Here is a 144179-nt window from a genome sequence, read left to right as displayed (position 1 = left end):
GCTGCGGCCTTCCTCCACTACTGGCCTGAGAACAGTTTGGATCTGAGCTCGCTCCTGCCCGCCCTGACCTGGCTGCCCCTGCGTTTTTCCTGGGGGTCTCCTGAGGGCAGGGGATCGGGACTGCTGAGCCCCCGTCACCTGCCGGCTTTGGCCCTGCTTCCTTTCAACGTTCCCCACAGATGCGGGGCGGCTGTCTGGCTGCGGCTACTGGGTAGAGATGGCCGGAGAAGGCCGGTGAATGAATACACCGAGTCCCACCTATCCTGCCTGCCTCCTTCCCTAACCCTGCCCCGCTCTGTCCTGCCATCTTTGCTAGTGGCGCCGAAAACGATGCTTCGAACACCTGGCAAAGTGTCCGTTTGGCTGGCTACGCTGGCTCGATGACTGACGATGTCTGAGCGATTCGCCAAATAGCAGGATGGTTGTCCACGAAGCCTCTTGTGTTTCATGGAATGCCTCGGGACACATCCTACTCCCTTCCACCTAGGCTGCCTCTCTCCACCTCCGCTTGCTCACACACCCATGTTCTCCCTCCTCCTTGCCTCCCCGGCTCCCCTCGAGGCTGGGCTCCGTATGAAGTGGGGGACCGCCGAAAGTCAGGGAAACCTGCCTGCTGCTCACTTTGACCCTTCGGTGGTTTTGCCTGGAACAAATGCTTTCGATTTGTCAGGATGTAGGAGAGACTCTCACTGCAGAGAGGTTTGGAAGTGAAAGGTTTCAGTTTTTCATACCTTTAGGTTCTAGCCAGCTATACTCTGCTGGGCATGAGGAAATCGGAAGGCCCAATGGGATGAGTCTCCTTGGCACCTCTGTTGTGATCGGTCCTTTCAAACTGGGCGGGGGAACTCTTTTATACCCATCGAATTGCACAATCCTCTGATTTTCTGCCAACCCTATCTTCTCGTTTAATCTCCGCTTGTCAGTTCTAGCTATTCTGAGAGGTAGATATTTCCTCTGTGAGAAAGTAACAGATGCACCCCAGGCTTTCTCCAGATTTACAGAGACTCGATTGTCACCCTAGCTGTTGGCAGCCACTCCTCACTGACTTTTCACATTTCCCAAACTCGGTTTCTTTCGCATTAAGCGTGATCGAGACCACAAGATGACTTCATCCGTTTTCTCCTTGGGTTTCAAAGTAGTCACTCGGAGTTGGAGGCCCCTTCAGGCATGGCAGTTGAGCCTTGATCCTGAGACTTCAGGGCCAGAATCTGCCCAGAGCAATTGATTAAAGCATCAGTGGTTCACGCAAGGCCACTCATTTGCTCTCATCCCCACCTGAGGTGATCCACTGAGGCATGGAGCTCAACAGATGAACAGGCGGGCAGGGATGCAGGACATCACAAAGTCCGTGTGGGATCTTTGCCCCCATTTGCCGATTTGTATATTCCAAGCGCTTAGTACAGTGCTCTGCACATAGTAAGTGCTCAATAAATACTATTGAATTTGCCAGCTACTGGACCAGAACCCAGGTCTACTGATTCCCAGATACCAACAGCAGGTCTGGACTCAGGAAAATTGAATTCTTGTTGAATACTAAGTCAGCTTTGCAAATAGACTCTCTCCCACTAGCCCAGATGTTGAATTCACTTCTGCACTCCCTAGAGTCCCCCACGAGGGCTCGTTAGACTGCTAATAATAATTCTAATAATGGTATTTGTAAAGTGTTTAACATGTGCCAGGTACTGTACTAACTGCCGGGGTGGATACAAGCAGATCAGGTTGGATACAGTCCCTGTCCCACGTGGGGCTCACAGTCTCAATCCCCAGTTTACAGATGAGGTAATTGAGGCAGAGAAGTGAAGCGAATTGCTCAAGGGCACACAGCAGACCAGTGGCAGAGCTGGGATTAGAACCCATGATCTTTTGACTCCCAGGCCCATGCTCTATCCACTACGCCATGCTGCTCCATAATCATGATGATGCGATTTGTTTAATGCTTACTATGTGCCGAGCACTGTTCTAAGCGCTGGGGTAGATGGAAGGTAATCAGATTGTCCCACGTGAGGCTCATAGTCTTAACCCCCATTTTACCGATGCGGTAACTGAAGCACAGAGAAGTTACGTGACTTGTCCCAAGCCACACAGCTGAAATTGGCAGAGCTGGGATTGGAACCCATGACCTCTGACTCCCGCAAGCAGTGTTATATCCCCTGTTAGATTGCAAGCCCGTATCAGGGCCAGGATCATGCCTACTATTTCAATTGTACTTTACCAAGTTCCTACTATAATACTAATTGATAATAATTGGGTTTTGGGGATGGTGTCTTTTCATGCTTGTCTGTAAAATTTATAAGTAAAGCTGAAGCCTTAAGGAATGGAGCAAGTTATGGGGGGAGCATAGAGGAAAACAGATTGCTAGAGAATATCGGGCTTTATTAATTTTATCAGCCTCTTCAAAAGACTTCCCTGGGTCCAGCCTCTCCCCTCTCCAGGCTACACTTCACCCTCTTACCTGGCTCATTTTTTTAAAAAAAACATTATTTCGTACCCTCATCCCCCTCCTCAAAACCGTCTAATGGCTACCCATTCTTTTCTGCAACAACAGAAGCTCCAGTCCGTTGGCTTTAAGGCATTCAATCAGCTCTCTTACTTGTCCTCGCTCCTCTTTCAACCAACCTACTCACAATGCCTTGTCCCATCGCTCGCCGTCGACCATTTGCTCTTGTCTTTCCCCCTGTCTGACTCCCTCTCCATCACATCTAGCAGCCCTCCTAAAATTGGATTTTCTCCAGATTTTCCCTGATTGATCACTCTATCTCCCTGTACCTCTTTATTCCCCTATTACCGTTTCAGCCCTTTCACATCACCTAAGCACTCGGGGACTCCTCCTCCCACTTCACTCACCGTGGCACTTAAGCACTTTAAACTCTTTTGCTTCCCGCTACCTGGCAGATATTTTACTCTCCGTATCCCGTTAGATTGCAAGCCCCTCGCAGGGCCGGGATCATGCCTACTACTTTGATTGCATTTTGCCGAGTTACTATTATAATAATAATTAATAACAGTTGTGGTAAGTGCTTCCTCTGGGCCAAGCACTGTTCTAAGCACCGGCGTAGATAAAAGATTAAAAGGTTGAACCGTCCCTGTTCTACATTTAACTCACAGTCTTAATCCCCATTTTACAGATGAGGTGACTGAGGCACAGAGAGGTTAAGTGACTTGCCCAAGTTCTCACGGCCGTCAAGTGGCAGAGCTGGGAATAGAAGCCGGGCCCTTCTGATTTCCAGACCTATGTTCTATTCACTAGGCCCCACTGTTTCTCTAGTATAGTATTCACCATAGAGTAAGCACTCACTGAGTATATTTGATTAAAAGAGTGATTGACAATGGGAACCAAATCTGAGCTTTCTCCCCTCCCCTGAAGCAACAAATAATTGTGGCATTTCTTAAGCGCTTACTATATGTCAGGCACTGTTCTGAGCGCTGGGATGGATGCAAGCAAACTGGGTTGGACAGTCCCTGTTCCATGTGGGCCTCACAGTCTCAATCCCCATTTTACAGATGAGGTAACTGAAGACCAGAGAAGTGAAGTGACTTGCCCAAGGTCACACAGCAGACAAGCGGCAGAGCTGGAATTAGAACCCATGACCTTCTGACTGTCAGGCCCATGCACCCCTCTTTTCACTCTGCTCCCTTTCCCCTCCACTCCCCCACACTCTGCTTTTCCCCTTCCCCTCCACTCAACACTGTGCTCATTTGTATATGTGATTTATTACCCTATTTATTTTGTTAAGGAGGTGTATATCTCCTTGTTTCTATGTATCTTGATGATGATTTTTTTTTGTTCTGTTTTATTCTGTTTTGCTTTGCTGTCTGTCTCCCCCATTTAGCCTGCCAATCAATGGGCAGGGATTGTTTCTACCTGTTGCCGAATTGTACATTCCAAGCGCTTAGTACAGTGCTCTGCACATAGTAAGCTCTCAATAAATACTATTGAATGAATGAATGAATAAATACTAAATGAACCCCACTGCACCATTAATAATAATAATGATGCCATTTGTTAAGCGCTTACTATGTGCCAAACACTGTTCTAAGCACTGGTGGGTGGTGGGGGAGGTACAAGGTAGTCAGGTTGTCCCACATGGGGCTCACAGTCTTAATCCCCATTTTACAGATGAGGCCCAGAAAAGTGAAGTGACTTGCCCAAAGTCACACAGCTGGCATTTGGCGGAGTCGGGATTAGAACCCATGAGCTCTGACTCCCAAGCCCGGGCTCTTCCCACTGGGCAACACTGCTTCTCGTGTAGTGGGCAAGTTTAGTAGTAGAGGAATAAACTAGAAGTAGCATGGTGTTCATCCCGGTTTAGGCTTCAGTCCGGCCCCAGATGGTCTGCCCCTAGTCTGGTATGGATAAGACTCCTGACGTCTTTCTTTCTGGTATTTTAATTTTAACCACCCAGCTTCCCTTGGCTTTGGCTCCTGTCGTCGAGTTTCACGGCTTGGAAGGGGTGCCCACATTTGCATGGGTGGGTGCAAAAGAGAACCAGGGGTTCCTCTGGTGTACTGTTCCAGCTTCGGGCAGACTTCTGAAATGTGTTCAATCAATCATCAATAAATCAACCACGTTTATTGAGCGCTTGCCGTATGCAGACACTGTACAAAATGCTTGGGAGAGAACGATATTGAGAACTGGTAGACATGTTCCCTGCCCCCAAGGATCTTACTGTTTAGAGAGGAAGACTTTAATATAAATAAATTATGGATTGTCTGTAAGTGTTGAGGGGGCTGAGGCTGAGGTGAATAATGAGTAATGAGTACAGAAGATAGAGGGAGAAGGGGAAATGAGGGCTTAGTTGGGGAAGGTCTCTTGGAGGAAATAAAGCCTTGCTTTAAGAAGCAGCGTGGTTTAGTAGAAAGAGCCCAGGCTTGGGAGTCAGAGATCGTGGGTTCTAATCCCGACTCTGCCAATTGTCAGCTGTATGACTTTGGGAAAGTCACTTCTCTTCTCTGGGCCTCAGTGACCTCATCTGTAGAAAGACTGTGAGCCCCACGTGGGACAACCTGATTACCTGGTATCTCTCCCGGCGCATAGAACAGTGCTCAGCACATGGTAAGAGCTTAACAAATGCCATCATCATCATCAATGTGGGGAGAGTGGCCATCTGTCAGATGTGAAAGGAGAGAGAGTTTGAGGCCAGGGGCAGGTTGTGGGAGAGGAGTGGGCAGTGAGATAGACAAAATGGAGGTACAGTGAGTAGGTTGGCCTTAGAGGAGTAAAGCGGGCAGTCTGGATTGTCGTAGGAAATCAGAGAGGCAAGACAGGAGGGGGCAAGGCTATTGTGTGCTTTTAAGCCAGTGGTAAGCAGTTTCTGTCTGATATTGAGGTGGATGGGAAACCCCTGGAGGTTTTTGAGGAGTGGGGAAACTTGGATTGAATGATTCTGTGGGAAAATGATCTGGGCAGAAGTATGGACAGAAGTGGGAAGAGAGAGGAGGCAGGGAGATCAGTGCGGAGGCTGATGCGGTAATCAAGAGATATAGCTGTGTCTGCTGGGCGAACGTGGGCAAGTCACCTAACTTCTCTGTGCCTCCGTCACCTCAGCTGTCAAATGAAGATTAAGACCGTGAACCCCACGGGCGACACGGACTGAGTCCCACCTGATTATCTTGTCTCTACCAGGGCTTAGTAGAGTGCCTGCCTCATAATAAGCGCTTAACAAATAGCATGAAAAAAAAATCAGACGCAGTCCCTGTCCCAAGTGGGGCTGACAATTTAGAGGTGGCCACGTGATAAATCCTATAGTACCGGGAGTTCCCACTGGCTGCTTTGCAAACGTATGATCTTACACTGGGCATGCTCTGGCCACAGAACAGGGTGATATCATTCAGTTGGTTGTCTGCATGCTTGCACAGAGTATTTCAATGATATTGTATGGAAGAGAAGGAAAGATAGAATTTTTCCCTGCCTCAGAAGACAAACCGTTGGAAGCCAACTGTGGTAGCCATACGGCTGGGCCGGGAGTCGGGGTGGGGATGGGAAAGGAACGATTTTCCCAGGAATCTTGCTGCTTTCACAGACGAGTGGCAGAGCTGGGATAGGTAGACGCTTACAGCACCAAGCTCGCTGCAGGCTGAGAATAGGGGAGGAGGCTTAATTCCAATGGCTGAACTGTAATGTGAGGAAAGACCGTCCGCTAAGGGAACGTGGAGCTTCCCACCCTGAATTCACCACCTGGTACAACCAGTGGTCAACCTTGAATGGGAGTAAACAAATTCTAAACAGCAGCACGGCATAGTGGATAGAGCACGGGAGTCAGAAGGTCATGGATTCTCATCCTGGCTCTGCTACTTGTCCACTGTGTGACCTTGGACAAGTCACTTCACTTCTCTGGGCCTTAGTGACCTCATCTGGAAAATGAGGATTGAGACTGTGAGCCCATGTAGGACAGGGACTGTGTCCAACCTGATTTGCTTATGTCCAACCCAGCGCTTAGTACAACACATAGTCAACGCTTAACAAATACCACAATTTGTGAGTTGATTAGGTGAGATGAAGATTTTCCTGCCTCCATTTACTGGAGCTGGAGAACGGAGTGGGAACATGAACATCTGAGACAGTTGGGTTTCTGCTGGCAGCTCCCCTGCCTTTCCAACTCCACATCAAACATACAATCCTTACCACTGACTTTAGAGCTCTCCCCATCTACCTTACCTCTGTGATTTCCTACTACATCCTAGCCCACACACTTCCCTCCTCTAATGCCAACCTACTCACGGTACCTCTATCTTGTCAATCTCACTGCCGACCCCTCACCCACATCTTGCTCCCTTTTTCATATCCAACAGGTGAACACTTTCCCCACCTCAAAGCCTTATTAAAAGCCCATCTACTCAAGGGGCCTTCCCTGACCAGCCCTAATTTCCTCTTCTCCCACTCCCTTCTGATTACCCTTGCACTTGAATATGTACCCTGTATTCTCCCCACCCTCAGCCCCACAGAACTTATATACATATCCATAATTATTTTCATTATTTTAAATATCTGCCTCCCTCTCTAGACTAGACAGTGCTCTGCACACAGTAGTGCTCAATAAATATGATTGAATGCATGAATGAATGCAATAGTTGGGTTTAAAGTCCTGGATAAAGCGTTAATATGTTTTTTGAAAGTACAGACACAAAGAAGACCGATGAGTTGGAAAAAATGAATTTATTACACCCCAAACAATTGAAGAAAAATTGTAGGAACTAAGATCAGAGATGCATGTAAACAAATAGGCTCGTTTGTTCACAAGTATTTGTGCTTCTCATTTGCATATTGCATTTACACTTAACTATCCCATTAGTTAATTAGCTTTGGCATCCCTCAAGGGAAACTGCAAATTGTGAAATCATTCATTCATTCACTCGAATTTATTAAGTGCTTACTGTGTGCAAAGCATTATACCAAGTTTGGGAGAGTATAATATAACAAACAGAAATATTCCTTGTCAACGTGCCTTTATTTAGCCTTTCTCCTTTTTTTTTCCGTTTGAGTTTTACGCACTGCTTAGAAGGACTCTGGGGGTAGAGCACCACTCAGCTGGTGGTGGCTACAGCTCATTCACGCCCTCTGAAAAAGTGGAAGAGGAAAAGGAGTCTAAAAGAAACAACCCTCCACCCTTTCCATGGAGCTCACCGGAAAACACGGATGGGACTAGGTAGATAGCGATTTGCTTGAAATGCAAAAATATTGTTTGCTACCTGATTTCAGGGAAACGTAAAATTGGGAATTCGCCTTTCATCTGACTTTAATCCCTTGAATCAGTAAAAAGCTGGGATAGGGATATGTTCTCTCACACGCAGTGAATTTCTTTACCGAACTGAATTCTTTCCTAAGAAAGAGCTGTTAAAACATGGTAATTTCTTTTTAGGTTCCTGGAATGCTAACAGGGATCTTGGGGAGGAATGAGCTGATGTGCAGATGGGATCTTAGTACGTAGGGCGTTGAGACTTTGGGACTCCGGTCCATTTCATACTGTTCCCTTCAGAAGAATCAGTCAGAGGCGTTCCCTGAGCTGAAAATAATTGCTCCCCCTAGTAAAGGGCTAACGACAATAATATGCTCCAAGCATAATGGCAGGTGATTGTGTGAATCAGGAATGTCATTGGACAGAATTTACTTAATAATTTGTTAACTAGAACTGCATCACAGTGGCACTTTCTTGGAGAATCTCTTCAAAATGAGGCAAAAGATCAATTTCTGTGCCTGAGTTTCACACATTCTGAATTAAATAGGTGAGGTTAAGGGTAGGTTAAATGTAGAATTTCTGGACTGTGGATAAATTAGTGGATTAACTAGTGAAGGATTTGGAATTTTAAGACTATAACAAGGACATTAGTTTTGCAATTATCTCAAGGAAAGAATCTTCACCGCTTTCTTTATTCTCTGCGCTTAGGACAATGCTTGATACATAGTAAGCAATTACCAAATACCATCATTCTAATCCATTTCCTTAAATGAAACCAATATACAGAATTCATTTTCAGAGGTGAAAAACCTTCCGCTTTTGATTTAAAGCTGATATATATGAGTAGAGGAGAGAAACCAATAGGATGGAGGGTCACTCTCGATCCGTACCCTTAAGGACGCCTTTCTGAATCTTTACCGGCCCCACAATTTTGAAATCCTTCTCTTTCTTAGAGCTTGTCTCTTCTTTTCTGTGACCTACACAGCCCTTGTAGCAGCGTGAAAAGTAATCTCCAGCCCGACACACCACAATCTTGCACTGCAGATAAACCACATCATAGTTGTTGAGGAAGTTGAAGGTGTTGAATTTGAACAGTGCAATGTTCTTGAGACGGGAGTTGAAATTAGTATAGGTATGGTCCTTGATGCACCTAGGGAGAAAAGACCCACATGTTAATAATGTTGGTATTTGTTAAGCGCTTACTATGTGCAGAGCACTGTTCTAAGCGCTGGGGTAGACACAGGGGAATCAGGTTGTCCCACGTGGGGCTCACAATCTTAATCCCCATTTTACAGATGAGGTAACTGAGGCACAGAGAAGTGAAGTGACTTTCCCACAGTCATGCAGCTGACAAGTGGCAGAGCCGGGATTCGAACCCATGACCTCTGACTCCAAAGCCCATGCTCTTTCCACTGAGCCACGCTGCTTCTCCTAAGTGTTATCAACCAACACTCTGAATCTCTACCGGCCCCACAATTTTGAAAAACTTCTCCTCTTTCTTGGAGCTTGTCAGCTTCGCCAGGTGACATCTGAACTGGAAGAGGGTTTCCAGGCCAAAAGTCAAACCCCTTTGGCTTCAACCTTGCCCAAGTGGCACTGCATTCATTCATTCATTCAATAGTATTTATTGAGCGCTTACTATGTGCAGAGCACTGTACTGAGCGCTTGGAATGTACACTTCAGCAACAGAGAGAGACAATCCCTGCCCATTGACGGGTGCAGGGGACTCAACTGAGCTGAGCCTTATTGAAGGGACACCGCCTCCAAGAGGCCTTCCCCGACTAAGCCCTCCTTTCCTCTTCTCCCACTCCCTTCTGCGTCGCCTTGACTCGCTCCCTTTAACCATCTCCCCTCCCAGCCCCACAACGCTATGTACATACCTCAAATTTTATTTATTCATAACAATGTCTTGTCTTCTCCTCTAGTCTGTAAGATCGCTGTGGGCAAGGAAAGTGTCTGCTATCTTCTTATATTGTACTCTACCAAGGGTTTAGTACAGTGCTCTGCACACAGTAAGCACTTATTGACTGATGGAATGACTGAGACAGAGCAAGCAGGGGTCATATCTGGCCTGGGTAAGTTCAGTGGGAATTGGGTACCGTGCATCATGGGGGAAGTAAACCTGCTTGGGGCACCGAAGCTCACCCACTGTTTCTCCTGGGAAACAAAAGTGTTAACATTGAGGTGCCCTTGGTTAGGGAGTTTCACCTTCCCCAGTGGACCATCATCTCCCCCAGATATAAACAGCAAACCGGATGGCATGCAAACAGCTGAGGTGTCTCAGACAATGCAGGAATGATGATCTGGTACCATTTGGAAACTGTGTAGATGCCCCACTGTGTAGGTGCCTGGCTGAGATTTAGATTAAACTGCCAAGCTAAGTGCCGACCTGTGGTCTCACCATGATTGAACATATGCAGTGGCAAAGATGGTGATTTTTAAGTTGAAAGAGAGTCATCTGAATGGTCATGCCAAGTGCATAAAACATACAAGCACACATTAAGCCCGTGCAGGAGACAGTGTGGGCGGGAAGGGGAGTGAGCCTCATTGCTAGGCTCTCTGGGTCGTGCTCAACGTGTACCAGGACTGTGATCCTGGGTGTGGGGCGGTGGTCTGCCTGGGGAGGCAGGCAATAAGCTCAACTCAATTCGCCCGCGCATGTCTCTGGCTGTCGGATAACCGGGGGAGGATTCGTCGGCGTCGGGAAATAATAATTTGATCTGCTCCCTGCCTATACTGAAACCTCAGGTGTGTGGAGCGGCTGGGGGTGTTCTGGCTGACAGTGTAATCTTGTGTCTGTTCTGGGACAGACACCTTGCCCCAGATACAGAAACAGTTGTGGATTTCTGGCTGTGGTTAGTTCTGTATGTTGGAGAAAATACTCCGATTGAATTTCCTTTGGACTGTGCAGAATCTATCAGTCATTTATTGAGCACTTACTGTGTGCAGAGCAGTGTACTAAACACTTAGGAGAATACAACAGACACATTCCCTGCCCACAACGAGCTTACAGTCTAGAGGGAGAGACGGACATTCATATAAGTAAATTATGGATATATACGTAAGTGCTTTGGGGCTGAGGTGGGTGGAGAGGAGGTGAATAAAGAGAGCAAATCAAGGCAGTGCAGCAGGAAGTGAGAGAAAAGGAAATGAGGGTTTAGTCAGGGAAGGCCTCTTGGAGGAGATGTGCCTTCAATAAGATTTTGAAGAGGGGGAGAGTAATTGTGTGTCGTATACGAAGAGGGAGGGCGTTCCAGGCTAGAGGCAGGAAGAAGGTGAGAGGTTGGCAGTTAGATAGACAAGATCAAGGTACAGTGAGTAAGTTGGCATTAGAGGAGTGAAACATATGGGCTGGGTGTAGTAGGAGAGCAGCAAGGTGAGGTAGGTGGGGGCAAGGTAACTGAATGCTTTAAAGGAGTTTCTGTTGGGAGTGGAGGTGGATGGGCAACCAATGGAGGTTCTTGAGGAGTGGGAAACATAGACTGAATGTTTCTGTAGAAAAATGATCCAGGCATCAGAGTGAAGTATGGACTGGAGTGGGGAGAGACAGGAGGCAGGGAGGTCAGCAAGGTGGCTGATGCCGTAAATAAAGGCGGGATGGATAAGTGCTTGTATTAACACAGATCGTCCCCAAATTCTGTCAGGTTTGTCTCCACAACCTTTGGAGGATCTGTCCCTTCCTCTCCACCTCTGGTCGAGGCTCATGCCCTATCCTGGCTTGACTCTTGCACCGGCCTCCTCACTAGTTTCCCTGCCTCAATTGCTTCTCTTTCTAAACCATATTTCAACTCACTGGTGGCTTCATTTTTCTAAAACACGAACCACTCTTCAAAACCCCCAGTGCCCTTCCCTTCCTCTCTGCATCCCACAAAACCTTTTGAACATTGGTTGTAAGGCCCTTAATCAGCTCTCCCCTTTCTACCTATCCACTTTCTTCTCCCATTATACTGCTCCCGTTATACTGCTCTGCACACAGTAGACTCTCATTGCAGGGTTGGGTTGATGCGGATGTTGAAGGTGATGATGAAGAAGTGGATAGAACACAGGGCTGGGAGCCAGAGGACCTGGGTTCTAATTCTGTCACTTGCCTGCTTGTCTAAGTCACTTAACTTCACGGTGCCTCCATTTCCTCAACTGCAAAATGGGGATTTACTCCCTGTTTTTCTTCATACTTGACTGTTAGCCCCCTGTGGGCCAGAGACTCTGTCCCTCCTGATTATCTCGTAAACAGGATACAATGAATTGTATCCCCAGGGCCCCAACTCTCATTGTCTGTATCCCCCCTACACTGTAGGTTTGTTGTGGGCAGGGAATGTGTCTACCAGATCTGCTACACTGTACTCTCCCAGCACTTAGTACAGTGCTCTGCACACAGTAAGTGCTCAATAAATACAACTGATTGATTGAAAAACCCAGGCCAGATCCTGTTGGAGAAGCCAGCACCATCCTGAATGGAGAATCTTGAACCACCAAGCTACAGGAAGGATAGCATTTGGTCTCCTAATATTCTGACAGCCATTTGGCACCCTACTGGCTTGAAAGAAGGGGAACGCTTTATGCATTCCTGAGCCCTCCTTTTAAAAAGCATGTACGCTTCAGGAGATTCTTTCCCTTTTTTCATTCTTAATAGTCACACATTTTTCTTACCCTTCCTGGATTAAGTAATATTTCACAGTTGTAAAATCCGTGGCATCTGGAGAGACGAGACACGTGTCCACAGATATGACCAGGTTTGGATCAGGAGTGTGGAGGGTGGCTTGGAGGAAAACATCTTTCCTTCGGCCAGCATAGTAGTGGGTCTGGCTCCCGGGACCCCAGAAAGCTGGCGATTCAAAGAAGGAGATGGACACGTCATAGTCTGTGGGCCCAATCTGCTGGTTTCTCCCCCGACCGTCGACCTGTAATGCTGCTTCCATCACAGATGTCTGGTCCACGTGGCAAGTGAGGTGCAGTTGTGGAACCTTTTGCCTTAAGATCATCTGACTGGGTTGGATCCTGTTTTTGATGGAGTTGGAATAGCTGGTCAAGCCTTTTCTTTCCTGGTAAAAGAAGAGACACAAGTGAAATTAAAGTGAAATTAGTTTTGATGAAGGATGCTATACTTCTCTCAGGTAGATTTGAAGGAGAAAGACTTAAAAAGGCAGGGAAAGTTGCTAGTTTAACAGGAGACTCAGCTTTGGAGTGTAAGCTCCCTGTGGGCAGGGGTTATGTGTAATGATAATAATAATAATATTTGTCAAGCACGTACTGTATACCAAGCACTGCGCTAAAGGCTGGGGTAGAGACCAGAAAAACCGGTCCAATGTGGGACTCACAGTCTTAGTAGGAAGAACAGGTACTGAATTCCCATTTTGCAGATGAGGGAACTAGTCACACAGCAGACTGGTGGTAGAACCGGGATTAGAACCCGGTTCCTCTGACTCCTAGGCCCATGCTCTTTCCATTAGGCCGCGCTGCTTTCACGCTCGATAACTGCATCCGAAGGAGAAATATAAGAGCAAGGGCCAGTGCTGCCCGAGTTGCTTTCTGGAGAGGTCACATGCCTTCACACGCCTGCCAAGGTTTCCCACCAGGCATGGTTTGGTGGATGGGTGGCTGGTCGATGCCTAAAGTCTAGACTACATGAGGGCAGAGGGAGAGAGGTAAAGTTGGTAATGTTGGGAGTGGTCGATTCTCCTATGAATCAGAGATTTAATGAGCCAGCCAGCCAGAGGGAAGGAAGAGGGCAGATGAACACAACATGGCAGCTGCTCTTCATGGAGTGGAAACTGAGCCTTCATATTGCCAGCTGACCAGTCTTCTTCATTAGTAGTCAGCATGGATTGTTGACGATCAAGATATTGATTCTCTGGCAGTTGCCCCCTTTTTTTTCCACTTAGGGTTCTTCATTCTAAATTTAGAACATCATTCAGTTTTGTTTACTGATGCTGGAATAGCTACACTTTAGGTTTGTGGCTAGCCTTCCATGACAAATGAAAGCCTTCCAGGCAACCTTTGTTCTTTGGGTTCTTCCAGCTTTGATTCCATCCCTCCTGCCCCTTCCTCTAATTGGTTCCCCCCCCCCCCCCCCCCCCCCCGGCAGGATCTGATTAGTGGAAAAATCGGCCAGTTGAGTGCTCACTTCATCCCTTCCTCTGATTAGTCCCTGTGTTCTTAATGGCCTCTGCTGATGGGTCACACCAGATGGAATCTGACTGGTGGGAAAATCTGCCTAAGAGCACACCAGGGCAAGGTTTTCTTCACCTAGAAAATAGGGGGTCAGTGGGTGGTCCTACCCACTGCGGCCTACCCACATCTTGCCCCGTCTTCTCTAACCGTGACAAAATTGAGCTTTAGGGCACTGGCCAAAGGAAATAGTCACTCAGTAAAGCCACCTTGAAAGCAGTTAATCTCAGGCAACTGGCCATACAAAAAGATGTCTGTCCTTAAAGTCAGATTAGCTTCACGGTACCTAATATTGGGTGATTAGACTGTAAACTCATCGATTAGATTGTAAACCCGTCAGTGGGCAGGGATTGTCTCTATCTGTTGCCAAATTGTACATTTCAAGCGCTTAGTTCAGTGCTGTGCACATAGTAAGCGCTCAAATACTACCGAATGAATGAATGAACGCAAGCCTGGGACCCGAGGTTATAGGAAGTGCCTGAGTGCTCTGCACATAGTAAGCACTCAATAAATACTCTTGAATGAATAAATACTATTGAATGAATAGCCAGAATTATACCTTTCAGTCTCACTATCAATGAATCAATTGAACAGAGGTATTTATTGAGCATTTACTAAGCACTCGGGAGAGTACAGTACAATAGCGTTGGTAGAAATGGAAAGATCATGAGCCTGGGAGTCAGAAGAACTGGGTTCTAATCCCAGCTCTGCCACTCGTCTGAGTGTGACTTCGGACAAGTCGCTTAACTTCTCTGTGCCTCAGTTCCCTCATCTGCAAATTGGCGATTAAGTCTGTGAGCCGTATGTGGGACTGGGACTGCGTCCAACCCGATTATCTTGTATCTACCCCAGCACTCAGCACAATGCCTGGCATATAGTAAACACTTAACAAATACCATTTAAAAAGAGACACATGGCACTGGATGGCTTGGGAGTCAGAGGTCATGGGTTCTAATCCCAGCTCTGCCACTTATCAGCTGTGTGACTTTGGATAAGTCACTTCACTTCTTTGTGCCTCAGTTACCTCATCTGTAAAATGGGGCTCAAGATCATGAGCCCCACGTGGGACAACCTCATTACCTTGCATCCCCCCCAACGCTTAGAACAGTGCATGGGCTTTGGAGTCAGGGCTCGTGAGTTCGAATCCCAGCTCTACCACTTGTCAGCTGTGTGACTGTGGGCAAGTCACTTAACTTCTCTGTGCCTCAGTTCCCTCATCTGTAAAATGGGGATTAAGACTGTGAGCCCCACGTGGGACAACCTGATTCCCCTATGTCTACCCCAGCGCTTAGAACAGTGCTCTGCACATAGTAAGCGCTCAACAAATGCCAACATTATTATTATTATTGCTTGGCACATAGTAAGTGCTTAACAAATGCCATTATTATTACTAGTCATTCTGGTATTTATTAAGCTATGTGTTAAACACTGTGCTAAAGGTGAGGGTAGATACAATCCAATTAGAATCACAGTCCCTGACCCACCTGGGGCTCTCAGCCTAACGGGGAGGAAGAAGAGGTATTTATTTTCCATTTTACAGGTGAAGAAACTGAGGCACAGAGACATTGAGGGACTTGTCCAAAGTCCCACAGCAGGCAAGTTGAAGAGCCTTGACTAGAAGCCCTGTCTTCTGACTCCCAGTACTGGGCTGTTTACACGAGGCCAAGATGCTTCTCTACTAGGGCATACTGCTTCCCTGCTGATCTTTAGATCTCAAAGTACTCTATAACCTGCATCTCTACTCTTCAGTGATGACCGATTGGTGGAAAGAACACATTCCTATTATCCAAAAGGAAGCAAAATCCTTATGAAGATAAAATATTCTCCCAAGTGGCTTGGGAGTCAGAGGTTGTGGGTTCTAATCCTGGCTCCGCCGCTTGTCAGCTGTGTGACCTTGGGCAAGTCACTTAACTTCTCTGTGCCTCAGTTCCCTCATCTGTAAAATGGGGATGAAGACTGTGAGCCCTACGTGGGACAACCTGATTACCTATGTCTACCCCAGCACTTAGAACAGTGCTTGGCACACAGTAAGCACTTAAAAAATACCAACATTATTATTATTTTTACTATAGTGCTCTGTATATAGTAGACCCCACAGAAGATGCTTGAATAAAAATAGCGAATGACTTGTCCAATGCAGGCCATAACCTAGTTTTTTTTTAATCCTTTCCTCCTCCATCACATCTTTTTTTTTTTTTTTAAATATGGAGAAATTCTTTATTTTGCCAAACTTCAGCAAATGTCCTGTTTGGGTCAGATACCCTAATCTGACTGCTCTGGTTTTATAATTCCTCACCTGTTTTACAGTGCCACAGTGACCATAGGGTATGTTGAAAACCACGTAGTTCTTTGTAACCTTGGGCCTACACGATGCGTCATTCAAATGGACATTCCACGAGGAGTATCCCAGCTTTCGGAGGTAGCCTCTGTCGATGATGGCGCGGATGCCGGTAGGCAGGCAAGAGAGCTGGGCTGGAGGAAGCGAAAGAGGTGGGAAGGGAGATGAGATGTGAAGAAATTCACGTCGGATGGAGTTCAGAAGTCTTAAACTTAGTCTACTGATCGTGAGTCTTTCGAGGGACGGGGCCTGTGTCCAACTCCCACTTAAATCCTCTTTCCTAGTGCTTAGTAGAATGCTCTGCACTCTGAAAGGACTTAAGAAATACGATTACTGCTATTGCTCTTGGAAGATTGCAGAAGTGCAAGATGAGAGCAAAGCTCAAAACAAATCCTGGTAAATCCCTGGGAAGGCTAATTTATATTCTTCTCCAGTGGGAGGGATGGAAGAGGCTATTGATTATAATAATTATGGCATTTGTTAAGAACTTACTATAAACCAGGCACTGTACTGGCATTTGACTACTTCTCTACCTTCACTCCACTTTCTCTCAAAAGACATGGGACCTATAGATAATAATAGTAATAATAATAATAATAGCTATAATAGTGGTATTTAAGTACTCTCTCTGTGTCAAGCACAGTTCAAAGTGTTGGGGTAGATATAAGATAATCAGGTCAGACACAGTCCCTGTCCCACATGGGGCTCATAGTCTGAGTCAGAAGGGGAACATATATTGGATTCCCAATTTGCAGATGAGGAAACTGAGTCACAGAGGAGTTAAGTGACCTTACCAACATCACATAGCTGGCAGTGTAAATGTTCAGAGTTGCAAATCCACTAGGAGTCACAGTTACTTCAAACAGTCCATCTCCTGTATCCTGAGAGGGATTTCAGATTTAAAAAACCCACAAGGCCTTTTTCCTGAAATAGTTTCTAGCTTGTGTGGCCCCCTCCCTCTTCCCATCCCTCTTCTAGGCTTTGGGGTTACAGTGTAAAGATTATCTCTGTTTCTCTGCCATTTATCCTCTTTAGGACTATCTATCACCCCTTTGGTTGCTCCCCCCCACTGATGGCCACAAAAGCTTGGACGGAAACAACATTTACCATTTCCTTTGGGTAAGTCTGAGTCAGCTGCAACTGTTGATGAGAAAAAGATAAAAGAGAAATATTTCCTTCACCATTAGAACAGGGAGCAAATCTGGGCACCAAATTGTCAGGTGATGGTTAAAATAGGAAAATCGGAAATTGGGCCTCTATATCGTGTATTTTGGCTTGCATGATATTGGAAATCCTGAAGTAGGGACTTAGAATTCATTCTCAACACACAATTGGAGTCTAGAATGTTCTATAGTGAAAAAACCACTCCGTCCTGGTTTTCATTTGAAACTGCATCCTATATTCGGCATTTTGAAGAGCAAGAACTACCTACTGTAAAAAGGATTAAGCCAAATTGATTGCAAGCAGGACTCCCTTATGGGGTACATAGGCCTTCCATTGGGATGATAACCCACAGAGCTTGTGTCACTTGGATTTACAAATAGAAAAATCCCCTAACCCATAAGCCAAAAACGAAACATGAATTACCGTTGAGAGTGAATGATCCAGATGTCTTTGAATGGGCTGAAAAGGCAGCAGATCATTATTAACATTATCATAATGATGAGTATGGCATTTACTGATGAAAGATAAACCACACTTTAGAGAAACCATAATTGACTCAGACACCGATTTATGATACATTCAGTTTCCCTATAACACCAGGGTTACATTCTCGATGAATCCTTCATTAAAGAAAACTCTCCAATGCAGCTGCTTGCATGCACACAACTCTTCTTATGTACATATCTGTACATATGTAATATACATTTATACATATAATTTATGTATATTTATGTCAGTCTCCCCCTCTAGACTGTAAGCTTGTTGTGGGCTGGGAATGTCTTATATTGTTGTACTCTCCCAAGCGCTTAGTACAGTGCTCTGCACACAGTAAGCCCTCAATAAATATGATTGATTGATCTTTGTCAGAAATTATACGGCCTTCTGTACAGACGGATGTGCTTCTTATCTTCCCAAACCCTCTACTCTCCCAGACTTGGCCATCTCCGTAGACAACACCATCACTTTCCCTGTCTCACAAGCCTTGGCATTATCCTCGACTCCTCTCTCATTCAACCCTCATATTCAATTTGTCACCAAATTGCCTCCTTGCTGACCTCCCAGCCCCTTTTCGCTCCCCACCCCAGTTTATACTTCACTCTGCTTAGAGAAGCAGCGTGGCTTAGTGGCCAGAGCCCGGGCTTGGGAGTCAGAAGTCGTGGGTTATAATCCCCTCTCTGCCACTTGTCTGCTGTTGACCTTTTGGCAAGCACCTTAACTTCGCCATGCCTCAGTTACCTCAAATGGGGATGAAGACTGTGAGCCCCATGTGGGACAACCTGCTTACCTTGTATCTACCCCAGTGCTTAGAACAGTGCTTGAAGTATAGTAAGCACTTAACAAATACCATTATTATTATTATTCCTGGATCATCTTTCTACCAAAACATTCAGGACATGTTTCCCCACTCTTCAAGAAACTCTAGTGTTTGCCCATCCACCTCTGCATCAAACAATAACTCCTCATCATTGACTTCAAAGCTCTCAATCACTTTGCCCCCTCCTACCTCACTCTCCTACTACAACCCAGCCTGCACACATCGCTCCTTTAATGCTAACCTTCTCACTATTCCTCGATCCTGTCTACCTTACCCCCGACCCCTTGCCCACATCCTCCCTCTGGCCTGGAACGCCCTCCATCCTCAAATCCAACAGACGATTACTCGCCACCCCTTCAAAGCCTTATTGAAGGCACATCTCCTTCAAGAGGCCTTCCCTGACTATGCCCTACTTTCTTCTCCTATTCCTATGCCCTTCTGCATCGCTCTGACTTGCTCCTTTTAATGACTCCATTCCCAGCCCCACAGCACTTAGATACATATCTGTAATTTAGTTATTTTATATTAATATCTCTCTCTCTCTCTCTAGACTGTAAATTCATTGTGGACAGGGATGTGTCTGCTTTTTGTTGTGTTCTCCCAAGCGTTTAGTACAGTTTTTTGTGTAAGCGCTTAATAAATATGTTTGAATGAATGAGTGAAGTGCTTGAGAGAATTCAATACAGTGGTGCTGGTAGATACGTTCCCTGCGGCCGTGCATTGTCTCCTGATGCCAGCTTTCCAAATCCAAGGGGAGAATCCAAACAGAAAAGAGAGATAATGATTCTGACAAAAATCTTCTTTAGATTTGACCTTATTACTAGGAAGTTTCTAAGTTGTTTTCTGCAGTCACAGAAAGCACATCCACACATATCTAAAGGCAGTACCTCAGCTAAACCATTTCAAATAAATAGCAGGCCCTGAATCCACAATGGAGAACATAGAACTGGTGGGGCTGGCTGATGTAATGATGATAACGACCTGGATTTTTACATATCAACAACTTCCAGTCTTTATATTAACCAAGGCCTCTGTTTACTCCTAAACATATTCCTCTTCGCTCTCAAAGATCCAAGAACCTGCAAACAAGTAATTTAATCATGGCACCACTGGATTCAGCAGCTATTGCTGTTGTGAGGTTATCGACCTCACCCTCACCCACAACCCTTAAACTTCTCTGACCTACCATGTCACCTCAATCCCCTCCCTCCTTCAGCCCTTCTCTGTCCTCACTTCCCAGCACTCCCACCCACTACATCCGACTGCTCCCCATCCCTTTCACCACCCCAACCTTCCGACCCCATTCCTGTTATCCTGTTCCGGCACCACCCCTCATCCTCCCTCTCCGCTCCCCCTACGGGTGTCCTGCTGTTCACTCCCGTCCAACCCCTCCCCACACAGCCTCAGCTGAGCACGGCCCGTGGAGCCCCCGGCTCCATTATGGGGACGCTATGTTCCTGACCCAGTCACTGCTACTCCTTGCCATTACTGCAACCTGGCTCTCCCCAGATGACACTGTCTCCCCAGCTGCTCTCTCTCTCTAGAGGGGGCCTTATGTTCACCCACTCCCCCAGACTCACTGGGAAATAGAGAGAAGTCAGTTTCTTTCTTGCTCCCCAGTGCTGCTTTCACACCATCCCACTTTCTCCATCCCTCTCTTTCCCTTCCTTTGAAGACCCTATCATCTGTCTCCATCAACCACTAGTTGTGGTCATTTAGCGTCCTCCCAACCCCAAGGTCCCACCTCCAACTTCTTGTACCATTTTGATCCCCTTCTCACATTTCTTCTCTCTTTTCCCATTCCTACAGTGATCCTTGGGGACTTCAGTATCCACGTAGATATTCCCACTGACCCTTCTGCTGCCTGTTTTATATCACTCCTCGACTCCACTGACCTTCTGCTTCAACCCATCTCACCCACCTGGACACACAGTCTATGTCATTACCTCTGGTCGCTATATAATCTCTACCCTCACCAACTACATAATTCCTCTATCCGACCACAACCTCATCTGCCTTCTCTTCCTCGCAGCCCATCCCTGCAAATCTGCCTTGTTCCCCCACAGAGACCTCCATTCTTATGACACCATCCAATTTTCTCAAGACATCATGCCCCATTTAGTCTCCTTACTCAAACTACTTTTCCCTGATGATCAAACTGTCGTCTTCAACACTAATCATTACTGAATTCAATTCAATCGCTCCGCTACCCCTTTGACAATCTCGTACCACTAATTCAGAATCCTGGATCACCTCCACAGACCACTTCCTTCTCTCCTGTGCACTAGCCAAAGAGGGTTACTGGCAGAAATCCAGATATCAGCCCAACCTCATCCACCTCTCCTCTACCTGGAAAAATTATTTCCCATTCTTATTGACTCCCATGCCCATTGGCCTCACCAGTTGTTCTCGACATTTAACTCCTTCCTCAAACCCCCGTCTCCCTGCTTTCTGATCTCTTGTCCCTAATGGCCTGATGGCCTGAACATATACAAACATGCTCATGTCTCCACTATCTGTAAAAAACCTACTCTTGACGCCATGGCTCCCAGCAGTTATCACCCTATCTCCCTCCTACCATTCCTTTCCAAACTCCTTGAGTGACTTCTCTATACCATTTCCTCTCCTTCAATTCCCTCCTTGATTCCCTCCAATCTGTTTTCCACTGCCTTCACTCCACAAAAACTTCCCTCTCAAAGGTCACCAGTGATCTCCTTTTTTCCAAATTCAATGGCCTCTACTGCATCCTAATTCTCCCCGACCGCTCAGCTGCCTTCTGCACTGTCGACCACCCCCTTCTCCTGGAAACCTTATCCAACCTTGGCTTCAGTGACACTATCTTCTACTAATTCCCCTCCTATCTGGCTGCTCATTCTCCATCTCTTTCATGGACTCCTGCTCTTCCTCTGACCCCAGAAACTCTGGGAGTCTGTTAAGGTTCATTTCTGGGTTTTCTTCTATTCTCCATGTCCACTCACTCCCTTGGACTGCTCCCATGTCTTTAACTACCATCTGTATGCAGATGATTCCCAAATCTTCATCTCCAGCCCTGCTCTCTCTCCTTCTGTGGAGTCCCGCATTTACTCCTATCTTCAGGACATCTCTCCTTTCATGGCCCACCAACACCTTACACTTAACACATCCACTCCAGTCCATACTTCACTCTGCTGCCCAGATTATTTTTCTACAAAAATGTTCAGTCCCTCTTTCCCCATCCACTTCTGCATCAAACAGAAATCCCTCACCATTGGCTTTAAAGCACTTATTAATCTTGCTCTCGCCTCACTTTACCTCCCTGATTTCCTACTACAATCCAGCCCACACACTTTGCTCTTCCAAAATGCCAACCTAGTCACTTTGTTCTCAACTGTCTCGTGGCTGACCTCTCCTCCACATTCGGCTTCTGGACTGGAAGCCTTCCCTCTTCATACCTCATAGATAATCATTCTTCCTGCTTTGCCTTAAAAGCCTTATTGAAGACATATCTCCTCCAAGAGGCACTCCCTGATTAAGCCCTCATTCCCTCTTCTCCCACTCCCTTCTGCCTCCCACTGATTTGCTCCCTTTATTCACCCCTCCATCAATCCCTTGGCACTTATGTACATATTCATAATTTATATTAATATCTGTCTCCTCCTCTAGACTTGTAAGCTCGTTGCGGGCAGGGAATGTCACTGCTGTATTGTTGTGTTGTACTCTCCCAAGTTCTTAGTACAGTGCATTGCACACAGTATGTGCTCAATAAATACAATTGATTGACATTGAAATAGAAAAGAATAGAAGCCCTAGAACAACCAGATAATTCTTCAGAGGTTAAAAAAACTTACTTGTTACAGGAGACACTTCTGTATGAGTGGAAATACCTGAGAAACAAAATGATACTAATAAGTTTCCTTTTTTTTGTGCTCTCCACATCTATTTAGAAAGAAACACAGAAAAAGACAAAAAGGCAACATCCCTGGATTTTACTATGAGCTATTATGCTCCTAACCTTTGAAGGATAATTTAAGGATCAAATCATCTAGTTGAAGAGAAAGTGCTTAAGGAAATAAATGTGCTGCAAAAATTCAAGGAACTAGTACTATTAAATGGAATAATGTATTTCATATAACATTAATCTGAGCAATTAATATTCTATTATATTTGTGTTATAAAACATCAAAAGGTGGAATATTACCAGGTGAAGAAGTTTCAACCTCTTCTGACATTGAATCTGTACCTAGAGAAATGTAAAAATGTGTTATAAAACATCAAAAGGTGGAATATTACCAGGTGAAGAAGTTTCAACCTCTTCTGACATTGAATCTGTACCTAGAGAAATGTAAAAATCAGATTTGGATGTTATCTATAGTGAAATAGATGATTAAGGTCCAGTGAGGTTCGTATTTTAATTGAACCATTCATTAAATATATTGACTTTCAAATAAACTAGGAAAGTCATTCACTACTATCTCCAGTTATACCACTAAATCTAGGTCACGCGAAGGGTCAAAAGATAAACAGAGAGGGAAAATTGGGCTTTTTTATATGTTGGGAAAATAAATAATAATGTTGATATTTGTTAAGCGCTTACTATGTGCCGAGCACTGTTCTAAGCGCTGGGGTAGACACAGGGGAATCAGGTTGTCCCACGTGGGGCTCACAGTCTTAATCTCCATTTTACAGATGAGGTAACTGAGGCACAGAGAAGTTAAGTGAATGGATTATGCAGGACAGTAAAATGAGCTCTGGGTCAGGGGAAATAAAAGTCATTTGCTCATGGATTTGGGCATTTGTTTCTTTTCTCAGGACAGTGGAAGATGGCTTCAAGCAGGTACTCTTCTGTAGCCAAAGGAGTTTTGAAAGCATCCTGATCAATTACAGCAGGCAATACTGGGAGAGGCTCTCCTCCCTTATTTTTAACATCAGCACTACCTGATGGTTAACATCTTTAACATCTGATGTTAACATTTTAACATCTAGAGATTGACAGGTAAAAAGCAGTTCTAGGATTGATCTTCAGAACCAGCCTTAAATCTCACCCCAAAGTCTTTAATTAGACAGGAATTTCTAAGCTCCTCCCATAGACTATGTCCCATACGGACAGGGGCTGTGTTTAACCTAATTATCTTATGTCTACCTAAGTGCTCAACAAATAACATCATTATCCCCTCTAGAATGTTTACTCTTCTCTAGACAGTAAGCTCCTTGTGGGCATGGAACGCGTCCATCAACTTTGTTGAATTGTACTTTCCCAACCACGTAGTAAAATCCTCTAACTGTAAACTCACTGAGGGCAGAAGATGTCTGCCCACTCTGTTATTTTATACTCTCCTAACCGCTCATAGCCCTCTCAGTGTCGCACCTGGAGAGTTTCCAGTCCTCTACCAGTCTCGGCTATGGTAGGGAGAGTCGAGGAGAGGCCTACCCATTCCCTTCCAAGCTTGGGCAGTGGCTAGCGAGTGGCAGGCAATCTGCTACAGGTCATAACTCACTCATGCTGGGCAGCAGCGGCACGGAAGAGAGTCGAGGGCAGAGACTCGAGTTTACTGCACGGAAGGCGGCATTGGTAAAGCACTTCTGTATTTTTACCAAGAAAACTCTGGATCCACTACCAGAATGATTGCTGATAGAGAGTGAGTTGTTCTGGGAGAAGGGACACGGGTGTGTCCGTGGTGTCGCTATAGGTCGGAAACGACTTGACGGCTAAGACAAGAACCGCTTAGAACACTGTGTGCTCTGCACACAGGAAACACTCAATAAATATGATTGCTTGATTGCTCTTCATTAATTCACTTTATTCAATCGTATTAATTGAGCACTTATTGTGCGCAGAGTGCTGTACTAAGCACTTGGGAGAGTACAATGTAACAATAAACAGACCCATTCCCTGCCCTCAGTGAGTTTACCCATAGTAAGCACCCAAAAATAACAATAATGTTGGTATTTGTTAAGCGCTTACTATGTGCAGAGCACTGTTCTAAGCGCTGGGGTAGACAGAAGGGAATCAGGTTGTCCCACGTGGGGCTCACAGTCTTCATCCCCATTTTACAGATGAGGTAACTGAGGCACAGAGAAGGGAAGTGACTTGCCCACAGTCACACAGCTGACAAGTGGCAGAGCCGGGATTCGAACCCATGACCTCTGACTCCAAAGCCCATGCTCTTTCCACTGAGCCACGCTGGCAGGGAACATATATACCAATTCTGCTATATTGTACTTTTCCAAATGCTTCGAACAGGGCTCTGAACACACAGTAAGGGCTCAATAGATGTTATTGACCACTGATTGATATTACACTTTTCCAAGCATTTAATACAGTGCTTGATTTATTGTAAACAATTCCTTTGTCAATCAATAGCATCCAAATCCCAACCACAGTGAAAGAGAAGCAGTGTGGGTCAGTGGAAAGAGCACGGTCTTAGGAGTCAGAGGTCATGGGTTCTAATCCCGGCTCTGCCACTTGTCAGCTGTGTGACTTTGGCCAAGTCACTTAACCTCTCTGTGCCTCAGTTACCTCATCTGTAAAATGGGTGTTAAGGCTGTGAGCCCCATGTGGGACAAGCTGATTACCTTGTACCGCCGCCCCCCAGCATTTACAACAGTGCTCAGCACATAGTAAACACTTAACAAATGCCATCATTATTATTATTAAGTACCCATGAGAGCGGACACATCAGTATATATAGAAGGGTGAGGAAATGGGTAAAGGGAACACCATAAGTCGAATACTGTACATTAAATAAGTTGAGATCGAGAGATCAATCAATCAATCATTTATTGAGCACTTACTGGGTGCAGAGCATTGAACTAAACACTTGGGAGAGTACAATATAACAATATAACTGATGAGCTTACTGTCTAGAGGAGGAGAGTCGATCCCAGCTGTCACCATGCCAGACGCTCAAGGGGAGCACAGACACGGGGAAGGAAATTTAAGCATCTAAAACTTTTATTACCTCCTAAACTAAACATCTATCTCCAAAACTCTTCTGTTCCTAGCAGCTCGCTGAGGGGGCAGGGATCTTTGACTAAAGTGTGTGTCCCCTCAGCTTCCGGAACAGTGCTCTGCACTTAGTAGGAACTCAATCCATTCTACTGGCACTGAAAAGTCATCTTCACCAGTTTCAGTGTCCATAGCATTGACTGAACCCTCCACTTGTGAAGAACACTGTATTGGGGGCTGGAAATGCAATTTCAGGAACAGAGAAAGGAGCAGCAGGAGGAATCTAATGTTATTTAAGAAAAATATGTAAAGTCTTGTTTTAGGAAATGAGAACCATGATTTCTGAGTATTTTTGATACATTCCCAGCAGTAGAGTTATGATGCCAGAGACAATATCATGTTTCTCTATATTTGGGGAGGACAAAAAAATAAAATTGCTGGATAGCCCTACTATTATGGAAGAATAAGTTAATAATAATAAAAATGATAACAAAGATGATGGTATTTATTAAGTACTTACTATGTGCCAAACACTGTATTAAGCCCTGATATATGCAGTACCCATCCCACTTGGGACTCAGAATCCTAAAAGGGAATGAGAGCGGATATTTTAACCTCATTTTACAAATGAGGAAACGGAGGTATAGAGAAGGTCAAGGTCAAACAGCAGACAAATGATGGAGTCAGGATTTAAATTGGAATCCTCATCCCGTTGTGAACTTTGACTGAGTGAAATGGAATAAGAAATACCTGATGTTGGATAATCCACCAAATACGTATAATCCGCTGAGGGTGCTGATGTTGTAACATCTACCGAGTCTGCTGATATCGAATCATCCTCTGAGGCTGCTGCTGATGTATAATCCATGGAACCTGAAGATTACATCCATGGACATAAGATAAAAAGGTAAATAATTGCCAGTAATTGTAGGTAGTGGCCTAGAAATATATTACATGGAAAAAGTATGGGCCTTTTTGAATTAGAATTCTGTACCTTGCCTTGAGAAAGCAAAGTGCACATTTTTTTCAGTTGGTCCCTAAGGCATCTCACAGAAAATCGTTCTGGAATTGCTCTGAGAAAAGTACCGAGTGGCCACTATTATCAATTTAAATGATCAGCCCAGAGCGGAGATGGTACCATTTTAATGGATCAAATGCAGTAGCTTCTATATTCAGATAATAATAATTAACAGTAATTATGGTACTTGTCGAGGGCTTACTATGTGCCAAGCACTATTCTAAGTGCTGGGGTAGATACAAGTTATAATCATAATAATATTATGATAATAATATTAATAATGATAATAATCAGACATAATCCCTTTCCCACATGGGGCTCATGGTCTAAATTGGAGGGAGTACGGTGTATAACCCATTTTACAGATGAGGTAACTGAGGCACAGAGAAGTTGAGAGACTTGACCACGGTCATACAAGAGACACATGGCAGAGCCAGAATTAGAACCCAGGTCCTCTGACTCTTGGCCAGATAATTGTGAGCACCACAATTATACACCCTGAGGTATATGTTCATCTTGGCTTGAACCATCCACTTGGTACTTCAGTGGGACTGGCAAGGTCCCAGAAGCGACGTGTCCCAGCCTCTGAGACCCACTCGGAGGAGTTGCTGAATTAACTGGCAGTTGCCACTAACAGTAGCATTTGCTTTTAATTAGAAAAATTACAATGACTGGGGCATTTGTTAAGCACTTACCTTATATCAAGCACTGTAGTAGATACAAGACAATGAGGTTGGACATGCTGCTTAGAGAAGCAGCATGGCCTAGTGGATAGATTACAGGCCTGGGAATCAGAAGGGCCTGGATTCTAATCCCGGCTCCCCCACTTGTCTGCTGATTGACCTCGGACGAGTCATTCAATTTCTCCGTGCCTCAGTTGTTTCATCTGTAAAATGGGGGTTAAGACTGTGAGCCCTATGTGAAACATGTGCCGTGTCTGACCTGATTAGCTCGTATCCAACCAGTGCTTACTACAGTCCCTGGTAAATAATAAGCACTTCCCAAATGCCATTAAAAAACAGGTCCCTGACCTACATGTGGCTCATAGCCTAAAGAGGATGAGGACAGATATTTTATCTCCACTTTACAGATGAGGTAATGGAGGCACAGAGAAATTAATTGCCTTGTTCAGGGTCACACAGCAGGTAAGAGGCAGTGCCAGTATTAGAACCCAGGTCCCTTGACTCCCAGAACCATGATCTCTCTCCTAGGCCACTCTGTGGACCCTTGCATGGAGGTCCAATATGCCCTCTGATTGAATTAAAAATCTTGGGAGTTCTTTTTTTCCTGTCTCAGGGAGCAGGAGAGACCTCTCCTCCTTGTGAGGCATGAGGCTAGTATATGGATGGTTCCCAAACCTGCCCGAAACCTGTCAAACCTCGGGAAATGACACTGGAATGTCCACCTGGGATCATGGTGAGCTGGCTTTGTGTTTCAATCTGATTGGATCTAGTTGTGTAAAGATAGCTAGAAATTAGAGTTCATTCGATAGTCAGAGGAGCGTGGCTCCCTCCTTCCCCCTCTCCCGGGGCAGGTGGCCTTGGTGCCCTCTTCCAGACTATGAACTGTTTGTGGGCAGGGAGAGTCTTTATTTTACATACTTTCTTTTAAAATTTCCAAGTGCCTAGCTCAGTGCCTGCAAAATGTAGTTGCTTGACACATGTGAGAAATAACGAATAGAATAAATAAGAAATCTTGTTCACGAATAAACTTGGATGGAATTACGAAATTAAGGGGTTGGACTATGTTATCCATCTCCTTGCCTTCACAAAGGGAACTCCTCACCATCCCAGATGGTGAGCCTTCCTCTCAGGGGTGGAAGCCCACCTGAGCAAATCATACTGGCATTTTTGTGATGGCCACAGTTATGAGAGAACCAACCCCTATTCAGGCCCTGCCACAGGTGGACTTTGTGACCTGCCCACTCCATGTCTTTCATAGTGATAGGTCGTGAGCCTTGGTCAAAATGGGCCCCAGCTGGGCCAGAGGTGGGTTGTCCATAATTCAGTTAGCAACCTGAGCATCTTTGAGGTCCCAGCTGTCATTCATTCAATCAAATTTATTGAGCGCTTACTGTGGGCAAAGCACTGTACTAAGCACTTGGGAGAATATGTAAAGTGCCCCAGATGCTACTGTACAACACTTTCATGCAACCTTCACCCCTGTGGCTCTCGTTCACCAGTCTCAGGGACACATCTTGGAAATTTGGATACAAGGTGGAAGACACAGGGTGTTTACAAATGAGATGAGATGGGGAAATAGATATGAAAGCCCTTTGGAAAAGCCAAAGTGCGGAAGGAATTCAAAGTATTATTATTAGTAGTAGTATTAATAATAAAGAAGATAATAATGTGATAATACTTTCAAATGGAGTGCAGGCATTTCTTCCCTTGGAATGTCAATCGCTTTCTCTTTTAATACAGAACTTTCTGGGATAAAACCTTTTTCTAAGAAACAAACCTTTTTCCTTGAGAAAGTCTCCCAGTACATCTATGTGTTAAATCTTTTGTCAAAATAATTCTTCCCCCTGTAGTCCCGTTCTACTGCTTTTATAAACATTCATTAAGACAGGTGGCTGCTAATTAGGCACATTGAGAATTAACAAAACTTTTAGGGTAGCATAAAACAACAGATTATTCCTTTTCATTCTGTTTGTTATCATAGCAAATGTTATAATTAGTGTTTTATTTAGTAGTATAACATATTTGCTAATTTTAATAGTAATGATGGTGAGATTTAAGTGCTTTGCTATATACAAAGCACTGTGTTAAACACTGGGATAGATAAAAAACCAATTAGAGTCTCTGCCCCATGTGGGTCTCACAGTCTATGGGGGGAGGAGAACAACTATTAGGTCTCTAATTAACATATAAAGGAACTAAGGCATAGGCCGACGTCACTAGGTAGGCAAATGGTGGAGCAGGGATTAGAACCCAGGTCTCCTGATTCTAATAACAATGTTGGTATTTGTTAAGCGCTTACTAGGTGCCAAGCACTGTTCTAAGCTCTGGGGTAGATACAGGGTAATCAGATTGTCCCACATGAGGCTCACAGTTAATCCCCATTTTACAGATGAGGTAACTGAGGCACAGAGAAGATAAGCGACTTGCCCACAGTCACACAGCTGACAAGTGGCAGAGCCGGAATTCAAACTCATGACCTATGACTCCCAAGCCCGGGCTTTTTCCACTGAACCACACTGCTTCTCATAATTCTAATTCTAATTCATAATTCTAATTCTGTGCTCTTTCCATGAGGACACACTTTTTCTCCAATTTCCTAAACATTAAGTTCCGACTCATAAAATCAAAGCAATCCACTGAAGCCTCAAGTCTTATTTACCTCACGAAGGGAAAAGATTGCATTTTAAACTCAGATCCAACTTAAAAAAATATATTGCTTTTTACTCACAATTAGCAAGGAACAACCTTATACAAAAGAACCTACCAACATTATTTTCATCCCAAGGGATAGACTCGTAGACCGCATGAAAGCCCGTGTTGGTGATAATGGAGTCACTGTGGAACACCACAGTCATTCTGCTTGAAGAGGAAGTGAATCCTGAAGGAGACCCAGAACAGAACTTCCCCAGGGAGAGGGAAGTCCTTGGTAATCCATCAAAGATTTCAACAAAGTCATACGGGCAGCTGGCAAAGTGTTCCATCCTGTGAAATGAAATTGTGTTAATTTATACACGTGCTATAACTTTCACCCTAGCTATCAAGTGAGTTCTTTATCACCAGCAGGAAGTACAGCAGATTTAGAAAGCTTTTTCTGAGAAATACCCAAGGTCACTCTAAGCAGTCCACAATGAGCAAAATCTCTCAGGTGCAAGATCTTCTCTTGGGATTAGTCTAATGACTTTGCGGCATTCCACAGTCCACTCTGATTACCCTTGACTTTTTTTTAATAGAGGTTTATAGAGGTGATCCTTAGTGCTGAGCCATCTCTCTCTTTCTCTCTCTCTCCCTCCTTCTCTGTCTGCAAACATCAAACATGGCAATAGAACAAAGAACATTCTTTTTGGGTGCACAGTTTGTCTGAGAAGCAGCGTGGCTCAGTGGAAAGAGCCCACGCTTGGGAGTCACAGGTCGTGGGTTCTAATCCCAGCTCTGCCACTTGTCAGCTGTGTGACTTTGGGCAAGTCGCTTATCTTCTCTGTGCTTCAGTTACCCCATCTGTAAAATGGGGATTAAGTCTGTGAACCCCACGTGGGACAACCTGATTTCCTAGTATCCCCTCTAGCGCTTAGCACATAGTAAGCGTTTAACAAATACCATCATCATTATTATACATATAAAGTTGATTGATGTAAGCTCATTGTGGGCAGGGAATGTTTCTGTTGTATAGTATCATTATACTCTCCCAAGAGCTCATTACAGTGTTCTGCACATAGTAAGCGCTCAGTAAATGCAAATGGACTGATTGACTGACGAATACTGTTGTTTAGGTTACTGCATACAGGAAGAGGGTCTGGACTTTCTCCAGGGCTCAGTGGAAAGAGCACGGGCTTGGGAGTCAGAGGTCATAGGTTCAGATCCTGGCTCTGCCACTTGTCAGCTGTGTGACTGTGGGCAAGTCACTTCACTTCTCTGTGCCTCAGTTACCTCATCTGTAAAATGGGGATGAAGACTGTGAGCCTCACGTGGGACAATCTGATCACTCTCTATCTACCCCAGCGCTTAGAACAGTGCTCTGCACATAGTAAGCGCTTAACAAATACCAGCATTATTATATAAGAAGCTGAAGGAACCAACATACATATCATGTGACACATTTGGAGGTGTTCTCCAACGTAGTATTCAAAGCCTGACACCAGTGGAAAAATCCCCAAGACAAATTCCACTGATTTTTGAGGTGCCCAAGGTAGGGAGACAACCAGTTTCGGGCATTATGTTCTTTCCCCCTTCTCCCTCCACCTCCCCCCGTCCCCCCGCCCACCCAACAGAAATATCAATAAATTATTTACCTCAGTGTTCCAAATGTGAGCTTGATATGAGCCTCGAGATTGACTTGGATTTCCCAGGTACAGTCCACATTGGGAGGATAGTTTTTAGGGTGCCAGGGAGTGGAGAACGAGCCTGAGGCATTGGTAAGGAAACCACCACAGTGGGGATTTTCATCTGTAAAGAAAGTAGAACAAGTAAACAGCCCAGAGCCGTTTGCTTTTCTGTATGCCTCTGTGATCACATCTACCCATGCACACAGAGTAGAAAACAGAATGAAAAACAAACCCGGACCTGAACACCACTGGAATCTCGTTAGATAAAACAGGACTTGTGCTACGGCCCTCTAGACTATAAGCTCCTGTATGCCATCTCTGTTGTAGGGTACTCTCTCAAGAGCTTAGTACAGGGGTCTGCACACAGCAAGTGCTCGATAAATACCACTGATTGATTGACCTGGCTAATTTCAGCTATAATGTCAATGTCCCCCCTTACTCTAATGAGGTTCCCATAATAGATCACTTTTATTATGCTAAGATTTCACCTATCCTTTACTGTTGAAGAACATCACAATAGAATGTCCCCAGAGGGACATTTAACCCCCTTCTTAGACCCCCTGTCCCTCCACCTTCTCCATATCTCCATATGCCCACGTCTCCCCCATCCTAAAAAAACCCGCTCTTGACCCCACTTCCCCCTCCAGTTATCGTCCTATCTCCCTACTACCCTTCCTTTCCAAAATCCTAGAACGAGTCGTCTACAATCGATGCCTAGAATTCCTTAACTCCCATTCTCTCCTAGACCCCCTCCAATCTGGCTTCCGTCCCCTCCACTCTACCGAGACTGCTCTCTCTAAGGTCACCCGTGACCTCCTTCTTGCCAAATCCAATGGCTCCTACTCCATTCTGATCCTCCTTGACCTCTCTGCTGCCTTTGACACTGTCGACCATCCCCTCCTCCTCCATACCTTATCTCACCTTGGCTTCACGGACTCTGTCCTCTCCTGGTTCTCCTCTTACCTCTCTGGCCGATCATTCTCGGTCTCCTACGCTGGAGCCTCCTCCCCCTCCCATCCTTTAACTGTTGGAGTTCCTCAAGGGTCAGTTCTTGGCCCTCTTCTGTTCTCCATTTACACTCACTCCCTCGGTGAACTCATCCGCTCTCACGGCTTTGACTACCATCTCTACGCAGATGACACGCAGATCTACATCTCCGCCCCTGTCCTCTCCCCCTCCCTTCAGGCTCGCATCTCCTCCTGCCTCCGGGACGTCTCCACCTGGATGTCGGCCCGCCACCTAAAACTCAACATGAGCAAGACTGAGCTCCTCATCTTCCCTCCCAAGCCCGGTCCGCTCCCAGACTTCTCCGTCACCGTGGATGGCACGACCATCCTTCCCGTCCCGCAGGCCCGCAATCTCGGTGTCATCCTTGACTCGTCCCTCTCGTTCACCCCACACATCCTATCCGTTACCAAGACCTGCCGGTTTCACCTCTACAATATCGCCAAGATCCGCCCTTTCCTCTCCACCCAAACGGCTACCTTACTATTACGGGCTCTCGTTATATCCCGGCTAGACTACTGTGTCAGCCTTCTCTCTGACCTCCCTTCCTCCTCTCTCGCCCCGCTCCGGTCTATTCTTCACTCCGCTGCCCGGCTCATCTTCCCGCAGAAACGATCTGGGCATGTCACTCCCCTTCTTAAACAACTCCAGTGGTTGCCTATCGACCTCCGCTCCAAACAAAAACTCCTCACTCTAGGCTTCAAGGCTCTCCATCACCTTGCCCCTTCCTACCTCTCCTCCCTTCTCTCTTTCTACCGCCCACCCCGCACGCTCCGCTCCTCTGCCGCCCACCTCCTCGCCGTCCCTCGGTCTCGCCTATCCCGCCGTCGACCCCTGGGTCACGTCCTCCCGCGGTCCTGGAACGCCCTCCCTCCTCACCTCCGCCAAACTGATTCTCTTTCCCTCTTCAAAACCTTACTTAAAATCACCTCCTCCAAGAGGCCTTCCCAGACTGAGCTCCTCTTCCCCCTCTACTCCCTCTGCCATCCCCCCTTTACCTCTCCACAGCTAAAGCCTCATTTTCCCCTTTTCCCTCTGCTCCTCCACCTCTCCCTTCCCATCCCCACAGCACTGTACCCGTCCGCTCAACTGTATATATTTTCGTTACCCTATTTATTTTGTTAATGAATTGTACATCGCCTTGATTCTATTTAGTTGCCATCGGTTTTTACGAGATGTTCTTCCCCTTGACGCTGTTTAGTGCCATTGTTCTTGTCTGTCCGTCTCCCCCCGATTAGACTGTAAGCCCGTCAAACGGCAGGGACTGTCTCTATCTGTTGCCGACTTGTTCATCCCAAGCGCTTAGTACAGTGCTCTGCACATAGTAAGCGCTCAATAAATACTATTGAATGAATGAATGAATGAATATCTTGCCTCCAGTGACCTGGCCACCTACTTTATTAAGAAAATTGACACCATCAGGTGTGAGCTCTCTAAAATCACCCCATCCCTCCTCAGTCCCTTCTCCTTCCGGCCTCCTCTTCAACTCTCCCATCCTTCCAAGCAGTATCTCTAGAGGAGATCTCCTGCCTCCTCTCAAAATCCAGCCCCTCCACCTGTGCATCTGACCCCATTCCTTCACATCTTTTTAAAACTCTTGCCCCTTCTCTTCTTCCCTCCCTAAAAGCTCTCTTCACCTGCTTGCTCTCCAATGGCTTCCCCACTGCTTTCAAACATGCCTATGTATCCTCTATCCTAGAACCCCCCCCTTGACCCCACTGCTCCTTCCAGTTATTGCCCCATCTCCCTACTACCATTCTTCTCTCAACTCCCAGAGTTGTCTCTACCCACACTCACAAATTCCTCTTCTCTAATTCTTTCCTTGACCCCTTCCAACCTGGCTTCCTCCCCCTTCACTCCAGAGCAACCACCCTCTCAGGGGTCACCAATGATTTCCTTTCTTGCCAAATCCAATGACCTCTACTCCATGCTAATCCTCCTCGATCTCTTAGCTGCCTTTGACACTGTCGACCACTCCCTTCTCCTGGAAACTTTATCTAACTTTGGCTTCACTGACTCTGTCCTCTCCTGGTTCTTCTCGTATCTTTCTGGTCTTTCATTCTCAGTCTCCTTTATGGGCTCCTCCTCTGCCTCCAATCCCCAACTGTGGGGTACTTCAAGGTTCAGTTCTGGGTCCCCTTCTCCATCTACACCCACTCCCTTGGAGACTCATTCATTCCAATGATTTCAACCACCACCTCTATGCGGATGATACCCAAACCTACAACTCCAACTCTGATCTCTCTCCTTCTCTCCATTCTCACATCTCCTCCTGCCTTCAAGAATCTCTACTTGGATGTCCTCCCATCACCTCCAATTTAACATGTCCAAAACAGAGCTCCTTATCTTCTTATCCAAACCCTGTCCTCCCCCTTGACTTTCCCATCACCGTAGATGGCACTGCTATCCTTCCAGTCTCACAAGCCTATAACTTGGGAGTTATCCTTGGCTCCTCTCGCCCATTCAACCCACATATTCAATTCATCAGTGAATCCTGTCTGCTCCAAATTCACAACATTGCTAAAATCTGCTCTTTCCTCTCCATCCAAACTGCTACCATGTGAATCCAAGCACTTACCCTATCCCACCTGGATCACTGCATCAACTTCCCATCTGACCTCCCAGCCTTCTGCCTCTCCCCATTCCAGGCCATACTTCACTCTGCTGCCGGGCTCATTTTACTACAAAAACATTTAGGACATGTCACCCCACTCCTCATAAACCTCCGGTGGTTGCTCATCCACCGCTGCACCTCACCTCACTTCTCTTCTACTACAACTCAGCCACCATACTTTGCTCCTCTAGTGCTAACCTTCTCACCGTGCCGCCATCTCATCTGTCTCACTGCAGACCCCTGGCCCACATCTTGCCTCTGGTCTGAAACACCCTCCCTCCTCAAATCTGACAATTTCTCTCCCCCACTTCTAAGTCTTATTGAAAACACATCTCCTCCTAGAGACCTTCCCAGATTAAGCCCCAACTTTCCTCATTTCCCACTCCCTTCTTGTCGTCCTCACTTGTTCCCTTTGCTCTTCCCCTCTCCCAACCCCACAGCATTTATGTACATATCTGTAATTTTCTTTATTTATATTGATGTCTGCCTCCCCCCCCCAGACTGTAAACTAGTTGTGGGGAGTGAATTTGCCTGTTTATTGCTGTACTGTACTCTCCTAAGTGCTTAATTCAGTGCTCTGCACACAGTAAGTGCTCCATAAATATGATTGAATGAATGAACAAATGAGTGAATAAAGACAATTTTGAAAGAATAAATGAGGATATAATTGCTTTATAGCCCATATCTGTGGGGTTATAAAATCCTTTTAATCTAAATCACTAAATTCATTCATTCAATCATATTTATTGAGCACTTACTCTGTGCAGAGCACTTTACTAAGCACTTGATGGTGATGATGATATTTTCCATAGTAAATAATGGATGAATTTTGGTCATAAACTTAGTTCTGCTGCCTACGTGGCCCCCAAGACTTTCCATTCCCTCCTCCTCCATTCTAATATTACTTTCCTCAGGCTCTGTCTCCCCGCACCACTCCACACCCCATCATACTTTCCTTATTCTGTGCCTGCTTTTTAAATATTCTTTTAGGGTTGCTGCATGGTCTAGTGGAAAGAGAACGGGACAGGGATTCAGAAGGACCTGGGTTCTAATCCGGCCTCCACCACTGTCTGCTGAGTGACCTTAGGCAAGTCACTTAACTTCTCTGTGCCACAGTTTCCTCAGCTGTAAAATGGGGAATAAGATTGTGAGCTCCATGTGGGAAAGGGACTGTGTCCAACCTGATTATTTTGTATCTATTCCAGTACTTAGTACAATACCTGGCACATAGTAAACACTTTACAAATATCATGTGTATTATTATTATTAATAATAATAATGCATTTTAAAAAACAGAGGATAACTCTTATGGGGTTCCCTTGAGGATTTGGCTGCTTTATCAAATCAGCAAGGATCATATCAGTTCAGCTTGCCAGTTTCACTTTGTAACGATCAACTAATACTCCTGACTCAATAGCAACCAGAGCACTTTCTTCCTTGTGTTTCCAGAATCCAAATATATGGGCAGTTAAGATGATGCTGACTTCTGGACAGACATACGAATGGAGTGATGGGTGAGTACATGGAGATTATAGTGCCCAGAACACTTGATTCGGGCACTTTCTCCCTCTTCTTAGAAATCATTAGCTCAGGATCACAGACCTGTCCAATGTTTGCCCTCTAACCAGCGGAAAAATAGGCTCAAGAAAGCAGCCCTCTCCAAATGAAATAATTTTCCAGATTCAGGGATTCTGGGTTGCAGGTGAGCAAATTGTCTCCCGCTCAAAATCAGTACCTGTTGGTCTTGAAGGGTTATGTTCTGCAGAAGCTGTTTGAACATAGAAGACAAAGTGATAATAAATCGCATGTGTGGTTAAAATAGCAATTACATATATTTAAATGATAGAAACAAATCTTTGCAATAGCAAAGTTAAAAATTTCAGTTGCTTAAGTAACTGACAGCAGATGGCTGCGGGCATCAGATTTTAACTTAAGCCCTGTTGATTAGATCTAACTACAATTAAGAACCCATAATTCAGTTTAAGTCAAGAATCATAGCAATGGGGCTAGGAGGAAGCTCGGTTTCAGCTAGTACTAGTGCGGGGTAACCCCAAACATCTACAGATCCCATTAGAAGCAGAGAATTTTCTAGTTGCCCTCTAAGGTTTAAGATGAACAACTCCCCTTCCTCTACAGCCAGGAGGGTGAGGATCAGCAGCAGAGCCAAGTCACCTCAATTTCAGAACACTGGGAAGACCGCAGGTATGACTGTCAGTCTCTGAGCTGCATGGCGCCCCAAACCCCTGACCCAGTAGCCATAATGCCCCATCTCTCTTGTGGTACATATCACCTTGTTTTTTTAATATTGTTTTGGGGTTCTTAATGGTTTCATCCTTAAGTGTCTATCTCTCCTCCTTTATTTCCTAGATTGTGAGTCCTTCGTGAGGGCTAGGGACTGTGTCCAACTTTCACCTACGTATTTTTTCTCCCAGCGCTCAGCACAAGGCTCTGCACAGGCACTTAGTATATACCATTATTACTACTCACTGAAGCTCGAATCTGGTTTGGTGAACTTAGTTCAGACGAGGGAGTCCCTCAAATTTTTCTACCTTTCAAGCCACTGTCTTTCAGAGACACTTCCTATGCATCTGAGAGCAGTTCTGCTCTTCTTCATTTTAGTAAGCGCTCTCTAGATCTGAATCTTTCTCCAGTATTCACTTTGTGAGAGTATCAGGGTACCTGAGCAGACCACACCAGCATCCTCGTTGTGACCACAGTTGTGGGAGAACCAGCCGTTGTGAGTACACTGTCCTAGGGAAGATTCTGTCCCCAAGCACTGGACGTTGTCCAGGGCGATGTCCCCTGAGCCTTCTTTAAAGTAGCTCTGCCCTAGGGCGGAGACAGCCGATCCGCAGCCCAACTGACGACATACAACCTGGGCATCCATCACGTCCCAGCTGTCGTCACACACAGTGCCCCAGGTTCCTCTGTAGGACACTTCCACACGACCTTCACACCTGTGATGTCCATCCACCAGTCTCAGGGGCACATCTTGAAACCCAGGAAACAAGATCAGTTAGTAGTGACTGTTTTGTTCCCAATACCGCCACAAGCTGAGAAATGAAAATATCAATTATCTTGAGGGAAAACAGGTGAAATGAAAGCAAACCTACGCAAGATTAGAATTCTATTTAAGGAATTATAATAATAATGTTGGTATTTGTTAAGCGCTTACTATGTGCAGAGCACTGTTCTAAGTGCTGGGGGAGATACAGGGTAATCAGATTGTTCCACGTGAGGCTCACAGTCTTCATCCCCATTTTACAGATGAGGTAACTGAGGCACAGAGAAGTGAAGTGACTTGCCCACAGTCACACAGCTGACAAGTGGTGGAGCTGGGATTCGAACCCCTGACCTCTGACTCCCAAGCCTGTGTTCTTTCCACTGAGCCATGAATTATCAATGGAATCAGCCGGCTTGTCAACTTGGTTACTCCCCCTGGAATCATTGAGGCTTCTTTGGAATTTATATGTGCCTACACTGTGGAGCTGTCAGAGTTTTGTAGCTCATTATCCTTTTAATAATAATAATAATAATAATAATAATAATGTTGGTATTTGTTAAGCACTTACTATGTGCAGAGCATTGTTCTAAGCGCCGGGGTAGATACAGGGTAATCAGGTTGTCCCACGTGAGGCTCACAGTTAACCTCCATTTTACAGATGAGGTAACTGAGGCACAGAGAAGTTAAGTGACTTGCCCACAGTCACACAGCTGACAAATGGCAGAGCTGGGATTTGAACCCATAGAGATGGTAGTTGAAGCCATGTGAGTCCCATATGAGACTGTGGCCTCCCTGATATCTTGCATTATCCCAGCATTTGACATACAGTAAGCACTTAAATACTACACATTTTATTATTATTATGACTGAGAGCATAGTTTCTTCACTGAGAGACTGTACTCCTATATAGGCCTAGCAGAGCTGTCTGCTCACTGGGTTTAGGCCACAAGTGGGTCAGGAAGGTGACCGTAAAAAGGCACCTTCAGAGATTTCTGCTGCTTGCCAACTAGTGACTAATCTGAGTTCAATCCATCAATGAATCATATTTATTGAGCTCCTAATAATAATAATGTTAATAATAATGATGTTGGTATTTGTTAAGCGCTTATTATTGCAAAACACTGTTCTAAATGCTGGGCTAGATACAGGGTAATCAGGCTGTCCCACGTGAGGCTCACAGTTAATCCCCATTTTACAGATGAGGTAAATGAGGCACAGAGAAGTTGAGTGACTTGCCCACAGTCACACAGCTGACAAGCGGCAGAGCCGGGAGTCGAACCATGACCTCTGACTCCCAAGCCCGGGCTCTTTCCACTGAGCCGCGCTGCTTCTTACTGTGTGTGCACAGCACTCTGCTAACTGCTTGGAAGAGTACAGTATGACAGAGTTGACAGACACCTTCCCTGACCACAATGAGATTGTCTAGTTTCACTGGATTGCTTATTTGACTTGCTTCCAGACACCCCCACCCTCTTGCCATGGCTTCTGGGTTACAGTCAGAGCCAGTCATTTTCCTTACAGGTTTAAACAAAGTGATGTGGTCCTCTGCCCAAGAAATAGTAGCCACGAGAACTCTCTGAGAGAACTCTGAGGGGGATTGGGTATTGGGATTGACTAGATGAGAACCACTGATGACTATGGTATTTGTTAAGTGCTTACTATGTGCCAAACACTAAAAGAAGCACTGAATGTAAAAATACAATCAGATCAAACATAATCCTCCATAGGGCTCATGGTCTAAAGGGGAGGAAAAACAGCAACTTAAACCACTAGGTTGAATGTGTGAACCCTGAGGTTAGGATAGGGTTAGTTTTCTACCGGCTCTTTTGAGTCGTATTCTCCCTAGCACGTAGTATGTGCTCATTCAATTCCACTGGTTGATTGCATTTCACAGAGGAGGAAACTGAGAAACAGAACAGTGTCAGTATTTTTCCCTGCCAGCAAAGTGGTGGCTCCTGAAAAAAGCACTTTATAAATACCATCATCATCTGTGATCATGAACCAACAGTAACTAATAGTATTTATTAAGCGCTCACTGGATGCAATGCTCGGTACTAAGTGTTTGGGAAGTACAAAACAAGCAAGCAGAGCATTTCCTGTCCACAAGGAGCTTATAGGCTAATGGGTGAGACAGACATAAATGTATTTACAGAGTAGTCAAAACAAATGATTGAATGTACAGTTTAGTGTTCATGAGGATACACATATACACGAGGACTGAAGTTGGAACCACTGATCTTCAACCTCCCCTTTTGGTGGAGGGTCCCTGCTTTGACAAATCCTTATCAAAACCCCCAGAGGGCCCTAGGCCCGTGGCTAAGATCACTGATGGGGTTGGGGCTAGGGCCATGGGAACGAAAATCACAGCTGCCTCCTGGTCAATGATCCAGCATGCTGGACCATCAGGAGTGGCAGAGTGGTGCTGCATCCTGGACCGATCTCCAGAATGTGTCTTTCTTGTTCAATCCTTCCTATGTGCCAAGCCCTGCTCTAAGAGCTGGGGTAGATATAACACAGTCAGATCAGAGGAGCGGAGGATGAAGCAGGGAACCAGAAGAAATTGGGGGATTCCAGGGTGTGTATGGGGTTCTTTGGTCTTTAGAGCACGGGCTTTGGAGTCAGGGCTCATGAGTTCGAATCCCAGCTCTGCCACTTGTCAGCTGTGTGACTGTGGGCAAGTCACTTAACTTCTCTGTGCCTCAGTTCCCTCATCTGTAAAATGGGGATTAAGACTGTGAGCCCCACGTGGGACAACCTGATTCCCCTGTGTTTACCCCAGCGCTTAGAACAGTGCTCTGCACATAGTAAGCGCTTAACAAGTACCAACATTATTATTATTATTATTAATCAAGTTGCCTTTTCTACAAAAGATGAATGGAGGACCTGGATCTGAGCCTCCAAAGCATCTCTTCTTACCTTTCTGACAGGTAGAAGCAGAACATAAGTATCCTACTTAAGTAATTTGCCTGAAAAGACTCACTCACGCCTGCAACAATACTTCAAATCACCCAGAGAGTACACCACAGTTTAAATCAAGAAGCACAATTTCTTGATGGAGCTGGAGAAGCCCCAAGGAGGCAAGGAACTTGGAATTCTGTGAGAATTCATTCCACACACTGAGTTACTGTCATAAAGTGAAGGATGAGAAAGCCTACTGCTCATGAATGAGCAACTTACCTGCTGTGGCTGTGTGGTCCGCGGTTGATGTCACTGGAAGAGCTGAGACAAAGAAGAGCCAAACAATAAGATTAAAACTTCAGAAATTAAGACCTCAGAATCTTTCACCCCATTATGTTGGATTCCCTTTCCTTTACTTATTCTTATCCCCTGAACCCTTAACCCATTTCCTTATATGCCACTTAGAGTAATATTGCATACTAGTCCTTGAGGCCCAAATCAAATTTGCAACTTATGAACTCCTTTCTTATATCTGCTGTGCCCTAACTGAACAGAATTGTCATAGAAATGAATCGTGTTCAAAGCCAAAACACACTAATTCAACATTCTTTCTTCTAGCCAAACTCCAGCTACCCCTGTGTCTTCTGTTTCCCTCAGGTTTTCTTTCATTTATGAAAATGAATCTGGAGGATTTTGAGAGGTTGCATCTCTTGCCTTTGAGCTGCAAATATCTACTAACACGGAGTTATTTTTGAAAAGAGATTTATAATTTCAATTGATTTACCCAATGATGTAATGAAATTCTATTCTTTTCTACTTTTCTGCTTTGTTATCAGCAACAATAATTTTACCTGAGAAAAATATGCTGGAAATGATTAAAATCATCAGTTCTCATGGTCATCAAACACAGAGAGAGTAGAAACAAGACAGATGAGGGAAAGACAACATGAGACTCAAGTAAATGTTATAAGAGAAAAGTGAAGTTTTCAAGAGGCAATTTGACTTACTGATTATGGGTGGTGTTGTGGACCTGACATCTGTGAGAACAAAACAAGCAGAGATATTGTTCACGGCTAATAATGAGCCCAACTCTGTACTGAGCACAGTAAGTGCTCAATAAATACCAATGATTGATTGTTTGTTTGATCCAGGCTCCCAAGAGTTTGGCAGAAGGGAGTTTTTTCCCTCTTGTTCCTTGAAGACATCCTGATGGCTCCAAAGAGAGAATCTCTTCCCACATAGCAGGAAGTCATGCTGCTTTACCATTCCACCCCCTCTCGTCCCTACTATCACTTTTAAGGCACTCAACCAGCTCGCCCTCTCCTGCCTCACCATGCTGATTTTCTACTACAGCCCAGCCCATACACTCTGCTTCTCTATTGCACCTATTCTCTGCACTGCAATCTCATCTATCTTTGCCTGTGGCCTCCTGGCCTGGAACTCCCTCCTCCTTCATCTCCAACAGTCCGCCATTCTCCCCACCTTCAAAGCCCTCCTAAAATCATATGTCCTCCAAGAGGCCTTCACTGACTAAACCCTCATTTCCTCTATCTGACTTCCCTTCTGCATCGTCTGGCACTTGCTGTGTACCCTTAAGCACTTTGGCATCCAACCCAGCCCCACAACACTAATGTAAATAACCTTATACTCTACTAGTTCACCTAACCATAATCCATTTTTACGTCTGTCTTCCCCTGAACATTGAAAACTCCTTGTGGGTGGGGATGCCTTCTACAAAAACTGTTCTATTGTACCTTCCCAAGTGATTAGTACAGTGATCTGCACACACTAAACACTCAAATACCACTGACTGATTGATTCTCAATTTGGTTTTGAGGTGGGTGTAAGAAGAACTGGAGCGGACCACCTGGTGCTGCCAGCAAAATCATGGCAGCCTGTCTCCATAGCCAGGCTCCTTGAGGAAACACACAGTTGAAGAACTTGTGCAATACCTTTATACCATGTGCAGGAAAAGAAGCAAGGGGCACAGGGAAAGGGGGAGAGTGAAATACGGGCATTCATTCTACTGCCATCTACATCGGGATCTTTTTGGGGCCTGGGTGACCTGGGATGCACATTTGGAAAATAGGCTTCAAGCTGCAAGTAATCCGTTACTTTGGAGGCCTTCAAGTAGCTCTAGTCTAAAAATGAGTGACTTTTAAAAAAGAAATTATGGACATTTTCTCTGTGCAGTTTTCATTTCACTGACAGTGTTCTTTAGAGAATTTCTAGCCCATCTCCCTAATCTCAGCAAGAGCTATACTATCATTCTAGGGCTAAAAGTTTCTGGGGAAGGAGAATGTTCAATGTCTCTCTGGAATGGAGTCCAGCTCTAATACAAAAAGATGAAAGTGAGTCAGTTTTGGTATTCTAGTCATCTTGAACACCTCCATGATCTTGGTCCCCCACTACTTCCATCTGAATTAATGGGTCAAACTCCCAACTTTGAGGAAGCAAAGAATCAGGACCATGACACAAATGAATGCAAACTACCTCAGGGAAAAAACAAAAATCCACCTCGCTCCAGTTTCATTCATACCTTTTGATTCAGAATAGTAGTATGCCAAAAAGTTCTTTCCTGCTTGGTTAGCACTCCTGAAGTACTGAAGCGTTAGCACGTTAGAAGATGAAGTAAACGTGAGATAATAACCAGAGCAGATCCGGCCAAGTGAATGAGATGAAGGCGGAGAGCCGTCGAGGATCTCGAAATACTCGTTAACGCAGTCCAGGCTATAAGGGAGAATAGACAGAATGCTCTGGAAACAAAAGTATTTCACTTCTTAATTGAGACCTTGTATTTTCATCATGGCTTTGCAAATGTGGTGCGGACACTAGTTAAGAGAAAATAAATTGGGAAAACGTTCTGAATTTTAAAATTCCGGCCCAAAGTAGATTTTATAGATCTGGGCCTTTTTCACATTTATTTTCATTTCTTTAGGCACCAATATCCTTAACTGTGAAGTAAAAATCCAAGATTTTTAGGAGTTTCTGTGTAACAGCCAATCTGTAGAGCAGCAATTGTCAGGAACCTCTGAAATTTGGTAATTTTGGTAATTTTTTCATGTAGCGGGGCTTGTAAAATTATCCAAGATTTGCACCGCCAGGGGTGTGTTTGTGCAATTTCACCCCAAACTTTACAAGACAGTACTTACTTAAGGAAAGGAAATGCCAGCTTTATATGATCAGATACGTTTGCTTTGATCTCCCACACACATGTTAAGTTGTCTTTCATTTCAATATTTGGGGGGTTTCTAATAGCTCCATAAGTACTAGAAATGGCCCCGCTACATAAGGACTTTCCTAAAAAACAGCAAAAAAAGGCAAAATCAGTTTGTTATTGTTTTCATTATTCATCTGCTTACATTATCATTCTTGCTCCTTTAACTTGCTCATGATTAGCCTAGTGTAAAATGAAAACAGTTTCAAGAAAAATCTCCTAATTTCTCTTGGAATGTTAAAACAGTCAAAAATCTGTGAATTCGGAAACACCTGTCACATCTCTATGGGAAATAAAGATTTGAGAGTGGTTTATAAATTCTACCTGATAACAAAACCAACTCTCTCTCTCTCTCTCTCAGCAGACATTCAGGTGATCTGCAGGTTTAAGCAAATTGCTATTTACCCAACAGTCACAGAGTGAATTAAAAGAAGAACCCAGACCAGGATCTACTAGGTGGAATTCTAATGCCAATATCAAATTCTCAACCCTTGAGATTTTAGGTTCAGTCCACCAATCAACCAAACATAGAGAAGCATTGTGGCCTGATGCAAAGAGCATGGGCCTGGGAGTCAGTGGACCTGGATTCTAATCCCACCTCCACCACCTGTCTGCTGTGTGACCTTGGACAAGTTACTTAACTTCTCTGTGCCTCAGTTTCCTCAACTGTAAAATGGGGATTCAATATCTGTTCTCCTTCCTACTTAGACTGTGAGCCCCATGTGGATCAGCGACTGTGTCCAACCTGAATTACTTATATCTATCCCAGAGTTTAGAACAGTGCCTTTTCACTTAATAAGCACTAAATGATGCAGCAAAAAAAAAAAAAACCAATCAAACATTTATTGAGCACTTACCATGTACAAAGCACTGTACTAAGTGCTTGAGAGAGTATAATATAGCAGAAGCTGGCACTCCTCTAGTGCCAGCTTATTCACTGTTCCCTGATCTTGTCTACCTCACTGCTAACCTCTTTCCTTTGTCCTCTCCCTAGCCCGAACACCTCCCCCTCCATATACCCCAGACCCGCCACTCTTTCTACCTTCAAACCCGTGTCTTCTCCAAGAGTCCTTTCCAGATTAAGCCCTTTTCCCCCCAAATCACCATCCCTTCTGCATCATCTATATGCTTATATCTGTGTCCTTTGGATGCTTGATATTAACCTCACCCCCCAACTACACAGAACTTATGTACATATCTTTAAATTCAATATTATAAATAATGTATTCACATTATTTCTGTCTCCCCCTGTAGACTGTAAACTTGTTATGGGCAGGAAACATGTCTGCCAATTTTATTGTATTGTACTCTCCCAAATGCTGAGCAGAGTTCTTTGCACAGAATAAGCGCTCAATAATTACCATTGATTGATTGATAGATGCATTCCTTGCCCACAACAAGCTCATTCATTCATTCAATAGTATTTATTGAGTGCTTACTATGTGCAGAGCACTGTACTAGCGCTTGGAATGTACAGTCTGGCAACAGATAGAGACAATCCCTACCCAATGACGGGCTCACAGTCTAGTCTAGAGGGGAAGACAGGCATTAATATAAGTAAATAAATTACTGATAGGCACATAAGTTTTGTGGAGCTGAAGGTGGGATGAATAAAGGGTTCAAATGCAAGTGCAAGAGGATTGCAAAGATGTTCAGGTTGCTTCACAAGTAGGTAGGTTAGCCACATTTTCTTTGGGCCAAAGGAATGCTGAGCTGGATGGTAATTTGACAATTACTTCATTGAATTCCGAGCATTTTCCTTCTAGATGGGACTGTGTTTCCTTGGCAAACCCAGTTGTGTGACCCCAAACTCTATTTCCTCTAGACCTTTTGGATCCTACGGGTCCAGTTTGGAGAAATCGATGCTTAGCCAGTGACCCAGGGACAGAAAGGCATGGTATGATTCCAGGGCAGGAGGTTGTATATAGAACCACAGCCAGCACAGGGCAGGCCTTGTTTATTTGAATTTCTACCCCTCTACCAGTGGAATGGAACAGCTTTCTCTACCCTTTGTTCCAGGAATCTTTGGTCTTATCAACTAAGAATTTGCCAACTATGTCTCAACCTGCCAGAACCTGGGGCTAAAAAGGGAAACTGCAAAAAATAATTAACAAGCATGTGCAATGAGGGGTAAAACCCATGACCCCTGGAAGGTGGCACTGGAGCTGCCCAGGTGCTGCTGTTTGCACGGAACAGCTGAGGGAAGCCCCAAGGAAGGCAGAAGTGGTAGGCTGGATGGACTGCTTACAGCAGGTTTGCAGAATTAGGTGCACATTCCAAAACCACCCTTAGGAACAGAGAAGAAACCTTTCAACCAAACTTATTCTCAAGAAAATTGAGTCACAAGAGGGAAATCCCAACTCAGAGAGAGGGGTGATGTTAAGACAACGCTCACTGGCTTGGATCATCCAGAGTGCAATCCCCTGATGCTGCCAGCCAAAGGGTGCAGGATCCATTCAGTTCAGGTAGGCCAAGAGAGCAGCCCCTTCCATCCCCAACTCTCCCTGACCTACCACCAAAGGGTGGGGTGAGACTCTCCCCCTTGCTTTCTCTCCAGGTGCTTGTTCAGACCCTAGTAGGGGAGATTCTTCCATTAGGAAACTAGTGTCTTTGTGTCCATGATTCAGAAATTCCACTGCATGCTGTTAGTATCTAACTTCCCAGAGTCACATCTACTTGCTGCTGATAGAGTTAAGTTTTCATGGCCTGGGGGAAAGGAAATATGTGTTTTCAGTACATGTGTACCCAGTTTTTGAAAATCCCAAACTTAAGTATTGAAGAAACTTCAAGTCTAAGAAACTAATCTAGACCCTAGACAGATAACAAGGGGAATACATCCACAGAAAAGGCTGGATTTTAAATATGAGAACATATGCTTTTGGAAGGAAGAGAATTTAGCCAGGGGAATCCAAGTGCTACACTTCTTTGCTGATTTCAACGAAGTTAGACGGTACTTAGAAATGATCACCATTGTATTACACTACCATTCCAGTTTAGCGATGGTTCTTTGAAAGCAGGATTCAATACATCATCCTCACCTCCCTGACCCTTAAGCTCTTAATTAGAACCTGAATTTTAGGGAATAACTAAATCTGACCTCAGGTGTTACTAATAGGGCTCTAGATAACCTCCTCAACCCCCGGGATCCACCATGGGAGAATACACTCCCTCTGCTCCTCCATGAGTCTTTTGAGGTGGTAAGTACCTTTGCACCTTTATTATCTCTTGTAAATGGAGAATTGCTGTGAAAGAGTAGAGTGGTCGCTTATTACTTGGAGCTCTGATAAAAGAATCACCAAGATTGGACCTGTCTCTCAACCCACACCCTCCCTTGTCTTATCGCAAATAGAGTTCTTTCTGCACTAGCAAACACAGATTTAGCATTCCAATAGACTGTAAGATCCTTTAGGTTGGGGGTCAAGTTTAACAGTACACAGATTAAATGCTCATGTTGACTGATTGTTTAGGTGTCCACGTACCTGGCATTATAGGTGTTAAATATTCAGGTGTTGGTGTTACTACTGGTAAGGGAATTGAGAATTCAGAAGCTGTTGCTGGACCAGAGTGAAAAAAATGAATAGCACAGAATGAAAACCAAATAATTTATTATCAGTCAACCTCACCTCTACAATAGTATTATCCATTTCTATTCAACTGCCATCAAGAAGCAACAATATGCAATGTTTCCCAAGTAATGGCTTTACTGAGAATGAATGCATGTGATGTCTTGCACAGTGGAAACAACAGCTTAGGAAAAAAGGGGGAAATTCTTCCTAGCAAATCCATATGAACCAAGTAACCATTAGATGTTTGCCTACAGTCTTTTACAGATGAGGTAACTGAGGCACAGAGAAGTGAAGTGACTTACCCAAAGTCACACAGCAGACAAATAGTGGTGCCAGGTTTAGAACCCGTGACCTTCTGGCTCCCAGGTCCATACTCTAAGGGCATAATAAATGTCACAATTACCGTGCAGAGATCTTTCTTGTTGTGACTCTTTCCTTCCCCATTACTGAGTGTCAGGATCTGGGCCAAGCGAAGCAGTGTGGCTCAGTGGAAAGAGCCCGGGCTTGGGAGTCAGAGGTCATGGGTTCGAATCCCGGCTCTGCCCCTTGGCAGCTGAGTGACTGTGAGCAAGTGACTTCACTTCTTTGTGCCTCAGTTACCTCATCTGGAAAATGGGGATTGACTGTGAGCCTCATGTGGGACAACCTGATTACCCTGTATACCCCAGCGCTTAGAACAGTGCTCTGCACATAGTAAGTGCTTAACAAATACCAACATCATTATTATTATTATTATTACTCAAGTTCAGGTTTCCTGGGGGCCTCTGTCCCAGGGTCCTGCTGCAGAGAGAGTGGCCAACCACCTGTCTTTCTCACTTCTAGTGGTTCCCACCCAAACTGGGCAGATCCCCTTTGCTGCAGCTTTGAGGCTAGTCAGGGAAGCACAGACTTTCACTTTCCCTGAATGTCAGAGGGAACCCGCTGTTTGTCATACCTACTTCTCCCTTACTGACTGGACCTTCCTGGCAAATGCTACGGTGAAGCGGCTGAGGATCAGAAAGGAGCAGCCGTGCTCGGAGCGGCCTCACTGCTATATCTACAGATGATGACTCACCTGCTGCTGACAGAGTTAAGTTTTCATGGCCCGGGGGAAAGAACATATGTGTTTTCAGTACATGTATACCCAGTTTTTGAAACCCCAAGCTAAAATGTAAAATAAACTTAAATTCTAAAATACGAGTCTAATCCCTAGACAAATAGAGATAAGGGGAAAAACACCCATAGAAAAAGCTAGATTTTAATTATGAGAACATAAGCTTTGGGAAGGAAGAGAATTTGGCCAGGAAAATCCAAAAAATGCTTCCTTCCCTATTTCAATGATGTTAAAATGGAATGAGAAATGATCACAATTGTACTATACTAGCATTCCATCTTAGTAATAGTTCTTTGAAACAAGGATTCTGAACATCAGCCCCCACCATCCCTGCTCCATCAGAACCCTAAAGTAGAATCTGGATTATAGAGAATAATTCAATTTGACCTCAGATGGCTGTCACTGAGCTAGTTTACCTTCTCAGTCGCAGGGACCCACCATGGGAGAATACATCCTCTCTCTGCTTCCCCATTAATCTTTTAAGGTTTGCATCTTTGCATATCTTTGGATATCTTTGGATATCTTTGCATCTTTCTCTCTCATAGCAAATGGGGAGTTGTTGTGGAGGAGTAGAATGGTATATGAAGCTCTGATGAAAGAATCACCAAGCTTAGACCTGTCTCTCAACCTGGACCCTCCCTTGCCTGATCTCAAATAGAGTTCTTTCTGCACTACTAAACACTGATTTATCAATCCACTAGATCGTATGATCCTTTAGGAGAGGGTTCTTGTCTACTAATCCTATTGGACTATCCCGTGCACTTTAAACAGTACACAGAGCAAATCCTCATATTGACTGACTGACTGATTAGGTGTCCACATACCTGTGAATAGAGGTGTTGAATATTCTGGTGTTGGTGTTTCTACTGGTAAGGGACTTGATAATTCAGGAGCTGTTGTTGGACCAGAGTGAAAAAATGCATAAAACAAAATAAAAAAAACAGTTTATTAACAGTCAGCCTCGCCCTTTCAACAGTATTATCCATTTCCACTCAACCATCGCCAGGAAGAAACAATATGGAACATCTACCGAGTATCAGCTTTAGCTAGAATGAATGAGTGATGTCTTGCACACTGGAAACAACAGTTTAGAAAAGAATGGGGAAATTCTTCCTAACAAACCCATATGAACCAAGTAACCATTAGATGCTTGCTACAAACTCTAGAAAGTACAACAGAAAAGAAATGGAATATGGAAAGAAATTATTAGCTTCCCCCTTAAACTGTACATTTTTAGAGAGCAGTGATCCTCTTTTTTTCTTTTTAAGGTATTAGTAAAGTGTTATTATTTGCCAGGCACTGTACCAAATTCCGAGGTAGATACAAACTAACCAGGATGGACAAAGTCGATGTCCCATGTGGGGCTCACAGTCTTAATCCCCATTTTACAGATGAGGTAACAGACACAGAGAAGTGGACTGACTTTTCCGAGGATACACAGCAGACAATTGGAAGAGGCATGATTAGAGCCCAGATCATTTTCCCAGGCCTGTGCTCTTTCCACTAGGTCATGCTGCTTCTCTGAGTCATTAATTCTGTCCAGGGCTTATGCCATGGAGGAGGATGAGGATGATGAAGAAAATGAAGATGATAAACTGCCTTCCTCACATTCCCATGAAATAGATGCAGATTTACTCCCAAGTTATTTTCAGGTTTCTTATGCTAGGAAGTGAAATGGGGAACAAGAAACATTTTTAAAACCTTTATAGTGATGAAGCAAACACTGAGAGCAGAGGACGACTAGAAGACTGCAGCAGAAGGCAGATTGTAAACCCCTCCCCTTCTATTCTCTATCTCCACCTACTCCCTTGGAGAAGCATTAGTGCCCATGGCTTTAACTACCATCTTTATGTGGATGATTCTCACATCTACATCTCCTGCCCTTGTCTCTCTCCTCTGCAGTCTTCCGTATCCACCTGCCTTCGGCACATCTCTATTTAGTTGTCCGGCCAACCATCTGAAAGTTAACATGTTCTCTATTCTTACTCAAACCCTCTCCTCCCCTCCACAGCACCATTCTCCCTTACTCCCAAGTCCATAACCTTGGCGCTATTCTCGACTCATCTCTCTCATTCAACCCACATATTCGATCTGTCTCCAAATCCCGAAGGTTCAACCTTCACAACATCGCTAAAATCTGCCCTTTCCTCTTCATCCAAACTACCACATTAATCCAAGCATTTATCCTATCCCACCTTGATTACAACATCTGTCTCTTTGCCAACCTCTCTACCTCTCCCCATTTCAGTCCATACTTAACTACCCGTTTGATTTTTCTACAAAAGGATTCTGTCCATGTTTCCCCACTCCTCAAGAACCCCCAGTGGTGACCCATCCATTTCCACCTCAAGCAGAAACTCCTTGCCATCGGCTTTAAAGCACTCAATCACCTTGTCTCCTCCTATTTTACCTCCCTGATCTCCTACTACAACCCAGCCTGCATGCTTCCCTTCTCTAATGCTCACCTACTCACTATACCTCGATCTTGTCCGTCTCACTGCCGACTCCTCACCCATGTCCTGCCTCTGATCTGAGATACCACTCCCTCTTCATATCCAACAGTCATTCAATCTCCCCACCTTCAAAGCCTTATTAAATCTCCTCCAAGAGGCCTTCTCTGACTAAGCCCTCATTTCCCCTGTGGAAACAAATGATCCACCACCTTGATGCTGAATAGCACTGAACTCCATCCTAATTTGTTGACCCTGTAAAATGCACCCATTCAGTTCAAATTCCTTAGCCAGTCGAGTCCCCTGACACCGAAGCTAAAGACCCCTAGCAAGTAATAATCTTCCTTGTTGCAGCATCCTAGGCTAGGATTACATTGGGCAACCGTGTTTGAACTCCTGGTAATTCCTGTCAGGAGGGAAGGCTCCTTGGTCTAGCAACAGAAACTCTGCTGGCTCAACAAGGCCTCCAGACAATTGTTAATCCATTGTGCGATTTAAATTAAAATAGCCTTTTGGGCTACCTCCATAACAAACTCAGAGCACTAATGGAAATGCCACTGAGGCAAAAAGAAATGTGAACTTGTAAGGGCAGGTGAGTTGTTAGGGCTGGGAAGTGGATTTGGAGTCATCCTTAAAAACCATGACAGTGGATGAACTCCCCAAGAATGAAGAGGGAGCAAAGCAGAGGACCCAGGAGAAAGCCTCAGGGGCCTCCACAGCTACAAGACACAAAGGAAGGAAGAAAGAGCGGCCAAATTCTACCCGTATTGAAGCTCTTCAAACTGTTGGTTGCAGTGACAAGGGGGCGGTCCATTCCTTTGTAGTGAACCACCCTTCTCATTTACTGCAAGAGAAAGCTAGGACACTAATTTCTTCAAACAGATTCCCCCAGGAAACTTTCCCTAATTATAAAATCCCAAATATGATCTCAGCTCATTTGTCCCACCTCAACACTTCTGCCCTTGCAACCCCCATTTTCTTTGGCCCACATATTCATTCACATACTAAACTATTTAAGCATTTCTTCCTCCTATCTGTAAATTGTAGAGTGTCTGTCTTACCAGTCTAATTGTGAACTCCATGTGGATAGGGATTATGCCTCCTATATCTATGAAATTCTTTGACATGAAACACATACACAGTAGGTAGTCAATAAATTTACTGGCTAGAAAGGGAGCTCCTTATGAGAAAGGATCGTGTCTACCAACTCTATTTATTGCACTGTGTTCTCTCAAGCACTTAGTACAGTGCTCAGCACAAAGTAAGCATTTGATAAATTCCACTGATTAATTAGAGAGAAAATGAGGTAAAACATTCCTTCTATCTCACCCAGAGGAGATCAGCACTTTTGGAAGGTGTAAGCGAGGTAATGCAGCAGCATGTGTACTAAATAATTAATTTATTATATAGGAAACAAATGTCCTTACAAATGATTTGTAGTTCCTATTTGGCAAGTCATATTTCCACATGGGTATTCAGGTGTTCAGATTTCTGAAAGGTTTTCCTTTAACAAAAGAATCATTATGTAGCATTTCTCTCTCTCTCTCTGGAAATCTTGGCTCAATATACCCTCCCTCCTGCCAGAATCTAGTTTTTGTGAGCTTGCCCATCAGCAGGGATAGAGGTTCAGTCAAATAAATGGTATTTATTGAGTGCTTACTTTCATTCATTCAGTTGTATTTTTGAGTGCTTACTGGGTGCAGAGCACTGCACTAAGCACTTATGAGAATACAATACAGCAGTAAGCAAATACATTCCCTGCCCACAGTGAGTTTACAGTCTAGAGGGGGAGACAAACATTAATATAAATAAATTACAGATATGTATATAAGTGCTTTGGGGCTGAAATAGGGGATGAATAAAGGGAGCAACTCAGGGTGATGCAGAAGGGAGTGGGAGAAGAGAAAAGGAGGGCTTAGTCAGGGAATAATAATAATGATGTCATTTGTAATACGCTTACTATGTGCCATACATTGTTCTATGCACTGGGGGTTGGAGGGGATACAGGTAATCAGGTTGTCCCATGTGGGGCTCACAGTCTTGATCCCCATTTTACAGATCTGGTAACTGAGGCCCAGAGAAGTGAAGTAACTTGCCCAAAGTCACACAGCTGACAAGTGGCGGAAACGTGATGAGAACCCATGACCTCTGATTTCCAAGCCAGGGCTCTTTCCGCTGGGCCACACTGCTTTTCATACTGGGAAGACCTTTTGGAGGAGATGTACCTTCAGTAGGCTTTGAAGGAGGGGAGAGTAATTGCCTGTTGGATTTGAGGAGAGAGGGTGTTCCAAGCCAGAGACGGATAAGGGGTCTGCAGTGGGATAGAAGGGATGGCGGAGCAGTGAGAAGGTTAGCATCAGAGGAGTGAAGTGTATGGGGTGGATTATAGTAGGAGAGTAGTGAGATGAGTTAGGAAGGGGCAAGGTGACTGAGTGCTTTGAAGTCCATGGTGAGGAATATTTGTTTAATTCAGTGGAAGTGCAACCACTGGAGTTTCTTGAGGAGTGGGGTAACAAGTCTTGAATGTTTTCATAGAAAAATGATCCCGGCAAGAGAGTCAAGTATGGACTGGAGTTGGGGGAGAAGGAGGCTGGGAGGTCAGCGAGGAGATTGATGCAGTAATCCAGGTGGGATAGGATGAGTGAATGTATTTCCATGGGAGCAGTTTGGATGGAGAGAAAAGGGTAGATTTTAGTGATGTGAAGGTGGGACTGACAGGATTTTGTGCAGAACACTGTTCTAGGATGCAACAAGGGTGGGAAGGGCACCTTTGCATCGTTTTTGACCTAGTTCTGATCTGGGAGATCCCTGGCATGCCATCCTGGTTATAAGTGGGACCAGGTGGTAGTTCCCAGTTTTCCAAAAAGACTTGTAATCAATTATGCCAGGTACCTTAGCAGCCAATTTGCCAGGTAACAGTGAATTTGGGAGTTTAGGAGAAGGTTGTAAAGTGGCTGGGTTATTCACTAAGCTTTAAAAGTGGTAAAAAGATGTACTTTCTTCACAATCCTTTGGCTTCTAATGTAATATTTTACACCGTGTTAGAACAGAGGTAGTCAGTGCCTAGGGATTCTGCCTCTTGACTATTCCTTCTACTCCTCCTCTTCCACTCTTCTGACCTTCTCTTTTTTATATCTGGCACCCCGAGAAGAAGATGAGGTCTGAAGGTGTCAGCATAGGGCAGTAAAGTAAAAGATATTTCCAGGCAGAAGGGATTGTTCTACCTTTCGAAGTCTGTGTGAAGAGCAGAGCTTCTGGGGTCATTGGTGAAGGGGCAACTTCAGACTCAGGACCTGGAGGTAAACAGGGAATTGTCTTTTGTGACTGAAATGGACCATAATGAACAAAGCAAGATTTCTGTCAACAAGGGTTAATAACACCACCAACAATAATAATAAGCACTGGGGGAGATGCAATATAATCAGATCAAACAGTCCTTGCTGCAGATGGGGCTCTAAGAGGGAGGAAGAACAGATATTTATTCTCCATTTTAGCAAATGAGGAAAATGAGACACAAAAGTTAAGCCACGAGAAGAAGCATGGCTTAGTGGAAAGAGCACGGGTTTGGGAGTCAGAGGTCGTGGGTTCTAATCCTGTCTCTGCCACTTATCAACTGTGTGCCTTTGGGCAAGTCGCTTCACTTCTCTGTGACTCAGTTACCTCATCTGGGGATGAAGACTGTGAGCCCCACATGGGGACAACCTGATAAGCTCGTAACTACCCCAGCGCTTAGAACAGTGCTTGGCACATAGTAAGCACCTAACAAATATCATCGTTATTATTAAGCAATTTGCCCCAGGTCACATGGCAGGCAAGAGGCAGAGCTGGTATTAAAACGAAGGTCAAGCAATTAAAAACAAATGAATTGTTTTTCACGAACAATTAGAAGAGAAAGGCAGACATGAGAGCACTAAAATAGCACCTGGATTTTCAATCTGAAGAATTTGAAATTGTCTGTTTCTTTGCCATAGACTAACTGATCCAGCCATCTAACATCCCCCCACCTTATGACCTTCATGGACACACACCTTCACATGCCCAACAACTTGGTCTCATGACCACATGGCCTCTAGCTAGTCCAACTGAACCAACCTAACGGTGCCCTCACTCTGAACACCAGCCTGATCTTGTGGCTTAGGAAGTGTTCACAGATTGGTCAAACTCCTTTTTCTTGTGACCAACTGTTGGGGTGTTCCAACTCCTTGGTCTAAGAGCATATTTTTTCCCTGGGGACCCACACTGACTTTCCAGTCTCCCCAAGTCTGGCCAATGCTGCCCCTCTCCCAGAAAGTGGGGTTCCCAAGGCCCCCGACTCCAGCCAAAGAAAGGACTCGACCATCTGCAACCATCTGGGCTGCTCTGCTCACAATCCATGGGGCCCACTCGTGTGGGAAAGGCACTGCTCCTCCCCCCGGGGTGGCAGGGTTCCCATGATTCCCTGATCTGATCTGTGGCAGGGCTCGACTGTCTGGGCACACCTTCCAAACGTTTATAACGTGGAGGTCACCAACGTGACTTTGGTGGGACTCCTGTAGCTGTTCGTCTGAACTGTGAGGAGCCTGAAATTCTGCTCTCCTTCCTTGTTTGTCATCTTCTATGCCTTTTGTCTCTTGGTTTGCCTCTCCTTTCTTGTCTGTTACCCCTTCCCCCAATCCTCCCCTGTCAACTCATTCTTATAATGTAAGCTCCTTGACGGGCTGGTGCTTAGTAGAGTGTTTTGCACATAGTAAGCGCTAAATACTGTGACTAAGGTCTTAGGTGAACTGCCGGGAAGGCTGTGTATGGGGACCCAGTGCTCTGTCACCAGTGGAGCAATCTGTGAAGCAGCATGGCTTAGTTGATAGAGCACGGACCTGGGAGTCAGAAGGACCTGGGTTCTGATCCCAGCTCTGCCACTGGTCTACTGTGTGACCCTGTGCAAGTCACTGCACTTCTCTGTGCCTCAGTCACCTCATCTGTAAAATGGGGGATATGAGTGTGAGCCCCATGTGAGACTGGGACTGTGTCCAACCTGATGAACTTGTATCTACCCCAGTGCTTAGAACAGTGCTTGGCACATAGTAAGTGCTTAACAAATACCATTATAATTATTATTATTCCAGGTAAAACTACTGAAGAGAAGCATTAAAGTGATTTCTCTCCATCCAAGCTATACAGAGCAAATAATACTCTTGCCCAGAGACTGACTTTGATGGCATCATCTAACAGAGACAGAATTCACTAGACCGAGGAACAGTGGGAACCAAATTTCACTCCAGGAGAAGACATTTAGAAAGGGTGTGAAAGAGAGACCCCTTGACTCCAGGGTGTAAGTACTGGATGAGAATCCTTCAGGAGCAGGTGGTTATCCACCTGCTCTTGGAGACTGGCAAAACCAAAAAAAGAAAGAATCCATCCTGGACAGTCAGATGCTCAGAAGCAGGGAACTAGTCTGGGCAACTGGTCCGTTCTGTGCAGCCCTCTGTCTCCATGAGTCTCTGGAAGATTTGGAACTGAAAATCATGGCTCAGTCCCGAAAAACTACTTGGAGCAGTGGTCTCAAAGTCCACGAAAATCCTATTGTCAAACTCATCCAAATCCCTCAAAACAAATTTCTATAACATGGGAAGTACTTGACCATGTCTAGAAGAACATTAGGCCATGTTCCATAAAAGGGTGATTATTTTTAACTAAAGAGATGGTTCTTTATGGTATTTGTTAAGCACTTACTCTGTGTCAAGCACTTTTGTAGGTGTAAGTTAGGGGTCCCTGTCCCACATGGGTTCACAATCTAAGTAGGAGGAAAAACAGATATTGAATCCCCTTTTTCAGATGAGAAAACTGAGGCACAGAGAAGTTAAGTGTCAAGGTCACACAACAGGCAAGTACCAAAATCAAGATTAGAACCCAAGTCCTCTGAATTCCAGGCCTGGGAACTTTCTATGTCATGCTGCTTCCCAGGCCATGCTGCTTCCCAAAGCAGTCTAGTTCAAATAAGTCATTTTGCTACTCAATTAACCAATAAATCCATAGTATTTCCCCCTTCTGTGTTGCCCTGCCTCACGCCCACCTCCCCACTGCACTTAGGTACATACCCGTGATTTGCTTATTTGTATTAATGTCAGTCTCCCCTTGCTAGACTGGAAGCTCTCTGTGGGCAGGGAATGCAACTGCTATATTGTGTTATACTCTCCCAAATGCTCAGTACAGTACTCTGCACAGAGGAAGTGCTCAGTAAATACAAATGATTGATTGATTATTTGTGAGCTCCTAAAGGGTGCCATGCATTGTGCTATAGCCTGGGGAGAGTAATAGAATTAGTAATTCTCAAGGAATTTATTCTCTAATTAGGAAGTCATTCAGTAAAGTATATTAAATGTAGGAGGAAATAATAGATTATCTGAGCTAAATATTAAAAAGTGACAGGTGGCATGAAAATGTTGTTTTGCTTTGGGGAGATTGGAGCTTTTTGGTGAGGGATGCTGGAGAGAATATATCTAAAAGGCTTTTAAGGGGGGAAAGATCAATCAGTGGTATTCACTGAGTGCTTACTCTGTGCTGAGCATTGTACTAAGCCCTTGAGAAATAATGTTAGTATTTGTTAAGCGCTTACTATGTGCTGAGCACCGTTCTAAGCACTGGGGTAGATACAAGGGAATCAGGTTGTCCCACGTCGGGCTCACAGTCTTCATCCCCATTTTACAGATGAGGGAACTGAGGCCCAGAGAAGTTAAGTGACTTGTCCAAGGTCACACAGCTGACAAGTGGAAGATCTGGGATTAGAACCCACGACCTCTGACTCCCAAGCCCAGGCTCTTTCCACTGAGCCACGCTGCTTCTCTACAGTTATACAGTACAGAAAGTACCGTTATAACAGAGTGAGTAGAGATGGTCTCTGCCCACAAGGAGCTTACAGACTAGAGAAGATCTAGGGAAGATCTATTGTCTATCTGATAAGGAGGAGGAGGGAGTTGGCATTATTCTTGGTGTTATCCTTGACTCTCTCTCTCTCTCATTCAACCCACATATTCAGGTACAGTGACTAGGCTTGTTTGACAGGAACAAAGGCTGCAAGCTAGTATAATGGAAAAGGAGAGATGACATGCAGGAGGGAGGGAGTTGGTTGAGTGCCTTAAAATTAAATTGGCAGAAATTTCTACCTGATACCAAGAGGAATGGGTAATCACTGGAAAGGATTTTGAGGGGCAGAGAAACGTGGGCAGAATGTCATTTTAGAGAAAATGATGTGGCCAGGAGAGTAAACCTTAGATTTGGCGTTGGGAGAGAAGAGACCAAAGGAAAAAAAGATTAATGAGGATGCTGATGCAATAGTCGAGCTGGGATGACCAGTGACTGGGCAAGTGTGGGAGCTATTTGGTTGGAGGAAAATCCTGAGAATTTCTTGGAGAAAAGTTTACAGGATCTGGCAACAGGTGGGAATCAAAAGAAAGGAGTCAAGATGGTTTCACTGTTAAGGGTTTGAGAAACAGGGAGGATAGTGGTGTGATATGAACCCGTCAATGGGCAGAGATTGCCTCTGTTGTCGAATTGTACATTCCAAGCACTTAGTACAGTGCTCTGCACATAGTAAGCACTCAAATACTATTGAATGAATGAACGATGGGGAAGTGTGGTGGAGGAGAAAATTTATGAGTCAGTTTTGGACATATTAATTTGAGGTGCTGGTGAAACACACGTATAGGGATGTCCTAGAGACAGGATGATTGTCAGATTGCAGAGAAGGAGAGAGGTCAGTGTGAGTGAGGTCTATTTGGGAATCATCATCATCATAATAATAATTACAGTATTTGCGAAGCACTTACTAAGTGCCAAGCACTGTTCTAAGCCCCGGGGTAGATACAAGGTAAGCACTTTGTCCCACGTGGGGCTCATGGTCTTAATCCCCATTTTACAGATGAGGCAATTGAGGCACAGAGAAGTTAAGTGACTTGCCCAAGGTCACACAGCAGACAGGTGGCAGAGGTGGGATTAGAACCCATGTCCTCTGACTCCCAAGCCCGGGCTCTTTCCCCTAAGCCACGCTGCTTCTCAGTGCTCTGCATAGAGGTGATGGTTGAAACCCTGGTAGTAGCTGAACTCCTTAAGGCAGTAAGTGTCCCAGAACAGAGCATTGTGGTACACCCATCGTTAGGCTGTGGGAGATAGAGGAGAAGCCAGTGAAAGAGACCAAGAAAGATCATGTGGAGAGGTAAGAGGAGAACAAGAAAGAACTGTGTTAGATAAACCAAGGTTAGATAGCATTTCTGGGAGGGGTAAGTGGTCTACAGTGTCAAAGATAGTCAAAGAGGTTCAGGAAGATGAGGATGGGATAAAGTCTGTGAGATTTGGTAGGAAAGAGACCATAGGTGACCTAGGAGAGAGTGGGGTCAATGGAATTAATAATAATGTTGGTATTTGTTAAGCACTTACTATGTGCTCTTCTAATTGCTGGGTAGATACAAGATAATTAAGTTGCCCCACGTGAAGCTCACAGTCTTAATCCCCATTTTCCAGAGGAGGTAACTGAGGCACCGAGAAGTTAAGTGACTTGCCCAAAGTCACACCGCTGACAAGTGGCGGAGGAGGATTAGAACCCATGACCTCTGACTCCTAAACCCGGGCTCTTTCCACTGAGCCACGCTGCTTCTCATAAGGTTTGTGAAGGGTCAAGGAAGGAGTTGGAGAAGAGGTTGTAGAGGCAGGGGGTGTTTACCCTCCATTCCAGGAGTTTGGACAAGAATGAGAGGAGCATGATGGGATTAAACGGTTCCAGTCCCTCAATCTCTTAAACTAAGGAATGTCTAAGTAGCTAAACTAGCTAGACGGACTTAGCTAAAAACAAAATGAAGCTAATCAGAAACTTCCTTCTACCTGAAGACCTGGTTATTGGTAAGGAGAGAAGAATCACCTGTCAACCCGGTTCTCTCCGGGAACCTTAATTTCAATGTATCTTTATTTACATTAATGTCTCTCTCCTCCTCTAGACTGTAAACTCCTTGTAGGCAGGGAATATATCTACCTAAACAGTTGCATTGTACTCACCAGGGCCCTTAGGGTAGTGCTCTGCACGCAATAAACACTCACTAAATACCATTGACTGACTGATTTAAGGAGACAATTTTAAACATAAACAGTACCAGAAAGACTGGACTTTAGAGAAAGAAGAAAGCTATGAGCCTAAATTACTGACATTGGCATCTTCACTGAGTCCACAGATGTATGCAAAGTGGCCACTGTGGAAGAGAGGGAGATCACATGGATGGATTTCCCAGGTGGTGGTGGATTGGGAGTCCAGGGTTGTCATGATTCTGCCCCTGTTTATTTTTTATGGTATTTGTTAAGCACTTACTATGTTTCAAACACTCTTCCGAGCACTGGGATAGGTATAACTTCATTAGGCCAGACACAGTCCCTGCCCCACATGGGCTCACAGACTAAGTATGAGGGAGAACAGATATCTCCATTTTACAATTGAGGAAGCTGAGTCACAGAGAGGTTAAGTGGCTTGCCCAAGGTCACACAGCAAGCAATTGGCAGAGCCGGAATTAGAACCTGGGTCTTTCTGACTCCCGGGTCTTTTCACTAGGTCATGTTGCTTTTCTCTTGTTGGTTCACAAAGAGCAGCAGTCAAGCCCTCCCAGAATATTCCTGTTCAGTATGCTGCCCAGGGCCATGCTGAGGATGAACCGCTTTTCTGATGCCACTGGAAAATTTAGTTTGAGCTATTTGTCCTGCCTCTTGTCAGTGAAGAGCTTCATGAATATGGAAGCTGTTCCCTCTATCCTCCTTTCCAGCCCTGTGCTGGTGGTAGGGGAAGGCACATGAAGCAGATGCTAGAGGCCAAAGTCTAGTTTCCATCATTCCTCTCTCCAATTCTGGAGAAACTACGTGGAGTAGGAAGTGGGAGTGAGCACCAGAGATGAAGGCAAAATTGGGAAGTCCAGCCACTGACTCTCACTCTCGTATCCAGACAGCTAGATGTGAGCATCGGGGGGAAGTGTCGCTCAAAAACATACTCCTACCTGGTGACGTGGTTACTGCTGCATCTTCTGACATACCTGTTTGTGAGGAGAGAAGAAACGTGTTATCGCAGCCAGCTCCTGTTAGCCTGATCTCCATGCATCTTGAGGGGATGAATTTGAATTTACATGGTCTGGCAAGATTAGATTTTTGAGAGAGGAAGGAGGTACGCACCTGAGCAGATGACACTGGCATCTTCATCATGACCGCAGTTGTGTGCCAACCAGCCGCTGTGAGGGCACTGGGTGAGGTGACTTTCATTCCCAAGACAGTGCACATTATCCAGCAGGATCTCGCCTGAACCCGGTCCAAAGCGGGCCCCTCCGGGGGCGGAAACCGCTCCCCCACACCAGAGCTGCTGGCATACCACCTCCGCTTCATTCAGATCCCAAAAGTCATCACACACCGTTCCCCACATCCCGTCGTGATAAACTTCGACGCGGCCTGAGCATCTCCCGGTGCCGTTTGCCAGGCGCAGAGACTGCGGGTTTCCTGGGGGCACAGACAAAGTCTCGGTTAGTGAGAGAAGCCTGCTCCTGTATCTCCCACTGGGGGTGGAATTTCACTCTAGCCTCACTTGGGCCCTTTTTTCCTAACTTCCCCTCCCCGATTCCATTGCATTCTTGGCTTCCTTGTCCACACTTGCCCCCTTGTCTCCCTGGTGGTCCAAGTAAATCATGAGTACACACACGTAAACGGTGACTGATCTATATGTCAGAGTTGCCTAATGGGCATCTAAGTATTAGGAAGGAATCAAGCTTTTGGAGGAATTGAGAGGGCTTTGAATGTAAGGAGAGCCGTGGTCCGCTGTCTAGTCTCTAAATGAAATTCATAATAATGATCATATTTATTAGACTCTTAACTCCTTGCAAAGTATTGTGCTCACCACTGTGATTCAAAGACAAGTAGATTGAACACAATACCTGTCCTGCATGGCACAAGTTTTAATAGAGGGACGGAGAATAGTCGTAGTAATAGTGCTGGGAGAGAATCCACAGGTGGGAATTAGACAGGGTCCCGGTCCCTTGGGGGATCACAATCTAAGCTACCTTATCCCCATTTTGCAGATGAATACTGAGACATGCTTGTGGCTTCGCAGCAGGCAATGGTAGAGCTGGGATTAGCATCCAGTCCTCTCCATTTCCAGTCCTGTGCTCTTTCCAGTAATAATAATAATGATGGTATTTGTTAAGCGCTTACTATGTGCCAAGCACTATTCTAAGCGCTGGGGTAGATGTAAGGTTATCAGGTTGTCCCTCTTAGGGCTCACAGTCTTAATTCCCATTTTACAGTTGAGGTAACAGGCCCAGAGAAGTCAAGTGACTTGGCCCAGGTCACACAGCTGACAAGAGGCAGAGTCGGAGGATTAGAACCCATGACCTCTGATTCCCTCAAGCCCGTGCTCTCTCCACTAAGTCACGCAAGATGCCTTCCGCGCCTCCACAAGCTCAGAAGCTTATTGAGTTCACTTTTCTCATCTACGTGAGCGTGGGTTCAGAATTTTGAAGGACAGAGGATCACCATGTCATTTAAAGTAGCTCTCGCTGATCCAGGGAAGAAATGCAGGTATGTTTGCTGCCTCCTGTCCCAGTTGTGACATCCCATACTTCATCACTCGTCTAATAGGGACACCCCCTAGATTATAAGACTCCTGAGGGACAAGGACTGTGTTTAATTCCCACATGTGTAGTCTCTCCCATGGCCTAGTAAGGTTCTCTGCAGATGGTAAGAACTTAATTAATACTAACGTTACTAATAAATTCCATTGCCACCCACCCTCTTTTTAAGTTGTGCCATAATCCCCAGAGATGAAGATGTCTGGCTTCCAGATTGCCGCGGGCACCGATTGAGACTGGATTAGGTTGCCTTCAGTTTTCTTAGCAGTCCAAATCTTAGCTGGCAAATTGTTCTCATAGTTTGGGGTCACTGACATCTCCTTTTCTCTACATCAGTTTCCAAAGCCTGTTGATGTAAGTTCCTAGGGGGCAGAGATTGGTACTGCTAACTCTTTGGCACTCTTCCAAGCACTTAATACAGTGCTTTGCACACAGTAGGTGCTCATTAATAGCTCCTATTCATAATAATTGATTTGAGAAATGGACCCCATCCCAGCTAAAATCCATTCTTCCTTTTTTTTTAATCTGTTAAGTGCTTACTTTGTGCCAAACACTGTACTAGGCATCAGGAAAGATGTAAGATAATAAGGTTGGGACACAGTCCCTGTCCCACGTGGCCTATCTAAGTAGGATTTAAACCCCATTTTACAGATGAGGAAACTGAGGCACAGATAAGTGAAGTGTTTTACCCAAGGTCACACAACATTAAAGTGGTAGAGACGGGATTGGAATGTAGGTCCTCTGACTCCCAAGCCTGGGATCTTTCCAATAGACCGCGCTGCTTTGTCTCTTGATTTCCTTTAACTGTACCAGGGTCATCGTACGGATTAAAGAAAATCCGATACTCTTATCCCCTCTCTGGGTCGCCCCTGGAGAGTTTCCAGTCCTCTACCAGTCTCGGCTTCGGGAGGGAGAGTCGAGCAGAGGCCTATCCATTCCATTCCTAGTTTGGGCAGTGGCTAGCGAGTGGCAGGCCATCTGTTACAAGTCAAAACTCACCCATGCTGGGCAGCAGCGGCCTGGGAGAGACTTGAGGGCGGAGACTAGAGTTTACTGCGTGGAAGGCGGCAGTGGGAAACCGCTTCCATATTTTTACCAAGAAAACTCGATGGATACACTACCAGAACGATTGCGGATGGAGAGCGGAGCGTTCTGGGAGAGATTTGTCCATAGTGTGGCTACGGGTCGTAAATGACTCGACGGCAGTAGACAAGACAAGACACCTTTATACCGTTTTGAGCGTATTACTTCATTCTCTACACTTAACTTTAAATTAGTTGTTTGGAGCATTTGGGTTTTCCTCTAAGATGTATTTGGGCGGGTAAAGTCAAGCCACATGTATTGCCAGTGGTGTTCAGCATAACCCTCTCAAGAGCCTGGCAGGGTTTGCTGTTCTATCAATAAGGTTTGCAAATAGTCCATTTCCTCTATTGCAATTACAATGATAAATTTATCTCCTAATCTGATCAGCAAACAGTCAAGGACTAACTCTGAATGTAAACATGACCTTGGCTCATTTGATTCCTGCTCCTTGTAGATTTTTGTGGGTGAACATTACCCCAGAGGAACTGGGCAGCTCCGACTCCCTGTAACCATAAGGTAAACTTCCTAGTCTATCCTAGTTCTTCCTCCAGGTTCCCCTGTAAAAACATTTTGACTTCTGATTTCCCTATTAGACTGCAAGTTTTTGCATCTGTTGAGAGTTTAGCACAGTGGTTAGCATTTGATAGGTCCTCAATAAATGCTGTTGATTGATTGAGTGATTAGCCCTTTTCTTTGTACTTTGCAATTTGCACCTCTAAGGTTACATAATACTATATTTGAAATACCTACTCACCTAATGGCAGATGATGCGTCTGCTCTGCATCTACTCTTGATGAAAGTTGAGTTTTCAAAGGTTATTATCATGGAAAAATTAAAATAGTTAATTGACAATGAGGAAACATCTCAGAATGAATTAACGGGACCATATTTTTAATCTGAGCATGAGGCCAAACTGGAGGTGGAAAATAGAAGGGCAAAAAGAAGAGGAAATGGAGGAAAAGTGAAGGGGAAAAGAGAAAATGAAGGAGAGGAATAATAGTTACAATAATGATAATGTTTGATAATGATAATGATAACAGTGTTTGTTAAGTGCTTACCATGTGTCAAGCACTGTATTAAGTACTGGGGGAGATACACGATAATCATTTTTTTTCCACCTAGTGGTATTTGTTAAGCACTTACTATGTCCGAGGAATTGTACTAAGTGCTGGGGCATAAACAAGCAAGTCAGGTTGGATGTACTTCATGCCCCACATGGGGTTCACAGTCTTAATCCCAATTTTACAGATGAGGTAACTGAGGCACAGAGAAGTTATGTGACTCCCCCAGTGTCATCCATCAGACAAGGGGTGGAGGCCGGATTAGAGCCCAGGTACTTCTGACTCCCAGCCCCTTGCTCTATCTACTAGATCACAATGCTTTTCTTGGACACATGGGGCTCACGATCTCAGTGAGAGAGGGAAGGGAGTAAAAGAGGGAAAAAAGGTTAAAGTGGAAAATGAGGAGAAGATGAAAAAAAGGAGGAACAGGAAAGAAACAGGGACAAAGAGAAAGGTCAAAGTGGCTTTTCCCTCCCCGTCATGCCATCTTCTCTTCCACCTCTGAATCCACAGCTGCCACAGGAATTTCTGTCACTTTCACTGGGTACTGTATTATATCAGATTATCTTGTATGTTTCCTAGGCTTTGAACACATGGGAAGCACTTCACACACCCACATAATTATTATTATAATAGTAATATACTATTATAGTAGGCTATACCATCATATTATATTAACATAAAATTATAATGCATAGATATAATAAGAAGAATTATAAGCAGATGCATGGCTTCACGCATATCCCCTTTCCAGGACGAAGGGGTGAGGAGAGGTGGCTATGGCTACTCTTCTCACCCCAGAAATTTTGAGGTGAAACTGATAGTTCTAATCCCTTGTTGCTAGTCCTGTAGAACAATGTCCCCCTCAACTCCATAGAGCCAGCATTCCTGGAATGAGTTCTATATCATGCCCTACTTTCCCCTCTCGATGTAGCTTGATTTTTGCTGACCAGCCTTGTTCTTCAAGAAAATTATTTTCACTAGAGTTCAGACATACCGACTGATGTTAAATGTTCAGTGTCTAAGGAAAAATGAAGAAGTCAATTGCCATGGGATTAAATGGAAACTTGGATGATTGAAACAAAAGGAAAATACCTAATTCTTGAAAAGCTTGAATGTTGGTAAGTATTCTGAAATCAGCCATTTGAATCACTGTACAGCATACACTATCCCAAGCCAGACCTTTGAGAAAGCTACCCACTTCACCACCTGAATCATTTTTCCAACTGTGAGTCAGCGTTGTTGGAATTAGCTTGGGATCTTTTGCATCCCTTCCATTCCAGCTGTTTGATTGGGAGACGATCTAACAAGAATACAAGCGTAAAGTGGTATGGGAGATAAAACAGAGGCACAAACTTACCTGAGAGTGTCGGAAAAGGATATTCAGTGTCTGTTAATGTATAAAGAACATAAGTATTATTAGAGAGGTTTCATTAAATGATTCAAAGACAGAAGTGGTTGTGAGTTCTACTCTGTCATAAAGAATATCAAAAAGACCTATTTGCTATGCCTTAAAATTCCTATTCAACTAATGACCTAATTATTTTACTGGGAGCTGAAACTATGTACAGTAAATAGTATCTATAATGGAGCAAATTTTGGGGAAGAAGCTATGACTTCAGAAAAATTAAATGTTTAGGCAGTACTACTCAAAATGAACTTTTGACAGGGCTTGATCAGGATCTCTAATTGAATTCAGAACACAAAGCCAGCTTTCAGTTCCTCTTTTTTTTCTAATTCTGCTTAATCTATGTCTTAAGAGAACTACAAATTCAAGGGATTTGTAGTATATGACTTTTTAGATGCACATTAGAATGCTCTGTTAGAGGTAATTTTGTTTAGAGAAAGAATATCATCAAATCTTTGACAGTCAATCTGTTCAGCCCATGAGAGGGAACTCAATATCGGAATTCTGTTAACAGAAGGATTCTCCATTCTTCCTCACTAGTGACTTTGGAGAATCTAGCAGAATTTCTGTGGTTTGGAACTCTCCATTAGAGGACCGATACTGCTGTGTTCTCCAACACATCAGTTCACGAGCTGGTAAAAGTGGGATGAGAACTTCCCAAGCCTGACGTGTATAGCTCTGGGGGAGAGTGGTAGCTTTTCCCTGTGGATGAACATCCTATCAGGCTCCACCTTTCTGTTTTTGCTGTCTCACCTCCTCTCTTCCCACTTCTCCCCTCCTACCAGGAAGTAAGGGTCCCCGCTGTGACTTCTGCCATGGCCTGGAAGATGACTTCTTGCAAATTGCTAGGCCCCAGGAGGCTGAGGGTCAACGATCCATTTCCATTCTGACTTTTCTCCTTAATAATAATAATGATAACAATAATGGTATTTGTTAAGCACTTGCTATGTGCCAGGCACCGTACTAAGCGATGGGGTGGATAGAAAGAAGCAAATCGGGTTGAACACAGTCCCTGTGCTGCTTGGGGCTCGCACTTTCAATCCCCATTTTGCAGGTGAGGTAACTGAGGCACAGAGAAGTTAAATGACTCACCCAAGGTCACACAGCAGACAAGTGGCAGAGCTGGGACTAGAACCCATGACCTTCTGACTCGCAGGCCTATGATCTATCCATTATACTATGCTGCTTTTCTGCTTAAGTGCTTCACTGCTTCAACCAACACAGTAACGGTTTCAATAGCCGCTCCATTGCCTTGTAGCAATTGTGATGGGTTTGGAATAGCCCCACAGGGCCACCGGGCCACGGGGCCACTGATATGATGAATCTGAAATTCATTAGGGATAGCTGATTACAGAGGAAGTATAAATTACCTGTACAGATGACGCTGGCATCCTCTCCATGGCCACAGTTGTGTAGAGACCACCCAGAATGGGGACATTGTCCCAGGGAGCTTTCTCTTCCCGTACAATAAACATTATCCAGGAAAATCTCTCCTGAACCGTCACCAAAATGGGCCTCCTCTGGGGCTGAAATAGCCTGTCCACAGCGCAGTTGCCGGCAGACCACTTCCGCTTCATTCATATCCCAGTGATCATCACAGACCTTGCCCCATTTGCCCTGAAAGTAAACTTCAACACGTCCAGAACATCTGCTGGAACCATTTACTAGTTTCAGCTGTGGCCAGGCTTTTAAGGTACAAGCAGAGAATGTATTAGTGTAAGAAGATAAACTAGGAGAGTTTTTTCGCTCTACACCTGTGAAACCTGGTCTTTCACTGATCAGGGTCTCAGATCTAATCTCTTTCCCAGTGAGGACGAATGGAAAGGGACTCTGGCTACAGAGACCCTTAAAAGAGTAGAGAAATTGGATGTCTTCTGCTTCCATTTCCCTCTCATTCTTCCAGACTCAAACCCGGTCACACAAATCAGCGAAACTGGTCCTTTATAGACACCGGAGAAAAGCGATATGGCATCTCTTCTAAAAGACAAAAATCCCCCAGCCCCTCCGAAGTCTAGGAATCCGCTCATAGGGATGTTTGCCCAGGAAGGGTCATCATAGATGGACTTACTATCTGTCACAGGTGTTGAGATCACAGAGCCTACAAATAATAAGGAAAATAATATAGTTATTATTAAATTGTCTTCCCTATCATTCTTTCAATTTGAAGTCTGGAAATGTATCATTTAGTCTAGCATCATGCAAAATGGTGTTATCCATTTCTTCCACACATTTAAAATGGAAGCCATATTGCTGCCTGGGTAATGACCTCTCAGTGCTCCATCTGAGATGGGGATAGAGGGGGTCCCCAGCAGAGACTGCCCAGGAAAGTGAGGGGTTCTTGGCATAAATACACTGTGGGTATTCTGCCATCTGTAGCAGCCCTACCTTGTGGAGGAGTCAAACAGTTGTGAAACTATTCTGGAGGACGGAAGGGTCCAGAAGGTGGTCTTTCCTGCTTCAGACACCTGTCTGAGCTGTCGCTGCCTCAGCCCCAAACTGTCTCCTGTAGGAAACAGTCCAAAGTGGAAGGGGCAGTGCCAGGAAATCCAGCACCACAGAAGGCTGCAGTGGCTAGGCAAGGTGAGTCTACTGCTGCTTCATGTCTTTGGGGTTCTCTCCTCCCATGTCTGCTCTCTCCCTATGGGTCTCTATTTCTAAATGTCCCTGTCTTTGTGGGCATCTCTGTCTAGGCCCCATCTGGGGAAAATCTGGGCCTTTCTGCCAGCAGATTCAAGACAGATCAGAGCGGTGAGGGGATAGCTTTTTTTCTTTTGTAAAATTTGATAAGAGAATGTTAAATTGGACATCTCAGAACCAGATGAAGCCTCAGAGAATCACTTAATACAGTACTCTGCACACGATTGATCGATTGGGAAGGCCTAAGAAATGTACTTAGCCTCCATTTCACCAGACTTGTCCCTTAAAAAAGTTATTTGAGCTTTAGAAAATGTTTCTGAATGACCCAAAAGAGAGCGTGGAATTGTTGCGCTATAACCAATTCTCTTCCTCTCTGTCCCTCTCGGTCCTTTCATCCTTCGCTGTCCCTCTGTTCCTCTCTGACCCAGGGGACGGCCTCGTTCTTCCGTCAGTGATGCCTGAATACCTACCCCAAACTCTCAGCATAAGGCTCTGCACACAAGAGATGCACAATAGATTCCTTTGAATGAAAAACAGATTGCAAATGAAAGGATCTTACCAGCTGGTTCTGGAGTAACATGCTCATATTCTGGTAAAGAAAGAATGAGAACATTGAGCCCACTGCAAAGTCACTAAATGTGAAATACGTTTAAATAACCATGATGCCTGGCACAGTTAGAACTTTACCCAAGAAAGTATCTAAAGCCTGCTACCTCCATTCCAATATGCAAGATCATACATTCACCACAGTCTCTAGAGAATCTCGAATGGCAGTACTGTGGGGTCCCAAGGCTCGATAGCCAGATCAAAACTGGGAAAAGGGAGAAATCAATCCTTCCTCGTTTGAATTGGAAGGCTGAGAGGTACCTCAAGGGTTCATGTAACCTTCTCCCTGCCAGGGCCGACTTCGGACATTTAGCTACCTAGAGGTAGGAAAAAGATGCTACTCCCTCCCTGGGCCAGCCTTTCTGAGTCATGTTTTTGGGTAGGGATTGTCTCTATCTGTTGCCGAATTGTATTTTCCAAGCGCTTAGTACAGTGGTCTGCTCATATAAATGAATAAATGAATAGTATCTTACCCGGCAGCACAGAGTAACAACATCAGGGTCCACCTGACCACCCAGACTTAGAGAATTTCTTTGGGGGGACTCCGACTAAATGTCTTCTCCAGAGCCATTTTGTTCCCCTCCCAGTTTCCTGTTATCCCAGGTGTCAGTTCGGTCCAATAGAGTCTGGGTGATTTCAAATTTTCATTGGGGGCCAGCCCCTTTGACAGTGCCCTCTGAGGAGGGTGCTGATCTGCTTAACGTCCAAAGCTATACCTGTCCTCCTTGTACCCGGGTCTGCTCTTTCTCGTTCTCTGCCATCGCCCTAGCTACCTTACCAACTCGCAACCCTTCTAAATTGTATTTTCCAGTAGATGTCTCACAAGAAGGCAGAATGAGGCACCTTTTAACATGAAGTCTAATATCTCTGGAGTAACTGTTGAGATCTTGAAATAAAGTTGATTTAGACCTGAAACAAGTAGGGTTCAAAATAGTAGATCCAGACTGCCCAATTCTGCACTAGGTTATATTTTCGTTATCCTATTTATTTTGTTAATGAATTGTACATCACCTTGATTCTATTTAGTTGCCATTGTTTTTACGAGATGTTCTTCCCCTTGACTCTATTTATTGCCATTGTTCTTGTCTGTCCGTCTCCCCCGATTAGACTGTAAGCCCGTCAAACGGCAGGGACTGTCTCTATCTGTTGCCGACTTGTTCATCCCAAGCGCTTAGTACAGTGCTCTGCACATAGTAAGCGCTCAATAAATACTATTGAATGAATGATTCCCAGCTGAACTTTAGGCGCAACTTAAAGCACATGAAACAGTGTTTGTGACATTTGAATACCCCAGGGCACCTGCCTATCTCTTCTCCAACCTTCCCCACATTTTGAGATTATCAAGGTTTCCTTTTCCCGGTTCCAGATCTTGCTAAAGCTCAGTCCCAAGATCTTCAGCCACATAATAATAATAATAATAATAAAAATAATAAAAACTGTGAGATTTGTTAGGCACTTATTTTGTGTCAAAGACTGTACTAAACTCTGGGGTAGATACAGTACTTCAGTAGTAAGTAATAATAAAAATTATGGTATTTGTTAAGTGCTTATCATGTGCCAAGCTCTGTTCTAAGCACTGGGGTAGATATAAGGTAATAGTTTGTCCCATGTGGGGCTTGCAGTCTTGATCCCCATTTTACAGATGAGGTAACTGAGGCACAGAGAAGTTAAGTAGCTTGCCCAAGGTCACACAGCAGACAAGTGCAGGATTAGAACTTAAGTCCTTTGACTCCCAAGCCCGTGGTCTTTCCACTAAGTCATACTGCTTTTCACCAAGCCACGCTGCTTACAGCACAGTACAGTTCTGCCCTCTTGTTCCTTCTTCACATCTGGCTCCCTGCTCATAGTAAAATAATTCTGGGATTCAGTTTTTTGCAAATTCCCATATACAGCATAGTCATTGAACAGGGAGCTCACCCCTTTAGAGACTTTAACCAAACAGAATATGACATTTTCAAATCGATCTATGATTTATCCTTTAATCTATCCCTGCTCTTTGTAGGCATGGCTCAGTGGAAAGAGCATGGGCTTTGGAGTCAGAGGTCATGAGTTCGAATCCCAGATTTGTCACTTGTCAGCTGTGTGACTGTGGGCAAGTCACTTAACTTCTCTGTGCCTCAGTTACCTCATCTGTAAAATGGGGATTAAGACTGTGAGCCCCACGTGGGACATCCTGATTCCCCTGTGTCTACCCCAGCGCTTAGAACAGTGCTCAGCACATAGTAAGCGCTTAACAAATACCAACATTATTATTATTATCATATTATACTCTATCAAGTGCTTAGTACACTTTGTGGTCTATACCCAGAAAGCGCTCAATATATGCCAATGACTTTTTTTTTTAAGGAAATGTCCCTTTTCCAAGGAAGACTTAGGATGCCATAGCAGGAATTTTTGAGCAACTGGAGTGGGACTTTTGAAAGAGAGGAGAAGCATTTTATCTGAACAGATGATGCCAGCATCTTTACTATGACCACAATTACGTACAAACCAGCCTGCGTGAGATCCCTAGGCCAGGTAGCTCTCCTGCCCCAGCCACTCCAAGTTGTTCAGGAGGTTTCGGGCCGAGCCCTAGCCAAAGTGGGATTTGGCTGCAGCCAAGACCACCTGTCCACACTGCAGCTGCAGGCACACCACCTCAGCCTTCTTCAGGTCTCAGAAGTCAGCACACATGGTGCCCCAGATCCCTTTGTGGAAATCTTTGACATGACCAGAACATATCCCTGAGCCATTTTCTAGTCTCATAGTCATTCAGTCTTTTGTAGACAAGAATCAATGAATTACCAGAGAGGTCAAAGCTGTTCCTTTTTACAATTCCCCTGCATCGCCACTGAGAACTGGGCCTTACATACTCTCCACTACCACTTCAGGCTTCTCTGCTTAACTAGAGTCTCTGAGTAGCAAGACCTGACCTTAACATAATTTGAAAAATAGGAAAAATAGCATAGTCAATCGTAGACTGTCAATATGTCTTAGACACCTAGTACCTCTGTGAACGGTGGAGTCAGAAGACTGACTGTAAGCTCTCTCTAGCCCGTAACCTCCTTGTGGGCAAAGGAATGAGTCTACCAACTCTCTTGTATTGTACTCACCCAAGCATTTAGAGCAGTAGAGTTCAGTAAGCACTCTATTAATGTCATTGACTGATTGACTAAAAGTCCCCTCCTAAATGACAAGGAGCACTTCAGCAAGATGGGGCAGAATGATGGCCAGTGCAACAGGCCAATTTTAAGACAAGTCTCTTAAGCAAGGCATATATGAGCCAGAAATGGAATTAATTTGACCTGGAAAAGAAACACGAATTAATCAGCCGAGAATGAGGGCAATTCAGCAAGGACAGCTATTTGTATTTCAAATTAAATGACTGCCTATGAAAGGAAAGGTTTACACATTTAAATTAGTTGATTGTACAGGTCTCTTCAAGAAGAGGAACTGACAATGAAGCTATTTTAGATGCATATAAAAATAGATGATGGCATTTGTTAAGTGCTTACTATGTGCAAAGCACTGTTCTAAGCGCTGGGGAGGCTACAAGGTGATCAGGTTGTCCCACGTGGGGCTCACAGTCTTAATGTCCATTTTACAGATGAGGTAACTGAGGCACAGAGAAGTTAAGTGACTTGCCCAAAGTCACACAGCTGACAAGCGGAGGAGCTGGATTTTGAACCCATTGACCTCTCATACCCCAGCCCGATATGTGAAGCACATATTTTCCCTTCTGCTCTAGTTTTATTATGATCTGAGAACTAACTTTTCATTTTAAAAGGTACTGATAATAATCCACATTTATAACTCTCTCCTGAAAATTTAATAATATTGATGGTAGATTTGTTCTAGGACACCTGAGACATGGGACATGGGAACCTGGATTTTTCTTTTCTTATTACAGTGATTAGTTTTCTTATATGGGGTTTATAAATGTCTCTGAGGATAGTTCAACTGTAAAGTGAACTGGAGAGTTAAGGAATATTTTTTATTTTTATTTATTTTTAATCTTTGTTTCATTTTGCTATTCATTTTCTTTTGTTCATACTTTCAATCAGTTATTGACAGTTATTGAGCACTTAATGAAGAGACCCACACTAAGCACTTGGAAGAGTACAATACAATACAGTTGGTAGACAAGTATCCTAGATCTGGTAAATGAATCCAAAACTTTGCAGTCATATTAAAAATGAAAACTATTTGGCAAAGCTATAAATAGTTCTGATCACTATTACAAATTCTCAAAATTTCTTGCACCCCTGCCATTTAGCACAATTGATTACATTTAATTATTAATTATTTTGGGTATCTGTTAAGCCCATACTCTGGGTCAAATATTGTTCTAAGCACTGGGGTAGATACAAGTTAATCAGGTCAGACAAAGTCCTGGTCCTTCATGGATCTCACAGCCTAAGTAGGAGGGAGAACAAGTATATAATCCCCATTTCACAGATGAGAAAACCGAGGCCCATAGGAATTAAGTGACTTCCCGAAAGTCACACAGCAAATAATTGGTAGAGTCAGGATTAGAACTCAGGCCCTTTGACTCGAGGTCTGAGCTCTTTCCACTAGGCCGCGCTGCTTGGCAAATCACATTTAAAATGACAAAATCACTTTGTTAAGGTGTAATTATGGTAATTATCTCATTCATTCACCTAACACAGCTGGCAAGGGACCGAGCTGAAATTAGAATCCAGGTCCTCTGGCTCTACCGCGATACTCAATGGGATTTGGTAAACACCTGTAATTAATCTCTCTCATAGAGCTCTCATCAGATTGCCATCTTGATCCCAAAATGACCAATCATTTGGAAACATCTCACCTAAGCCATATAAGAACAATATCCTACGGAATGATAGCAATCCTTTCTATCAATATTAAATGCCTCCTGTGTGCAGAGCACGGCGCTAAGCACTTGGAAGAGTACAGTAGAATTAGTAGACACCTGCCAAGGCCTCTACAGACAAGGCTGATTGAATTGCCCAGCATCAGAGTGGTGCAGGTATAAAATTTATGGGGTTCTGAGTGTGAGAGATAAACGTGTCAGCAAAAGTGGTCACAGTTTTGGATGGTGGAAAACATTGTGTGTCTCATTCTCACTTGGGACCTCTAAAAGAAAACAATCAGGAGTCACTCCAGAGTACCCAGATCTACTGGCAATTAACTGTCAGGGTTCCTGCAATCAGCTCTCAAGGTTTATTTCTTATTATTCCTTCAAACTACCCAAAGCAGAGGGGTTCTCTGTCGAGTTCACTTGTGCAGAGAATCTTTCCTTTTATCATATATTCGGTTTTGGATTATTGCTTAGGCCTTCCCAGACTAGGCCCCCATATCTTCTCCTCCCACTCCCTTCTGTGTAGCCCTGACTTGCTCCCTTTGCTCTTCCCCCCACCCAGCCCCACAGCACTAATGTAAATATCTGTAATTTATTTATTTGTATTGATGTCTGTCTCCCCTGTACCTGTCTCACCTGTTGACTGTAAGCTCGTGTGGGCGGGAAGTGTGTCTGTTTATTGTTGTATTGTGCTTTCCCAAATGCTTAGTACAGTGCTCTGCACACAGTAAGGGCTCAATATATATGATTGAATGAACTGAATGGATGAGAGAATGCTTACCTTCCCTCTGCTCCAAAGGAATTTGGCCTTTGTTTCCCCTACTTTCTTTCCAAGGCTCATGTACAGGTCTTCTGAAACCCCACCTGTAGCAGACTGGAGCAAGAACAGTAATGTGAACAGTTAAGTATCTGAAGGCAGGAGACTTCCACAGGTTTTCCCATCTCTGTAACATTCAGTATATGTTTCCCCACCCCTCAAAAAACCCCAGTGGTTGCCCATCTAGTGAATCAACCAGTCAATCAATTGTGGTATTTATTGCACATCCTCTGTACTAGGCACTTGGAAGAGAACAGTGCTACAGAGTGGATAGAAAGAGCCCCTGTCCGCAAGGAGTTTATCGTAGAGAAAAATGTGTATTAGAAACATCATTTTAGTCTTGAAACAAATCCATCATTTTTCCTGATATTTTTACTGGGCAACTGTCACGTTCTCCTCCATTTAAGACTATAGCTAGCTGAACTAATTTAGCCCCACATAACTTAATGGCAGTTTTGCTGAGAAAGCAGATTATTTTGACTCTCACTAAACATGAAAAAGAACATCTTTTTTTTTTTTTTCTGATTCCCAGTTGTTTCCACCACATCAAACTTATTTACCTAATCAAAAATCCAGTTGAGAAAGTTACCTCTATATATCTGATCTGACATTCTTGGGGTCACTTTTTCATGGCTTCCAGAGACATCTAATGGTCAATTTAAAGTGACAAACAAGAACAATCACTTCACACAGGAAAACATGAGATAATTTTTCCCAGGAGTTAGAAATGTTGATTGAGGGATTTAGGTCAGAGAATCTGTGTGTGTGTGTGTGTGTGTATTCTCTTAAACTCCACACACACACACACAGACACACACATATACATTATATATATTATATAGTTTTCCTTTGTATTAGAAGACCTTACTGATACTGAAATTCATTTATAAATGTGTGTGTGAATGTCTCAAGACATCAGTGTTGTTCCCACAGTTCTGGCCGCATTGTGGACCCCAAAAGACAGACTCTTGTTGTATTTTTGTGTGTAATGTTTCCAGTGCCTGTTTTTTTTTCTCAAAAAGAGTTGCTCTTTTCTTGAGAGTTATGCGTCACGATAGTCTAACCTTTACAATTGACTCCTGCTTTTCAGCTAGAATGCATAACTGTCTGAGGCTTTACCAGTTCCTTAAAATTCTTCCTCTGCCTTCCTTGCTTTCAGTTTCTCAATTTCAGCTCTTCAGATAACAGTTGTTCGTGTGAACTGCCATCACTCATTTTCCCCATGTCCAACACAGCATAGCTTTATGATGGAAGCATGACAATCTTCCAGAATTTCATTCTTTATGATATTGCCTTGCCATGTGAGATTGAGTATGGCTCATAAATGATGTTGATGGAAATCTCAAGGAGCTGGATGTCACACTTGTGTTTGGTCCAGGACTCAATCACAGCCCTAGAAAGAGGTGGACAACACTTCAGTTCTGTATTTTGGGTACTTTCGATTAATCATTGTTCCATAAGGCCTGGTTGATTCAGTCAAATGGTTTACAGTCATTAACGTGTCTGTTTGAATGTGGGCCTCTAGGATGTAGTCATTTTCATATATTATTTCTTGACTGCTTTCTCTGTTGGCCTCTTATGGAAAGTTCAGATTTTTATCTTTTTTGGGGGGATTAAGTGTGAACCCATTTGGATGCAGGATGATGACCTCTTAAACTTCCTTTTAGTTGCCTGGTGCTACAAATTTCCCTCCCCCTTTTATTTTCATTGTTTATTTCCAGGCACTTTCATCAGCTCTGTTTGACCAGATTGGATATTTCATAACAATCCAGCTCTATTTACGAAATTAGATGATTATCCATGGTCCTCATGGACAGATAGACATAGTATTACTGGGAAAGTATCCAATCACAACTCAAAATTAGACAGAGAAACACTGTTTGCAGTGTCTGCCAAATAATGTGTTTATTGAGTGTCCTCTCAGGGCAGGGCAGTACAGTGACCATTCCAGGGGATATTTTGAAGTTTTATTTTTTTATGGTAGTTGTTAAATGCTTACTACATACCAGACACTGTTCTTAGCCCTGGGGTAGATACAACCTCATCAGGTTGGATACAGTCCATGTCCCACATGGGGCTCACGATCTTAATCCCCATTTCACAGACGAGGTAACCGAGGCACAGAGAAGTTGAGTGACTTGCCCAATGTCAAGTGGTGGAGCTGGGATTAGAACCCAGGTCCTTCTGACTCCCATATCTGTGCTTTATCCACTGGGCCTCACTTCTTCTCAGACTGCTACACTGGATTGGGGAGCTGCTCTAGTGGAAGAGTATGATGAGTAAAATTTACTGAGCATTTACTGTGGACAGAGTACAATACCAAGAACTTGGGGGGTATAATATAATTTTTAGACACAATCTCTGCCCTCAAGAAGGAGGAGACAAATACAAGAGTAATTTAGAGATAGGAAAAAGAAGGGAAAGCAAATATGTAGGCAAGTGAATGCTTCCTGTCTTGGTTTATGCAGTTGAGTCGTTTCTGACCCATAGCGACTCCCAGAATGCCCCACCTTCAGCTACAATCATTCTGGTAGTGTATGTGTAGAATTTTCTTGGTAAATATATGTTAGTGGTTTACCATTGCCATCTTCCATGTCTCCACCCTCGACTCTCTCCCACGCTGCTGCTGCCACGCACAGGGGAGTTTTGACTTGGAGCAGTTTTCCTTCCACTTGCAAGCCACTGCCCAAGCAAAGAATGGATCGGGTATGCCATTACATTTTGACTCTCCCTCCCGTAGCCAAGACTGGTAGAGTGCTGGAAACTCTCCAGGTGAAATGCTGAGAGGGGTAGTGAATGCTTAAGTAATGGAAAAGTAGATATTAGAGTTGAGTGCTTAAGGAATTGAGTATTCATTCATTCAATGGTATTTACTGAGCTCTTACTGTGTGCAGAGCTCTGTATTAAGCATTTGGAAAGTACAATTCGAGTATGTAGGATGATTGTAGGCACAGAGGTACAACAGATGTATGTGAGTAAAGAAATATGTAGTTGCCACAGAAGAACTGAGGTAATGGGGAGATATAACCTGGGGTGAAGATAAATTTACTCTAGGAAGGTCTCTTGGAGGAGATGAGATTTCAAAGGGTTTTGAAGTGGGGAGAGCTGTGATTTAGAGGATTTGAAGGGAAAGAGAGTTCCAGACAGGAGGGAGGGTGTAAGCCAGAAGTTAGAGGCAGGAGAGACTAGAATGAGGCTGTGATGGTCAGTTCAACTAGTATCCACACTCAGGAGGGGAAAGAGAAATGCAGGGGAGTCATCCTGTGGTAGCTCTCCCTGAGGAAAATTCAAATAATCACTACTGTGGTAGTAATTGGAGCTGAGCAAGTCAGAGGGAAGGACTGGGGACAGAAGCAGCATGGTCTAATAGCACAGGCCTGAAAATCAGAAGGACTTGTGTTCTAATCCTGACTCTTCCTCTTGTTGGCTCTGTGACCTTGGTCAAGTCACTTAACTTCTCTGTGCCTCAGTTGCCTCATCTGTAAAATGGGGATTAAAACTGTGAGCCCTGTGTAGGACAGGGACTGATTCCAACCTAATGATAATAATAATAATAATGGTATTTGTTAAGTGCTTACTATGTGCCAGACACTGTTTTAAGCACTGGGGAGATACAAGATAATCAGGTTAGACACAATCCCTGATTCACCTGATTAACCTGATTAATTTATACCTACCCCAGTGCTTAGAACAGTGCCCGGCACAAAGTAATGCTTAGCCAGTACTATTTAAAAAAAAATTGGGGAAGAAGTAGGGGGAGCCAGAAGTTGGGGGAGAAGACCTGTGGTTGGGAGAGCAGGACAAAGGGAAGGCTCGTGCTGGGATTCTGGATGGACACAGGGCCCAGAGAGGGATTGGAGGTGATCCCAAGTGAGGGTTGGTTAGATTAGGCCCCTCGTCAAGGACTCCAGAGGAGCGAAGCTCCTGCTTCTCATGGGGAGGAAGGTCCCTGAGAACCTGAGAGACCCTGAGAAGCAGCGTGGCTTAGTGGAAAGAACACAAGCTAGGGAGTCAGAGGTCACGGGTTCTAATTCTGGCTCCGCCACTTGTCAGCTGTGTGACTTGGGGAAAGTCACTTCACTTCTCTGTGCCTCAGTTACCTCCTCTGGAAAATGAGGATTAAGACTGTGAGTCCCCCAAGAGACAACCTGATTACTCTTAGAACTGTGCTTGGCCTATGATAAGCACATAACAGAAACCATCATTATTATTCCTATTATTATTCAGACTGACTTGTAGAAGATGAGATTGGAACCTGGGCTGCTCTGAGAGAAAAAGGGGAGGAGTCAGAGGAATGTGAGCCCAAGATGACTTGGGGAAAGTGCAGAAAGTCTTGAGGGGAAAAATATTAGATCTAGGAAAATGTGGTTTGAATCAAAATTATTTTTATCGTTACCAAATTAAGAGTATTATTATAGATTATTGGGATTCCTGATCATCATGTCCACCTGTGGTAGGGGATGGAGGAGAGCCCCCTGTTCCAGGGAGGCCTGGATAGCCTCAAGACCCGGAGAGAAAGCCTTCTCTGCATCCTGGAACCAGCTTCTGGAGCTGGGTGGCAGGCTAGTCCTGGATGACCCCTTCACCTTTGAAGAGATACTTGGGCTTCAGAAAAAGGATGGTGACAAGTTAGTAAATAGTCTTGGGGTTCATTGAGCATAAGGGCCTTAATTCTGCTTTTAAGAAAGTAAGAACGGTAGGTCTTTAGGACCCACTGCAGGCTGACCTGGGTCTGGATATTTCTAAAGTGACCTTGGGGGCTCTTTCAGCTGGGATTTAGGGCTGCGAATGCCTGGTTATGTCACAGAGGGATGGACAGTAGGTTAACTTGAGAGGAACACAGAGTGCCAGCTGGGGTATAATATGAGAGAAAGGGGGGAACTAGGAAAGAGAGAGCTGAATGAGGATTTTATGTTCGATGTAGAGAGAAATGAATAACCATTGAAAAGTTTTGAGGAGTGGAGAGTTGGGTGCACCCAAGTATCTAAGAAAATTTAACTGGGCAGGATTCAGTCGTGCTTATTGATCACTTACTATGTGCAGAGCACTGTACTAATAGTGACATTTGGACTGGGGAGAGAAGAGATTCTGTTTGGAGATACCAGTGAGGAGGTTGATGCAGAAGTCAAGCTGGGATAGAAAGTCTCCATTCTTCAGAAATGGATCTTGAAAGCCTGCTCTCCTGCAACCTAAGTCAATCATTTCTGCCTGAGGCCAGATGGACTCCAGGTGGGAGTTCTCCATGACTCACGAATCCCAGGGAGGTAATTCTCTAAGCCCAGTATCCACTCACTGAGTTCAGGAATGGCTACCACTGGGGAGGGATGGAGACATCTCATCAGCACTGATATCTCTGGGACCAGGTTCAGGAAGAAGTGGCTGGAAAATCTGATTTCAGCTGTGGTAAGGAGCCTGAATTAATTCTAGACTATGTTTACGGGTTAAGTCCGGTGGGAGTTATTGAAAGAGATGATAAGACAGAGGAGCATGAGTGGTCAAATTAAATTAATTTAATAATACTCAGGCTTTTTTTAATATAAAAGCAAATATAAATCATTTTGGTTTATTGAAAATGTGAAAAGATTTTCATTTGAAACTAAGCAATCCAGATGAGGGCAAAACAAAGAGTGACTGCAATTAAATTGATTTGTGCCATGAAATTTCAACTACAAAATCCATGTGCCTAGAAAATGTTGGTAATGTTTTGGCCATTTTACAATTTTTTTCAACCAATACCTTGCCAATCTTATGGGTAGTTTAAAGAATAATCCTGTCAATTCCAGCAATCTTTGCAAGTTTCAAGATACGTTTTAGCGAACTAAAAGTTGTAAATCAAATTTATGACAAACTATGACAGAACAATGATTCAATCCTTTCCCAATTAGGAATATACAAAATGGAAATCATTTCTAAATTAGGTTTAAATTTAACCTAATTTAAATTCTAAATTAGGTCTAAATTTGTTGCCAAATTGTACATTGCAAGCGCTTAGTACAGTGCTCTGCACATGGTAAGTGCTCAATAAATACTATTGAATGTTTAACAGAATCTGTTTTTAAATATTCCAGTTTAAAGTTGAGAAAAAATATTTTTCTGCATAATTTAATAGCTAATGTAATTTACCCAACTAATGCTATGTTTGTGCATTTATAAAGATCCTATATATTTGGAAACATTAAGTGTTTATTTTTCAAATTGATTATTTTGGCGCATGTGATGATAATTTCAAAACATTTGCGTGGGGTGTTGAAGTACAGTGGGCCAGGTTTGTTTTACTCCATGCCCTTGATGATGTGTTTTTCATTCCTATTGGCTAGCAAATGGACTCTAGTGGAATTGATTTTGTGGTTTGTTTTGGACTGATGGTGATCCATTGTGCTAGGCCATAATAAAGAGTGACTTTTACCCATTCCCACTATTTCTTCCTGTGTAGTTGAGAGAAAGCCTTTTGCCTAATAAGAATACTAATAATGATAATATTTGTTAAGTGCTTACTATATGCCAGGCACTGTATAATAATAATAATTATGGTATTTGTTAAGCACTTACTATGTGCAGAGCACTGTTCGAAGTGCTGGGGTAGATAGAGGGTAATCAGTTTGTCCCACGTGGGGCTCACATTTTTAATCCCCATTTTTACAGATGAAGTAACTGAGGCCCAGAGAAGTTAAATGACTTGCCCAGGGTCACACAGCAGACAAATAATAATGTTGGTATTTGTTAAGCGCTTACTATGTGCAGAGCCCTGTTCTAAGCGCTGGGGGAGATACAGGAGAATCAGGTCGTCCCACGTGAGGCTCACAGTTAATCCCCATTTTACAGATGAGGTAACTGAGGCACAGAGAAGTTAAGTGACTTGCCCACAGTCACACAGCTGACAAGTGGCAGAGCCGGGAGTCGAACCCATTACCTATGACTCCCAAACCTGTGCTTTCCACTAAGCCACACTGTATAAGTTCTGGGGTAGATACAAGAAATAGAGAAGCAGCGTGGCCCAGTGGAAAGAGCACGGGCTGTGGAGTCAGAGGTCATGGGTTCAAATCCCAGCTCTGCCGCTTGTCAGTTGTGTGACTTTGGGCAAGTCATTTCACTTCTCTGGGCCTCAGTTCCCTCATCTGTAAAATGGGCATTAAAACTGTGAGCCCCACATGGGACAACCTGATTACTTTCTATCCTCCCCAGGGTGTAGAACAGTGCCTTGCACATAGTAAGCGCTTAACAAATGCCATTATAAATAAATAAGATGATCAAGTAGGACCCAGTCCCTGCCCCTCAGGGAGCTTTCAGCCTAAGAAGGAGGGAGACCAGTGATAGAGTTCTCATTTTACACATGTGTAAACTGAGGTACATAGAAGCGACTTGATCAAAGCCACACAGCAAACAAGTGGGGGAGTCAGGATTAGAACCCAGGTCTCCTAATTCCCAGGCTTCTGCTCTTTCCACTAGGTCAAGCTGCCTTAAATTGCCTCCCGCGTTTAGCCAGGATCTGATAATTTTCACTCACTGTCTGCAGAGGCCAGCGAACCATTTTAGACTACACTGAAGAGGCTTTTTTTTTTTGTGGTGCTGGAGAGTGATTTTCAAAAAGCTAGTCATGGGCACTGGAGCATGTGTAGGGATTAAGCAATCGACCTCGTAAGACTTTCAAAATCCCTCCCTGTGCAAGAGCACTTTATTTATCTAAGTTTCCTTTGAATTCACTTATGCAGTTTAAACCCTCAATGCCAGGAATAAGCACCTGTCTTCAGTAGGGGAGGGGAATTTGGAGTTATGTGGAAATGCTGAAGTAGGAGATAAAGATAACAGGGTGCCACGGTGACTGAAATCAAGTGGCCCTAATGAGACGGATAAGCTCAACTGGAACCTAATACAGGTTCCCAAACAGCTCGGGTATCCTAAGCATTAAGAAGAAATCAGAAAAAAAAACCCCAAAACTTCTCCAGAGCCTTGTTTGCCACATTTCTTGGGCACAGGTGAGTTTTGTCTGAGAGGAAGAAGACAACTGAGCCATGACACAGACACATTTTCTAACTTGTACACTAGATTTTCTGTGATGTTAAGCAGGTTAGATCTTATGAAATATCTGTGAGTTATCTTAATACTTTAAATGAAATATATTATTTAGTTCATTAAATGGACATCTATTTGCTATATCTTGTCTTACGCTGTCGAGTCGTCTCTGACCCATAACGACTCCACAGACACATCTCTCCCAGAATGTCCCACCTCCCTCTGCCATCGTTCTAGTAGTGGATCCATAGAGTTTTCTTGGTAAAAAGATGGAAGTGGTTTACCACTGCCTTCTTCTGTGCAGTAACTGGAGTCTCCATTCTTGATTCCCTCCCACGCCACTGCTACCCAGCACAGGTGAGTTTTGACTTGTAGCAGATTGTGTTCTACTCGCTAGTTGCTGCCGGAGCCAGGGATAGAATAGGTATGCCTCTGTGTGACTCTAGCCAATAATAATAATAATAATTATGGTATTTGTTAAGCACATGCTATGTGCCAAGCACTGTTCTTAAGTCCTGGTGGCGGGGGGGATACAAGGTAATCAGATAGTCTCACGTGGGGCTCACAGCCTTAATCCCCAATTTCCAGATGAGGTAACTGAGGCACAGAGAAGTGAAGTAACTTGCCAAAGTCACACAGCTGAGAAGTGGCAGAGCCGGGATTAGAACCCACGACCTCTGACTCCCTAGCTTGAGCTCTTTCCACTAAGCCATCTGTTTCTCAGCCAAGTCAAACAAACTTTGGCTCTCCCAAAGCCAAGACTGGAAACTCTCCAGGTGTGGTCCTGAGAGGACATTTGGTATATCTAATATATAGAAAACATCACGTACAGAAATCTAGTGACTTGATGGAAAGAGCCCAGACTGGGATTCAGGGACCCTGGGTTATATTCCTAGTTCTGCCACTTGTCTGCTGTGTGACCTTGGGTAAGTTGCTTCACTTCTCTGTGCCAAATTAATTTAATCTCTAAAATGGGGATAAAGACCATGAGCCTCCCGTGAGACATGGACTGTGTTCAACCTGATTAACTTGTATCTATTTCAGCACTTATTACAGTACTAAAATGCTTAACAAATGCTATTAAAAAATTCTAGACTCAAGTGTCCAAAACTCTTCCGGTAATCCCTCTTGGCCTTCCCAGGGCAGTTTTACTGTCAAAATGATGATGATGATGGTATTTGTTAAGTGCTTACTATGCACCAAGCACTGTTCTAAGTGCTTGGGGGGATACAAGGTGATCAGGTTGTCCCACGTGGGGCTCACAGTCTTAATCTCCATTTTACAGTTGAGGTAACTGAGGCACAGAGATAGGTGGTCAAGGGATTAGCTCCTAAATCAATCAATCCATCAATCAGTGGTATTTATTAAGTGCTTACTGTGTGCAGAGTTCTGTACTAAGCGCTTCGGAGACACAAACCCTTTACAGCTCATGCACAGTGAGATTCCTTTACTCTTCCTTGATGAAAAGTGCTAAACAAGAAATTTAATCTTAATGGAAACATAGACACATAGTCCATCAAGCAAATTTAAAGAACACCAGGGAATACTTACTGGGATTCATGATTCATGATATTCAAGCTACTTACTATTTTCATGCCTAACCTAAATCCTCTCTGTGCCAAACTGAGACCAAATTAGACACCGTCTATAGGAATATAACCATCCCGGCAGGATGGCACAGACACAGAGGATGGCATTTCTATAGGAAAGCACCTAAAATTTTGTATTTTGGAGAGTAGCATTTTCCTAAAATGTGTCCACCAATAGCACGTCTATTTGAAAACAACCAGAAGCACTGAACCGTTTGTTTTCATTACATATAATGTTTGTTTTCATGATGCATTTTGGATACAGTGCTACTAAGGCATTGATAATATTCTTCCGACAACTTGCTTTTTTCTGGATCCCTTGAGTAGTTGGAAGAAACAGTGTTGGGCAAGTTTTTGCCATCAACCAGATCGGAATGCAATGCAAACTTTCTGCAATGTAAGATTCTTGAGGACCACAGCCTCCACACCACAGAACTATTTGTCCTACAACGAACCTGGTAGTTTCTTGGAAAATTGTGAATTACATGGCTCACTCCTGTAGGCTGCATGCTCCACCTCCCTGCCTTCACACTTTGCAAGTCTAAAATTCCCAGTAAGGCAAATGTTTCAATTTATACCTCATGCTTTGTGCCTTATTCCTTCAATTATAATTGGTGACGGCATTTTCACATTTCAAATTTCAAGCTATCAAGAGAGCACACTAATGCTATTTTCATTTTATCCCAGAGAAATTGAAATGTAGTGAAATTTAATGAAAATTATTTTCAAAGGCATTTTTAAATCACCCCAGAGAGAAACAGACAGCAGAGACCAAAATGGTTAGAGAAACCTCCTCCATCAATTGTTACAAATGATCTTTTCCAGATGTGATAAATATGAAATTAGGGGCTACCATGAAAGAGTAAAATGCTGCAAATTTAAGACTTAGAGTCATAAGAAAGTTAAAATAGAGTTTCTTGAATTAATCCCCTTGGAATTTTTCTGCTTGTTTAATTCATTGTTTCCTACCATCATATTCTTCAAGATGCATTTTCCAGAGGAAATATATTTGCTATTTGCTTTTGTCATAGAAAGATAAAATTAGGGAAATAATTTTTACTGAATTTCTGAGGAAAATGACAATAGAGTTGATTTGGTGTTCACCCTAGTAAAACCAAATTTATTTTCATTGTAGGGCAGAGATTTATCATAATACGATTCATCTGATGAGCTGGTTGGCCCTGGCGAAAGGAACTCAATTCTCCTCCATGCTTTATATCAAACCATGGCAAAAATGTAGAAATATTTTAAATACAGTACCTGCCTCATGGAGAATTGCCGCATACCACAACAGCATCCAAGGAAAGAGTACATGAAGACCCATGTTGAAAGAGCTTTCTTCTAATCCAAAGGAGAGTCTCTCCATTTATATCCTCATGAATTGACTCTTGTAGGGGCGGGCCATGTAACTTGACTCGTTTCTACAAATTCATAATCAGGGGTTTCTTTAACATATATAGATTTCACAGGTATTGAGGAGAAAGTCTCATCATGCTCATTCTTGTAATTTGGCAGATTTGATTAGAGAAAATGCAAGCCTGCATTATCCTATGAGTTCACTTCCAGCTCTGATTCAAGCCTCGTGACTGCTGTATAATGTAGCCCTTGCCAAATAGAACTTAGCATTAAGCTTTAATTATACCATTCTCAGAAGCCATGAGTTCAGGCAGCTAATACCAATCATTGAGCTGCCCCTGTGGACAGAGCCCTAACTACAAGGAGAAGCAGCGTGGCTCAGTGGAAAGAGCACGGGCTTTGGAGTCAGGGCTCATGAGTTCAAATCCCAGCTCTGCCACTTGTTGGCTGTGTGACTGTGGGCAAGTCACTTAACTTCTCTGTGCCTCAGTTCCCTCATCTGTAAAATGGGGATTAAGACTGTGAGCCCCACGTGGGACAACCTGATTCCCCTATGTCTACCCCAGCGCTTAGAACAGTGCTCGGCACATAGTAAGCGCTTAACAAATACCAACATTATTATTACAACACAAACCAGCGGACATATATAACCAAATTGTGACCAGGATTTTTATGAAGTAAAGCAGTGGGAAAACAAGGTGGTAGAGTTTATTATGAGAAATGGTTACTTTTGCATATGCTTCCACTAGAAAAAATGTCACCCATATTGAACCAACGAATCTGGTAAAATCAGCTCTATTAGGAATTTGACACAGGAGAAACATTTGCTTGTGAAATTGGTACTTCTGATGAAGATACTAACAGTGGGGATTTGTTGACCATATAGACAGGATATCTAGATCATCCTTATCATGGTTTGTCTCAGATGTCTACCCAGAGATAGCAAAGATGGGTAAATGCCCTTAGCAAGATAAATATCTAGAATGCTTTGTTATTGGACTCAAAATATCTTTGAATTTTTGTCTAAATATTTTTCAAAATATGTAATAAGGATTGCTCTTCCCTATTAATCCTGAATAGGGGTATTTTTGAAGTGCGGAAAAGCCTGATTTTTTCCCATACTCTTGCGTAGTTGAAGCCATTCCATCTCTCTCCCTCTATAAACATTTCTTCTTTAGTATTTAGAAAACATCTTTTGATAAATATATAGACCTGGAGGACAATGTCCACCTTGCCATCAATTACCATTTTAAAAGAGGATTTTCCATTATATGGATTATTTAAGCCCTTTTTTATCTTCTATTTGCTCCTCCTTCCTGTGCTCAAAAGTTTCCTCCAGCTCTACTAACCAGAAAAGAATTGATTGATTTCATTTTCACCCTCTTACTGTATCAAGTAGTGAAAATAATGGAAACTGGAAGAAAGACTGGATAGCTTGGAGTTATTAGTGTTTATTGAGCATTTCAGCATCAGTGACTATGGAAAAATATCACCCAGTGAAACAGTCTGTCCCTGCTGGGAGCTATCTAATGACTAGAACCCTGGAGATTGGATCTAATTCCACCTCTATACCAAACGTGCCACCATGTTACAGACTGGATAAAATACTAAATTAGGTCTTGGTTGTCCCATCTCTAAGGGAAGGGAGAGAGTGCCTGCCCTTCCCTGTGTTATCAGGATGAATATTCTAGAAACCAGTAAGAAATCCCCACCTCCACAGGAGTGGGAAAGGGACAGGAGAAAAGGTCTATCCCCCACTGTACTGCCTCTGGAAGCCATGGGATCCATGAGGGCTGAAACTCTTTCCTTCATCTCCCCTCCCACCATTGCAGTGACAACTCCTGATTCACACCCTTGCAACAGGGGTAGAAAAGGACAATCCATTTCAAGACGAGGGGCCACTGTTTGGAGAGCAGCTCCGGTGTGCCATTAGCTCTGCCAGGATCCTAGCAGGGCTGGACATGTCTTCTTGTCTAGGTCCTACAAATTAGAGAAGTTCCCTCTTAAGGCTTTGGAATATTTGGACATCCCCAAGTCCTTCGACTTCAGGGACTTCTTAGTACCTGAGAGATCAGCACAGGATTAAAGGCACAATGGCACTGGAAATTTAGGGACTCACAGGGCCCTTGGAGAGAATATTCATGCAGTGTATTCTCTTGGAAGTGGGGATTGTGAATTTGGTGAAGATGAAGAAGAGGAGGAGAATATTCATTCATTCACTAGTATTTATTGAGTGCTTACTATGTGCAGAGCACTGTACTAAGCACTTGGAAGGTACAATTCGGCAACAGATTGAGACAATCCCTGCCCACTGACGAGCTCACAGTCTAGTCGGAGGAGACAGACGGCAGAGCAAAACAGAACGAAACAAAAAGAAAACATTATCACGATAAATAGAATCAAGGGGATGTACAAGTCATTAACAAAATAAATAGGGTAATAAATAATATGTATAAATGAGCACAGTGCTGAGAGGGTGGGGAAGGGAGGGGAGGGGGAGCAGAGGGAAAGGGGGCTCAGCTGAGGAAGGGGGAAGGGGGAGGAGCAGAGGGTGGAGAGGGAGCAGAGGGAAAAGGACGGAGCTCAGTCTGGGAAGGCCTCTTGGAGGAGGTGAGATCTCAGTAGGATAGGAGGCTACATATGAATGTTACCTCCCAGATAGCTGAACTGCAGCATTTAAACTAGATCCCTAGAGGCATGAGAAAAATCTCTCCCAACCTGAGGACCTACCCAACTTATCCTCCTGTTGCACACAGTCTGTAATCTTCAGCCTTCCAAATCTGCAGGAGCGACTGATTTCCTTTCACTTCTAAATCACTCAATTTTCAATCAATCTACAGTATTTATTGAACTGCTACTAGATGCAGGGTGTTGTAGTGAGTGCTTGGTAGAGTACAATTGTGAGACCCTTGAGGGACAGGGCATGTGTGCCTAGTTCTACTATTACTGTATACTATAAACTACTCTTCCCCAGTGTCTAGTACAGTGCTCAGCACACAGTAAGTGCTTGATAAATACTATTACTACTTCCACCACTACTACAGAAATGGTAGATCTGATCCCTGCACTCAAGGAGGTTACAATCTAGAGGAATAGACAGAGAGTAAAATATTCTAAATTGATGGGAGGAAGCAAAAGGATAAAGATTTATATATAAACGTTACGGTGGATGGGAGCACCCAAGTGTTTTGGTGGCATGGAAAAATGGAAGTGGCAGGTCAGGGGAGGAGAAGGTGGGGCAGTGAGAGATTAATTAGGGAAGCCCTCCTGGAAGAAATGTGATTGCTGGGAAGATGGGGAGAGCAGTGGTTCACAGGATGTGATGTGGGAGGGAGTTCTGAGCAGGAGAGAGGGTGTGAAACAAAGGTCAGTGACTGAAGAGATCAAAATGAGTCACAGTGAGTACGTAGGCTTGAGAAGAACAAACATGCAAGATGGGGTGAGGTGGGAAAAGAGTGAGGAAAAGTAGGGGGCAGGGAGCTGATCGAGCACCTTAAAGGCAAGGGTCAGGAGTTTCTGCCTGATGCAGGGAGGGCTGGACAACCAGTGGAAGTTTTTGAAGAGAGGGGAGACGGGCCCAGAAAAATGATCCAGCCAGCAGGGTGAAGTATAGGTTGGAATGGGGAGATTCTGGAGGCAGGGAAATTAGTGAGGAAGCTGATGCAGTAGTCAAGTCAGGAGTTAAAAAGTGCCTGGGCCAACATGGTCGCAGTTGAAATGGAGGGGAAGGGGAAGATTCTAGGAGGTTCTGTGAGAGATTGGTGCAGCTGGGGGTTCAGCACAGTGTTGGGGCTGTTGGTCTCCCAGCAGACACAATACTCCTGGACTTCCACCAGCCAGAGATCTCTTCCCTTTCACCCAGGGGTAGGAGCAGCTGGTGGGAATAGAGAGAATCCCATGTTTTCTTTTGTCAATATTATGTTATGCTGATATTTGTTGGTATTAATAATAATAATAGTACTTGTTAAACACTTACTATGTGCCAAGCACCTCTGTAAATGCTGGGGTAGATGCAAGCTAATCATGTTGGACACATTTCCTGACCCACATGGGGCTCGCATTCTTATAGCGCTTACTGAGTGTCAGGCACTGTACTAAGCACTAGGGTAGACATAAGCTAGTCGATTTGGACACAGTTCCTGTCCCACATAAGGCTCACCATCTTAATCCCCATTTTACAAATGAGGTAACTGAGGCACATAGAGGTTAAATGACTTAACCAAGGTCACATAGCAGACAAGTGGCGAAGCCAGGATTAGAACCCAGATTACTTCTTCTTGGCCTGCTCTGCTGATTAGATAGGTCTTGTTCTGGTGGGGGAGAGGGGACTGGCAGAGAATTGCACAGGGGGAAAAGGATACTTAACCGATTATTTAAAATTGGATACCCTGCCACTGGCTGTGGAAAACCACTTAAGAGCTCTCTGATCGGACCAGATCTGTTAGTAAGGATTTCTTTTAGTGGCTCCTTCCAGCCAGGGGCACGAACTGCTAACTGGGGTGTGGGCAAATGTCTTGTGTCACCCTTGGCCACAATTGTGTAACTTTCCTTTTGTTGAATGGTTTAGAGAGTGACCCTATTTAGTGCCAGAGGAACAATTTCACCTTAGGCTTAACTAATGTGTTAGAGAGCAGGGCCATGCTTAAAAAGGGTGCTTCAACATCTTAAAGGCATCTTGTTGGGAAACTACACACAACAACTCTCCCCTATATTCCTTCAATTGTATTTACTGAGTATTTACTGCGTGCAGAGCACTGTGCTAAGCACTTGGGAAGTACAATTCAGCAACAGAGACAATCCCTGCTCACAGCGGGCTAGCCTTATTGAAGGCACATCTACTTCAAGAGGCCTGTTTCCCTCTTTAAGCCATCTTTTCCTTTTCTTCAACTCCCTTCTGCATCTCCCTTCCTGGCCCATGGAACTTATTTACATATCTGGAGTTATTTAATTTGTTTATATTAATGTCTGCCTCTCCCTTTAGACTTTAAGCTCATTGGGAGCGGGGAATGTGTCTGTTTTATTGTACTCTCCCAAGCACTTATTACAGTGTTCTGCACACAGTAAGCCCTCAATAAATATGATTGATAAACTGACTGACTACCCATCCAATGGTTTGTCTCCGCTTCCTAGAATCTATTGGCGCATTCTGGAAGGAAATGGACTCCTCTGCCAATAGTGGAATGCGGAGATTCTGGAGGCAGAGAAATCATTGAGGAAGCTCATGCAATAAGTAAGTCAGGAATTAAAAAGTGCCTGGGCCAACATGATGGCAGTTGGAATGGAGGGGAAGGGGAGAATTCTAGAAGGTTCTGTGAGAGATTGGTGCAGCTGGGGGTTCCTGGACTTCCACCAGCCAGAGCTCTGCTCCCTTACACCCAGGGGTAGGAGCAGCTTGGGGATGGGGCTGAGTTCTGCTCCAGGAAAAGCTAGGAAAGGTAGTTCATTTTCGCCTTTCTGGGCCAGTCTATCCATCCCCCGTGATCCAGTGAGAAAAGAAGCAGTGTGGCTTGTTGGCTAGAACAAGTCCCTGTGAGTCAAAAGGACCTGGGTTCTAATCCCAGCTCTGCTACTTGTCTGATGTGTGATCTTGGGCAAATCACTGAGCTTCTTTGTGCCTCACTTACCTCATCTCTAAAATGGGGATTAAGAGTTTGAGCTTCATGGGGACATGGACTGTGTCGAACTTGATTAGTTTATATCTGCCCCAGTGCTGATACAGTGTCTGGAAGATAGTAAAGACTTAACAAATGCCATTAAAAATAAAAGCAAAGAGAATTTCATGCATTAATGAATGTCTCTTAGAGTAAAGCTATACCCTGAGATGAAAGCGAAGCTAAAGCTAACTAATTTGGAGATTATTATAGACTGTATGCTGTTCACAGTCGTTTCCCCAAACAAAGCTTTCAGTCAGCCACATGGCCAAAATATGTGGTGTCTGGGTTCTGATAGTCGGATCTCCTAGCAGCCACAAACCTCAGTGGCTTTAACTACAACCTAGTAATATTTTCTGTTTTGAGCTTTTCCAGTTAATGATGCTGATTAAATCCTCACTGTGGTCATTATTATTATTATTATCATCATCTTGTTTGGGAAGCTGGCTCAGCCACGATCGAGGCCTACCCAGATCTCGCAGTTAGAGTCTGGGTGGAATTTCTAATTTCATATCTTCCTGTAGTAGGCTGGGCTTGGGAGTCAGATGACCTGGATTCTAATCTCAGCTCAACCACTTGCCTCTGTGTGATCTTGGGCAAGTCACTTAACTTCTTTATGCCTCAGTTTCCTCATCTGTAAAATGGGGAATTAAATATCCTTTCTCCCTCCCTTATAGACTATGAGCCTCGTTTGGGACAGGAACTGTGTCTGACCTGATTATCTTGTATATAACCCAGCACTCAATACATTATTTGGAACCTAGTAAGTGCTTACCAAATATTATTATTGTTATTATTGTCATTATTATTATAGTACCCCTATCTGCATAGAGCTGTTCGTGACCACTGTCTAGACTTTTGATAATGATCTTAACCTGCTGAGCAGGAAAAATTTTCCAGTGGATCGAATGCATCTTCTGACTACAGCTTGCAGTTACCCCATTCCATCTTTAAATATGGTTGTTCAGAATAATTTGAACAGAATCTGTCCTAAAATAGAAAACTCTGCTTCACTTTGACAGTAAAAGGGAAAGGGTCAAACAGATTTCCTTTAACTCTAACAGGACCATCAATTTGATCAAGGAGCAGCCTAAGAATCTTGGTCAATTTTTCAACCTATCGCCACGGGGGTCTCAGATCCTAGTGGGTACCTGAGGGACATAATCTCTGCTGCACATAAGATATAGGAGAAGGTATGAAAAATATTTAGACTTATGCATGGTGTTTGTATACTTTGTCAGAGAATTTAAAATCATTAACAGAACCGACAACGAAAAATTTTGGTTACCCTGCACACGTTCTGGAGTTGAGTGGCTAGCGGATCTCGGCCTGACCTTCCCCAGGTGTCTTCGTCCTCTCCCGTTCCCCAGAACTCAGCCCGGTGTGCCAAGGAGCTGGGCTCTACCACCTTATGCTCTGGAGGTAGGCAGGGGTCCCACCCCCGGGTCTCACTTCTGCTTGGTGCTCAAGCCCTGGTTCCTGGCACTCAGTGGCAGCCAACCATGATTGCAGATCATGGTATGTCCCACCAAGTGAAACAAACTCTGATGGAACTGACCACTCTTTGGCCAATTGCCTGCCGAAACAACCGGTTGGCTCAGCACCCGAGACTAAGGAGGATTTACACTGACGTGACTGGGGGAGGGATTATGTAAACGGACAAAAGCCATCGAAGGCCAGATCTGTAGGCAGCATATGCTTGAAACTTGGACCTGTGGACATGTGCTGGGACCTAATGGGAATAAAGACTCTTGGACTGGAATGAGCTATGGTTCAAGTGTTTTCTAGGCTACTCTCCTCTAGGGCATGGTAGCAATTTTGTACTTTCAAAATGCAGGGCTGGGTACTCTGTTCGTTCTTGTTCGACCTTTTTCATACTTGAATATTCCACCAGGAATTTGGAAGAAAGTTGGGGCCTGAATACAATCCCAGGCTTAGAGTTTCATCCAAGGACCTTCAGTCATACAGGATCTCCTCTATGCTGATGGCTGGGATTTACTACTTTATAGTATATTTACAGTTGTTATTAGTAATAATAGTACAAGCAGTAGTATTCTCTCCTGGATTAAGACCCCCATGTAAGACAAGGACTGTGTCTTGTATTTACCCCAGTGCTAGCACAGTGCTTGATGCATAGTTAATGCTTAATGAATACCACAATTTTTAGTATCATTAGTTAATAGTAGTTAGAAGTAGGAATAGTAGAAATAATGGCATTTACTGAATATCCACTTGGTGCAGTTCCCTGAACCTGTGAAGTACAGGATACTAAATGATGATGGTATTTGTTAAGCGCTTACTACGTGCCAAGCACCGTTCTAAGCACTGGGGTAGATCCAAGGTAATCAAGTTGCCCCATAATGCGCTCACTGTCTTAATCCCCATTTTACAGATGAGGAAACTGAGACACAGAAGAAGTTTGCCCTAAGTCACACAGCAGACAAGTGTCAGAGCTGGGATTAGAACCCACTTCCTGTGACTCCCAAGCCCATGCTCTTTCCACTAAGCCATGTTGCTAAAGAGAAATGTTGCCTGCCCAAAAAGAGCTTATGGAGAAAGCAAACATAAATATTTACAACTGGATTGGTCAAAATAAATAAAGGGGATATATATATGCCTAAGTTCTAGAGAGAGTGTAAATAAATGTGCTTTTAATAATGCTTTGAAAATGGGAGGGTGCATGACACTCTGTCGGACAGAGAAGAGGCATGGCTTAGTGGAAAGAGCATGGACCTAGGAGTCAGAGAGCATGGGCTCTAATCCCGGCTCCACCACTTGTCTGCTGTGTGACCCTGGGCAATCCACTTAACTTCTCTGTGCCTCAGTTACTTTATCTGTAAAATGGAGGTTAAGACTGTGAGCCCCACGTGGGACCAACTGATTACCTTGTATCTATCCAAGTGCTTAGAACAGTGCTTGGCACATAATAAGTGCTTAACAAATACCATCATCATCATTATTAAGAGGGAGAGCATTCCAGGCCAGAGGCAGGATGTGGGCGAGTGATTGGTGGTTAGAAAGATCAGATCGAGTAGTTCAGTGAGTAGATTGACATTAGAGGAGCAACGTGTGTGTGCTGGGTTGTAGTAGGTAATCAGGGAGGTAATAATAATAACAATGTTGGTATTTTTTAAGCACTTACTATGCGCCAAACATTGTTCTTAGCACCGGGGTAGATACAAGGTAATCAGGTTGTCCCGTGAGGGGCTCCCAGTCTTTATCTTCATTTTACAGATGAGGTAACTGAGACACAAAGAAATTAATGTAATGTAGAAGTAGGCAAAGTGATTGAGTGCTTGGGTGACTGCGCAAGGAGATAACAAGAGTGAGGTACAACTTTAAGGCTGGCTTGACAGGAGGCAAGACAGCAAGCTGGGGTGTAGTGGATACTAGGGCAGATAGGTAAGGTGAGTTAATGAAGTGGAAAGCTATTAAGCTGCCTGTGAGGAGTTTTTTTTTCAATGCTAATAAATACAAGGAGTCCGTGGCAGGTTTTAAGAAGAGATATGAGGCCTGAGCAGTGCTTTTAGGAAGATGCTCTTTGCAGGAGGAGGGAGAGGCTGGAGGCCAGGAGACCAGCAAAAAGGCCTATGTAATAGTTTAACTGAAACAAAATGGGAACTCATACCAGGGTGCTAGAAGTTTGGGTGAAGATGAAGGTGCAAGGGATCTCCAATAGATGTGCAGGAAAAAAAAAGAAGTAGGGTGGTGGAAGATTTTGAACAAGAGAGAGGAGTTGAACAAGATTGAACAAGAGAGAATTGAACAAGAGAGAGGAGTTGAGCACGACATCAAGATTGTGGACTTCTGGAACAGGAGGAATGATGGTGTCGTCCATTGAGCCCTATGTGGGATGGGAACTGTGTCCAACCTGATTAGCTTGTATTTAACCCAGTGCTTGATACAGTGCCTGGCACCTAGTAAATGCTTAACAAACACCAAAAAAAAAATCAAAACCAAAAAGTCCCCAGGCATTTAGTAAGGTACTACGATTAAGGATCCATTATTTCCATCAGTGACTGGAAATTAGCCTCAATCTGGGGAACCTCATTCATTCAATAGTATTCATTGAGTGCTTACTATGTGCAGAGCACTGTACTAAGCTCTTGGAATGTACAAATCGGCAACAGATAGAGATTATCCCTGCCCATTGACGGGTTTACAGGCTAGTCTGTCTATATAAACAAGGATCTCCATTGACAACCCAGACAAAAATTCTCACACTGAATTCTGGCTAGCACTTTGTCAAAGAACAGAGAGGGAGAAAATCCCACCGAGACGTTACTACATCTTCGGGGGACTGACCGAGGGTGGCTCCACTTGGCATTAAGCTTAAAATCAAACAAGTTCAAACATATAAAGAAGAAAATCCAGGGCACACTCAAAATTTCAGAATGCAGAAAATTTAATTATTCAGTAAAAGTAAAGTATATATGTTACAGGATGTGCAGTAAGGAAGAAAATGAAGACGATATTGATGGGAGTATTTATGTTAATTTCTCTCTTTTAATCAATCCAAGGCAGCCATTACTATTTCACTGTGGAGGCAATTGGAAAAAAAAACAAGTGAATAAATGTAGATTTTTTCAAAAGTCAAGGTAATAAATTTATGTCCCCTATCTAACCACAAACTCCTCACCTGCCTTCTCTCCCATACACTTGGGAGAGAATCTGTGCTGTTCCCCCACAGAGAACTTTGATCTTTTGACCCTAATCCAGTTGTCCCATTTGGGGTTCACAATATTAATCCCCATTTTACAGAGGAGGTAACTGAGGCACGGAGAAGTTAAGTGACTTGCCCAAAGTCACACAGCTGACAAGTGGTGGAACCCCTGCTTTACTGCAGACCCTAACTCCCCAATGCCAGAACCACTTTGATTTGCCAAGTTAGACTTTATGGGGTTAAGATGTACTAAACGCTTAGTACAGTTCTCTGCATGCAGTAAGCATGCAATAAATACAATTAAATGAATGAGAGTCCCTTAAGTCCCCATCTGGGTCATTTAGGAAGAAAACATTCAGCTTGCCTTGCAGAAGGGACTCTGGGAGATGTGAATAATAATAACTATATAATTAACCTAATTATATAATTATTATGGCATTTCTTAAGTGTTAACTATGTATCATGTACAGTACTAAGTGCAGGAATGGATACTAGTTAATCAGGTTGGAGATAATGACCTTGCTAGGAAGGACTCAGATAAATTTAGGCTTCCAATGTGGGTCTTGATCTGGCATTTCAGGAGATGCTGAGACAGGAAATAGGGATATAAGTTACTTCCTTTGCTGAGGTACGACTTCAGCAGCTGCGGAAGAGTTCTACTGTTACCGTGAACTGATGGCTTTGATCTCAGAGAGTTCATTCCCTCCATACCTTCTCAGACTACAGATACTTTGCACCCTATCTTGGAAAGACTGTGCTGACACTACTTGTAAGGGCCATATTAGGCTAGAGACTAGTCATTCAGGCACTCCTTCAATTTCCCCCCTCTGGGTCATTTTGTCAGGACCTCTATCAGAGAAGAACGGAACTCAAAGCCGCTCCCCGGCTCCTCTTATCAACTCTGGGAAATAGTTGGGAACACAGAAGGCTGAAAACTAGCAGCTCAAATGAAGATTAGGGTTAATCTGTTGAGAAAAAAGATTTCCTCTGATCCTTGTCCCAAATTATTGTGAGTTTTAAACCATGTATCTGGGCTTCCCTGAAAAGTTAAGATTACTGAGAAGTCCATTTAGCCAGGAAGTTAATCAGGAACCATATATAAATTGTAAGACAAGGGTCTGGTTACAGAATCTGTCCCCGAACACTAAGGAAAAGGAATGCTCAGTTAAACCAAAGAGTTTTAACACCCCTGATTGTGATGGAATTGGTCATAATTCTTCACGTGGAATAAGATACTAAAGAACCCTGACTTGGGCCCACGGAAATAGCAAGTAGCCAATCTGGGTGGCAGGTTATCTGTTTGACGTGCAGGACCCATGGTTCTTCCCACTCAGACTGGAGGCCTTGAGATTGGCCTATTCATGATATTGTGATGGAAGCACAAGATACTAGATGAAAACTGTAGGAGACTCCCTGGAGCTGAAGCACACAGGGCATGGGGGAAGGAGGATTCATTCATTCAATCAATTTATTAAGCACTTACCATGTGCAGAGCACTGTACTAATTAAGCGCTTTAAGACAGTACAGTACAACAGAGTTGGTAAACACGTTTCCTGACTACACGGCTTGTCTGGCCTGAATGACATTTGGGGAATATCTATTTGTCTATCGTCAGAGAGACATATTATCTTTGATTTCACCTGAAAGCACAGCACTGGAAGGAGAGAGATGCTTTCATGGCCCACTGCTTTGGGTCTCAAGAATTACCCCTAAAGTAGGAATCAATGTAGCCTGGAAGAAACGGAGCACTTATGAGGAATTTCTCCTGTTGTCGACAGAAATCCATCACTAAATCCTGTGGGTCCCACCTTCACAACATCGCTAAAATCCACCCTTTCCTCTCTGTCCAAACTGCTACCTCATTAATCCAAGCATTTATCTTATCTTTCCTGGATTACTGCATCAGCCTCCTTGCTGACCTCCCAGCCTCCTGCCTCTTCCCACTCCAGTTAATACTTGACTCTGCTGCCCTGATCATTTTTCTATCAAAACATTCAGGACGTGTCACTCCACTCCTCAGAAAACTCCAGTGTTGCCCACTCCCCTCTGCATCAAACAAAAACCCCTCACCATTGGCTTTAAAGCAGTCCATCACCTTGCCCCCTCTTACCTCACCTCGCTACTCTCTTACTACAACCCAGGCCACACGCTTCACTCCTCTAATGTTAACCTTCTCACTGTACCTCAATCTCACCTATCTCGCTGCTGACCCCTCGCCCACTTCCTGCCTCTGTCCTGGGATGTCCTCCCTCCTCAAATTCTACAGATGATTACTCTCCCCCTCTTCTTAACTTTACTGAAGGCAGATCTCCTCCAAGAGGCCTCCCCAGACTAAGCCCTCCCTTTTCTTTTCTTCCACTCCCTTCTGCATCATCCTGATTTGCTCCCTCTGTTCTTCCCCCCTCCCAGCCCCACAGCACTTTTGTACATATCTGTAATTTATTTATTTATATTAATGCCTGTCTCCCCCTCTCTAGACTGTAAGCTCATTGTGGGAGGGGAATGCGTATGTTTACTGTTGTACCATCCTTTCCCAAGTGCTTAGTACAAAGCTCTGCACATAGCAAGTGATCAATAAATACGATGAATGAATGAATTAGTCTCGAAGGGTGGGTGTGAAGTATCCTGAAAGCCAATAGTTCATCACAATAATTGGTGCCCTCGGCTATGTCTAAAGTTCATTCATTCATTCACTTGTATTTATTGAGCGCTTACTGTGTGCAGAGCATTCTACTAAGTGCTTGGAAAGTACAATTCAGCAACAAACAGAGACAATCCCTGCCGACAATGGACTCATAGTCTAGAAGGGGGGAGACAGGCAATAAAACAAGTAAATAGGCATCAGTAGCATCAATATAAATAAATAGAATTAGAGATATATGCACATCAGTAATATAAATAAATAGAATTATAAATATGTACATATATACACAAGTGCTGTGGGGGAAAGGAGGGGCATTGTTGAATCCAACGCTTACTGGTGTGAACATAATCACAATTCCCCACTGTCTACATTGATTTATGCCACAAGGACACCCACCTGTGCAGACAACACAGGCATCTATGGTTACAGTTGTGGGTGTCCCATCTACTGTGGGAACAGCCTTCAAGAGAGGATTCGTTCCCAGAACAGTTCACATCGTCCAGGAGAATACATCCAAAGCCTTCACTGAACTGGGCACCGTTAAGGGCAGAGTTGGCTTCTCCACAACCCAGCTGTCTGCAGACCAATTAAGCATCTCTCACATCCCAAGAATCATCACACACTGCCCCAAGTGCCTTGATAATACAGCTCCACAGGCCCCTCACACTGCTTCATCCTATTCACCAGTCCCAGTGGGAAAACTTGGAAAAACAAGATATTTCATTAATTGCAGATTCAGTGCCCAACTCTGCCATTGAAAGAGACCAGTTGCTCTGAGAGGCAAGAGCAAAGCACTGGGGAAGATACAAGAAAATTAGATCAGACAGTCCCTGTCTCACAAGGGGATCACAGCCTAACAGGGAGTCTAAGAGGTATTTAATCCTCATGGATGAGGCACAGAGAAATTGAGTGGCTTGCCCCAGGTCACCAGCAGGCAAGTGGAAGATCTGGGACTAGAATAACTCTAACTCTCACTCTAACTTTCTGTCCCATGTTCATCAGGTCAATGAAGCAAAGTTCTTGAGTTTTTAAGGTGAGGGGAATGTCCAAACTGCCAAATATGACAGGTTGAGGAGGAATAAGATGGAAAATAGCCCTTTGGATTTAACTCCATGGAGGCCACTGGTGGCTTTAGAGAGTGTAGTCACTTCAAAGAGATAATTTAGGCAGCAGCCTGGAGTTTGAACTGAAAAGGTGAGAGGCCGGACGTAGGGAATCCATCCAGGAGGCCAACACAATAGTCAAACCTGTATATGATGAACCTTCAAACCAGGGTAGTGACTGTGGAAGAGGAGAGGGAGGGCATATCCATGAGATGCTTTTGAGGAATAATTAGCAGGGTTAATCAGTAGACTGCATGGGAAAGTAAACTGACAGTGAAGAAATAAGGATGATGTCAGGATTTGGGTTTGGTCACATGGAGGATGTCAACAGAAGTGGGGAAGTTGGGAGGAGGAGAGGGTTTAGGAGAGATAATATTATGTTTAATTTAATTTTCATTAATTCATTCATATTTATTGAGCGCTTACTGTGGGCAGAGCACTGTACTAAGCATTTGGGAGAGGACAATACAACAATAAACAGACACATAAAGTGCCCATAATATGCTTTCACTGCTGGTGGGCCAACTGGAATAACGATACCTGGAAGCAAGAGGAGATGAGGAACAAGATAGCAGAGCTGCGGTCAGATCTAGAGGTTGGTGTGCGTATCAGTCTCCTTGCTGACCTCCCTGCTTCCTGTCTCTCTTTTTATCTGTCTCCCCCCAGTTCTAGACTGTGAGACCATTGTGGGCAGGGATTGTCTCTCTTTGTTGCTGAATTGTACTTGCCAAGTGCTTAGTACAGTGCTCTGCACCCAGTAAATGCTCAGTAAATATGATTGAATGGATGAATGGACCCAGGACAATCAGGACAGAGTAGACTTTGGATGTGGCTTTGAGGAGTTCATTAGTGAGTTTGGAATGGGCTGCTGTGTTTGTAGAGTGAAGGGAGCAATTGTTTGGACATAGTTTCTCTCAGCTGAATAAGGCTTAGAGGAAAGAACCAAATAATGAAAATTTGACATCCTAATAAGTGGGGTTAAAGGAGCATCTACTCTATGCTACTTGCACCTTTTCTACGCTACTTAAAAGGAGGAAGGAGTTGGCAGAGGAGCTCATTTGGGCACTCAATGAAGAAGCGCCCAACACTGTCTTCAGCACAGTGGGTACTTAAAAATGCAAGGGACTGTAAGCTCACTGTGGGCAGGGGACATGTCTACCCACTCTATGTCGTACTCTCCCAAGCTCTTAATATAGTTAGTTCTCTGCACGCTTACAGTAAGTGCTCAATAAATACGTTTGATTGATTGATTGGCTGGTGTTTTCCAGACCTACAATGGAAGTACTGGGTTTTGAGAAATCAGAAATTTCCTCTATTTCACAGGCAAATACAGGAAGCAGCAAGGCCTAGTGGAATGAGCGTAGGCCTGGGAGTTGGAGGACCTGGGTTCTAATCACAGCTCTGCCACTCACTTGCTAGGTGATCTCGTGTAAGATATTTACCTTCGCGGGGCCTCAGTTTCCTCAACTGTAAAATGGGGGTTCAATACTTTCCCTCCAGACTGTTTGGGCTGTGAACCCCACCTGGTATTACACGCTGGAGGCTTCTCTGAACACTGTACGCCCATGAAGCAGAAATATGTTTGGAATAGATTATCACTGTGGAAGTCCTCTCCTGGTTCTCCTCTTACCTCTCTGGCCGATCATTCTCGGTCTCCTATGCTGGAGCCTCCTCCCCCTCCCATCCTTTAACTGTTGGAGTTCCTCAAGGGTCAGTTCTTGGCCCTCTTCTGTTCTCCATTTACACTCACTCCCTCGGTGAACCCATTCGCTCTCACAGCTTTGACTACCATCTCTACACAGATGACCCGCAGATCTACATCTCCGCCCCTGTCCTCTCCCCCTCCCTTCAGGCTCGCATCTCCTCCTGCCTCCGGGACGTCTCCACCTGGATGTCGGCCCGCCACCTAAAACTCAACATGAGCAAGACTGAGCTCCTCATCTTCCCTCCCAAGCCCGGTCCGCTCCCAGACTTCTCCGTCACCGTGGATGGCACGACCATCCTTCCCGTCCCGCAGGCCCGCAATCTCGGTGTCATCCTTGACTCGTCCCTCTCGTTCACCCCACACATCCTATCCATTACCAAGACCTGCCGGTTTCACCTCTACAATATCGCCAAGATCCGCCCTTTCCTCTCCACCCAAACGGCTACCTTACTATTACGGGCTCTCGTTATATCCCGGCTAGACTACTGTGTCAGCCTTCTCTCTGACCTCCCTTCCTCCTCTCTCGCCCCGCTCCGGTCTATTCTTCACTCCGCTGCCCGGCTCATCTTCCTGCAGAAACGATCTGGGCATGTCACTCCCCTTCTTAAACAACTCCAGTGGTTGCCTATCGACCTCCGCTCCAAACAAAAACTCCTCACTCTAGGCTTCAAGGCTCTCCATCACCTTGCCCCTTCCTACCTCTCCTCCCTTCTCTCTTTCTACCGCCCACCCCGCACGCTCCGCTCCTCTGCCGCCCACCTCCTCGCCGTCCCTCGGTCTTGCCTATCCCGCCGTCGACCCCTGGGTCACGTCCTCCCGCGGTCCTGGAACGCCCTCCCTCCTCACCTCCGCCAAACTGATTCTCTTTCCCTCTTCAAAACCTTACTTAAAAATCACCTCCTCCAAGAGGCGTTCCCAGACTGAGCTCCTCTTCCCCCTCTACTCCCTCTGCCATCCCCCCTTTACCTCTCCGCAGCTAAAGCCTCATTTTCCCCTTTTCCCTCTGCTCCTCCACCTCTCCCTTCCCATCCCCACAGCACTGTACTCGTCCGCTCAACTGTATATATTTTCGTTACCCTATTTATTTTGTTAATGAATTGTACATCGCCTTGATTCTATTTAGTTGCCATTGTTTTTACGAGATGTTCTTCCCCTTGACGCTGTTTAGTGCCATCGTTCTTGTCTGTCCGTCTCCCCCAATTAGACTGTAAGCCCGTCAAACGGCAGGGACTGTCTCTATCTGTTGCCGACTTGTTCATCCCAAGCGCTTAGTACAGTGCTCTGCACATAGTAAGCGCTCAATAAATACTATTGAATGAATGAATGAAAGTCTAGGTTTCGCTTTAATCATGTTTTTGGCAAACATGAGTAGAAGCCACACATGAGAAGCAGTGTGGGAAGTAGCATGGCCTAGTAGATAGAGCATGGGCCAGGGAGTCAGAAGAGCCTGGGTTCTAATTCCAGCTCCACCACTTGTCTGCTGTGTGACCTTGGACAAGTCACTTAACTTCTCTGTTCCTCAGTTTACCACATCTGCAAAATGGGGATGAAGTCTATGAGCCTCATGTGAGACAAGCCGTGTCCAACCTGATTATCTCATATCTGTCCCAGGTCTTAGTACACTGCTTGGCAGATGGTAAGCACTTAACAAATACCATTTTTTATTATTATTATTAGAGAAAGCAGGTTTATTCCTCTGTAAGTCTGAGCAACATTTTGCAGCTCTGAATCATCAATCTCACTCTCTAGCAACTACACACCAGTTTGCACGACCTGGATGTGTGACCCCAAAAGGAGTTTATGGCCGGCAGATTTTCCTATGCTTGGAATTTTCCCATATGAACTCGTTGTCCCATTGACATCTCAAACTCAGCATGTCCAAAACAGAATTCCTTATCTTTCCACTCACACCCTGTCCTCCCCTTGATTTTTCCATCACTGTAGACACTACCACCATGCACCATGTCTCACGAGGCTGTGTAACCTTGGCTTTATCCTCAACTCATCTCTCTCATTCAACTCCCTTATTCAATCTGTCACCAAATCCTGGCAGCTCAACCTTCATGACATCACTAAAATCTGCCTTCCCATCTCCATCCAAACTGTTACCATATTAATCCAAGTGTTTCCCCTAACCCGCCTTGATTACCACATGAATCTCCTTGCTGACCTCCCTGCCTCAAGTCCTGCTTCACTCTGCTGCCCGGATCATTTTTCTAAAAAAAGTTCAGTCCCTGTTTCTGCACTCCCCGAGAACCTCCAGTGGTTGCTCATCCACCTCCACATTAAACAAAAATTCCTAACCATAAACCTTAAAGTACCCTATCACCTAGTCCTCGCCTACCTTACCTCCTTGATTTCCTTCTACAACCCAGTCCACACACTTTGCTTTTCTAATGCCTACCTACTAGGTCTACCTCAATTTCGTCTATCTTACTGCCAACCCCTTGCCCATGGACTGCCTATGGCCTAGAATGCCCTCTCTCTTCATGTCCAAAAGATGGTCGCTTTCTCCCCCTTCAAAGCTTTATATCCTCCATGTACCTGACTATGCCCTCGTTTCCTCTTCCCCAGTCCTTTCTACATCACCCTTTCATTTGGATTTACACCCTTTATTCACTCCTCCTTCAGCCCCACAGCACTCATGTACATATCTACAATTAATTTATTTATAATAATGTCTGTTTCCCCCTCTAGACCATAAGCTTGTTGTGGATGGGGAACTTGTCTACCAACTCTGTTATACTCTACTCTCACAAATGCTTAATACAGTGCTTCGCCCACACTAAGCACTCAGCAGATGTAATTGATGGATTGAATGATTGATCACCAATTCTGGCATTACTTTGGAGGACTACAGTTTACTGCCTAAAGTTGAGACATAGGGCCAGCGGGAGAAAGAGGATCCAAGCAGGGTATCGACCAAACTTCTTGAGGCAGGGATTATGTTTACTTATTGTTTTGTTTTCTCCCAGGTGCTTAGTAGAGTGCAATGTACACAGTAATCATTCAACAAATATAATTGATTGACTGATTGACCAATACAGCCTTGGGCCTCTGGTAAGTTTGGTCAGATTCCCTAAAAATGCATCAGTTAAGCAAGCACACAGATCCAGCCTCAAGACAAAAACCTCCCACTTTTGATTTTCAGGTTATATTGTACTCTCCCAAAGACTGAATACAGTACTCTTGAGAAGCAGCATAGTGTAGTGGCAAGAGCACGGGCTTGGAAGTCAAAGGACCTGGGTTCTAAACCTGGCTCCACCACTTGTCTGCTGTGTGATCTTGGGCAAGTCAGTTAACTTCTCTGTGCCTCAGTTACCTTGCTTGTAAAATGGGGATTAAGACTGTGAATCCCCTGTGGGACGGGGACTGTGTCCAACCTGATTACCTTGTATCTAACCCAATGCTTAGAACAGGGCTTGGCACATAGAAGCCACTTAATGAATACCATAATTATTATTAATTTTGATCATTATTACTCTATACTAGGTACGCCCTTAATTAATACCATTGATTGATTGATTGAAGACCCCATGTCGAATTCCCATTTGTGTATTTTTCCCCAGCACTTAGTTCAGAGCTCTGCACACAGTAAGCACTTGGTGAATATGATTATTACCCTTATTAAAAATTTCTGCCCACTGCAACTCAGTTCTGAAGGCAAGACAAAAGCTTGGCTACAATTTATGCAAATGGGAACATGGGTTAGTCATCAGTGGTACCCTTAAGACATGAAAGTGGTCTTGAATTTATCCCTCCCTGGCATTGTCCCTGCCCCATGTGGAAAAGGCCAACGGGGCTCCCGAGATGAATCTATTTCCCACCCAAATACTAGCTCACTTACCACGGGGACTTGCCGTTGTGGTCCGGAACCCTGTAAAGAAAATGACAATTAGGCCTGCAGACCGAGGTGAGGACTTCTAGAAAGAGTAGAACTCAGAGAATGTTCTTTTAGCCTCCCAGCCTAGAGCCACTTCCAACAGCAGATTCTACTTCTCAACAGTAGTGGCTAGTAAAGGTCATGAACTTCTGATTTCAATTTCAGATTTGAACCAAAGACAAATAATATTCTCTGACTTAAATGCAATGTCTGAAATGCAGTAGTCCCTCTGTCATCAATCATGGGAGGAAACTCCAGTTGAGATGAGGAACAATTAATAGCACAAGGGAATCACTGGACCTGAGATGTTTCACTGGACCTTGAAAAAATTGGCTTCATGGGAAACTTTTCCAGATGCTCCATGGCCTCCCTGAATGCCACTGAGGAATATCAATTTTCCATTTGACATTTTATATCATTTTCTCTCTATCTTTCATTTCAGCTGAAAGGCAGGATCAGAAGCAGTGAGTTGCTTTGGGGTGCTCTGCTTTGGGTGCTAAAAATCACCCCAAAATAGGATTCAGGGTAGCTGGGAAGAAACAGAGCACTTTAAAGGCAATTCTGTGGTTGTAGCTGGAGGAAGAGACAGGGTTTTGGCTAGTCTTGATGAGTCGCTGTGGAATATTTCTGATACCAGTGGTTCACCATGACAATTTGATTCCAGCTATTTTTAGGGTTTCATTATTGATTGGAAGTTTCCTGACAATGAAGGAGGTTTTTCCCAACCACATTTGATTAGCATCTCCTGCAAAACACACCTGTACAAATGACACTGGCATCCTCCCGGTGGGCACAGTTGTGGTTGCCCCATCCATTGTGGGAACAGCTTTGCAGAGAGGATTCACGCCCGGAACAGTTCACATCATCCAGGAGAATACGTCCGGAGCCCGCGCCGAACCGGGCACTCATAGGGGCAGAGATGGCTTCTCCGCAGCCCAGCTGCCGGCAGACCACCCGGGCATCCATCACATCCCAGGAATCATCACACACCGTGCCCCAAGTGCCCTGATAATACAGCTCCACACGCCCCTCGCAAAAAGTGCTCCCATTCACCAGTCTCACTGCGATAGCTTGGAAAGACAAGAGACATTTCATTATCCTTAGACTCAGTGTGAGACTTTTCCACTGCAATAGCTGAGTCTATCCAAGGAGCAAACCAGTTCACTGATTTTATTGGAGACCAGGTTCCAACAATCCATAGCATAATTACTGTGGGCTTTCTGAGTGCAAAGGGACAGTAGTAACCTTTGCAAAGGACAGCAGAAGCACTTTGGTTGACAGAAGAAAAATATTCATGAATAGTGGAATCAGAAGAAAATTGAACATTCAACTGAACCCAAAGGGGGGCAATATCAGAGCCAAGTGGGAATATGATGAGAACCTGAACTAGAGAAATGGCTCTAGGACTGGAGAGGAAGACATCTATCTATAAGGTATTTTCATCAATCCATCAATCAGTCATGCTTATTGAGCATTTACTGTGTGCAGGACACTGTACTAAGTGTTGGGAGAGAACTACACAACCATATTACAAACCCATTCCCTGCCACACTGAACTTACCATGTGGAGGGGGAAACAGACGTTAATATGAATAAATATGGAAAATTGCATAAATGCCGTGGGGCTGGGTGATGCAGAAGGGAGTGGGAAAAGTGGAAATTAAGGCTTAGTTAGGGAAGACCTCTTAGAGGAGATGTGCCTTAAATGAGGCTTTAAAGGTTGGGGAGAATAATTTTCTCTTAGATTTGAAAAGAGGGCATTTCATTCAGGACATGGATGAGAGGTGGGCAGCAAGATAGATAAGACTGAGGTACAGTTAGTAGGTTGGCATGAGAATCTACTGAATGGAGTTAGCAAGCTGGGTTGCAGTAGGAGAGTGCTAAGAGCAGGATTCCCACCTCAAAAGGAGGAGGTGAATAGTTCAGGTTCTCATCATTCACTCAGTGAAGAACTTGCTGACACCACCTTAGAGAGAGTGAGTGCTCAATCAATAGGCCTGGCTGATTGGCCAAAGATATTGTGAGTCCTAGAAATTAGGAATTTCCTCTATTTCATGAGCAATTGTAGGAAAATTCTTTGTCGCTCAATGTCCAATGTTCTAAACACAGGACGTACTCAATAAATACAGTTGACTGATTGATCGCAACTGCATCTGAGACAGGGAAGGAGAGCTTCCCAGACTGCCATCAGTAGCTTAGGAGCATCCCTGAGTGGCTGGGGCGTTCCATTGGCTCTTGACACAAGACATCAATGAGGAAGACATATCCAGATGCTCCATATCCTTCCTGAGATGACTTTTCGGGAAGATCCATCTGCCTATCAGACAGACATAGTACCTTTGATTTCACAGTATTGAAAAGTAGGAAGCTACTTTCAGGTTCACTGCTTTGGGTCCTAAGAATCACCCCTCGAGGAGGAATCAGGGTAGTTTGAAAAAATAGAGCACTTACGGGGAATTCCTGTGGTTGTCAGAGGAGCCCCTGAGGGAGAAGAGAAACAACATTACTATTGACCTTGGTGGATTGATGGGGAACATTCCGGATGCACGATGGTTCTTTACAATAATTGGATTTTCTGATAATGTCTTAGGGCTATATTGGTAACTCCAAGTATTCTGACATCAAATTGATCTGAGAAATAGGCCCACCTGTGCAGATGACACTGGCATCCTCAGGGTGGGCACAGTTGTGGTTGCCCCATCCATTGTGGGAACAGCTTTGCAGAGAGGATTCACTCCCGGAACAGTTCACATCATCCAGGAGAATACGTCCGGAGCCCGCACCGAACCGGGCACTCACAGGGGCAGAGATGGCTTCTCCGCAGCCCAGCTGCCGGCAGACCACCCGGGCGTCCATCACATCCCAGAAATCATCACACACCGTGCCCCAAGTGCCCTGATAATACAGCTCCACACGCCCCTCGCAAGAAGTGTTCCCATTCACCAGTCTCACTGCGATGGCTTGGAAAGACAAGAGACATTTCATTATCCTCAGACTCAGTGCAAGACCTTTCCAGTGTAACAGCTGAGTCTATCCAAGAAGCAAACCAGTTCACTGACTTTATTGGAGACCAGGTTCCAACAATCCATAGCATAATTACTGTGGGCTTTCTGAGTGCAAAGGGACAGTAGTAACCTTTGCAAAGGACAGCAGAATCACTTGGGTTGACAGAAGAAAAATATTCATGAACAGTGGAATCAGAAGAAAACTGAACATTCACCTGAACCCACAGGGGACCATTATAAGAGCCAAGTAGGAATATGATGAGACCCTGAACTAGAGAAATGGCTCTAGGACTGGAGAGGAAGACATCGATCCAAAAGGTATTTTCATCAATCGGTCAATCAGTCATGCTTATTGAGCATTTACTGTGTGCAGGACACTGTACTATGTGCTTGGGAGAGCACAACACAACCATATTACAAACCCAATCCCTGCCAAACTGAACTTACCATCTAGATGGGGAGACAGAATTTAATATAAATAAATATGGAAAATTACATAAATGCCGTGGGGCTGGGTGATGCAGAAGGGAGTGGGAAAAGTGGAAATTAAGGCTTTGTCAGGGAAGGCCACTTAGAGGAGATGAGGGGAGTAATTTTTTTCTCTCAGATTTGAATAGTGGGCATTTCAGGCTGGACACAGATGGGATGTTGGCAGCTAGATAGACAAAATTGAGGTACAGTTACTAGTTGGCATGAGACCAATGAAGTGTGCAGGCTGGGTTTGTAGTAGGAGAGTGTTGAGATGAGGTAGGAGTGGGCAAGGTGATCGAGTGCCTTAAAGACTTTGGTAAGGAGTTTCTGTTTGACGTAGAGGTGGATGGGCAACCACTAGAGTTGCTTGAGAAATGGGGAAACAGAGACTGCATGTTTTTGTAGAAAAATGATCTGGGCAGCAGAGTGAAGTATGGTCTGGAGTAGGGATAGACAGGCACCAGGGAGGTCAGAAAGGAGGCTGATCAAATGGGATAAGATAAGTGCTTCTATCAGTGTGATAGGTGTTTGGATGGAGAGGAAAGGACAGCGATGCTAAAGGTTAAGCTGGCAGGAGTTAGAGATAGATTGACTATGTGAACTGAATGACAGAGAGGAGTCAAGGATAATGCCAAGGGTATAGGCTTGTGAGACAGGGGGGATGGTGGTACTGTTTTCAGTGAGGGGAAAGTCATGAGGAGGACAGGGATTGGTAGGAAAATAAGAAATTCTGTTTTGGACATGTTAAGTTTGAAGGGATGGCAGGGCATCCAAGTAGAGATGTCTTGAAGGCAGGAGGAAATGGGAGACTGCTGAGGGGGAGAGAGATCAGGGATGGAAGTGTCGATTTGAGAATCATCTGTATAGAGGTGCCAGTCAAAACCATGTGAAAGAATGAATTCCCCAAGGGAGTGGGTGTAGATGGAGAATAGAAGGGGACCCAGAACTGAACCCTGAGGGACTCCCACAGTTAGAAGGTGGGAGTCAGAGGAAGAGCCTGTGAAAGAGACTGAGAATGAGTGGCCAGAGACATAGGAAGAGAGGACAGTGTCAGAGAAGCTGAAGTTGGATAATGTTTCCAGTGGAGAGGGTGGTCGACACTGTCGATGACAGCTTAGATGTGGAGGAGGATTAAGATGAAGTAGAGGCCGTTGGATTTGGCAAGAGGGGGAAATGGGCAGGTTTAGACAGTAGATCTGATGTGAGACTGAATGAAAAGAGACATGCTGGGACTCCAGTCAAATGGTGTGTGACATTACTGTCAAAAGAGGTGGGGCTGTTGGATGCTGTGAAGGATTAATGAGGAAAGATGAAAATTTAGGCTTTTGACACACTGAGTTTAAGAGGGCAAGAGGGGAAGCAGAATTTGATAGAGGAACAGAGTTCAGGACTAAAGGAATGAAAATCTTTGAGCCACCTGCCGTGAAATGGCAACCAAAGCCATGCTATCATGGAGAAGAAGTCCTCATGAGAGGGAGTGCAGAGTGAGAAAAGCGTGAGACCTATTTGTATTAATGTCTTCCTCTGATGTAAGCTCTTCGTAAGCAGGGAAACAGTAAGTTTGTTCAATAAATACCACTGCTGCTGCTGCTGCTGCTGCTGCTACTGATGATGATGATCATAGAACCTTGAAGGACACCCAGGTTTAGGATGTGAGAAGTAGAAGAAGAACCAGAACAGGAAACCCAGAAGGTGATGGATGGAGTTAGGAAAGCAGAACCAGGACAATGGTCTGGGTTGCATCAGATTAGCAAAGGAAACCATTTGCAATTTGCAAAAAAGATCCCATTCTCCTTCCCCATTATACCACTGGGAGAAAGCACATTCTTCTGCCACAGTTAATATTTACAAGCCTAGTTGAAACTTGAAGACATCATTTTTTCTTTCTCTTGGTTTAGGTTTTGTGACAAATGGCTGAAATGGTAATGATTTGGGGAGCTATAGATGTGAATCAGACACTCACCTGTTGTTTGCACAGAAGTAGCATCTTGTCCTGAAAGACAAGGTGAAGGGCAATCCATCAGGAAACTGTGTTTTATTTCAGTGAAGCATGTGGCATGACACTTTTTGCAAAAGATTCAGTTTTCCAGAACCTCTAGAATGGTTGTTGGATTTCTTATCCAGTTCCGATGTGATCAGATTTCTATTTCCATTCCAAAGGCCTGCCTGTGGTCTCAGCTGAATGCAGGGGGTGATTCACCTCCTCCCTGCATCTCTGTTGTCCCAATGCAGTCCATACTCACTATGCTCCCAAAAGAAGAAGTGCCCAGCACTGTCCTCAGCATGGTGGGCTGACGACTGAGTCGTGTTTCTCGGACTCACTGAAGACGTTTTGGGGCCTGAGAAATCTGAAATTTGCTCTATTTCGTGAGTAAAACATCCAATACATCTAGGTTCTCCTGTGATTCAGTTTCCCAGTTTGATGGCCTCTCTCAAAACTGCATACCCAGGAAGAGACAAATATTTGCAACAGATTTTCATAGGGTTTTGTCTCAATCTGCTTCAGGCAAGTCTTAAGTAGAGGGTTCATTTGAGAGAGAGCAGGTTTGTTTCCCTTTAGGTCTGAGCATTATTTTGGTGTTCAGCACAGCCAATCAGCCTCATCCCTTTCAGGAAGAAGAGGGGGATTTAAAAGCTCCTTCTGTCTCCCTGGAACATCCCCTCCATTGAGCTCCAAGGCACTAATCCCAAACAGCTGATTCCCTTTCAAGTCACATGAGACAGATTCAAAACCTTGTTTTCACTATTTTGAGATGGTTGAGAAAGCTGTAACTAGTGTGCCCCATATCAGTGATGATCTGCTTCTTCTCTAGCCACCCTCCCTCTCATCACTGGCTCCATCCCTATCCCTGATATTCTCCTTTACCGCCTTGCAAAACCCTGCTTCCCTTATTTTTATTTTAACCTCTGGCACTTAACCCCCATCTTTTGCATGCCCACTTACCACCCTCCCCACTCGACCCCCCGTTCTATGACTCTGTGGTCTATGGACTCTCCCTTTTCTACCGTGAGGATTCTTGGCCCTCTCACACAATCTCCTCTCTGGCTCTCTCAAAGGGGAATCATCTTCTCCCACCATCCCTACTTCGTGCGGAAAGGGAGAGGAGTAAGCCGGCTCCTGCTACTTCAGTATGCTTGGCTCTATCTCACCTCTTACTTCTTTCAGTGGCCCATCATCTGTCTCGGAAACTACCACGGTTGAAGTCATCACTTTGTTTTCTCTTGACTAATGGTTTAAATGTGGTTAAACTAGAGGAAGTTAAATTACAAATACGAATCAGATACTCACTTGTTGTTTCCAAAGTAGTTGTATCTTGTGCTGAAAGACAAGGGGATCGAAAGAACCATTAGGAAATCATACTGCATTTCAGAGAAACACATGGGGCTACACACTTTGCAAAGGGAATTATGTTTCGAGAAATTCTAGAATAGTTGCTGGATTATTATTTTTTTGTCCACTCTTCATGATCCATTTCCATTCTAAAGGTTCTGACAAGTTTCTGCACTTTCTCCCCCCAACCCACCCGCCCCCGTCATGCAGTTTTGTAGCCTCGGAGCTGGATTCCCACCTCAAAAGGAGGAGGTGGCTAGAGCAGGGGCTCATCATTCACTCAGTGAAGAACTTGCTGACCCCATCTTAGGCACAGTGAGTGCCCAATCAATAAGCCTGGCCGATTGACCAAAGATATTGTGAGTCCTAGAATTTAGGAATTTCCTCTATTTCATGAGCAATTGTAGGAAAATTCCTTGTCTCTCAATGTCCAATCTTCTACAGACAGTAAGTGCTCAATAAATGCAATTGACTGATCAATCGCAACTGCATTTGAGACAGGGAAGGACAGCTCTCCCCTTTCCACCATGGGGGTTCTTGGCCCTGTCACACAATCTCCTCTCTGGCTCTCTCAAAGGGGAATCATCTTCTCCCACCGTCCCTACTTTGTGGGGAAAGGGGGAGGAGTAAGCCGGCTCCTGGTACTTCAATATGCTTGGCTCTATCTCACCCCTTCCTTCTTTCAACTGGCCATCATCTGCCTCTAAGGCCCCCTAGAGCCTGTAGTGGTTGTTATCTAATGCCCTCCTAGTAGTAATAATGTTGGTATTTGTTAAGCGCTTACTATATGCTGAGCACTGTTCTAAGCGCTGGGGTAGATACAGGGTAATCAGGTTGTCCCACGTGAGGCTTACAGTTAATCCCCATTTTACAGATGAGGTAACTGAGGCACAGAGAAGTTAAGTGACTTGCCCACAGTCACACAGCTGATAAGTGTCAGAGTCGAAATTCGAACACATGACCTGCAACTCCCAATCCCGGGCTCTTTCCACTGAGCTACGCTGCAGTAGTATTTATTTGGCTATAATGTCTTCAGCAGTGTCTGCTCTTCTAAGCCACGGCACATTGCATTTTTTATCGTATTTTGCATTGATCCCCATCCTCCTCTTTGAAGTTTATTTTGTTTCAGTTATTTTATTTTTTCCTGAAGTGTCCAAAGCCAGCCCTTTGTTCATTTTTAAGATTGGGTGTCTCTCGGGGGCCAGGAAACATGTCTGATTCTCAACTGTGACTAATTTTCCCAATACCTAGTACAGTGTTTGGCATAGAGTAAGCACTTAATATGGTTATTATTACTGCTATTAGTAATTTAAGTGCTGTGGATAGATATAAATTGCTGGTGCATTCATCCCTCTAAGTGTGGTGGGAAATAATGGGGGAAAGTTATTGTCTGTAGGCTCTAATGATTCTGCATTTCTTATTGGTTTGAAAACTTTTCTCATTTTCCCACTCTCACTCCCCCCTCCTATTCTAATCTTCAAGGACTTCAATCTCCACCAGATTCTTCTTATATTTGCCAGTTTCTGATAGTGGTCTTATGACCTGTGAACTCAGATTTTTCAAAGGGGAAATAATCTTTGCTAGCTTCAGCACAGTGGCAGGAATGTGATAGATCCTAGCTCCGCATGGAAGGAAACTGTGATCGAGAGAATCTGCAGTCAGTAGCTCAAGCATCTCACTGAGCGACTGGGGCATTCCACTAGACCTTGATGCAAATGATCATCAAAGGAGACATTTCCAGATGCTTCATGCCCTGCCTAAGTGCCTTTTGGGGAAGATCCATTTTTTTTATCAGACAGACAGGTCATCTTTGGTTTCACCTGAAAGCAAGTTTTGTAAGTGTCAATTACATCATTGGGAGTGTGGCAAATACTGATCTGTGATACCCGATTTATGGCACTCAGAGGCAGGCAAACCAAGGTCCCCTTACTGTACAGTCATTAACTCTGCAAGTCTGTTGAAAGTGCCATCACCTTTCCCCAGGAGAAGTAGGGTTGGGGGTGGAAATGGGACCCCTTCACCTGGTTTTTCTATTGCTACAGACTCATGGAACAATGCCCGGTTTGGCTGAGAATTTTCAAAGAAAAAAATCCAATTTGTCTTCCCCATTGCAACACTAGGCGAAAGCACACTTTTCTGCACTGATTAATATTTACAAGCCTAGCAGATATTACCACAGTTGAATTCATCATTTTTTTCTTCTTAACTAATGGTTGAAAAGTGCATTAGCTAGAGAAACCGAAACTGCAGCTACGAATCAGATACTCACTTGTTGTTTCCAAAGGAGTTGTATCTTGTGCTGAAAGACAAGGAGAAGGAGAGAGAGAACCATTAGGAAATCATGGGGGCTACACGCTTTGCAAACGGAATTACGTTTCGAGGAGTTCTAGAATCGTTGCAGGATTTTTTTTTCCCACTCTGCCTGATCCATTTCCATTCTAAAGAGTCTAGGAGGTTTCTGCACCGTTTTTTCCCCAGCACCCTCTTCCCCCCAACCTCTTCTCCTCATCTCCCCCTCGGGCAGTTTTGGAGCCTCGGAGCTTGATTCCCACCTCACAGGAGGAGGTGGCTAGAGCAGGGGCTCATCATTCACTCAGTGAAGAACTTGCTGACACCATCTTAGGCAGAGTGAGTGCTCAATCATTCATTCATTCATTCAATAGTATTTATTGAGCGCTTACTATGTGCAGAGCACTGTACTAAGCGCTTGGGATGAACAAGTCGGCAACAGATAGAGACAGTCCCTGCCGTTTGACGGGCTTACAGTCTAATCGGGGGAGACGGACAGACAAGAACAATGGCACTAAACAGCGTCAAGGGGAAGAACATCTCATAAAAACAATGGCAATAGGCCTGGATGATTAACCAAAGATACTGTAAGTCTAAGAAATTAGGAATTTCCTCTATTTCATAAGCAATTGTATGAAAACTCCTTGTCGCTCAGCGTCCGATGTTCTACACACAGGACGTGCTCAGTAAATACAGTTGACTGAATGATCGCATTTGAGACAGGAAAGGAGAGCTTCCCAGACTGCCGTCAGTAGCTTAGGAGCATCCCTGAGTGGCTGGGGCATGCCATCGGCTCTTGATGCAAAACATCAACGAGGAAGACATATCCAGATGCTCCATATCCTTCCTGAGATGCCTTTTCAGGAAGATCCATCTGCCTATCAGACTGACATAGTACCTTTGATTTCAGAGTATTGAAAAGTAGGAAGCTGCTTTCAGGTTCACTGCTTTGGGTCCTAAGAATCACCCCTCGAGGAGGAATCAGGATAGTTTGAAAAAATAAAGTGCTTACGGGAAATTTCTGTGGTTGTCAGAGGAACCCCTGAGGGAGAAGAGAAAAAACGTTACAACAGCGAATTGACAAGGAACATACCAGATGCACGATGTTCTTTACAATAATTGGATTTTCTGATCATGTCTTAGGGCTATATTGGTAACCCCAAGTATTCTGACATCAAATTGATCTGAGAAATAGGCCCACCTGTGCAGATGACACTGGCATCCTCAGGGTGGGCGCAGTTGTGGGTACCCCATCCATTGTGGGCACAGTCTTCCAGAGAGGATTCATTTCCGGAACAGTTTACATCATCCAGCAGAATACGGCCAGAACCCGGGCCGAACCGGGCACTAATAGGGGCATAGATGGCTTCTCCGCAGCCCAGCTGCCGGCAGACCACCTGGGCATCCATCACATCCCAGGAATCATCACACACTGTGCCCCAAGTGCCCTGATAATACAGCTCTACACGCCCCTCGCAAGAAGTGTTCCCATTCACCAGTCTCACTGCGATGGCTTGGAAAGACAAGAGACATTTCATTATCCTTAGACTCAGTGTGAGACTTTCCACTACAACAGCTGAGTGTCTCCAAGGAGAAAGCCAGTTCACTGATTTTATTGGAGACCAGGTTCCAACAATCCATAGCATAATTACTGTGGGCTTTCTGAGTGCAAAGGGACAGTAGTAACCTTTGCAAAGGACAGAAGAAGCATTTGGGTTGACAAAAGAAAAATATTCATGAACAGTGGAATCAGAAGAAAATTGAACATTCACCTGAAGCCACAGGGGACCAATATAAGAGCCAAGTAGGAATATGATGAGACCCTGAACTAGAGAAATGGCTCTAGGACTGGAGAGGGAGACATCGATCCAAAAGGTATTTTCATCAATCGGTCAATCAGTCATAATTCTGATCTGATGTGAGACTGAAAGAAAAGAGACATGCTGGGACTCCAGTCAAATGGTGTGTGACATTACTGTCAAAAGAGGTGGGGCTGTTGGATGGTGTGAGGATTAATGAGGAAAGATGAAAATTTAGGCTTTTGACACACTGAGTTTAAGAGGGCAAGAGGGGAAGCAGAATTAGATAGAGGCACAGAGTTCAGGACTAATGGAATGAAAATCTTTGAGCCACCTGCCGTGAAATGGCAACCAAAGCCATGCTATCATGGAGAAGAAGTCCTCATGAGAGGGAGTGCAGAGTGAGAAAAGCGTGAGACCTATTTGTATTAATGTCTTCCTCTGATGTAAGCTCTTCGTAAGCAGGGAAACAGTAAGTTTGTTCAATAAATACCACTGCTGCTGCTGCTGCTGCTGCTGCTACTGATGATGATGATCATAGAACCTTGAAGGACACCCAGGTTTAGGATGTGAGAAGTAGAAGAAGAACCAGAACAGGAAACCCAGAAGGTGATGGATGGAGTTAGGAAAGCAGAACCAGGACAATGGTCTGGGTTGCATCAGATTAGCAAAGGAAACCATTTGCAATTTGCAAAAAAGATCCCATTCTCCTTCCCCATTATACCACTGGGAGAAAGCACATTCTTCTGCCACAGTTAATATTTACAAGCCTAGTTGAAACTTGAAGACATCATTTTTTCTTTCTCTTGGTTTAGGTTTTGTGACAAATGGCTGAAATGGTAATGATTTGGGGAGCTATAGATGTGAATCAGACACTCACCTGTTGTTTGCACAGAAGTAGCATCTTGTCCTGAAAGACAAGGTGAAGGGCAATCCATCAGGAAACTGTGTTTTATTTCAGTGAAGCATGTGGCATGACACTTTTTGCAAAAGATTCAGTTTTCCAGAACCTCTAGAATGGTTGTTGGATTTCTTATCCAGTTCCGATGTGATCAGATTTCTATTTCCATTCCAAAGGCCTGCCTGTGGTCTCAGCTGAATGCAGGGGGTGATTCACCTCCTCCCTGCATCTCTGTTGTCCCAATGCAGTCCATACTCACTATGCTCCCAAAAGAAGAAGTGCCCAGCACTGTCCTCAGCATGGTGGGCTGACGACTGAGTCGTGTTTCTCGGACTCACTGAAGACGTTTTGGGGCCTGAGAAATCTGAAATTTGCTCTATTTCGTGAGTAAAACATCCAATACATCTAAGTTCTCCTGTGATTCAGTTTCCCAGTTTGATGGCCTCTCTCAAAACTGCATATCCAGGAAGAGACAAATATTTGCAACAGATTTTCATAGGGTTTTGTCTCAATCTGCTTCAGGCAAGTCTTAAGTAGAGGGTTCATTTGAGAGAGAGCAGGTTTGTTTCCCTTTAGGTCTGAGCATTATTTTGGTGTTCAGCACAGCCAATCAGCCTCATCCCTTTCAGGAAGAAGAGGGGGATTTAAAAGCCCCTTCTGTCTCCCTGGAACACCGCCCCCCTTCACCGCCTCCCCTGCATTGAGCTCAAAGCCACTCATCCCAAACAGCTGATTCCCTTTCAAGTCACATGAGACAGATTCAAAACCTTGTTTTCACTACTGAGAGATGGTTGAGAAGGCTGTGACTAGTGTGCCCCATATCAGTGATATTCTGCTTCTTCTATAGCCACCCTTCCTCTCATCACCTGTTCTATCCCTATCCCTGTTATTCTCCCTCACCGCCTTGCAAAACCCTGCTTCCCTTATATCAACTTCTGGCACTTAACGCCCATCTTTTGCATGCCCGCCTACCACCCTCACCACTTGACTCCCCTTTCAATGACTCTGTGGTCTATGGACTCTCCCCTTTCCACCGTGAGGATTTTTGGCCCTCTCACACAATCTCCTCTCTAGCTCTCTCAAAGGGGAATCATCTTCTCCCACCATCCCTATGTCGTGCGGATTCTTGGTCCTCTCACACCATCTCCTCTCTAGCTCTCTCAAAGGGGAATCATCTTCTCCCACCATCCCTACTTCGTGCGGAAAGGGAGAGGAGTAAGCCGGCTCCAGTTACTTCAGTATGCTTGGCTCTATCTCACCTCTTACTTCTTTCAGTGGCCCATCATGTCTCGGAAACTACCACGGTTGAAGTCATCACTTTGTTTTCTCTTGACTAATGGTTTAAATGTGGTTAAACTAGAGGAAGTTAAATTACAAATACAAATCAGATACTCACTTGTTGTTTCCAAAGGAGTTGTATCTTGTGCTGAAAGACAAGGGGATCGAAAGAACCATTAGGAAATCATTCTGTATTTCAGGGAAACACATGGGGCTACACACTTTGCAAAGGGAATTATGTTTTGAGAAATTCTAGAAGAGTTGCTGGATTATTATTTTTTTGTCCACTCTTCATGATCCATTTCCATTCTAAAGGTTCTGACAAGTTTCTGCACTTTCTCCCCCCCACCCACCCGCCCCCGTCATGCAGTTTTGTAGCCTCGGAGCTGGATTCCCACCTCAAAAGGAGGAGGTGGCTAGAGCAGGGGCTCATCATTCACTCAGTGAAGAACTTGCTGACCCCATCTTAGGCACAGTGAGTGCCCAATCAATAAGCCTGGCCGATTGACCAAAGATATTGTGAGTCCTAGAATTTAGGAATTTCCTCTATTTCATGAGCAATTGTAGGAAAATTCCTTGTCTCTCAATGTCCAATGTTCTACACACAGTAAGTGCTCAATAAATTCAAGTGACTGATCGATCGCAACTGCATTTGAGACAGGGAGGGAGAGCTCTCCCCTTTCCACCATGGGGGTTCTTGGCCCTGTCACACAATCTCCTCTCTGGCTCTCTCAAAGGGGAATCATCTTCTCCCACTGTCCCTACTTTGTGGGGAAAGGGGGAGGAGTAAGCCGGCTCCTGGTACTTCAATATGCTTGGCTCTATCTCACCCCTTCCTTCTTTCAATTGCCCATCATCTGCCTCTATGACCCTCTAGAGCCTGTAGTGGTTGTCATCTAGTGCCCTCCTAGTAGTAGTAATATTAATCCTAGCAATAGTATTTATTTGGCTCCAATGTCTTAAAAAGTGTCTGCTCTTCTAAGCCAGGGCACATTATAACTTTTATTTTGTATTGATCCCCATCCTCCTCTTTGAAGTTCATTTTGTTTTAATTATTTTATTTTTTCCTGAAGTGTCCAAAGCCAGCCTTTTGTTCATTTTTAAGATTGGGTGTCTCTCGGGGGCTAGGAAACATTTCTGATTCTCAACTGTGACTAATTTTCCCAATACTTAGTACAGTATTAGGCATATAGTAAGCACTTAATATTATTATTATTATTACTGCTATTAGTAATTTAAGTGCTCTGGATAGATATAAATTGCTGGTGCATTCATCCCTCTAAGTGTGGTGGGAAATAATGGGGGAAAGTTATTGTCCGTAGGGTCTATTGATTCTGCATTTCTTGTTGGTTTGAAAACCTTTCTCATTTTCCCACTGTTACTCCCCCCTCTTATTCTAATCTTCAGGGACTTCAATCTCCACCAGATTCTTCTTATACTTGCCAGTTTCTGATAGTGGCCTCATGACCTGTGAACTCAGATTTTTCAAAGGGGAAATAATCTTTGCTGGCTTCAGCACAGTGACAGGAATGTGGTAGATCCTAGCTCCGCATGGAAGGAAACTGTGATTGAGAGTCAGTAGCCAGTAGCTCAAGCATCTCACTGAGTGACTGGGGCATTTCACTGGACCTTGATGCAAATGATCATCAAGGGAGACATTTCCAGATGCTTCACGTCCTGCCTAAGTGCCTTTTGGGGAAGATCCATTTTTCTATCAGACAGACAGGTCATCTTTGGTTTCACCTGAAAGCAAGTTTTGTAAGTGTCAATTACATCATTGGGAGTGTGGCAAATACTGATCTGTGATACCCGATTTATGGCACTCAGAGGCAGGCAAACCAAGGGTCCCTGACTGTACAGTCATTAACTCTGCAAGTCTGTCGGAAGTGCCATCACTCTTCCCCAGGAGAATTAGGGTTGGGGGTGGAAATGGGACCCCTTCACCTGGTTTTTCTATTGCTACAGACTCATGGAACAATGCCTGGTTTGGCTGAGAATTTTCAAAGAAAAATTCCAATTTGTCTTCCCCATTGCAACACTAGGCGAAAGTACACTTTTCTGCACTGATTAATATTTACAAGCCTAGCAGATATTACCACAGTTGAATTCATCCCTTTTTTTCTTCTTAACTAATGGTTGAAAAGTGCATTAGCTAGAGAACCCGAAACTGAAGCTACGAATCAGATACTCACTTGTTGTTTCCAAAGGAGTTGTATCTTGTGCTGAAAGACAAGGAGAAGGAGAGAGAGAACCATTAGGAAATCATGGGGCTACACGCTTTGTAAACGGAATTATGTTTCGAGGAGTTCTAGAATCGTTGCAGGATTTTTTTTCCCACTCTGCCTGATCCATTTCCATTCTAAAGGGTCTAGCAGGTTTCTGCAGTTTTTCTCCTCCTGCTCTCCCTCCCCTCAACCGCTTCTCCTCATTCATTCATTCAATAGTATTTATTGATTGCTTACTATGTGCAGAGCACTGTACTAAGCGCTTGGAATGTACAAATCGGCAACAGATAGAGACAGTCTCTGCCCATTCACGGGTTTACAGTCTAATCATTTCCCCCACAGGTGGTTTTGGAGCCTCGGGCAGGATTCCCACCTCAGAGGAGGAGGTGGCTAGAGCAGGGGCTCATCATTCACTCAGTGAAGAACTTGCTGACACCATCTTAGGCAGAGTGAGTGCTCAATCAATAGGCCTGGCTGATTAACCAAAGATACTGTAAGTCTAAGAAATTAGGAATTTCCTCTATTTCATAAGCAATTGTATGAAAACTCCTTGTCGCTCAGCGTCCGATGTTCTACACACAGGACGTGCTCAGTAAATACAGTTGACTGAATGATCGCATTTGAGACAGGGAAGGAGAGCTTCCCAGACTGCCGTCAGTAGCTTAGGAGCATCCCTGAGTGGCTGGGGCGTTTCATCGGCTCTTGATGCAAAACATCAACAAGGAAGACATTTCCAGACGCTCCATATCCTGCCTGAGATGCCTTTTCGGGAAGATCCACCTGTCTATCTGACAGACATAGTACCTTTGATTTCAGAGTATTGAAAAGTAGGAAGCTGCTTTCAGGTTCACTGCTTTCGGTCCTAAGAATTGCCCCTCAAGGAGGAATCAGGGTAGTTTGAAAAAATAGAGCACTTACGGGGAATTTCTGTGATTGTCAGAGGAGCACCTGAGGGAGAAGAGAAAGAGTGTTACTATTAACCTTGGTGGATTGAAGAGGAACATTCCAGATGCACGATGGTTCTTTACAATAATTGGATTTTCTGTTAATGTCATAGGGCTATATTGGTAACCCCAAGTATTCTGACATCAAATTGATCTGAGAAATAGGCCCACCTGTGCAGATGACACTGGCATCCTCAGGGTGGGCACAGTTGTGGGTACCCCATCCATTGTGGGCACAGTCTTCCAGAGAGGATTCATTCCCGGAACAGTTCACATCATCCAGGAGAATACGGCCAGAGCCCATGCCGAACCGGGCACTGAGAGGGGCAGAGATGGCTTCTCCGCAGCCCACCTGCCGGCAGACCACCTGGGCATCCATCACATCCCAGGAATCATCACACACCGTGCCCCAAGTGCCCTGATAATACAGCTCCACACGCCCCTCACAGTGAGTGCTCCCATTCACCAGTCTCACTGTGATGGCTTGGAAAGACAAGAGACATTTCATTATCCTTAGACTCAGGGCGAGACTTTTCCACTGCAACAGCTGAGTGTCTCCAAAGAGCAAGCCAGTTCACTGATTTTATTGGAGACCAGAGTACAACAATCCATAGCAATTCAATAGTCATAATTATTGTGTGCTTTCTGAACAAAAGTGAACAGTAGTAAGTATCCCGAAGTTCCCACAGAAACCTTTGGGGGTGACAGATGAAAAATATACACGAGCAGTGGAATCAGGAATAAAAGGAATATTTAAACAAGTGTAAACACACATCCATGCGTGCACACACACAAGCACACACACATTCACAAATACACACACACACACATCAAAGATGGGCGTAAATAAATTATTACATAAGGGCAAGGTTTGGCTAAAGGATTGGTGTGAAATGTGTTGCTGATAATAGGAAAAAAGATGTGGAATTTTAGAAGGGCTTTGATTGTGCAGAGGGCTGAAGAGTGACAGATTTGTGGGTGAAAGGTGTTCCCTGGGGACAACCTGGGCAAGGGGCTAGAACTGGGAAAGATGAGACTGGGATACTGCCAGATGATCAGATAATAGGGACTGAAGAGTTTAAGGATGAACATCCTGGGCCTGGGAATCAGAAGGTCATGGTTTCTTTCCCCAACTCTGCCACTTGTCTGCTGTGTGGCCTTGGACAAGTCACTTTACTTCTCTGTACCTGTTACCTCATCTGTAAAATGAGGACTAAGACTTTGAGCCCTATGAGGGGCAGGGACTATATCCAACCCCATTTGCTTTTGTCTCCCCCAGCACTTAATACAGTGCCTGGTACATGGTAAATGCTCAACAAATACCATTATTATCATTATTATTATTAAGCCCTCATTTACTCTTTTCCCACTCCCTTCTTCATAGTTCTTGCATTTGGATTTGCACCCTTTATTTGCCCCTTCTTCAATCTGATGACACTTATCTATATATCCACAGTCTATTTATTTAAAGTAGTGTTTGCACTTATATACATACCCACAATTTTGTTTATACTAGTGTCTGTCTCCCCCTCTAGACAGTAAACTCATTGTGTACAGGGAATTTGTACCAACTCTGCTCATTGTACTCTCCCAAGCACTTAGTATAGTCCTCTGTGCATAGTAAGTACTCAAGAGATATGACTGATCGATTGATTGATTGACTGCAGAATGCACGTGAGAGCAGAATGACAGTGAGGAGTCTAGGATTTCATTAAGGCTCGGGAAAGAATGTTTCTAGACTTTCTAGATTTGTCGTCATTTTTTCCCGAGGCCCAGAGAGATCAGTCTGCCATTTCAGAAAACATGACCAGGGCCCCCGTTCAGTGCTTCTCCTCCTTATTCCTGTTCCCCCACCATAGCAATTTTTAATGGTATTTGTTAAGTGATTATTATGTGCCAGTCACTGGCCTAAGCACCGGGGTAGATACGAGATGATCACGCTGGTCACTGTCCATGTCCCACGTAGGGCTCATAGTCTTAATCCTCATTTTGCAAATAAGGCAACTGAGGCACAGAGAAGTTAAGTGACTTGTCCAGGGTCACAGAGCAGGCAAGTGGTGGAACCAGGATTAGAACCCAGGTCCTCTGACTCCCAAGGCCTGTGCTCTTTCCACTAAGCCACACTGCTTCTCCTGGAAGCCAACCACTCTCAGGAACTGTGTTTCTACCTTTAAAGTAGGAGGCAATATGGGCAGAGACTCACTAATGGCCCCAGTGCCATCTTCAGCCCTGACTGACTAATGTTTAATGTTAAAAATAATAACATTATTATTATTATTATGGTACGTGTTAAGCCCTTACTATGTGCCAAGCACTGTTCTAAGCGATGGGGTAGACACAAGTTAAACAGGTTGGACACAGTCCCTGTCCCACGGGGGGCTCACACTCTTAATCTCCATTTTACAGATGCGGGAACTGAGGCCCAGAGAAGTAAAGCAACTTGCCCAAAGTCATGTAGCAGACAAGTGATGGAACCGGAATTAGAACCCAGGTCCTTCTGACTCCCAGGATCATGCTCTATCCACTAAGCAATGCTGTCTCTTCTAATTCGGATCCACTGAAGAAGCACCATGGCCTGAGGAATCAGGTTTTTCCTTTATTTAACCAGGAAATCCTTTATTTAAATGTAGGAAATCTTTACAGTCTGCTCTGCTTATGTCCTCTCCTTACAGTTGTCCATATGGGAGGATTTTCTGAACCCTGTGGTCCATGAAGCATCCATATATTTAGCAGTGTGGCCTAATGGATAAAGCCCAGATCTGGGAGCTAGAGGACCTGGATTCTAATCCTGTCTTTGCCATGTGCCACGTGGGTGACCTTGGGAAAGTCACTTCACTTCTCCCTACCTCAGTTTCCTCAACTGCAAAATGGGGATTCCATGACTGTTTTCCTTCCTACGTGGGACAGGGATGGTGTCCAACCTGATTATCTTGTACCCCAGTGCTCAGAACAGCACTCGACATACCATTCAAATGACAAACAGATTTTCATAGTGGAAGGAAAGCTTTGGCCTAAATCCATTTTGGACAAACCTGAGTAGAAGTGAGAAAGAATGGGTTTGTTCCTGTGTAAGTATGAGCCATGTTTAGCCACTCCGAACCATCGAGAACACATCCCAGCCATCAAGTACTGGCTTCTAACACCAGGATATGTGACCCCAGAAGATCTGATTGTCAGATCGTCCATGCTGTGGACATTTTCCGTCCTGAATTACATCTCCAATCCTGGCTTTGCCTTGGAAGACTACACTGGACCAAGTAAATAGGAAGCAGTGTGGCATAGTGGATAGACCCCAGACCTGGGAGTCAGAAGGACCTGGGTTCTAATCCTAACTCTGCCACTTGTTTGCTGTGTGATTTTGGGCAACTCACTTACTTCTCCGTGCCTCAGTTAGTTACTTAGACCTACAGAGAAGCAGCGTGGCTTAGTGGTAAGAGCATGGGTTTGGGAGTCAGAGGTCATGGGTTCTAATCCCACCTCTGCCACTTGTCAACTGTGTGACTTTGGGCAAGTCACTTAACTTCTCTGGGCCTCAGTTACCTCATCTGTAAAATGGGGATTAATAATAATGTTGGTATTTGTTAAGCGCTTACTATGTACGGAGCACTGTTCTAAGTGCTGGGGTAGGTATAGGGTAATCAGGTTGTACCACGTGAGGCTCACAATCTTCATCCCCATTCTACAGATGAGGAACTTAAGCAGAGAAGTGAAGTGACTTTCCCACAGTCACACAACTGACAAGTGTCAGAGCCAGGATTCGAACCCATGACCTCTGACTCCCAAGCCCGGGCTCTTTTAAGACTGTGAGCCCCACGTGGGGCAACCTGATTACCCTGTATCTACCCCAGCGCTTAGAACAGTGCTTGGTACATAGTAAGCACTTAACAAATACCACAATTAGATTCTGACACAAGCAATCATCAAGGGAGACATTTACAGACATCCTATGTCCTGTGAAAATACTATTTTGGTATCAGAAATGTTATCTTTTGTTTTACCTGAAAGCCCCAAATTAGAAGAGCCAAGATGCTTTCATGGCCCACTGCTTTGGGTCCTGAAACAAGAATCACACCTAAATTTGGAATTTTAGAAGAAGAGGATCACTTACAAGGAATTTCCTGGGTTGCTGATGAAGCATCTAAAGAAAAAGAAAACAAGAATACATTTAGTCTTGCCAGAATGTTCATGACACTTGATCGATGGTTCATCTCAGTAGTCTATTCCCTGACCTATGACCTATGATCTATGATCTATGGGTACATTGTCAATCCTCACATTTATAGGTGTGAATAATATCACAATTTTCCTCTGTCCTTTGCAGAATCGATCTGCCCATCAAGCACTCCTGTTCAGAAAACACTGGCAGATTTTTAGAATAATGTCATATATTGCATCAGAATTTTCAAAGACCCTATTGGTAACAACATTATCATCATTTATTGAGTGCTTACTAAGCACTTGGGAGAGTACACTACAACAGAGTGAGTAGACACTTTCCCTACCCACGATGAGTTTATAATCTAGAGGAGGAGACAGATATTAATAGAAATATTGGTTGACTCCAAAGTGCTACTTGTCTTCCCCACCATTAGAGAAAACACACTCTTCTATAATGATCAGTATTTACAATTATGCCCGAAAGTATGATATTTGTAATGAATCATTTGTAACGACTATTGCTCCAGGTTCTAAGACTACGGTATAGAGGAATTGGAGAATCTATGAATTTAGAGACAAACTCAGATCCTTACATGTTGTTTCTGAAGGAGTAGTCTCTTGTCCTGAAAGAAAAGAAGTGTGACCCATTTAGAAACGATGATGGTTCAGTGGAACATGGACAAGTAACACGTTGGCAAAAGGTCACGGTTGATTCACTGATTGATTTTAGGCATCAGCTTTTTTTTTTTGCCCCCTTGAATTTCTTTTCTCTTTTGCTTAGAAATGGCTTGTCCAGGGCAACAACAGTTACTTTTGCCTGAAACTGTTCTCCCTCCTCAAAAGGAAGAAACAGAATGCATAAGAGGGGATAGAGGGGATGCCCCTCAGAAGGAGCCCAACACCTTGCCCGGGACAGTGAAGTCCAGTGTCTGTCCAGCCCATTGGAAAAGGATCAGAGCTGGGGAAGTCAGGAATTTCCTCTCTTACGAGAGCAGATGCTGGAAAATTACAGGACATAACTTTTCTTCATGCTACACAGTTTTACACATTGGAGCAAACCGGGCTGTTCCACTTGAATTTGAGCCAGATAATTATGGGAGATATTGGCGGGTGTTTCATGTCTTGTCTGAATCTCCTAAGGGGAATATCCATTTTTATACAGGAGAGAGAAGTTTTCTTTGGTTTAAACCAAAATTATAGAATTAGAACGGAAATATTTTTTGGTTCAAAGACACAAAGGGCACAAATGTTATCTTCAGGATAACACAGAGAAGCAGTGTGGCTTAGTGGAAAGAGCCTAGACTTGGGAGTCAGAGGACGTGGGTCCTAGTCCCAGCTCTGCCCACTCAAGTTCTCTGTGCCTCAGTTACCTCATCTGTAAAATGGGGATTAAGACTATGGGACAACCTGATTACCTTGTATATACCCCAGCACTTAGAACAGTGCTTGGCCCATAGTAATAATAATGTTGGTATTTGTTAAGCGCTTACTATGTGCTGAGCACTGTTCTAAGCACTAGGGTAGACATAGGGGAATCAGGTTGTCCCACGTGGGGCTCACAGTCTTAATCCCCATTTTACAGATGAGACAGATAATTACAGATTACAGATTACAAATTACAGATTACAGATAATTACAGCACATAGTATGTGCTTAACAAATATCTTAATTATCATTATTATTTTGGAAGATAGGGAATATTTATGAGACACTTCTCTGTCTATGGGATACCTGAGAGGGAAAGAAACAAGGTTAAAATTAGCCTTGTTGGGTTGGTGTGAAATATTAATGACACTCAAAAGGTCACCTCCATAAATGAATTTCCTGTCTCCGTTTGGGGCAACAGTGGAAAAAAAAGCCTTTTCCTGATCCATAGTTGAAGTACTTCACAGGCACACCTGTACAGATGACACTGGCATCCTTCCAGTGACCACAGTTGTGGATGTTCCATAAACTGCGGGAACAATTTTCCAGAGAGGATTCATTCCCAACACAGTTCACGTTGTCCAGGAGAATAAGTCCGGAGCCTTGACCGAACCGGGCATTTGTAGGGGCAGAGATGGCTTCTCCACAGCCCAGCTGCTTGCAGACCACCTGAGCGTCCATCACATCCCAGGAATCATCACACACTGTGCCCCATGTGCCCCGATAGTACACCTCCACACGCCCCTCGCACTGGTTCCTCCCATTCACCAGTCTCAGCAGCTCAGCTGGCAAAGACAAGAGACAGTTTGTTAATCGTGGACTTGGTGTCCAACTTTCCGATTAGAAGAGGCCAAGTCAATTCATAGTTCCAGTGGGTGTGGATCTGGCATAGTCTCCTACCACTGCATAATACTTGCAGGCAATGGTGCCCCTCTATTTGGAAGCTGAGGTCAATCCCCAAAGCCTGCCGCAACCCCACCTCCCTCACAATTTTTGAGCTGACTTCTCAAATTTGCTCACCCTTGGTTCCGGATAAAACTTGAGAAAGATGGAAAGATCCCAAATGATGACATAATAATAATAATAATAATAATGGTACTGGTTATGAGGCACAGAGAAGTGAAGTGACTTGCCCCAAGTCACACAGCTGACACGTGGTGGAGCCAGGATTAGAACCCACCACTTCTAATTCCCAAGCCCGGGGCTCTTTCCACTGGGCCACGCGGATAATGGACACTGCCCTAGATGTCCTTACTGTAAGGTTCCTGAGGGTGACGAGCTTGCCTATGTTTACTCCTGCAATTCCTCTTCAGCTCTATTCATTCATTCATTCAATAGTATTTATTGAGCACTTACTATGTGCAGAGCACTGTACTAAGCACTTGGAATGTACAATTCGGCAACAGATAGAGACAATCCCTGCCCATCGACAGGCTTACATCTATTGTGCTTTGTATCACTGAGTAGTGGTTTCATTCATCCCATCAAAGAAGCTAGTTGCTTCTTTCTCCAGGCATAGGTGCCAAACTTTCCTTTCGAATTCAGGTATGACAGAAAGTGGACAGAGATTTTAGGGGGGTTGGAGAATGGAGGGGGAAGCAAGCTTTAAAGAGCTAACAGGATATAATGGGAAGCAGGGTAGTTTAGTGAATAGAGCACAAGCCTGGGCTTCAGAAGGACCTGAGTTATAATCCTGGCTTCTCCAGGCCAGGGAATCAGCTTGGGTGTTTCATGGGCTGTCAAGCAGTTAGCATGGGAATTATTTGCAAGTTCTGTTCTGCTTGAATTCCATTAGCTCCCCTTTCTACCTTAGCTCCCCGATCCCCTACTATAAGCCAACCTACACAGTTCACTCTTTTCTAATGCCAACCGACTTAATCACCATACCTCAGTCTTACCTTTCTTGTTGCCAAAATTTTGCCTAGTCTTCCCTTTGGTCTGGAACTCCCTCCCCTTCAAATCTGACAGACCAGCACTCAACTCTCCTTCAAAGCCCTACTAAAATCTTATCTCTGCCAAACAGCCTTCCCTAGCTAAGCCTTCCGTTTCCTACTCCCACCTTGCCTTCTGCCATTGCTTATGCGCCTGGTTCTTAACTCCCTTAGGATTTGCTCTGCACATAGTAAGCATTCAATAAATAAGATTGAATGACTGAATTTGGTTAATCAACCCATCCTAAACCCCACAGCACTTGACTACATATACTTACACTCTGCCATTTCCCCTATTGGTAGTGAATTTTAATGACTGTCTTCCTCTCTCTTATGCAAAAGCTCCTTTTAGGCAGGGATTGTGTCTGCCTACGCTATTGTATTGTATACTCTGAACCATTTAGTACAGTGCTCTGTGCAGAGTAAGCACTCAATAAAACCCCATTGAATGATTGATTAAATATAGCTTTTTCTTTCAGATGGAGATGTTATCTTTAGCTTTACCTTAAAACATGGCATTGGAAGTAAAGGATGCTTTCATGGTAAACTGATCTGATTTCTAGGGCAAGAATGATATAAAAGAATTAGGGAATGACTTGAGGCTCTTCACCAGCTTCCTTGGTGACATAGATTCACGCATCCCTCACAGGAGGGTCTCCCAGTGCCAGAACTATTGACCTGTCTTGGTTTGGGAAGAAATGAGGACTCCCTTATCTGTTATGAGGCAATTTCATATTTTCAATCTGAATTTTCAAGGGGATAAATTCGAGTGCTCAGTGGTAAATGGCAGCTATTTGTCTCCCTTGATAAAACGGAGGAAAAAACACGCTTTTCAACAATGTCATGTGGATAGTGATAGCTGAAATTACTGCATTTAAACCAAAATAATTTAAATTTCTGAGTAAGAAGTAAATTTCTAAGAGTTAGGATGTAGGTTCATTGGGTACGAGTAGGTTCACTGGGTTCTGTGAGTATGGATTTTCATACGTACATGGTCTTTCTGTAGGAGTATTATCTTGGCCTGAAAGAAAAGAGGAAAGTGTGAACCAATTTGGACCTTTCCCGTCTGAAACATGGTCCCCAAGCAGGCCCCAACACTGGTGTTTCTATGGTGGATGAAAGCACAATCTCTGGATTTGAGATACACTGCTAAAGGGGAAAGAGGGATCAATATTAGGTCACAGGAATTAGGGGCAGCTAATGCAGTCCGGTAAACATCCTCAAGACCCCCTAAGATTCCTCCTCAGGACTAAAATACTCCCACTTACGAGGGTGTGGAGGAGGTGGGACAGGCCATTGTTGATCCATGGGGAATCTGTCTCTACCCCTGAATATCGGAAAGTTTCCAAACGGGGGTTTAGGCATGAAAGGAATCCCTGAAAGAGGAACAGCAGTGAGGCCATGGAGTGAGGTGATATTTTCTGCAGAGTAGGAATGTGCTCATGGTGCACATAGTGCTTAGTGTGTTCTATGTTCATTGGGTTCTGTGAGTATAGAGTCTCATACGTACGTGTTCTTGCTGTGGGAGTATTATCTTGGCCTGAAAGAAAAGAGGAAAGTGTGAACCAGTTGAAAGATCCTGCTTTTTTTTCAGTGGAACACTGCTTGCAAACAGAATCACATTTCCAGATTCTGCAGGCTTATGTCAGGCATTTGTTTTCGGGGCCCCGGCTGTGGCCTTCCCAACATTTTAAAGACTGAGAAGGCCTCACACTGCCGCTGTCTGAGTCCTTCCAGGGATTGGAGCTGGAGTTGATGGGAATCTTGGTGGCCGGAGGGGTGGGAAAGCACCTCTCCTTGCTGCTGGGCCCCAGAGATTAGTTGTACAGGGAGCAGTGGAAGCTTTTTTTATGGTATTTGTGTCAAACACTGTACTAAATGCTAGATACAAGCTAATCATGTTGGACACAGTCCCTGTCCTACTTGGGACTCACAATCTTCATCCCCATTTTACAAATGAGGCAACTGAGGCACGGAGAAGTTAAGCGACTTGCCCAGGGTCACACAGCAGAAAAGTGGTGGATCCAGGAGTGGAACCCAGGTCATCTGACTCCCAGGCCTATCCTCTATCCACTAGGCCATGCTACTTCTCACTTACAGTGCTTAACTCTGTTTGCATTCAGAATTAGCCACTGCCAGAAACTGTTTCCTTTGCAAGAAGAGGAGACAGCACCTCTCATAATTCATCCCACCCAGATGTGCCCGGCTTAGTCCTTGACCCAGTGCTGGCTCAATAAATATCACTATCGATTGACTAGGGTTTGCTTGACTCATCCAAGAAGGGTCATTTAGCAAGAAATCTGAAATCTCCATTTCATAAACAGATTTAGTAAAACCCCATAACATGAAATAGTTTATAACTCTTCCCGCTACATGGTTTAATGAACTGAGTTTCTTTGAAAAGTGGGTCTACCTTCACGGAGCTAACATATTTTTGGATTAGACTTCTTGTGGGAGGATAAGATTTGCCTCCATTTGTTAGGACAAACCTCATTAATTAGAATCGATAATCCCAGGTGAGCAGAGCTAGTCCCCTGCAGATAGGAACAAGGTTTTTGAGCTCATCAAAACTAGGGCTACATTCTGGCTCCTGAGCATCAACTGACACCACCTGGGCCCTGGTTCTGCTAGGGTTTTCTAATTAACACACATTCTAAGGTTTGGACTTTTCCAGCCTGAAACATGGTCCCCAAGCAGGCCCCAACACTGGTGTATCTATGGTGGATGAAAGCATAATCTCTGGATTTGAGATACACTTCTAAAGGGGAAAGAGGGATCAATATTAGGTCACAGGAATTAGGGGCAGCTAGTGCAGTCTGGCAAACATCCTCAAGATCCCCTAAGATTCCTCCTCAGGACTAAAATACTCCCACTTACGAGGGTGTGGAAGAGGTGGGACAGGCCATTGCTGATCCATGCGGAATCTGTCTCTACCCCCGAATATCGGAAAGTTTCCAAACGGGGGTTTAGGCAGGAAAGGAATCCCTGAAAGAGAAACAGCAGTGAGGCCATGGAGTGAGGTGATATTTTCTGCAGAGTAGAAATGTGCTCAGTGCCTGGAAAGGTGGAAAGATATAATTTGCTTAGATTGTCAGACTAGAACTGCTTCAAATAGGAGATACTGAAATGATACATTAGGGTCGATCTCAGATTTGAAAAAGCAAAAGTAATATTTTCCGGCTCCAATTTAATTAGCATGGATGCTTACACAAGTTACCTTAGTACTAATGTACAGCTTTTCCTTTATATTTGCTTTTTCTACATATCCTGCCATATTCTTACTTTAAAGAACTATAATATTATTCTTTACCCTACTTAAACTCTTTGTAAATCATTTTTGTGTGTCTCAGAGTCGAAGCTCCTGGAGGATAAGGATCATGCCATCTTCTTTAGTTTTACTCTTCCAATAATTTAGTGGAAAGTTTGGCATATAGTCTGCACTTGGCAAATAGGATTAATCGATAGATCAATTAATTGGCAACTAGCTCCGAACCTCGTGTGAATAATCACGGCAGGAAGCTGTGATCAACAGAGAGGAGAGTTGCCTTGCCTGCAGCCAGGAGCTGTGGTTTGTCCTTGGACTTGGAGCCAAGTAGTTACTGACTGAATATCATGAAGGGAAAATCCTATTTTCCATTAAATGGCTATATCATCTCTCTTTGGTTTTAACCAAAAACAAAGCAGACAGATGCTTTTCTGGCATGCTGCTTTAATAGTAGTAATAGTATTTATTAAATGCTCACTGTGAGTAAAATACTTTAATAAGTACTGGGAAGGAATATATGGGTGAGAATTAAACATGATCCCTGCCCCTCAAGGGGTTCTTATTCTAAGATTAGGGAGTAAGGGGGCTGGTGATGGACTCACAAGGGAAAAAGATAAATCAATAAAAATAAAATCAACATGAAAGATGAGGACTGAGATAAGTACAAAATAAAATAAAAGCTGTAGAGTCTTGTACCTAGAAGACATTTGGATTCTGAGACAAGGATGATGTGGAAGAATACGGATTAATTCAATCAATCTATCGATGACATTTATTGGGCTCAGTGTACAGAGCACTGCACGAAAAGATTGGGACAGTCAAATGGAGTTAGTAGAAATGATCCTAAATTATGAGATATTTCATCACTTCCATAACCCAGGTTCCTTGATGATGGTGTTGGTTAAGCACTTATTATCTGCCAAGACTGTTCTATGCACTGATGACACAGATTAACATGGCCTTCTCAGGAGGGACTCCAAATACAAAAATAATACCTCTTACCAGGGTGTGGAAAAGGTGGGACAGGCCATGGCTGCTCCATGGGGATTCTGTCTCTACCCCCAAATATCGGAAGGTTTCCAAATGAGATTTTGGGCATGGAAGGAATCTCTGCAAGAGAAACAGCAATGAGGGCATGGAGTGAGGTCATACTTTTTTTAAAGAGTAGAAATACACTTAGTGTGTGGACAGGTAGGAAGACATGATTTGCTTAACCTCTCATTCTAGAACTGCTTCAAATAGAAAATACTCCATTATACCCTTAAATCAATCTCAGATTTAAAAAAGGAAAAACAATATTTTCTGGCTGCAATTTAATTAGCATTTAGATTTACATGAGTAATCTTTGCATTGATAGAGAAGCAGCGTGGCTCAGGGGAAAGAGCCCGGGCTTGGGAGTCAGAGGTCATGGGTTCGAATCCCGGCCCTGCCACTTGTCAGCTGTGTGACTGTGGGCAAGTCACTTAACTTCTCTGTGCCTCAGTTACCTCATCTGTGAAATGGGGATTAAGACTGTGAGCCTCACGTGGGACAACCTGATTACCTTGTATCTACCCCAGCGCTTAGAACAGTGCTCTGCACGTAGTAAATGTTTAAGAAATACCAACATTATTATTATTATTGATGAGTATCTTTTCATATGAATTTGCACACATTTTTCTATTTATTGTGACATACTCTTGCCATCAACCTTTATAATTTTTTTCACTGCTTTCATTATCTGTACATAAATTCCTTTTATGTTTCACTCATTAGACAGTACACTCTCGGATGGTAAGGATCTTCCTGACTTTTTTTGTACTCTCCAATAATGCACTATAAAACTTGGTAAATAGTCTGCTCTCACTAAGTATGATTGATCGATTGACTGTTTGGAAAATTGCTGTGGCCTCAGTATGATTAGCCTTAGTACGAAGCAGCGATCAAGAAAATGAAGGAGAGTTTCCCAATTTGCCATCAATAGCTCCAGAGACCCTTGGACCAGCTGAGACATTCCATTAGACCTGGAGCCAAACAGTTGCCATGGGAGATCCTTGCCATTCCTTCATGTTCTGCCTGGATGCCATTAGGGGAAAATCATTTTTTCTGTCAGACAGAGAAGTTATCTTTGGTTTTATCCAAAAAAAATGACATTTGAAGGAGAAAGATTCTTGAGTCATGTTTCCATGTTCACTGTTTTTTTTCCTCCCCAGTCTCAATGGGCTCCATTTTTTCTATTTCCAGAGGCCCGGTCTGGGTGTCTGCTTTTTGCAGGGGGTGAAATAACCTCTCCTTTCCATTCCTGGTCTCCCATCACAGTCACCGTTGGAACTGAACTCTCCCTAAAACTGTGCTCATATCATCTTTGTCTCAGTACATGCATATTAAATATCATGAGCCAAATAACTCCAAGAAGAATGAACATCTGAGACATCAGGAATTTCCTCTATTTCATGAGCTACTGTAGTAAACCTCCCTGACATGTAACATTTCTTAGCTCATCCTCTGACATGGTGTTACACACTGGAGGTTTCTCTGATCACTGGCTGCTCCTTCATGGAACAAATATATCTTTAGAATATACATATCTTATATAAATGTATGAGGATATATATATATATATTCTTTGTGGGAGGAAAATTTTGCTTCAAACAGTTTTAACAAACATAACTAGAAGCGGTAAGTCAGAAGGAGTAGAGATTGTCTTGTGCCGGTAGGATCGAGATTTTGAAGCTCATCTCTGCTGGTGCCACGTCCCAGCCAAATGTGATAGCTGGCTGCCATTTTGACTCTTGGCTCCCTGCTCCCAGTGGACAGATTTTCTGTGTTTTGGACTTTTCCAAACCTGAATGGTGTTCCTAACCAATCTCCAACCCTGGCATGGTTTTGGTAGACTACCAGGTGTTCCCTGGCATTGAGAAACACTCCTGGTGGGAGAAGGATCAATATCGCATTAAAGGAAATAGGAGCAACTGGTACAGTGGAGTGGGGATTCTGAAGATACAACAGGCAGACACAAGGATGCATTTTCAGGCCTAAACGTCCCGAGTTCACCGACCCAGGTTTCCCCTCCACTGTACCTATTGCCCAGATTCCCTGCAATGCAGGGAAAATCCAAACCCAGACAACACAGACAAAGCCAGGATACAATTATTACATGTGTAATAGACTCTAAACCCCCTCAGCTTTAAGTGGATAAGATTTAAGTGGTCAATGGGGGCCATCAAGATGTGAGTTGTTTCCAACCTGATAGTGGGCCTGGCTCATGTGGAAGAGGCCATGGTTGCTTCATGGGGAATTGAGCTCTATTCCAAAACATAGGAGGATTTCCAGGTGGGGCTTCTGGTTTGGAAGGAAGTCCTGCAAGAGGAACAACAGTGAGGCCATATTCAGAGGTTAATTTTTCCATAACATCTAGTCAGGTTGTAGGCAACGGGAAAGAGAATGTCCTCATCATCATTTGGGTGAGAGGCACTCCAAAGAGCAGATACTGCTTATGTATACCAGTGACCTGTCCATCCATTCTCAATCTCAGAGTTGAAAATGGGAGATACAGTTTCACACTGCAATTTCTTTAACATTTGTATGCATGCCAGACTTCTTAGCATGCAGATGAAATCTCTTCATATTCATTTGCACTTTGTTTTGTATTCATTCTACCATACTTCACTCTATCTACCTTTGCAGCGTTGCTTTTTCTCTCATTCCCACTGCTGGCAAATACTTTTTCCTTTCTTTCTTTCCCATTAGACTGCAAGTTACTTAAGGACAGACATCATAAGTTCTACCTTTTGAATATTCAGCAATAAAGCTCATCCTTTCCTCCAGCTGGGCTATGCAGAATTACAGTCAGTCTTTGGGGATAACTATGTATTTTCAACACTCAATCACAGATCTTATAAAAAGTTGGCAAGGGAATTGCAGAGAAGGAATGAAAAAAACCCTACTTTTCCCTGGAAGCAAAGGAGCAGCGACAGTAAGAAGCTATTCTGTTTTCTCTTGTGTCAGGAGTGGAGGAAAACTCTTTTCTCTAGCTGTGGAATTAAGGTGTGTCCCTTCAAGTCTAAGAAACAGTCTCTATATGTTAAGATGTCACTATCACTTAATTTAGCTGTTGGGAAGGTAGGCCACAGACAGACCTGGGTGTTGGTGATCTATTTGGAGTTTTGGGTTTGAATTTTAAGGAATGTTAGCTTACTGTAATTTTGAAGAAAAGGTATCGAGTCTAGAAATCTTTGACCAGATAGTCCATGTTTACAAGGATGAACTAAATACATGACCAAACCCTATGTTGCTAAGCACATGAAAGATGCAGTGGGATTGGATTAGAATGTCAAAGGGTCTGGACCTGAAGCATTCCCGTGTTAGCCATGGGAAAAACAGGATGGAAAGTAGGGAAGGATTTTGACCAAATCTGGAGGCCAAAGGCAGAGGTTGCAGTGAGATTCGGAGAGAGGTATTTCTTCCTATTTAAAATGGTATTTGTTAAGTGCTTATTATGTGTTAAACACCATTCAGCACTTGGGTAGCTACAAGTCAATCAAGTTGGACACAGTCCCTGTCCCACCTGGGCTCCAAAGGGGGGATTTCTGTTCAAGTATGCCCTAAAAGGGATAGCTGTGTCTGTGCTGGCCCTGACCAATGGCTTAGCAGGGCTTTTCAAGGTGACAGCCCAATCCTCCGGAAATGCTCCCCATAGTGAGTGACATGACAGTGAGGGAGAGTGGGATTTAAGGGGATTGCCTATAACATTTGTCTCTACATACATAGACTACAAATGTGATAGCTGATTGGGGGAAAAGGGACATTTTCCCCAGAAATCTCCACAGAAAGAGAAGCAGAAGAAAAATTTGAACAGTTCTGCAATATCAGAAACTTTGAGAGCAGGTGGGGGAATGGGAGAGAATCTTATGGTCCCAGAGACAAGTGGGATTGAAAGAGAATTCTAGACATATAATTCTGGACAACGCTCTTCCACAGCCCACAGCCTCCCTGTAGAAGAGCATCCCTCAAAAGACTATGGAGGTCAAAATTTTCTAGAGACTCCTTGACTTGGACCTGCAGGATAATTTTAGAGAGCTGCCCTTTCTGTGGGTATTTGTTAAACTATGATAATCAAATGGTGTCCAGGACAAAGCGATTGAACCCTGAATGGAACTATGGTGATCAGCTTACTACAGTTAGTCTGAGGTCACGAACTGGAACATGCCGTGGTCTCTTTAGACAGTTAGTTCTCCTGAAACCTCTCCTCCATTGTCCTCTCCTTCACTAATCATTACAACTTGTATTTATTCCCCCTGTGGGAGTGTCATCTGGTTTATATGCCTAGGATTATTTGGGGATTTATTATGTGTAAAGGAGTTTACTTTGCTCAGTTTTACTTATATTTCATTCTGCTCTACCATCGTATTGGGTTATTGTGACTCTCCTTTTTAAAATTTTATCTATAGTATTCACTGGGTTTATTATGTTTGGGATTATTTTGAGTTTTGTTCTTGGTGCCTGGGTTTATAGTTGTTCTTCTTAATTTGCATTATATTTTGCTGTTTCCTTGTTTGACCACCGTTTGATTCTCCTTTTGGTTTAGTTTGCTCTGTATTCCTTTATAAATCAATTTTTTTTTTAGACTGTAAACTCCTTGCGGGCAAGGAACATGTCTAATAACTTTGTTGTATTGTACTCTCCCAACTTGTTGTAGTGCTCAATACCATTAATTGATTATTAACTGTGTGGTTTTACTTGGGTAGAGTGAAATAACATTTACTTTTTTCTTTTTATGGTATTTGTTAAATGCTTACTATGAACCAGGCTCTGTTCTAAGCACAGGGGTAGATACAAAGTAATCAGATTGGGCAGTCTCTGTCCCACATGGGACAGTCTTAATCCCATTAATCCCCATCACGGTCTTAATCCCCATTTTACAGATGAGGTAACTGAAGGACAGAGAAGTTAAATGACTTGTCTGAGGTCAGGCAGCAGAAAAGCATTGGAACCAGGATCAGAACCCAGGTCCTTCCGACTCCCAGGCCCGTGCTCTATCCACTAGGCCACAATGTTTCTTTAGCCCCTTCTCTTCAACTCCCACACCGAAGTCTAGATCATTCAATTGGCCGTAGAGTGCTTGCTCCCAAACAGAAACACTTTTACAATCTTACAAGTATTGTTACATTAGGCCAGACGTGATGAGACTGGAAAGCAGGTGTTGGGTCCCCTGAGAAACAGTGTTTTCTCAGACTCTTAAGGTGGAAGGGCTCCCACTGATTGACCCCAAGATATAATAATTTCCAGACACTCTCCCAGGAACAGAGCCATGGCTGATGCCAGAGCGGAAGTGCCCCTGGGCTGGCTCAATGCCACAGGGTCATGGGTGGTACATCATCGTCACTAGGCAAATGGATATATGTAGGTGTCATCTTTGGATAATGGCCATAAAGATGACCATTCATCTTCTTACAGGTCAAGATCTAGCAAGAGGGCTAAATCCTCCCTTTCCACCTCCCATTTCTCCTCTGTGGTCATTTGAAGTATTCTGGGAGGGGTCTGAGTCCTCGCCCAATGGAATTAAAGCTCCTCCACTATGAGGATGGACTGAGTTAGTGAAACTCTGGGCTTTGAACGGTGCTGGGTGTTCTCCCCAAAACCCAGCCAGAAGGATCACTGTGTGAATTCTCTTGACCCAGGCTATTCTCGGAGTAAAAGAGGAAAGCAGGTTAATTTGGTTATTAACTTAATTTGTAAATCACTTAACCCTAAACCCCGTTTCTCCCCTTTATCCCCAAGCAAAGCTCTCAGCCACATACCCTGTATCTACCCCAGCACTTAGAACAGTGCTCTGCACATAGTAAGCGCTTAACAAATACCAACATTATTATTATTATGACCTAGTACTTTAGAAGCACTGTGGCACAGTGGAGTGAGCATGGGCCTAGGAGTCAGACGACCTAGGTTTTAATCCCAGCTCCACCACATACTTGCTGTGTGACCTTGAGCAAGTCACTTCACTTCTCTTAGCCTCAGTTCCCTCATCTGCAAAATGGGTATTCTCCATCCTATTTAGACTGTGAGCCCTGTGTGGGACCTGATATCTTCATTCATTTGATCATATTTATTGAGCACTTACTGTGTGGAGAGCACTGTACTAAGCACTTGAAAAGTACAATACAGCAAATAAAGATAGACAATCCCTGCCCACAGAGGGGGCAGGGGGAGACAGACTCAATACAAGTAAACAGGAATCAATATAAATAAAAAGAATTATAGATATATATATATGTGTGTGTGTGTGTGTGTGTGTGTGTGCACGCTGTGGGGAGGAGAGAAGGGGGAAGAACAAAGGGACTGAGTCAGGGTGATGCAGAACTGTGGGGAAGGGTGGGGGGAAGAACAAAGAGAGTGATTCAGGATGATGCGGAAGGGAGTGGGAACTGAGGAAAAGTGGGGCTTAGGCTGGGAAGGCCTCTTGGAAGGAGGTGTGCCTTCAGTAGGGCTTGGAAGGGGGGGAAGAGTGATTGTCTGGTGAATTTGATGAGGGAGGGTGTTCCAGGCCAAAGGAAGGACGTGGATCAAGGGTTGGCAGCGAGAGAGGCGCGATCAAGGCACAGGGAGAAGATTAGCACCAGAGGATTGGAGTAGGTGGGTTGGGATGTAGATAGAGAGAGGGAGGTGAGGTAGGACCGGGCAAAGTGATGGAGAGCTTTAAAGCCAATAATGAGGAGGTTTTGTTTGATACAAAGGTATCACTGGAGATTTTTGAGGAGGGGGGTGACATGCCCTGAACTTTTCCGTAAAAAGATAATCCAGGCAGTGGAGTGAAGTAAAGTGGGGAGAGGCAGGAGTTTAGGAGGTCAGAAAGGAGGCTGATGCAGTATACTAGGTGGGGTAGGATGAGTGATAGTACTAACATGGTAGTGGTTAGGATGGAGAGGAAACGGCAGATCTTGGCAATGTTGTGAAGGTGAGACCCACAGGACTTGGTGACAGATTGGATATGTGGGTTGAATGAGAGAGTGGAGTCAAGGATGACAGCAAGGTTACGGGCTTGTGAAACAGGAAGGATGGTTGTGCCGTCTACAGTGATGGGAAAGTTTGGGAGAGAACAGGGTTTGGGAGGGAAGATAAGGAGTTCTGTTTTGGACATGTTGAGTTAGAGGTAGCAGGAGGACATCTAAGTAGAGAAGTCCTGAAGGCAGGAGAAGATGCGAACTTGGAGACATGGAGAGAGAACCGGGAAGGAGATATAGATTTGGGTGTCATCTGCATAGAGATGATACCATGGGAGCGAATGAGTTCTCCAAGGGAGTGAGTGTAGATGGAGAATAGAAGGGGATCGAGAACTGAACCTTGAGGGACACCTACGGTTAAGGAATGGGAGGGGGAGGCGATGCCCGCAAAGGAGATTGAGAATGAATGGCCAGAGAGATAAGAGGAGAACTAGGAGAGGACAGAATCAGTGAAGCCAAGGTTGGATAACATATCCAAGAGAAGGGGATGGTCCACAGTATTAAAGGCAGCTGAGAGGTCTAGGAGGATGAGGATGGAATATCTTCTACCTACCCCAGTGCTTAGTACAGTACCTGGCACCTAGTAAGCACTAGTAAACAAATATTATTATTGCTATACATTTTACTTTTGTCAGACAGATCCTCAGCTTGGGCCTGCCAGTCTTAAACCTCAACCACCATAAAATTGATCTGGCAAACTTTGGCTTTAGTACTCTCTGTTAAAATCTTTTCTTCTTGTGTTAATGATTGAATTCCAAGGGAACTATACAGAACTCTCATCTCATCCCCTTAACTCCTGAGCATAAGGAAGGTTTTCCTTGAACTCCAATTGGCCAGCCACCAAGACTCACCTGTACAGATGACTCCGGCATCCTCCCAGTGGTTACAATTGTGGATGCTCCATCCACTGTGGGAACAGCTTGCCAGAGAAAGTTCATTGCCTGTGCAGTTCACATTGTCCAGGAGAATACGTCCAGAACCCTCCCCGAAATGGGCCCTGACTGGTGCAGATGTAGCTTCTCCACAGCCAAGTTGCCTGCAGACCACCTGGGCATCTCTCATATCCCAGGAATCACCGCATACTGTGCCCCAGTTCCCCTGAAAATACAGCTCCACACGCCCCATACAGCGGGTGCTCCCATTCACCAGTCTCAGTGGCACTGCTTGGGAGGAAAAGTGAAATTTCTTTAAGTGTGCACAGTGCTCCAACGGGAAGAGGCCAAGTCACTCTAGGAGGCAAGTCACCTTATTGATTCCATCAGTGACTTTCTCCCAGCCATTGTCTGAACTTTCATCTGCCCTAGCTGGCCACTGCTGATAAGTGGCAGAGCCAGGATTAGGCAGGGATTGTCTCTATTTGATGCTGAATTGTACTTCCTAAGCTTTTAGTACAGTGCTCTGCCCGCAGTAAGTGCTCAATAAATATTATTGAATGAGCGAATTAGAACCACGACCTCTGACTCCCAAGCCCATGCTCTTTCCAGTAAACCATGCTGCTTCTCCGCAGTATCCACCCCAGGGCCTAGTACCGTGCCTGACACATAGTAAGCACTTAACAAATGCCATAATAATAAAAATAATAATAATAAAATCATGACACGATTCTAAGGCTGGGGAGCGGGCCTGCTGAGCAGAGTGTCCAGGAGCCCAGAAGCATGGTCCCCCTGCCCTGAGGTGGGGAGGGGAGAGGGTGAGGGTCCATTCCTCTGGTCCGGGACCATCAGCGCTACAGATTTGCTCTCCATCCCTCTAGACTGTTATTTATATTGATAACTATTCACTTGATTTGAAATCTGTCTCTCCCTCTAGACTCTAAGCCTGTGGTGGGCAGGGATTGTTTCTCTTTATTGCTGTTTTGTACTTTCCAAGTGCTTAGTAAATTGCTCTGCACACAGTAAGCACTCAATAAATAGGATTAAGTGAATGAATACTGTTTGAAGAAGGACCAGCCAGTGTCTGCTCATCCTAAAAGCTAACCTGTTGAATGGAGCCCCTCTTCTGGGCTACACAGCACAGCAGGCCTTGAATTAAATTATAAGAGCAAACTTGGATAAACTTGTGGCCCTTGAGAGTCTAGAGGGAGGAAACATCAACATTGAAATAGTGAATCTCATAATGTAATTCAGTTGTCGGATTTGGTGGGTGGTGCATGACAAATACTGTTATAGTGGATCTGGAATTCAGTCTATCAGGAATCTGGGAAAGATTGAGAGACCAGCAATTTTAGACTTTCCTGACAAACAAAGTAAAAAGCAGCATGGATAGAGCATGGGCCTGGAAGTAGGGAAGACTTGGCTTCTAATCCCAGATCTGCCAGGTCTTCAAAGCCTTAATAAAGGCACATCTTCTCCAAGAGGCCTAACCTGACCAACACCTCCTTTCCTCTTCTCCCTTTCTTTTCTGCTGACTTGATTCCTTTATTCGTCCCCCCTCCCAGACCCACAGCACTTATGTGCTTATATATTCATTATTTATTTACTTATATGAATGACTGTCTCCCCCTCTAGACGAGAAGCAGTGTGGCTCAGTGGAAAGAGCCTGGGCTTTGGAGTCAGAGGTCATGGGTTCGAATTCCGGCTCTGCCACTTGTCAGCTGTGTGACTCAACTTCTCTGTGCCTCAGTTACCTCATCTGTAAAATGGGGATGAAGACTGTCAGCCCCACGTGGGACAACCTGATTCCCTTGTGTCTACCCCAGCGCTTAGAACAGTGCTCTGCACATAGTAAGCGCTTAACAAATACCAACATTATTATTATTTTTGGGTGCTTACTATGGGTAAACTCACTGAGGGCAGGGAATGGGTCTGTTTATTGTTACATTGTACTCTCCCAAGTGCTTAGTACAGCACTCTGCACACAATAAGTGCTCAATTAATACGATTGAATAAAGTGAATGAATGAAGAGCAATCAAGCAATCATATTTATTGAGTGTTTCCTGTGTGCAGAGCAGTGTTCTAAGCGGTTCTTGCCTTAGCCGTCAAGTCGTTTCCGACCTATAGCGACACCGGACACACCCGTGTCCCGTCTCCCAGAACGCCCCACTCTCTATCAGCAATCATTCTGGTAGTGGATCCAGAGT

The 144179-nt window shown here is 44.2% G+C and overlaps 3 protein-coding genes, 2 long non-coding RNA genes and 1 other non-coding gene across 6 annotated transcripts in view; 1 reads left to right on the top strand and 5 right to left on the bottom strand.

The window, feature by feature from the left end:
* Nucleotides 1–7160: 7160 nt before the first annotated feature.
* Nucleotides 7161–23605, bottom strand: LOC114817368 (deleted in malignant brain tumors 1 protein-like). The gene is made up of 7 exons (XM_039914359.1): nt 23570–23605; nt 22483–22570; nt 17764–17799; nt 17284–17316; nt 16135–16310; nt 12321–12712; nt 7161–8823 (listed from the first exon to the last, which is right to left on the bottom strand). Exons 1-7 carry the CDS (start codon nt 23603–23605, stop codon nt 8547–8549), a joined length of 1038 nt encoding a protein of 345 aa, XP_039770293.1. The 3' UTR covers nt 7161–8546.
* Nucleotides 23606–25899: 2294 nt separating this feature from the next.
* Nucleotides 25900–31715, bottom strand: LOC120638890 (deleted in malignant brain tumors 1 protein-like). The gene is made up of 4 exons (XM_039914358.1): nt 31568–31715; nt 30046–30263; nt 26331–26453; nt 25900–25985 (listed from the first exon to the last, which is right to left on the bottom strand). Exons 2-4 carry the CDS (start codon nt 30260–30262, stop codon nt 25900–25902), a joined length of 426 nt encoding a protein of 141 aa, XP_039770292.1. The 5' UTR covers nt 30263; nt 31568–31715.
* A 6133-nt stretch (nt 31716–37848) lies between these two features.
* Nucleotides 37849–128707, bottom strand: LOC100087739 (deleted in malignant brain tumors 1 protein-like). The gene is made up of 19 exons (XM_039914357.1): nt 128398–128707; nt 127093–127122; nt 126450–126479; nt 122513–122824; nt 122316–122345; nt 121365–121394; nt 119291–119320; nt 117874–117903; nt 116396–116707; nt 113576–113584; nt 108747–109058; nt 108550–108579; nt 106857–107168; nt 69811–69840; nt 69000–69117; nt 67985–68448; nt 61621–61938; nt 51842–51853; nt 37849–38210 (listed from the first exon to the last, which is right to left on the bottom strand). Exons 1-19 carry the CDS (start codon nt 128603–128605, stop codon nt 37849–37851), a joined length of 2979 nt encoding a protein of 992 aa, XP_039770291.1. The 5' UTR covers nt 128606–128707.
* LOC120638884 lies at nt 44280–49892 on the bottom strand. Its single transcript, XR_005660910.1, has 3 exons — nt 49822–49892; nt 47818–47892; nt 44280–44421 (listed from the first exon to the last, which is right to left on the bottom strand). It is a non-coding gene; the product is annotated as an uncharacterized LOC120638884 (long non-coding RNA).
* Nucleotides 63914–64051, top strand: LOC114817551. Its single transcript, XR_003765414.1, has one exon. It is a non-coding gene; the product is annotated as a small nucleolar RNA SNORA7 (small nucleolar RNA).
* Nucleotides 128708–134134: 5427 nt separating the features above from the next.
* LOC120638883 overlaps nt 134135–144179 on the bottom strand; it is a 10618-nt gene continuing 573 nt past the window's right edge. Inside the window, exons 2-3 of the long non-coding RNA XR_005660909.1 lie at nt 136346–136459; nt 134135–134230 (exon numbers count right to left, since the gene is read on the bottom strand). This is a non-coding gene — a long non-coding RNA (uncharacterized LOC120638883). The remainder of the gene's footprint in view (nt 134231–136345; nt 136460–144179) is intronic.

The sequence above is a fragment of the Ornithorhynchus anatinus genome, chromosome 16 (assembly GCF_004115215.2).
Source record: "Ornithorhynchus anatinus isolate Pmale09 chromosome 16, mOrnAna1.pri.v4, whole genome shotgun sequence".
In the NCBI taxonomy this organism is placed as follows: domain Eukaryota; kingdom Metazoa; phylum Chordata; class Mammalia; order Monotremata; family Ornithorhynchidae; genus Ornithorhynchus; species Ornithorhynchus anatinus.
Note: the sequence above shows the minus strand (reverse complement) of the source record. Positions and strands in the feature narration are given on the sequence as shown.

What these genes read in the sequence shown, in the direction of transcription:
- LOC114817368 (XM_039914359.1), bottom strand. Translation starts at nt 23,605, where the DNA reads ATGTTAACATCAGATGTTAAAGATGTTAACCATCAG. An exon ending in TTAAAGATGTTAACCATCAG is followed by an intron (nt 22,571 to 23,569) that starts GTAGTGCTGATG and finishes CTTTCTAAATAG; the next exon opens with ATGTGGAGAGCACAAAAAAA. An exon ending in TATTACTTAATCCAGGAAGG is followed by an intron (nt 8,824 to 12,320) that starts GTAAGAAAAATG and finishes TTTTCTCCCTAG; the next exon opens with GTGCATCAAGGACCATACCT.
- LOC100087739 (XM_039914357.1), bottom strand. Translation starts at nt 128,605, where the DNA reads ATGGACGCTCAGGTGGTCTGCAAGCAGCTGGGCTGTGGAGAAGCCATC. An exon ending in TACTCCTTCAGAAACAACAT is followed by an intron (nt 126,480 to 127,092) that starts GTAAGGATCTGA and finishes CTTTTTCTTTAG; the next exon opens with ATGCTTCATCAGCAACCCAG. An exon ending in CTGTTTGACTCCTCCACAAG is followed by an intron (nt 68,449 to 68,999) that starts GTAGGGCTGCTA and finishes GGGTCTCTGTAG; the next exon opens with CCAGAGTCCCTTTCCATTCG.
- LOC120638890 (XM_039914358.1), bottom strand. Translation starts at nt 30,262, where the DNA reads ATGGAACACTTTGCCAGCTGCCCGTATGACTTTGTTGAAATCTTTGAT. An exon ending in TTGGGATGAAAATAATGTTG is followed by an intron (nt 26,454 to 30,045) that starts GTAGGTTCTTTT and finishes TGTAATCTTCAG; the next exon opens with GTTCCATGGATTATACATCA. An exon ending in GGTGGATTATCCAACATCAG is followed by an intron (nt 25,986 to 26,330) that starts GTATTTCTTATT and finishes CCCCAAATATAG; the next exon opens with AGAAACATGATATTGTCTCT.